The sequence below is a fragment of the Mirounga angustirostris genome, unplaced genomic scaffold (genome assembly GCF_029215605.1).
Source record: "Mirounga angustirostris isolate CCGP_5_RB_7025 unplaced genomic scaffold, mMirAng1.0.hap1 SCAF_8, whole genome shotgun sequence".
Taxonomy (NCBI): Eukaryota; Metazoa; Chordata; class Mammalia; order Carnivora; family Phocidae; genus Mirounga; species Mirounga angustirostris.
The window spans coordinates 109,335,529-109,479,707 of record NW_026991716.1 but is presented as its reverse complement, the minus strand read 5'-3'; the positions used below and the strand labels follow the sequence as shown (position 1 = coordinate 109,479,707).

Below are 144,179 nucleotides of genomic sequence, written 5' to 3'. Positions count from 1 at the left end.
CTTTCCAAGACACCAGGCTGGAGTAAAGCACCCAGCCTTAGCCTCAAAGCAGAACAAAGACATTGGGCTTTCTTTAGAACTGTGTTCTAGCCAGGCTTTTTGTACAAGTTATAGATATGAAAACTCCTCTAAAAGTTCTGGGTAGTGAGAAGTACAAAATAGCTATCTTGACCTTTTAAAGCCATCTCTGCATAAGCTTTAAACTCTCATATGTCATGTAAAAAAGAGATTGTTCACAAATAGGCAGTTATGATTTCTAACTACTCTATGGTTCTGGAGTTCTGAAAAATTTGTATAAGCTTTTGAGATGGAAACTCATCATTCTGATAGACTTCCCAAAAGACTACACTCGTTTATAATTTCTATAGGGTCCTTCTGAATTTGTGCTAAGATAGGACCCTCCAACTTGCTGTGTAACTTGCTAATTTTCTCACACAGTTGATCATAAGTTTCTTATGCTTCTACTTTCCAGAAAAATGATTGTGTTGTCATCACTGCAGTGCCGATGAGAGGGGCTTAGTCTTACCATGATCCTGTAGAATGTTTGATTTCCTCTTGCTTTTGAAGTGCATAAAATTATAGCTTCCAGCAATGTTTTACTATTTCTTTAAAGAAACAGAAGGACATAAAACTGGTTAAACAGGCTAAAACACTTACTTCCTCATTCATTCATTAAAGAAATACTTTCTTAGTGGTTACTTTATGTTTGTCAACCTGATACATTTTTGCAGAAGAATTCAGTGAAACAATATGTCTGTGTCAATCTGTGCTGTTAAGGAATTTATAGGATTTAAGATGTACTGTAAGATACTAGTATAAGTACCAAAAAAGTAATAATTATTAACATTTATTGGGCTCTATGTGTCAGGCAGAAGAATTAACACTAATGTATCACAGTAATTTTCTAAGAGAGATAGTAGTTTTTTGATTTTATAGGTGAGAAATTTCAAGCCCAAGACTCTTGGGTGAGTAAGTTCTGGAGCTGGAGTTAAAACTAGTGCATGGACTATGCTATGCACTCCTCACTGCACTCTGTAATCAAGTACAAGTGAAAACCATCAAGTTAATTAAGCTTCATTGTAAGAGGGAGATATCCCTTTAGATGGAATTAGTCATCAATGGTTTTGAGGAAGAGGTTAGCCTATAGCTTGGATAAGGTTGGATTTGAGTATGAAAGAAGGTGGTGGTGGGGGGGGGGTTCGTAGGTTAAAGGTTACAGAGGTGAGAAGGAATGAGGATGGTCAAGTAGAAATCAGTTACACTTGCTAGAACAGAGTGTATATATTGGAAGTAATGGGAAGCCAGGTCCCCCTTCCCCACTAACATTTTATTATTAAACCTTTCCAATGCACAGAAATTGAAATAATTGTATGGCAAACATTCATATACCACTACCTAAATTTTATAGTTAACATTTTAAGTATATTTGCTTTATCACACATGTATCCATCTATATATCCCTCTTTCTACAAGTCAATCCATCTCATTTATTAATTCATTTCAAAGTAAGTCACAGATATCAGTACACTTCACCCCTAAACACTTCATCATGTATATCAGTGAAGTGGGTTCAATATTTATTTACTGTTATTTTTTTTTAAGTAAAATTGATATACAATAAATGCCCAAATCTTAAGTGTACCATTAAATGTGTTTGGCAACTGCACATACATTTATAAAACAAACCTCTATCAAGATACATAACATTACTATCACTCCAAAAAGTTATCCTGTTTCTATTGTTGGTTGGTTTTTCCAGTTGCTGCCTCCAGAGGCAACCCATGTTCTGATACTTCTTGACTATAGATCAGTTTTTCTTTTTCTTTAATTTAGTATATTATCTTTGAGATTCATTTATTTTGTTGCATCAGTAGTTCATTCCTTTTTATAGCTGAGTAGTATTTCATTGTATGAATTTACTATAGTTTGTTTATCTTTTTGCCTATCTTTTTGTCTATTGGGCTGTTTCTAGTTTGGGGCTATTATGAACAAAAGATTCTATGAATATTCCTGTATACATTTTTCCTTCCTAAGAAAAATACTTAATAGTGAAATTATTGGGTCATAAGGTAGACATGTGTTTAGTTTTATGAGAAATTTACATAGCTCTTCACAATATCCATTAAAAAATATATGAGAGCTCTGCTTACTCCATATTCTTGCTAACATTCTATATGGCAGTCAGAAACTAATTGGCAAAAGTAAACAATGCCTAATAATTTAGGCATAATGTAATAATGACTTAGACTGAAACAAAGTTAGTGGGTATGATAGATAAGAAAAGGTAAAAAACTTTATGAAGAAGTAATTTAAAATATTTGGTGTCTTTGGAGGGGTAAGTGAAGAGACGAAATTATTCTGAAGTGGGTGTAGAGAAAATGGATTTACCATGAATTTGTATAGGTAAAAGGAGAATTTGTTTTGTGGTTATCTGATTATTGGTTATTTGTACTCACAGACCAGTAAAATAGCAATCTTCATTGGGAGGTTGAAGGAATAACATTGGAATTAGATCATCTTCCCATATATCATGTTATTTTTGAAACTGACTTGTCGGACCAAGTAGACTTTGAGGGCAAGATGTTGATTTTTCTTTCCTATTTCTCCTAGTATACTGCTTTGCACACAGTGGATCAGAGGAAGTATTGTATAGTGCAATGGTCTTCAACTTTGTACATCATAAACATTTACAGAATTTTAAACAAATATGTAGATATTAATGAAATTTATAGATGAGGAGCTCAGATATTTATAATTTTAAAAGTCCATTGGATGATTATGAATCTCAGCCAGGATTGGAACAGTGGAAATAGCAGGAGTTAAATTTTGGTTTAGACAAATTAGTTCACCTCTTTGAGTCTCTTTTACTTCTTCTGAAAAATGGAAGCCTCTCTACATTATTGTAAAATTTAAACAAGCTAATGTATGAAAACACCCTGCATAGTTTCTAGCATGTGGTAAGCATTTAATAGATGTTAATTTTTTTCCCATCTTTTAACTCCTAAAAAAATAATTATTATTAATATAATATCAACATATATTTACTATGTTAATATATAATTATATATAGTTATATGCTGTACTATGTTGTACATTATGCTATAATATATTAATATGTAGTACAACTATTAATAATATAATATTAATAACATAACATTGTTTCTTCTTTTCTTCGGACATCTTCCAAAGCTTTCTTGAGTCTTAATCTCCATCTCTTTTTTATTCTGCTTATCCCTCTGTCATGTAGTCTCTGAGCCTGAAACCACTAAAGTGACCTCTATCATTGTCACTCCTTCCCATTGTCAATCCTACCACTTTTCTCCAGCTCTGTAGCTCTGTGTCTCTTCACAGAGATTCTAAGCCTCCTGACTGTATCCCTTCCTCTCTGTGGGGTTAGAAGCAGGATATAAAGGCTGTCATAGCCATATATTAGAGCAGCTCTTCAGTTCCCAACATAAATGTTATTTTCCAAAAACACAAGAAGCAAACCCAGTTTAAAAATACCTAAGCTATCTAGATAATATTTTGAAAAAAAATCACATTTTATTAAGATAGTTTTATATTTTGTTTAATTATAGGCACAGCAGAAGTAAAGTAACCTACTCCCTGCCTAACATCCCCTGATACATGCAAATACAAGGAACATCTTATTTATATACAAGTGTTGGCCAAATACTTGTTTTATATAGGCAATTAACCAAAGAAGTAAACATGTATTAGGCAGTAACTAGCACCAGCTCTTGTGCCACTGCTGGGAACAGTTTTAGACTTTACCCTTGAGGAGCTTATAGTCTAGAAGGAATGGCTAGATATGAGCATGTGGACTCTTTGGGTTCTGCTATGCTCTTTAATAAATTAAATGTTGATATCAGACTAATGTAGTATATAGCAGTGTTTTTCAAACATTTATGTGCTTATGAATTTTCTGGGGATCTTGTGAAAAATGCTCATTAGTTTGACAGTGTGGTCCAGGATTCTTTGTATCTACTAGGTTTCCAGGTGCTGCCCATACCACTTGTCTGAAGAGCGAGAACTGACTAGAAAAGGTCTAGGATAATTCATCAGGCTGGTATTTGAATGAAAGCTCTGTGGCTCATCAGTTGTGTCATTTTAGGCAAATTACTCGTCCTCTCTAAAACTATCCATGCAAAATAGAGAAAATAATAGCTACTTCACAAGATTTTGGCAAATACTAATTTAAATAACATATAACTCTCTCTGCAGAGCTTATGCTAGAGACTGTAAAAAAAAAAACCCTCCTCAGTTTTTAATAGCTTTTTCAGATTCTTTGGAAATATTTATAAAAAAGTATTGGACTTATAATCAGAATACCTGGGTTCAAATATTAGCTTTGCCATTTATCAATTATGCAACTTGAGGCAAGTTAAATCATTCTTCAGAACTTCAATTTTGCTTTTCACAAATAAGGTTAATAACACCTTAATACAAGAGTGTAGAAAGGATTAAATGAGTCAAAGAATAAAGTTAATTTATAAATTATATGTGTAAGGTATATTATTTCTTGAGAGTTGAAAGATATCTTTTTTCTTTTAAAATTCTGGTAACATGGACTGAGAAAAATTACAAGAATTGGGCAATATTCTAGTCAAATGATTCAATGGAGAAAGCCAAGGTGTTTGATTCTGACACAATTCCCTAATGTCTTCCTCAACAGCAAATACATTTTGGTTTGAAATAGCTCTATGATTTCCTCCATATTTCACTTTGTAGTGTAAACACAGGCTCAAGATGCAATGAGAGCATTAAACAATTCTAGCCTAATATAAAGTGACAACTTGTTAATTAATACCAATATTGGGAACCATGTTTGCAGGCCAAATTTCATAAATAACAAAAACAGAATGTACTTTTAATCTAGCTTCACAGCCATACAGTATTTTAAAAATGTAGATGTAAATGAAGGCTCTCTCTAACTTTATATTTTAATTAAATAGCAGAGTTGATTTAGTTTATCAAAAAATCATAGAGCTGTCTCCTTAGGAATATGGTAAATAAAGAATTTGTATTTTAAAGGGAATACAACTGAATATTCACTACTTGCATATTTATTTTTCAGAACTACTATGATGTCATTAACTCAAAATATAACAAAACCAAACCTTGTTTTAAGAAAATTGTTGAATTCATGTTAGTTTGATAAAAAATATTTCAAACTACTTTTGATTAAAAAGTTGTGTATATAAGTTGTGTAAGAAAACTACGTTTAAGGTATTTTGGGTTAAAATTCATGTTTATGAGCTGCTGTAATGCATTATTTTAAAATAATAACATTAGTATTTAGAACTTCACAGTGAATACATTACACACAGATTTTGCTCTTCAATGACATTTGGCGATCTCTATGAGAAATTACCTTAACATATTGTGTTCTGCCTTTGCCCTGGTATGCCTGGAACAGGTGCTGTTAATCTAAATTCTTTGGAAGGGAAAACTGTCCTTATTGATTACATGTGGCTAAAAATGTGATCTGGGAAACTTTGTCATTCAAGGGGTGCCTGTCTCCACCCTAATCTGTGTCTTGATTATGTGGTTCTCTTCCCAGCAGCTCCCTTCCTTGGCTGGTCTGCTTCACACTGCACAGATGTTTCTCCTATTGCTGCTACATGGTGATTTTTCAAGCAGCTTCATAGACAGATATTTCCCCCCACTTCTCTGGATAGACCTTTTCTCCTTACAAAGAGCAGATCGCTCTACTGCTCAGGCTTTTGATCTATTGACTATAGAAAAAACAAACAGCACTCTATTGATGTTGTGTTTGGGGGGTATTTGGCAATAGCACACACAATAAGTGTCCTTTTCATTCTTTGAAACACTACTGGCAGATGTTTTCCATGGACTTCTCCACCCAGCAGTTTTTATTCTCACACCAGCTCCTCCTTCCAGGGGGAAAATGGATTAATGTGGTTCAGTCTCTGTTGTCCATTTTTATTTACTTTAATGCTATCTTTACCTGCACTTTAAGGTTGACAGCCAAATTTAGTTCTTATCAAGTAAAGATGTAGTTAATATATCAATAATAAGTTAAGTAATTTTAGGAAATGTGTACTTACTGACAAAGAGAAATTTCAATTTCAGTTACTTAACACTTTTATTTGCCCTTATTTAGAGGAAAATTTTTATTTGAGATTGTCCTAGTGCATGAATATGTTTCTCCATTCATTTACCCTTCTATCTGCTCATCCATTCATGCATGACTATTCAGTACCTGATAACTGAAGACCTGACAGGTAACAGACATTGAGGATACAGAGACAGAAGAGATACAGTCCCTGAGCTCAGGAAGCTCATGCCCCAATTGTGGAGGCCAATATGAGAAATGTAGTATAAGTTGTTTGAGAGCAGTCTAAATGCAATTCCAAAACGATAAAAGGAAGGTAGATGAGGTACATATAGATAGTTTAAGCATCTTTAGGACTTCAGCCAAATTTAGGACAAGGAATGAACTGTTAGTGATTCAGAAGGGCTGTTCTGTGTCATATGGACAATAGACATTTTACAAAACAATAGTAGGCAAGGCCATGTTTTCATTGACACTTTGAAATAGTTAAGAAACATTGGGGAACACAATGTTTTACAGGGACAATAAAAATAAAATAGGTTATTATCCCATTACCCACAGAGATTGTCTGATTCTAAATATTAGGTAAGCAGAAACACTACCTTTGTGTTGCAAATTCCACTAAACATTATCAGGTAATAAATAGGACAACTAATAAAAGTAAAATCTTTGGGGGAAAATGGCCCTGTACTCCTCAAGGAAATTATACCTGCAATTTTTTGTTTTTGTTTTTTGTCTGTTTGAGGTATTTTATAAATGTGCAAATGTACATTTACTGACAAAAGAGCAATTTTAATTTCAATTACAGTTGACCCTTGAGTGCTCAACACAAGTTTGAATGGCACAGGTCCACTTACACAGGATTTTTTACAGTATGGTATTGTAAATGTATTGTCTCTTCTTTATGATTTTCTTAATAACATTTTCTTTTCTCTAGCTTACTTTATTATAAGAATACAGTATATAATATATATGTATTAACCAACTATTTGTGTTATCAGTAAAGCTTCTGGTCAACAGTAGGCTATTAGTAGTTAAGTTTTGGGAGAGTCAAAAGTTATACACCAATTTTTGACTATATAGGGTTTGGCACCCCTAATCCCCACATTGTTTTTGGGTGTTTGGAAGGATCTGAAAGGGTCTTAAAATTATGACAGTCACCTCTGAAGCTACCCCACAGGCCCTACTGTGAGCCTGGTTCAGACAAAATTTTGGAACAGTAGGTAAAGATGTGGGGCTTTGACTAAGGGTAGAACAAAATTTAACAGCTGAGCATTAATTAGGGCATAAGCCAAACGACTGTAACAAAGACGTATCAACAACACTGGTCAAAAGAAGTAGCTTATTTCTTTCACACTTAAAGATCAAGTGTAGATGGGTGATTGAACTAGTGGGGAGGGTCTGCCTTCTTTGACCTGTATGCTCATGACTTCCAACAAGTGCCCCTGGCAGTTCTTCAAATTGCCCTAGTTAGGAAAAGTGATTTTATGTTTAAGGGAATTACTCAAAAAATGCACATGTTATTTCCACTTACAACCTACAGGCACATAATTGACTATAAGGACACATCTAGTTGCAAAGGAGATTAGAAATTAAGGGTATAGCGGGGCGTAAATATTCCCAGCTCATGTGACAAGAATTCTACTATAAAACTGATGGATAGAAAGAATGCTGGGAGACAGTCTTTGCCATAAAATAGTTAAATGCTTGTTATTAGAACTGAAATAAATGGCTTAAGAGTGAAGATAAAGTTTTCACCAGTCAAAGACTAGTATAGGAGTATTTTTAAAGGTTTCTTTTAACATTCTGACTGTTGTGGTATTATTTTATTTCCTTTCTTGATTCCCTTTAGATAGTGAAAAATTGTGAAATAAAATAAGGCAGGTTATATGTCATATAAGTTTCTGCTGAGTGGATATTAAGTCAAGGAGGAAAGGAAAATTTTGTTGAGTGCCTACTGTGTTAGACTGTGTTACTGTTCCTCAATATTTTTTTCCTCATTGGTGCAAGATTATAAGTCCCTACATAATTGAAGTTAGGCTTTACCGAGTGATTTGTGTTGGCTAATAAATGAGTTACTATGTTCTCTGTAACTTACAGGCTGCAGATTTCTGAGGCCGTTCTCCTATACTGTATTCTCTCTTTCCCCTCTGCCACTGCAACTGAAAATGCTATAGATAGAGTTACTTTTCCAGCCTGGATTCTAGAGCGAGAACAATGACAATGCAAGCTACAGTGGATATGTAACTAGAACAAGAAATTAACCTTTGGTGTTTTAACCTACTAAGACTGTGGTTGCTTTACAGCATTACTTAATTTGTCCTGATACAGCAGATTGGAAAGACAGGCAGACCACCCAAACCCCTGGGCACTGAAGAGGACAAATGGGAAAATAGGTATTTGATTTAGGAAGAGATATACTTCCCCAAGCTTAACCATCAAAAAACTCTTTTATTCCATTCTGGCTTTTCTTCTCCAATCAGAAGTCTTTTTGTCTACAAAACATTAGATTTGAATGACCCAACATTTACTACCTGGAAGCATTCCCTTAAACCTGAATTCTATACTTTGTAGTATCTGAAACCATCCCCTTTAACAAAAAAGTATATATCCTGCTTCCTACTGTTCTGCTAATGCTATTTCTTCTACCTGAAATTCTTTTCTATTTCCTTGGTATCCACTTTCTATTTTCAACCAACACAAATTATACCCATTCCCTTCTAGGTCCAATTCAGTCTCTGTTACCATCAGAGATGTTCCACAAATCTTATCAACTAGATATGCTACATATGCTACATTATTTATCTAAACTCAATTTCATTTAGTCCTTTTGTCTGTGTTGGGATTCCCTAGTATAAAAGCCTGAGGCTAAAGAACTAATATTTAATTGAGAGGTGAAATTCCAGGTCAACAAAATGAGGGAATATAGACCTAAAATAAGAAAGGATGGGAAATGAGTCTAAGGTAATAGGTTATTTAGCTGCCTTCTGCTTTGTAAATATAAAGTGGTACCTGGTGGCTTGGTAAGTGAGGCATCTCCAGAAAATCCTTATAGGAAACCATGCCTTGTAACAGAAGAAAGAGTGAGATGGCTTTTAGCTTTCCTTCTATCCCATCTCCTGTTTGCCCCATTGGAAGCTGACTGCCCTACATTTGCAAACTGTGTCATCTGGCCCTTTTGGGATAATGTTGGGACTGCCAATTTCATGCCCTTCAGTGTGGCCATTCTCCTAAATCTGATAAACCTGCATGAAGCATGAAGCATAAATATGATATATATTAGGCTTTAAACAAAATCCTTCATAGTTCAAAAGACTGGAATAATTTAGACTATGTTCTTTTACTCACTGTATGTGAATATTGTAAAATATTTGCCCTAATTATTATAGTTCTAGGTTCTTATTTCATATGAGCAATTTTTGCTGAATGTCCTTGTACATCTCAATTATCTTATAGTTTTCAGCTCACCTGTATTTCTTTAATGTAAGACTATTAAGACCAAAAAGAATGCTTAATATATATTTTTATACTACAATATTATACTATTTGTATAGTATTTATATAATATATATAATATATAATGAGAGTATTATATATCATATTGAGATTTCTGTGGTTTGCATTTTATTATACTATAGTATAATATATGTTTATATTATCTGTATGTAGTATATATAACATGTATATGTATAAATATTTTATGTATATACTATTTATGTTATATATATATATATAAAATGATATTGAGATTTCTGAGGTTGTTGTCAATAGCCTAGTCATGAACTAGCCTTTCCTGATTGATAGAGCTAGTATTCCAACTTTTGTTAATCTCTATAAGAATTAATTTTTCTTTGATATAATTTAGCCCTGTATGAACCAAGAGTTCTCTTTGTGGGAAGGTTTTAATTTAAAGATTCAATTACTTCACTGAAGATTTACTAAGTTACTAAAGATTGCTTTAGGCCTTTTCAGTTTTTCTATTTCTTCCTCTGTCAGTTTTTATAGGTTGTATTACCTAGGAATTTGTTCATTTCATCTAATTTTCAAAATGATGGGCCTAAAGTTGTTCATAATATCTGAAGAATTGGATATTAGTTATTTGTTTCTTCTTTCTCTCTTTTTTAAATTAATCTCAGTAGTTTATAAATTTTATTCCTTTCAAATAATCAGCTTTTGACTTTGCTGATTTTTTTTATTGCTTTCTCCTTTATTATTTCCTTCTATTATTTTTGCATTTGTTTTGCTGCTATTTTTCTAATCTCTTGAGAGAAATTATTGGCATATTAATTTTCAGTATTCTTCTATAATGGACACACTTAGGGCTATATATTTCTCCAGAAGCAGTGCTTTAGCTGCATTTCATAAGTTGTATGAGACTTTTATTGAATGTAAAAAATAAACCATAATACAGACCCTCATTAGTGTTGAGTCATTGAGCAAATACTAGCAACTACATCTATTCCCCAAATCATTTTTTAAAAGTTGTAATTGTACACAATAAAACTCATCCTTTTTAGATGTACAGTTCTGTGGGGTTTTTTTCCAAATGTATATAGTCACATAAGCATCACTACAATAAAGATTTAGAACATTTCTACTACTTCAAAAATTTCTGGAGCCATTTGACCTAGGCTCAGTCTCTACACTAAATTATTATTTTATCCTGATATTCAGATTCCCCTCACAATCTTGCTCCTCTTATTTTGTCACAGTTTGAGTGTAAATCAGTTAGAGATTAGCCCTTCCACTGTTTCTTGGTATTGTTGATTTAAATGGTAGATCTTGCTAGAAAATAATATTATTTCACTCATGTATTTTTGACAGATTTTTCTATTAAGATGCTCATGCAAAAAGAATTGAGACTTCATTGTCAATATTAAGAACAGAACTAATAATAATTGTCTTTTCCAAATAACAAAGGAAACTTTCTTTCCTAAAATTTAAATATGGTAAATTTGCATTATTGTGGACTTCAATTTCCTCCAAGCCAACATTGTCTCTTCAATATTTCAAAGTACACTGGGAAATCATAATGTAGGCTGAAGATTTTATTTCCCTTTAAAATAATTTTTAAAACAAGGGCAATAGCTGCAGAAAGAAATAAAGCATTCATACTTTAAGCAAATTTTACCTTCGCCTATTTTTTGGATAATTTGATTCAAGGAGAAACACAGCCCTGTGGGATTTCCATTGTTCTTAAAAGTTGTCAATAGAAGAATTTATAAACTGCTAGTGCCAGAACTGATTACAATAAATGGTAATTAAGTCAATATTGGTAAGCAAGTATCATTCTTTAGCTACTCCACCTTAATAACAGCAGGTTATTAATTTTAAAAATCTGCATTTAAGTCCTTTTAACCTAAATTAATGAGATTTTAATCTGAGAGATCAGTAATATTAAAATGTTCCAAATCAATTTATGGTAGAAACTGTCTCCAGAGTCATATTTCATTGATCTCCTCAAGAAGCAGACAAACAAATACAAACCATCTCTTTATATTTATTGCTATTTACATTTATTTGGCAGGAGACAGGGATGTTTGATGTGCATTTTTGAGTGAGGCAATCCCACACAATAGAGAATTGGCTTCTGTCTTCTCTGAGTCTTGAACATTTTATCAAACAAACACATAAGTGAAAAAACAATTTGTAAATATCTGAGCCTCAGTGCAATCATTTAATACACGAATACAAACATTTTGGAATTTTTTGTATACACTGAATTTTCCAGTAATTACAAGATTTAAGTTGAAATAAGATTTTAAAAATGTATCATTTTGGGAAGTCACATCATCAGTGACAGTGCCACTTTGGTATTTGAGTTGCCTATAAAACATACCCCTTATTAGTCTTTTTTTGTTTCTCTCACAATCATGGTAATTCTAATAAACACACACATGCATGCATGCACACACATTTACTTAGAGGATTTCTTTAAATGAGAAATACAAAGAAAAAATACTGAAAACATTCAGTTTTGGAATATTTGAAATTGAGTTTTATTATTCTGCTCACATTTAAAAAGTCATCAATGTTCTATGGCAACATTTTTTTAAAATAATGAAGCAAGTAGTGAAACTAACAAAACCAAGTGAACATTTTACAAAGAAACAGCAGTTAACAAAAGTGTACTGTACTTACTTTTTTTCTCTATTTTGACAGGATGTAATTTGTTTTTACTTATTTAATATTTTCTTCTTTATCTCATCATAAATGAAAAGTCTGGTTTGTTAATACTTTTCTTCACTCTAATTGTTATTCTAATTTCACCAATACCATTAACATTTCATTACTTTTTTAACAGAGTGACTTTTGCTCTTCCTACTTAATTAATTAATTAATTAATTATTGAAGTTTTAAAAAGATTTCGTTTATTTGAGAGAGAGAAAGAGCACAAGCAGGGGGACTAGCAGAGGGAGAGGGAGAAACAGGCTCTCTGATGAGCAAGGACTCCAATGTGGGACCTGATCCTCGGACCCTGGGATCATGACCTCAGCTGAAGGCAGCCACTTAACCAACTGAGCCACCCAGGCATCCCTTGTTCTTTTAAATACAAACTTATTTATTATACAGAGGTGAAGCATCTGATGATCTCATTTTGTCTTGTAGTGTAGTCACACCTGAGCATTTGTATTTTGAACTCTATATTGTTTGTTATTATGTTAAAAATAAGATTTCATATTACATTTTCCTGAACATATATTTAAATAAGTAATATCCATGAATTATTTTTCAGGATAAAAATATTAAATATTTCCTTCTTAAAGGGTAAATTGGGTCTGTTAAGTTTGAGGACCACTGCTCTAAGTGCTCCAGAGAGTAGAGACCTCAATATATTACCCAATCTGTTAGCCAACTGAGCTTCCTTTTCTTCCTGTCTTCCTTCCATTCCCTCCACTCCTCTTCCTAACTCCCCCTCCCTCCTTCCTTTCTTCTCCTTATATTTAAAGTTTACTATGAAACTGCTGTGTATTAAATTTTACCATAGGTTATTTCAAGTACAACAGAAATGAATGATCCATATTCCTGGCATCAGAGAACCTCAAATCTAATGAAAATGATGTATATATGCTCACGGTTCAAGAACTTAAACACATTTCAAAGGGAGAGAGAAAGGAGAGGATGGAAGGAGGGAGGATGTCTATTAATGTAAGATGTGCCTAATATTTAATAATTTTATGGACACAGCTAGCCTTAAGTTATCAGAATAGGGACATTGACATTATTTTGTGTCCTGCAGTGAAATTACTTAGATATAAAGGAGTTCCTTACCCTGACCAGAGGTTTTAAAAGGCTAGATTGAGGAGCAAATTTTAAAACTATTTAAAATGCTGTGCCTATAGCTTTTTAGTTATATGGTTAATTTTTTAAAATTTTTTATTGTTATGTTAATCACCATACATTACATCATTAGTTTTTGATGTAGTGTTCCATGATTCATTGTTTGTGCATAACACCCAGTGCTCCATGCAGAAAGTGCCCTCTTTAATACCCATCACCAGGCTAACCCATCCTCCCACCCCCCTCCCCTCTAGAACCCTCAGTTTGTTTTTCAGAGTCCATTGTCTCTCATGGTTCGTCTCCCCCTCCGATTTCCCTCCCTTCATTCTTCCCCTCCTGCCATCTTTTTCTTTTTCTTCTTCTTTTTAACATATAATGTATTATTTGTTTCAGAGGTACAGGTCTGCAACTCAATAGTCTTACACAATTCACAGTGCTCACCGTAGCACATACCCTCCCCAATGTCTATCACCCAGCCACCCCATCCCTCCCACCCTCCACCACTACAGCAACCCTCAGTTTGTTTCCTGAGATTAAGAATTCCTCATATCAGTGAGATCATATGATACATGTCTTTCTCTGATTGACTTAATTTATTGATTAAGCAACTGGTCCTTCAGTATTCCTAAGTTATCACTTTATTTCTTATATATAGAAAAATTCTAAGCACAATCAGAAGAAAAAATAAGGTCAATGGATTATATTTCTAGGACTAGCTGGGTTTCAAAAAAAAGATGGCTATTCATGCCATATGTTTTGCTAATACTCAGACATACACAAATGGATACCCTAGCAGGTATATTCTTTAAGTGGACAAAGTGCACTGAAAATACATTTTTCTGTTGGCTTGATTGTGTTACTTCATTATTATCTGTGATCTCTTTAGAAAATGTATCAGTTTGTGCATTTTCTTCTGTTTTTCTGTTATTTCCCCATACTTTTCACTTTTTATTTTCTCATTTCAATTAACCATGTACTTCTAATATGTTTGCTAAAATCTTGCAGGCCCAATTTTTTAAAACTGAAATTTCATTCATATGCCATCAAATTCATCACTTTAAAGTGTACAATTCATTGACTTTTAGAATATTTACAAAGTTGTGCAACCACCACCAATATCTAATCCCAGAACATTTTCATCTCCCTAAAAAGAAACCCTGTACCAATTAGCAGTCACTGCCCATCACCTCTTACTCCAGGACCTGACAATCACTAATTTACTCTCTGACCCTATGGATTTGCCTATTTTGAACACTTTGTATGAATTTAATTATGTAGTGTGTGGCCTTTTGTGTCTGGTTTCTTTCAATTAGCATACTGTTTTTAAGGTTCATCCGTGTTGTAGCATACATCAGTACTGCATTTCTTTTTCTTTTCTTTTTTTTTTTTTTTAGATTTTATTTAAATTCAGTTAGTTAACATGTAGTGTATTATTATTTTCAAGGGTAGTATTTAGTGATTCATCAGTTGTATATAACACTCAGTGCTCATTACATCAAGTGCCCTCCTTAATGCCTATCACCCATTTAGCCCATCCCCCAACCCATCTCCCCTCCAGCAATTCTGTTTGTTTCCTATAGTTAAGAGTCTCTTATGGTTTGCCTTCCTCTCTGTTTTTATCTTATTTTTTTTTCCTTCCCTACCCCTATGTTCACCTATTTTGTTTCTTAAATTCCACATATGAGTGAAATCATATGGTATTTGTCTTTTTCTGATTGACTTATTTCACTCTAGTTCTATCCACGTCATTGCAAATGACAAGATTTCATTCTTTTGATGGCTGACTAATATTCCATTGTACAAATATACCACTTCTTTATCCATTTACCTGTCAATGGACATCTGGGCTCTTTCCATACTTTGGATATTGTGGACATTGTTGCTATAGACATTGGGGTGCATGTGCCCCTTCAAATCACTATTTTTGTATCCTTTGGATAAATACCTAGTTGTACAATTCCTGGGTTGTAAGGTAGCTTTATTTTTAACTTTTTGAGGAACTTTCGTACTGTTTCCCAGAGTGGCTGTACCAGTTTACATTCCCACCAACAGTGTAAGAGGGTTCCACTTGCTCCACATCCTTGCCAACATCTATTGTTTGCCAAGTTGTTAATTTTAGCCATCCTGACAGGTGTGAGGTGTATCTCATTGTGGTTTTCATTTGTATTTCCCTGATGATGAGTGATGAGCATTTTTTTCATGTGTCTGTTGGCCATTTATATGTCTTCTTTGGAGAAATTTCCATTCATTTTTTGACTGGATTATTTCTATTGTGGGTGCTAAGTTTGATAAGTTCTTTATAGATTTTAGATAGTAGCCCTTTATCTGATAATGTCATTTTCAAATATCTCTCCCATTCCCTAGGTTGCCTTGCAATTTTGTTGATTGTTTCCTTCACTGTGCAGAAGCATTTTATCTTGATGAAGTCCCAAGAGTTCATTTTTGCTTTTGTTTCTCTTGCCTCTGGAAACGTGTCTAGTAAGAAGTTGCTGTGGCCAAGGTCAAAGAGGTTGCTGCCTATGTTCTCCTCTAGGACTTTGATGGTTTCCTTTCTCACATTTAGGTCTTTCACCCATTTTGAATTTTTTTTTTGTTTATGGTGTAAGGAAGTGGTCCAGTTTCATTCTTCTGCTTGTTGCATCCAGTTTTCCCAACACTATTTGTTGAAGAGGTCTTTTTTCCATTGGATAGTCTTTCCTGCTTTGCCAAAGATTAGTTGACCACATAGTTGTGGGCCCATTTCTGGGTTCTCTATTCAGTTCCATTGATCTATGTGCCTGTTTTTGTGCCAGTACCATACTGTCTTGATGATTACAGCCTTGTAATACAGTTTGAAGTCTGGGATTGTGATGCCTCCAGCTTTGGTTTTCATTTTCAGGATTGCATTGGTTATTTAGACTCTTTTAAGGGTTCCATATAAATCTCAATGGATAGAAGTCTGTTACATTTCTCTACACCAATAATGAAGCAGCAGAAAGAAAAATCAAGGAATTGATTCCTTTTACAATTGTACCAAAACCCATTAAATACCTAGGAATAAACCTAACAAAAGAGGTAAAAAATCTGTACTCTGTAAACTATAGACCACTTATGAAAGAAATTGAGGAAGACACAAAGAAATGGAAAAACATTCCATGCTCATGGATTGGAAGAACAAATATTATTAAAATGTCTATACTACCAAAAGCAATCTACACATTCAGTGCAATCCCTATCAAAATAACACCAGCATTTTTCACAGAGCTGGAACAAACAGTACTGCATTTCTTTTAATGTGTGAATCATATTTCATTATATGAATATACTATATTTTGCTTATCCATTATCAGTTGTTCATCAGTTGGACATTTGGGTTTTTTTTCCCCCCATTGGCTATTACAAATAATTATGCTATGAACATCCATGCACAAGTTTTTGTATGACGGTAAGTGTGCAGTTTTCTTGACAAGAATTCTGGGGCCAGAATTGCTAGGTCATATGGTAATTCTAAATTTAACTTTTAAAAGAAATGCTAAAGTGTTTTCCATAGCAACTGCAACATTTTGCATTTCTACTAGCAGTGTATGAGAGTTCCAGTTTCTCCACAGTCTCACCAAGACTTCTTATATTTCCTCCCTCCCTCTCTCCTTCCCTATTCCTTCCCTCCTTCTTTCCTTCCTTCCTTCCTTCTTCCTTCCTTCCTTCCTTCCTTCCTTCCTTCCTTCCTTCCTTCCTCCCTTCCTTCCTTCCTTCCTGGTGGGTATGAAGTGGTATTTCTGACTAATGATGTTGAACATTTTTTCATGTGCTTTTTGGCCATTTATATATCTTTGGCAAAATGCCTACTCAAGTGTTTTGCCTTTTTTAAAAATGGGTTATTTGACATTTTATTGTTGACTTCTAATTGTTCTTTATATACCCTGATTAGTAAGTCTTTTTAGATATCTAATTGGCAAGTACAGTCTCCCAAATTATAGGTTGTACTTTGTCCTTTAATACCAAGAATTTTTAATTTTGATGAAGTCTAATTTATTTATTTTGTGTTTGGTTGCCTTTTTTTTTTTTTTAATTTTTAGTATCATATCTAAGAAACCATTTACTAATTCAAGGTTGCAAAGAATTTTATCTATGTTTTATTCTAGAAGTTTTATAGTTTTAGATATTACACTTAGGTCTTTGATAGATTTTGAGTTAATTTTTGCATATGATTGGAGATACAGGTCCAAATCCATTCTTTTGCATGGGGACATTCAGTTGTTACAGCATCATTTGTTGAAAAGACTATTCCTCTCCCCCATTAAATAGTTTTGACATCCTCATGGCAAATCAGTTAGCCACAGATACCAGGGTTTATTTCTGGACTTTCAATTCTATTCAACTGATCTATTGTCTAGCCTTTTGGCAGTCAATGCCGCACTTTCTTGATTACTGTAGCTTTGTAATAGATTTGAAATTAGGCATTATGAGCTCTTCAATTTTATTCTTTTCCAGGGTTATTTTGGCTATTCTGGGTCCCTTGCATGTCTATATGAATTTTAGGATCAGCTCATCCATTTCTGAAGAAAAGCAATTGGAATTTGGTAAAAGTATTGCTATGAATCTGAAGACCTATTTGAGGACTATTGTAGTCTTAACAATATTAAGTCTTCTAATCTAAGAACACAAGATGTTTTTCTATTTATTTAAGATCTTCTTTAATTTCTTTTAATAACATTTTGTAGTTTTCAATGTACAAGTTTTTAATTGCTTCTGTTAAATTTATCCCTAAGTATTTTATTCTTTTGATGCTACTGTAAAGGAAATTGTTTTCTTAATATCATTTTTGGAATATTCATTGTTGTGTATAGAAATACAACTTATTTATGTGTCTTGATTTTATATCCTGCAACAGGCCAAACACTTGTTGTGCTTGTGTATCTGTTTGTGGATTTTTTAGAGTTTTTAATATATAAGATTATGTCATTAAAAAATAGAGATAGTTTTACTTCTTTTTTCCAATCTGGATGCCTTTATTTGTTTTTCTTCCTAATTGCCCTGGTTAGAACATCTTATACAGTGTTGAATGAAAGTGGGGAGAGTGGGCATCCTTATCTTGTTCTTGATATTAGGGGGAAAGATACCAATCTTTTACCAGTAAGTATGAGTTTAGCTGTAGTTTTTTGATGGATACCTTTTATCAGGGTGAGGAAATTCCCTTCAATTTGTAGCTTATTGAGTGTTATTATGAAATAGTATTAGGTTTTGTCAAATGCTTTTTATGCATGTATTGAAATGATTATGCACTTTCTACTTTTATTCTATTAATATGGCAATCACATTAATTTTTAATATATGAACCAACCTTGCATTCCTAGGATAAATCCAACCTGGTTATATTACATAATCCTTTTTAGATGTTGCTGGGTTAGTTTGCTAATGTTTTTGTTGTACTTACAGTCATAAGGAATATTAGTCTATAATTTTCTTTCCTTGTGATATCTTTGATTTTTGTGGCTTTGTAGAATGAGTTAACCAGTATTTCTACCTTCTATTTTTGGGAGGATCTTGTGAAGGATTGGTGCTGATTCTCTGAATATTTGGCAGAATTCACCAATGGAGTCATCTTGTTCTGGGCTTTTGTGTGTGTGTGTGTGTGTGAGGGGGGAAGTTTTTTGGTTACTGATTCATTCTCCTTATTTGTTATAGGTCTATTTTTCTATTTCTTACTCAATCAGTTTTGGTAGTTTATGTCTGTCTAGGAATTTTCCCATTTCATTTAGGTAATCTAACTTGTTGGCATACAATTGTTCCTAATATTCAGTTATAATCCCTTTTATTTCTATAGGGTTAGTGGAAATGTACCCTCTTTAATACTTAATTTTAGTAATTTGAATCTTCTTTCTTTTTTCTTGGTTAATTTGTTGAACAGTTTATTAATTTTGTTGATCTCATCAAAGAATCATCTTTTTGTTTTATTGATTTTCTCTATTGTTTTCTATTCTCTGTTTTGTTTATTTCCACTCTTTTTCCTTTATGATTTTCTTCCATGTGCTTGCTTTGGGTTTAATTTGCTTTATTTTTTTTCTTATTTCTTAAGGGTTAGGTTATTTGAATCTTTCTTCCTTTTTAATGTAGACATCTACATCTATGAATTTACCTCTGAGCATTGCTTTCCTATAAATCATAAGTTTTGGTAGGCTTTGCTTTCATTTGTGGTCATCATCAAGTATTTTATACTACCCTTATGGTTTTTCTTTTGACCCACTGGTTGCTTAGAAGTATGTTTAATTTCCACATATTTGTGAATTTCCGAAGTTTCTGTTATTGATTTCTAATTTCATTCCATTATGGTCAGAGAACACATTTTGTATGATTTTAATCCTTTCAGATTTATTGAGACTTGGTTTGTGAACTAGCATATCATCTATTCTAAAGAATATTCCATGTGCTTGAAAATAATGAGTATTCTGCTGTTATGAGTAATGAATTATATAGATGTGTGTTAGGTCTAGTTGATTTCTAGTGTTGTTCAAGTTTTATATTTCTTTGTAATCCTTTACCTAGTCATTCTGTTCATTACTGAAAGTAGCATATTTAAGTCTCCAACTATTATTGTTGAATTTTCTATTTCTCCTTTCAATTTGGTTACTTTTTCCTTCATGTATGTTGGGCGTCTGCTGTTAGGTACATGTATGCTTGTAATTGTTATATATATATATATATATATATATCTTCTTGATTGACCTTTCATCATTATAAATGTCTTTCTTTTTCCCTGATAATTCTTGTTTAAAATCTATTTCATCTGCTGTTAGTATAGTCAGTCACTCCAGTTTTCTTTTGTTTATTGTTTGCTTGGTACAGTAGTCCCCCCTTATTCATAGGGTATATGTTCCAAGACCCCTAGTGAATGCCCGGAACCATGGATAATAGTACCAAGCCCTATATATACTATGTTTTTCCCCTACACAAGCATACCTATGATAAAATTTAACTTAGAAATTAGGCACAGTAAGAGACTAACAAAATAACAAATAATAAAATAGAATAATTATAACAGTATACTGAAAGAAAAGTTATGTGAATATGGGCTTTCACTCAAAATATCTCACTATACTATGCTCACCCTTCTTTTCTTGTAATGATATGAGATAACAAAATATCTATGTGATGAGATGAAGTGAGGTGAATGATGTAGGCATTGTGACACAGTGTTAGGCTACTGTTGACCTTCTGATGATATGTCAGAAGGAGATCATCTACTTCTGGACCACAGTTGTTTGTGGGTAACTGAAACTGTGGAAAGTGACACTGCAGATAAAGGGGTCTACTATATGTCTTTTTTGCATCCTTTTACTTTCTTTGTGTCTTTGTGTGTTTTTGAATCCAGAGTGAGTCTCTTGTTGACAGAATAGAATTAGATCATTTTTTCCCCCATTTTGCCAATCTTTACCTTTTGATTAAAGAGTTTAATCCACTTACATTTAATCTAATTCTTGATAAGGTAAAATTTACATCTGCCATTTGCTATTTATTTTCTATGTATATTGTCTTCCTCATTTCTTCCATACCTGTCTTCTTTTGTGTCAAGTAGATAAATGTTTTCTAGTATGCGATTTTAATTACTTTGTTGCTTTTTTCACAATATATTTTTGAGTTATTTTCTTAGTGGCTGCCTTAGGTGTTATCATAAATTATAATTTATAATAATCTAGTTCATATTAATACCAATTTAATTTTGATAGTATTTCAAAAACTTTGATCCTGTATAGCTCTGTTTCTCCACTTTTTAATGCTGTATAGTCATGTATCTATACATTGTGTGTTTATCAACATAGGTTTATAATTTTTCCAATTTTTCAGTTGTTTTTTAAACCACAGGAAAAAAAGAAGTGGCAAACAAAAAGTATTTATAATATCTCTTATATTTATCTATGTAGTTAACTTTACTTGTGTTTTTTATTTCTTCATGTGAATTTGACTTGTAGTTTAATGTCCTTTCACAACTTGAAGTGGAATTAATAACAAAAATCATGTGGTCATTATGTTTGACTTCATAATACCAAAAACTCAAATTTAATCACATTGGAAAATATTCATAATATATTAATAGCTGAGAAAAAGTTAATTATAGGGGCGCCTGGGTGGCTCAGTTGGTTAAGCGACTGCCTTCGGCTCAGGTCATGATCCTGGAGTCCCTGGATGGAGTCCTGCATCGGGCTCCCTGCTCAGCAGGGAGTCTGCTTCTCCCTCTGACCCTCCCCCCTCTCATGCTCTCTCTCTCTCTCATTCTCTCTCTCAAATAAATAAATAAATAAAATCTTTAAAAAAAAAAAAGAAAAAGTTAATTATAAATGGACATGTGTATCATGATCTTATTTATGTCAAATGTGGATATATTTTGCACACACACAGAAAAATTAAAAACAGACAAGAAATCTGTGTGCCAAATTATTAACAATATTTATCCCTGCATAGTGGAATTAATAGTGATTTTTAATTTTAAATGGTGATTTTTATTTTTTCTAAAATTTTTTCTGTGAATATATATGATATGTAAAAAGAAAACAGTACTGTTGAATATTCCTTAATAATTTCTTATTCCTCAATAAGACATTCACAGGGAGTTAAGTAAGCATAATGTTGAAAAGAATTTGTTCTGGCAATTTAGAGTAAGATTTTAAACAATTGATTTCCTAACCAGGACCCAACTAGAGTGTAAGCTCTTTAATAGTTCTTTATAGAGTCTGAAATCACACAGTGTTAAATACACATGAACATGACATAAATATTTGTTCAGGATATGGATCAATGACTCAATAACTCAGTGAATGAATGTATGAATAAACAAATGAAAATGATTGTAGTCTTTATATGCCTTTCTTCTTCTGAAGCTACCTGGGAGAATTACTTATTAGAACTTTATTTGAGGCTCCTTAGTTGCAATTCTGGAATGAATGATTTATTATTTATAAAACCATATGAGATACTAGGTGAAAAGTCCTACATAAATGTGATATATTTTTTTATTCATTGTGACTTTTAGAATAATCTGAAAGGCTCATAACATACCATGATTGCCAAAAGCAGCTGACAAACCTGGTTAGCTTGGTGTATTTGCTTTTAACAAATCAAAGTGAAATTGGGAGAAAAAAATCATATTCAAAGTTATTCCATATAAAATGAGACTTACCAGACTTACCAGGCCCAATGAATAATATTTGCTTTCATTTAAAAATTATATAATCCAACCATAGAACGTTTACATAGGAAAATTAAATATAGTTATTATTAATTTATACCATGGGGCATGATTAATGTTTTTTCTGCCCCAAGACTTTATTTTTTTTCCTACTTTTCTCAAACATGTTTGGCATTTAGAAGTTTTAAAGTAATTTCCCCCTTTGGCTTCACCTGGGGTCTCTGCTGTCCCAGAACCTCCTCCTGACCTCAGTGTTGTGTTTTCATTTAAAATAGGGCATGTCTATAAATGTCAGCAATACGGAGCAATTAGAAGTTTGAAAAGGGCTGTAACATAAACCAGCATTATAGTGAAATGGATATTGCCTTAAGCTGCCTGCAATTCGCTTGCTGTTGGAAAGACAATATCCTGCCATTCTCCCATGGTGGCCTTCAATTGAACACATTTGGCTGAGGATTGACCCATTATTAAGATAAGTCTCTGCCTAGTTTGAAACAATGAAGAAACACAGAGAGTGAAGCCAGCAAATTGGGCTAGTAGTCAGCCAGCACTGGGCAGAAAATGTGACACCGAATTAGAGCTTAATAGCTGTCTGTGGTGCTATCTGTGAAATCCAATGCTGGCCTGGTTCCCCCTGAATTGGATGGTAGGTGCATGCTGTTTGGGCTTGCCCAAAGTTTTCAGGGTTTTGAAGGAATTGCTGTCTATATATTTAGGCATGTGTTTCGGTTATTTTCATTTTTAATACCACCATGAGCAGCAACAACAAAAGTCCAGCACTTCTGACATTAGCTTAATTTTATTCATTTTCATTTCCTCTGCTGCTAAGAATCCAGATCACAAACTGCTTTTTGCAGTTAGAAAATGGGATATGTTTTTAGACAAAGCATATCATATTGTTCCAATTTACCCACTTCCAAAGATGCTCGACCTTTGTGCACTCACAGTGCTTTCTTTTGCTAGCTTGAGGCCTTTTGACACACTGTCAGCTGGGCTCTGGCTCGCCCCATGTGACCTCAGAGCAAACTTTCCAACAAGATAAGGTTGCTGTTGAAAGTGTCTCTTGGGCTTGCAAACTTGGTCTTGCCTGTTCTGGTGTTTAGAGGGATAACAAAATGCAAAAGAGTACCAAGCTAACGTGTATTCTTTTCCAGACTCTATCTATCCTTTGTTGGGATTTTTTTTTTTAAGACCACATGAGATTTGGTGGTAAGGTAAGGAGAAAGTTTGGGAGACCTTCAAAATTGCCTATTCTTTTGCTGTTATGGTGAGTCATTTTAATTAAATGTATCTCTGGTGAGGTGTTTCCATGATCCTGCCTTTTAGTTCCTAACAACATTTCATCTCGTCAAACTCAGCTTTGTAAAACTCATATGCAAAGCTGAACTGAAATGAGGGAATGTAATTGAGTGGGAGGGAAACCTATATCACTGGTCTGCTTGTAAAAAATTGTTTCTGTGCTGGCTATGAGCTATAGTTTTGGCTGTCTTAGGAAAGACTTTTAAAAATCCTTGCTGTCAACAGGCTTTTGAGGTTTTCCAGACTTCAGGGAAAGTTAAATAGACCATGAAACATATAAGAAAGTATGCCCAGGCCATGAGAATTGGGAGAAACTAGAATGGTCCACAAAGAAAGTTGGCTGAATCTCTCTTGCTGGAAGTTTAGTAACATTTGGGGGCCTGCACCATTTTGCTTGAGATGGCTTAAGGGACATGGATGCTAGAGTGCCTAAAATAATTTAAATGCTAACTGTTTTTCTAGGCAAGTATGTGGATTAAACACCATTCCATGGTCAAGGTCACCACTTTATTCCAGATTCAATGTAAATGCTTTGTCTTCACTTTCTTGGAATGTTTTTCTGTATAACTACATACAATTGTTTCTGAACAGATCTATAATGCTCTTCTATAGTGAGTACAGTATTTCTACTTCTCACTAAATGAAGAAATTGACTTCAGAGGCAACTGGAATGATACTTATGACAGACTTCATAAACCGAGATAGTTCCTGAAACATTGAGACCATAGAAATCACTAAAACACTAAAATTAGAATCACCCAATTTACATTGTTTTCATTATAAACCTAGTTCTCAGTATTCTTAGTTACCTTTTTACATATGCCTTGTCAACTACAACTTCCACATGACAACCAGTCTAAAATTTTCTGTAACATTTGCAAACTCTCTAACCCACCTTTGCTTTCCTCCCCTTAATCAACAGCCTCACTCTTATGGATGAAGAATATAGAATACACTCAGAACTTCCTCAAAATTTTGGCTCCAAAACAATCTATATCTCCATCCATCATTTCTTCCTCTCAAAAGAAAGGTAGATTTCACCTCTGATAATTTACAAGTAAACTTCCACTTGGGTATTTGCTTCTTTCCAATTCTTAGGTCTTGTTCATCAATGGCTTCCTCTTCTCCTTACATGGTTAGAAGGATATGTGAATTCTTCTTACTTCACATCCTTGCCAAACTTGGTACTTTTGGTGTTTTCAAGTTTTAGTCATTTTGGTACGTAGTCATTATCTCATTGTATTTTCAATTTGCATTTTCCTGACTACTAGTAAAGTTAAACACATTAACAATGTCTATTGGTCACTTGGATGTTATCTTTTTGAAGTACATGTTCTTTGAAGTAACTTTCTTTTCTCTGACATTCCAAACGTTATATGTAGTCCTTACCATTGTTTGCTCTATACTCTTTTGTATCTTATGCACCTTATGCTGTTATTCTGGGTGTTCTTTTCCTGATCTTTCTTTCAGGCTATTAATTTTCTCTTTAATTGTGTTAATCTGTTGGCAAAGCCACCTATTAAATTCTTAATTTTGTTTATTGAGTTTCAGAGTTTTAGAGTTTCTGTCTGGATGCTTTTAATATTTTCAAATTCTTTAATCAATTTTTTATTCTGTCTTTTATCTCCTTGGACAGCATTTGAAGTTATTTTAAAATCTCTATCCATGAGTACCAATTTCTGAAGGCCCTGTGGATCTTTTTCTGTTGTTTGCTTTTTCTTTTTTATTGCTGTTTTGCTTTTGCTCATGTTGCCTTGTCTTCTAGTATGACTGGTTATTTTTGATTATGTGGAGGATCTCAGATTTAAGTATTTTGTAGATATAACCTGAAGGCTAGAATGATGTTATCATATCACAAAAAAGATCTAAATTTGCATGTGTTTTTGCTAGGAGCTTATGCTCTGGAGGATGCCTGGTGATACTAAGGGTGATACACCATTAATAAATTTCTTTAATCTAATTTAAAAGACAGGTGATTCAGAGAAACTGCAGTGCTCTGAGAAGAATGGTCAATTTTTGGTTTACTTTTATACCTAGACGGCAGCTTTGTAAGGTCCCAGTCTAAAGTGTAAAGGATTTACTGAAGCCATTTCCCTTGGTAGACTCTGGACTCAACTTTAGTTCTCTTAGACCTGTGAGGCTGTCAAAAGCACAGCCCAAACTCTCAAAAGCTTTCTTTGTAATTGTCAAACTTTCCCAGGATAAAGTAACCCTAAATTCTGTGCTTACCCTCATGGGCCTCTCTCCTTATTTTAGATCCTTTACTATTATGTTGGTTCTCTAATTTATTTAAGGATGTGAGTCTTTAGTTTTTAAAATATTTTATCTAGATTTTCCAATTGTTTTCAGTGGGAGACAAATCGTTTCATCTTCCATTAGTGGGAATATCTTACTGTTATCTTACTGCTTTTGATATTGCTATTTCTTGGTTTTATCATCTAAAAATTTCTTGGAAGAGGCTCCATAGCTCAGGGGTTAGAGCACTGGTCTTGTAAAAATTTCTTGGAAGGCTCCTTTTCTTCTGCACTGACTCTGTGCCTCTCTGGAACTATGTGCATGGCCTTCATGTTAAAATCTTTCTGAGTCTTTTCATCTAGTCACAGGCTTTCAATTACCAGACCAACTATATGGAGCCCAAATCTGTATCTTTGTCCAGATTTCTTTCTTTTGAGGGAAACACTCTATCTCCAGTAGCCCAACATACATGTCCACCTAAATAATTTGAAGACAACTCAGTCTTTAGTGAGTAAATCAACATTTTTATTAGGCCTATTCCTATCCCTGTCTAGGACTTAATCATACTGCTATATTACTTAATTTTTGGATAGGATCATCAACAAATGCTATCATCTCTTAATAATATTACCACTTTTCCACATTTGGATCCTCTCTTATTCTTTCCCTGACTTTCTGCTCCCAATCTAATTAATCATTGATCATATTGATTTTTCTTCCTAAGACTTCTCTAGACATCCACCTTTTTTTTTTTTAAACTTTAGAGACATATAGGTCATTTCCTCTGACAACAGTGATGCTTCACTGTTTAGTGAATGATCTAAGGTAAATTACTTAATAATTCTGTGTTTCTGTTTCATTATCTGCAAAATAAGCATGATAAAAATAATTAAAAAATAAAGTAGATTACATACATTGCCACAACTTTTCCTCCTCAATCTACCCTTCCCTTTGCAATGTAACTTTGCAGCATCTATCAGCAAGAGATGAGGTTGATTTTCCTATCTTGAAATCAGAGCTGGACTGTGACCTGCTTTGGTTAATAGAGTGAAGAAGATATTGTGTATACTAGGACTTAAAAGGCACTTAATGCTACTGGTCTCTGAAAACTTGCCCAACTATTATGTGAACAAGACTGAGCCAGTCTTCTGGGGAAAGAGACCCCATGTGGGATAGAGACAAACCTTCCTGACTGAGGCCATTATAGATCATAGCAACTGACTAAAGAGTATGTGTGATGCTAGCCAAGATCAGAACTGCCAGTTTAGAGAATTATGTGCTAAATAAATGATTGTTATTTTAAAGTACTATGTCTTGGGTTATTACCCAGAAAAAGTCAATTGATAACACTACTTCATAGGGTTATAGTGAAGATTAAATGAGTGAATATGTATAAAGTGCTTAAAACATTGTCTACTACACAGTAAGCATTATTAATTAATTTTATTAATTTATTAAGTAGGCTCCATGCCCAGTGTGGACCCCAAGATGGGGCCTGAACTCACGACCCTGAGATCAAGACCTGAGCTGAGATCAAGTGTTGAATGCTTAACCAACTGAGACATCCACATGCCCCCACAGTAAGCATTATTTAAATGCTAGTTATTATTATTCTTTGCCTCTTTATCCCCACTGCTATGACTTTTGACTCTCATCACCTATTACTTATTAATTGTTTCTTTTGCTGCTAATCTTTTTCCCCTCAAGTCCATTCTCCACAATTGCCTCTTGAGTGCTCTTCTAAAATACAAGTTCAATCATATCCATTTCCTCTCTAAAACTGAACTGAACCTTTGATAGTTATATTTAAGTCCAAATTCTGTTTAGTTATTTAAAGCCTGTCCAATTTTATTTTTTTATATATTACCTTGATTCATTTATGTGTTTATCAATGTCTGTTATGTTATATTGATTACTAGTAAAATAACTAAAAGTAGGACAGAAAATATTTTTTACAGCATAAAGATAAATACTTTGTAGTTGAGTCAGTGTGGTGTTTGTGGTCAATTTGGTTAATACTGGATGGAAGATTCAGAATATAACAATAATCCCAACATTTATCACATTAAAATAAGATTTGCTTTATCACACATTTTCCATAAACTAATCCACCATAAAATGCTATCTGTAAATTGTTGCTGTTAGATTTATTTGCACTATAAATATAACACCTAGTTCATCAGCATGGTTGGTGATGAAATGTTCTACTTCAGGAGTTTCCAGATGCAGCTCCCCTCATTGATACCAGATTGTTACATAAGATAAAAGCTGGGGAGTTTAAAAAAAAAAGAATATTCCAGTGCCATCCAAAACTACTGAATATGAATTTCTATTGGTACAATTAAGGAATCTGTGTGATTTCAGAGAATTTTTGGCTCATAGATCTCTGTTATAGCTAAGGAAAATTTTTAGTTATTTTGGAGTTAATTGAAAACTAGGGCACAAGAAGCTTAAAGAATATATGAGACTGGAATATATACGGGACTTGAATTCTCTTTCAAGAATGAGAACTTGTATGTTGATTTTTTTTGTATTTTACCAACTGTAGATATGATACTTGTTAATTAACCATAGTACTATTTGTTAGAAGAGTAGTAGAAGCACAATGTTTTCCATAGTGAATTTTATTTTGATTGAACTAAGCAAGATTTTGAATATGCTTTCTGATTTTTTTAAAATTTGGATTCCTTTTAGAAATTCATAGTTGATAAAATTAGAAGTGTTCTGGACCCTGTATAGGCCAAGGCTAAAATTTTGACTCTAACTCAGTTCTTTCATATTTTACATGGAGATATTAAAAGTGCCCAATGGGGAGGGGGTGCCAATTTGTTGATAGAGGAAGATCCTGAACTCACCTCCTCTAACAGACATCAAATTCAAAGCTACGTGTAGATCATTTCCCTCTGAAAAAGATCTGAAAACTAGATGAACTGCTCTACACAACAAAGGCTAAAAGGGCCACATTGTGATGGGTAGGAGAAGCAGAGACATGGTCTCACAAAAAATCCCAATCACCATGTAGCAATACACAATAGAGAGGGATTTCACCAACAGGTACTTCTCCTGGTGGAGTGAAAGTTGAATACCCCAGATCAGGCACCCTGGCCACAGGGATCTGCCTGTTACGCTCATCCAAAAAGATGAGCTGCCAGATTGTCATTGGAAGATCAATGGGACTGATGTCCAGGGGTCCCAAAGTGGTATAGGAAACTGGAATTCTCTTCTTGGAAGATTCATGTGTGGTCTTACTCACCCCAAGACCCAGAAAAAACAGCACTTTGAAAAGTGCCTGGAAGGTGATTCTTTTGCTAATCAGGGGGCATTGACTAAAGGGATGGTGGACATTGGAGATGTTCCCTGGAGATAGAGTCACTGGTGGATGCCATTTTTACATTCTCCACATAGTTTGTTAAGACAAGTGGGCAAGCTTGGACACAGTGCCTTCCACTGCCTTGCTGGGATGGGCAAAGGTGAGCAGTGGTGGCACTTGCTGAGACCAGAGAGCATGGGTGGTTGCAATGTTTCTCTGCTCCCTGGTTTGGGTGGACAAGTGCAAATGGTCATGAGGTTCTTCCACTCCCTAGCTAAGTCTGTGAGAATGGGTGGTTGCAAAACTCCTTGGGCCCCTGGCTGGGGCTGGCAAGTGCAAGCAGTCATGATATTCTTCCATTTCCAGCCTAAACCTGGCATACATGCGCACATAAGGCATTCTCCCACTGAATTGCTAAAGCCCATGGGCATGCACAGAAAAGACATTTTCCTGATGCCCTTTTGAAGCTGGTGAACATATCTCAGCTGCCTTGCTAAAGCCAGTGGGAGTACATGATCAACACAGGGGACATCTCTTGATTGCTTGGCTCTGGTTGCCAAGAGGGCTGGCATTCTAGAGCTCCACAGTACTAAAAAAATTAGAAAGACAGCTCTTGGCAGGCTACCACTCCCAGGGCACTGCAAAAATATCAGACTAAAACACAACCCAAGTTTTCTTATGAAAAAGACCTATTTACTTAGCCTGGAGCTTTGGCCTGAGGAACAGGGTTCAGATTTCCCACATATCTAAAACCTAGGGAGGTGCTCCTGGAAAACAAGCAGGGACACACCATCCTTGTATACTTCCTTGGCCTCAATACAGATTGATGACACTTACTAGAAAAGAGCTCCAATTTTTTGCAACAGTTCTCCAGGGGATACCTTCAACTCTTCTGATCTAGAGGCCAGCAGGGATTATGATTGTGGACCATGAGACTAAATATATTTACATACTTTAAACACTGCTGCTTGAGGATCTGACTTCCAATCATTCTGAATCTAGGTGCTAAATAAGAATCTCCCCTTTGGATCACTGACAAGTCTTGACACTTCCCAACAATGGGGGCATGTCTGGGCTCTGTGCTGACCTGGGTGTGTGGGGGGGGGGGGGCGGGCAGGTGCAGCAAGAATACTCTACCTGTCAAGATTATCATTCAGATTTGAAGGAGAGATAACAAGTTTTCCAGTTAAGCAAAAGCTAAAGAAGTGCCTCACTACTAAAGTGGTCTTACAAGAAATATTAAAGGGATTTTTTTAAGCTGAAAAGAAATGGCATTAATTAATATCAAGAAAACACACAAGTAAAAAATCTCATTGGAAAATGTAAATATATAGTAAAGATAGTGGATCAATCACTTATAAAGCTACTAAGAAGTTTAAAAGAAAAAAGTAGTAAAGTTAACTAAAATTAAAATAATTAGTTAAAGGGTACATAAAATAAAAGATGTAAAAAGTGACATCAGAAATATAAAATGGGGGTGAGGAAATAAATATGTAGAGTTTTGGAATGTGTTTAAAGTTAAGTTGCTATTAACTTAAAATAGAATCTAAAGAATCTAAACATAACACTAAAGGAATTCATCAAACCAAAATGAAAGAGAGAAACAGACAAAAGGAACTACCAAAACCGCCAGAAAACAACAAAATGGCCATAAGTACATATCTATCAATAATTACTTTAAATGTAAATGGACCAAATAATCCAATTAAAGACATAGAAAGGATGAATGGATTTAAAAAAAAAAAAAAAGACATATCTATATGCTGCTTACAAGAGACTCACTTCAGAAATAAGGGCACACACAGACTGGAAGTGAAGGAATGGAAAAAGATATTACATGTAAGTTGAAACAAAGAGAAAGCTGACAGAGTTATGCTTATGTAAGACAAAATAGATGTTAAAACAAAGATTGTAATAAAAGACAAAGAGGGGCACTATGTAATGATAGAAGAGTCAATCCAACAAAAACATAACATTTATAAATATATATGCACCCAACATAGGGGCACCAAAATATAAAAGCAAATATTATGATATCTAAAGGGAAAAATTGATAGTAATATAATAATAGTAGGGACTTTTAACACCCTACTTAGATCAATAGGTCATCCAGACAGAAAATCAATGAGAAAAAATTGGCCTTAAATGACACATTAGCCCAGATGGACTTAATATATACAGAACATTCTATTCAAAAACAGCAAAATACACATTTTTCTCAAGTGTACATGGAACAGATCACACAAAACAAGTCTCAATAAATTAAAGATTATTGAAATCATATCAAGCATCTTTTCTGACCCACAATGGTATGAAACTAGGAATCAATAACAAGAAGAAAATTGGAAAAACTACAAATACATGGAGATTAAGCAACATGTTACTGAAAAACTACTGAGTCATAGAAAAAAATCAAAGGAGAAATTAAAAAAATACCTATAGACAAATGAAAACAGAAATATGACATACCAAAATCTATGGGATGCAGCAAAAGTGGTTTTAAAAGGGGAATTCATAGCAATATAGGCTTACCTCAAGAACAAAAGAATTCTCAAATAAACAATTTAAATTCACACCCATTGAAACTAAAATAAGAAAAATAAACAAAGTCCAAAGTTAATAGAAAAAAGAAAATAAACATTGGAGCAGAAATAAATGAAATAGAGAAGAAGTAAAAAGATAACAGAGAAGATCAATAAAACTAAGAGCTGGTTCTTCAAAAAGATAAACAAAATTGACTAACCTTTAGCTAGACTGACCAAGAGAAAAAGAGATCAAGTAAATAAAATCCGAAATGAAAGAAGAGTAGTTAAAAATAATGGCAGGGGCGCCTGGGTGGCTCAGTCAGTTAGGTGGCTGCCTTCGGCTCAGGTCATGATCCCAGGGTCCTGGGATCGAGCTCCGCATTGGGCTCCCTGCTCAGTGGAGAGCCTGGTTGTCCCTCTCCCTCTGCCTGCTGCTCTGCCTACTTGTGCTCTCTCTCTCTTTGTCAAATAAATGAATAAAATCTTAAAAAAAAATAATGCCAAAGAAATACACATGATCATAAGAGACTACTATTAACAAGTATATGCCAATAAATTGGACAACCTAGAAGAAATGGATAAATTTCTGGAGATTTAAAATCTTCAAAGACAGTAAAATCTGAATAGACCAATTATTAGTAAGGAGATTGAATCAGTAATCAAAACCTCAGAACAAACAAAAGTCCAAGACCAGAAGGCTTCACTGATGAATTCTACCAAACATTAAAAGAAGCTTTTAATATCTATCCTTCTCAAACTCTTCCAAAATATTGAGAAGAAGGGAAAGCTCCCAAACAATTTTTAGGAGGCCACAATTAGGCTGATACCAAAACCAGACAAAGACACCACACACAAAAAAGTAACAGGCCAATATACCTGGTGAATATAGATGCAAAAATTCTCAACAAAATATTAGCAAACCAAATTCAAAAATACATTAAAAAGATCATATACCATGATCAAGTGGGATTTATTCCAGGGATGCAAGGATGATTCAACACCTGCAAATCAATTAACATGATACACTATGTTAACACAATGAAATATTAAAATCATATTATCACCTCAATAGATGCAGAAAAAGCATTTGATAAAATTCAACATCCATTTTTGATAAAAACTCTCCACAAAGTGGGTATAAAAGGAGTATACCTCAACATAATAGAAGCCATATATAACAAACCCACAGCTAACATCATACTTAATGATGACAAGCTGAAAATATTTCCTCTAAGATCAGGAATAAGACAAGGATGCCACTCTTGCCACTTTTATTCAACATAGTACTGGAAGTCCTTGCCAGAGCAATTAGGCAAGAAAAAGAAATAAAAGGCATCTGGATTGGAAAGAAAGAAGTAAAACTGTCGGGGCACCTGGGTGGCTCAGTTGGTTAAGCGACTGCCTTCGGCTCAGGTCATGATCCTGGAGTCCCGGGATCGAGTCCCACATCAGGCTCCCTGCTCAGCAGGGAGTCTGCTTCTCCCTCTGACCCTCCTCCCTCTCATGCTCTCTGCAAATAAAATCTTAAAAAAAAAATAAGTAAAACTGTCACTATTTGTAGATGACATTATATTATACATTGAAAACTCTAAAGGCTCTATCAAAACTGTTAGAACTTATAAATGAATTCAGCCATCAAAAGAATGAATTCTTGTCATTTGCAACTAGAGTGAAATAAGTCAGTCAGAGAAAGAAAAATACCATTGATTTCACTCATATGTGGAATTTAAGAAACAAAAGAAACAGATGAACATAGGGGTAGGGAAGGAAAAATAAAATAAGTAAAAACAGAGAGGAAGGCAAGCCATAAGAGACTATTAACTATAAGGAACAAACTGAGGGTTGCTGGAGGGGAGGTGGATGGGGGGGGTGGGCTAAATGGGTGATAGACATTAAGGAGGGCACTTGTTTTGATGAGCACTGAGTGTTATATGTAAGTGATCAATCACTAAATTCTACTCCAAAACCAATACTAAACTATATGTTTGAATATAGTATATATGTATGAATTTAAATTAAAAAAAAAACACAAAAAGTAATTTATACCCTAGATCACCCCTACTAGGAACAACAGTTGATTTGCTTTAGCTTGGTTTTCTCTGTTAGTATAATAATCGTGAAATTCTCTTAGCAAACACCTACTTATATACCATTTTTTTCTTTAATTGAATACTGTTGAGAAGTGCATAGGATATGTTTTAGTTCAAGATCAGAGGATCTATTTCCATACAGCAACTTATATATATAGAATTGGGCTTGAGAATTTTAAAATGAGATAATCGTGCGTTTTTGCTTTCTTATATTAAAGTATCAGGTATAAAATAAAGATGAGAGGAAAGCAACTTATAATCATATAGCCTTTCCCTTTTGTAGAGGTAGCATTTTTAAAGTTTACAAAGCCCTTCTCCTTACATCATCAGGATGAACCTAAGAATAATGTACAAATAGCATATATGTCAAATTATGATAGAGAGCTTAATGCTACATTAAGTGCAAGAGAAGTAGATGATGCTGAATATTGCATATTAAAGCTCATGATTTCTTGAAGATTTCTGGTCCTCATTGGAGAGGACAATGGTAATTTAAAAAAAAAAAACTTAGGTACAGTGGTTGTGGGAGTAGTAATCTGAGATTTTGTGCCTTGAATATTTTTCTTTCTTTGGATACATAAAGTAGCAGAGCATGACTCCATGTGGGTTGGTTCCACTTTGTGTTTTGGCTTTTGTATTTCAAAATGGAATAGTTTTCCTTGGCAGACTCTGCAGTAGAGTAAGTCTAGTGTAGGTGGAGTGCATATGTATTTTTTTTTTTTAAAGGAGAATAGGGATTTGCACAGTGACCCAGATGTGTGCTCTCTGAACTCCAACTGTCTGTGTTCAAATATGCAATGTGAAGTGAACAGGATTTAAAGAGACCCTTTGGATACCTTGAGGGTATTTCTTGCACAGTGTTTTGGCAGCATGCTCTTCTAGCTGAATTAGATTTATTGCTGAAGCACTAAATCTTCATTGTATGTGACAACCTTACTCCCCTGCCGTCCTGGTCCCTTTCCATTCACAGTCTTTTTTTTTTTTATTCCAACATCTTTTTCTTCCCTTTCCCTAGCCCCCAAATCCCAAAATATTCTACATTCCAGTCTATCTGAGAGTTAAAATTGCATTAAATTTCTGAATGTGTCATTCACAGATGTCAGAAAGTAGAAAGAATGGTAAAGGTTAAAGGCGTCTCATCCAATCCATCAGTATTTAGCCAGGAGTGCACTGGAGCTTTTAAAAGTGATCTATATGGCGAGATGCCTGACATAACTCTATCAATGCGAAGCAGTCATAAACATTCTGGCTAGGCGTAGTTACAGGTGAGTATTGAAAAAGAATACTATCTCAGGTGTGAGGTCCTGAAGCTGTCACTTATCTATCCAGCACTGTAGGCCAGGGTAAAGAGTCAGTACACACATTCAGTGGACTTAATCTCCTGTTGAACTACTCTGGAATGTTTAATAACTTAAGAAAGACTAGACCAGATGCACTTTAGAATAATTGGATAAATTTATAAATATCAAGAAGGCTAATTTTAAAAATCCTGCCTGTATAGGTAATTCCACCCAGACCCAAATTGCTTATCAATTATCTGGCTTGTTTAAAAGTTGTGATATTGTGATATTGTTTGTCTGCTTACCACAGTAACAATAGATTTGAGGAATATCAATCATTATATATGAAGTTAGCAAATATACCTTGCCATACCTCATATAGGTACTGCATGAAAGTCATTTGTTCATTCACTCACTCACTCATTTATTCATTTAATAAATATTGAATACCTGATATATGCCAAACACTATGAGATGTATAATTGTGAACAAGACCAACAAAAGGTGCCCCTCTCAGTGAGCTTACATGAAGAGGTGAGATTCAGAGAAGTAGGCAATTGTAAATGCTGAAGAAGGATGACATGTAAAGTATAGTAGTACAAAGGGCTTGTAACTGAGCCTCTTGTGGGGAATGGGGGAGAGGAGTAGGGAACAGGAGGATGATGGTTAGACTGAAATCTGAATGGTTAGTAGAGTTAGCCATTTGAAATAGGTGGTGTCAAGTAAAGGCACATAAAAAGGATTAAAGGTGAGAATGGAAATGACTGACAGGAACTGAAAGCAGTTCTGTTTGTCTGGAGCATTTGGAGTAAGGAGAGAAGAGCAAGAGTTGAGGTACCCAAAGGAAACAGGGTGCTTGTAGATGTGAACTTGGTGAGGAACTTCTGTTGCACATCTACTGTTCATAGACCGTTATTTATGGAGCTTCCTGATTCCTACAGAAATGCACTTCACCTGCCCAGTGTGCTTTAAAACATTAAATGCTGTTTTCAGCTGCCACTGTGTTCAGCTTCTAGATACATGAAAGTGACAGAAGTAGGGAGACAAAGAAACAAGCAGTAAGTACATGTTTTCCTGTCCCATTGAAAATCTGTACATCTTCTTTTGCAGTTAAGAAAGAGGCAATGCCATTGCTACAAAAATGAAAAGATATTTATAAAAGCAAGTAACACATGAGGAACATAAATGACAAAACTAAACAAAAAACAAAGCTACCCTGGAAAAAGTTAAAATTTGGTTTAGCCTAAACCTAAAGCAACTAGGAAATTATGATTTAAAAAGAAAAATTAAATAGAAGAAATCATTCCATAACAAGTATCTCACCATGCTCTAGACTTCTTTGGAGAGTACTGTGGTTCCTGTCGTGAGAAGTAATCCAACCAGATGGCAGTACTTCCACTAACCCATGTTATTGTGGTGGGGTTCCTACAGATGCAGAATATTATTTATTCATGATGCTGAAACATGACTTTGCATTCTTCCGGGGGCTAAGTTCACTTTAAGTGAATTTAATAGTGGATTTGGGGACAAGTGCTGCTCCGATCACTCAAGGTCACCTTCCGCTGAAGTCCGATTCCTTTCCCTGATATCAGTGGCAGTTGTGTGTAAGAATTTGGCCCACTGTCCTAAAGATTACCCAGTTTGTTGGGGTCTTTGGAGTCCAGTCTTAACCCAGAACCTCAACACAGCTGAATTTTAGACGGCAGGTGCAATTTCCCAAGAACATAGGTCAACAAGCTTTCCAGGTGTTAAATATATACACATTGTAATATACACCTTAGAACTCTAATTGACATAATTTCTGCTAAATTCTTCTTCGTGGTCGGTGGTTTGTTGAAACTTTTCTTGGTGTGTTCTTTTATAAATGAGAACAGGTTCGTTACTTTAAATTTGGCTAATATACAAATATGATAAACTCATTTTTAAAAAAGCCTCCAAAATTTTCCCAGGTATGTTTTCAGTGTAGACATAATGAATCTTACTTGCAATAATTTCTTATTTGCCAAAGACTTCTTTCACAAAACACACTGGGTAAAATGGCCATGTATCTACAAAAGAAAGTAAAGAGCACATCCAACTTCATGCAGTTTATAAGATATGCTGAATGATGCAGTTTTCTTTACAATTTCTTCCAATCCTTTAAAAACTACTTGACATGTCATCTTTGTCATGAACTCTTTTCCGAATTTTGTAAGTCAGATTTGATACTGATTTTATTTCAGTCTCTTACTACTATCTTAAACCTCTCTTCATATTTTGTCTTGTATGTACTTGTGAACTCTGTTAACTTTAAAGATAATTAGTATTAGAGACCCTGCATTATGTTTTAAGTACCCTACATTGTATAGGTGGGTACCTCTTCTATAATATGCCCTAGAGGAAATAGTGTGATATACTGGAAAAAAGGAAAGGGAGGGCTTTGGAGTCAGACACACCATGGCTTGATTCCTGTATTTGCAGTTCCTGAGCTAAATGGCTATGGGAAACATACTTAAACTTTCTGTTCCTCAGTTTTCTCACTTCTAAAATAAGAACATTAACACATACTGTGCAAGTCTGTGCACTTAGAAGGCACTAAATAATTGCTACCTTCTTTCTATGCTTGAGTAGAATTTCAATTTTTTTTAAAGATTTTATTTATTTATTTGACAGAGAGAGACACAGTGAGAGAGGGAACACAAGCAGGGGGGTGGGAGAGGGAGCCTGATGCGGGGCTCGATCCCAGGACCCTGGGACCACGACCTGAACCGAAGGCAGACACCCGACGACTGAGCCACCCAGGTGCCCTAGAATTTCAATTTTTAGTTCAATAGAAGTATCTTGTGTTTTCCAAGGTATATGTTTTCCTTGTACACATATTAATTTAGAGATACAATAACTTTTCCAGTTATTATAGCCAAGTAGTTTAATTTACCTCTAAAAGTTATAGTATCTGAAAGAACAGCCCTGCCTAACATTTAATGTACAGTGAGGTGTGCTTAAAGATACTTATAACCTTTTTCTTTATGCCTGTGGAGGTCCCCTGTGTCATGAAATGGAGTGTTGTTAGAAACAGTGAGAAGTTAATGAATCAACAACAGCCCAGTGGGCTGTTATTTACAGTAACATTACAGAGATGATTTATGCCCATGAGGTTCTGAGGTGCCAAGGGAACTGAGATTGTAAATTAATGTAGATTTAGCTTGTTGCACAGGACGTGCCGGTGGCCTTTGTTTTCTATTTTGAGGCACAACAAAGGACAGAGGGATGACGTACTAGCCCAGACACCAGCTAAGCTCACATTACATTTCACACTCTGGCCCATCTTCTCATTTCTTGATTGTGTGAAGAACATTTGCTATTTTATTTTCATGTTGTGATACCTGTAGCCTCCTCCTGCAGCCCCATGACTGATTCTAAATGACTGAGGACCTCCCACCCTATTTCTTTCCAGGTCTAAAGGCACCTGCTGCCATTGCATAACAGACTCAATAATGTGTTCTCATCATGGTGATCAGCAAGTGCCTCTGTCAGTTGTCCTTAAAAGTCACCAGAAGCATTTATGCAGATTACATGCACAGTCAGGGTGACTTCTGAATGGGCAAATGTCAAAATCATTGCAGAAAGTCACTAATCTGATAAAATTCAATGGGGTTGCAGAATGTTTGTGTTTCTGAACTTGTGTATATGAAGATTTCCAAATCAGATTCACTTGCAATGTCAAGGTTAAGGTTTTGACTTTTCATTTTGTTGTTTTGGGTGATTATTTGAGAAATATATAAAAAAAAATAGAGACAGAGCTGATAATTCTGAAAGTACATTTTAAAATACTTTATCTTTTCAAGAATTTTACCATAAGAGAAATACTATCTTGACATTATAGAGAAACTTAATAATATCCTTAAAGTATTCTGGCTAGTACAAGAAGGACCAGAATAAGAAGCCAGGTCTTTTGAGTCTTATTTGAGTGTTATTTCTATTATAGAATTGCTCCTCTGACCATCTGTGATATGAGCAATGTAAATTTTTTTATTTGACAGAGAAATTTATAAATGGATACATGTACATAAATATGTATATATTCTGTGTGTACACATCTGCCTATGTAAATATCTATTTTTCTGCACCTTATACCACAATATATTTTAAGCAGTGTTTCACAATGTACCCAAAAACATACCAGAGCCAAAGAAAATACAACTAATAAAACATTGGGAAGTTTAAAATATATTATAAGGCAGAAAACAGAATATAAAGTATGATGACACAGCTAAGAATAAATATAAAATTCATATTAACAAATGCAAATGAACTAGAGTCAATTAAGAGAAAAGCATTCTCAAATTGGATCACAAAGCAAAACCAGCAAAAACAAGAGACTTATTTCACACAATGTGACTCAGAAAGATCAAAAATTAAATGATAGAAAAGAACATACCAAACAAATGAAAATATAATACAAGAACACATATCATTATGTCAGACATGGTTGAAATTGGCACACAAACACTAAATGAAACTTAGAAGAGTCCTTAATGATGACAGAGAGCACTCTGCAGTGAAAATATGACATCTGTGAATATCTTTTTGCCAAAAACATAGCACTGACATTCTTAAAGCAAAAACAAACTCAAACACATACAAAAATACACAGACAACATTGATACCTTATTTTTATTCATTCCTCTTAGTCCTTGATGCGTTTATTAGAGAAAGATTTTTAAGGATACTGAAGCCCTAAATAAAACAAAGCAAGGGATAAGATAATGCTGACATGACAAACTCTGGATGTCCTTGGAAACAAACTATATGCCTTTATTACAAGTACAGTGACCATTTACAGGATTAATTATATGTAGGATTTTAAAAATATCTCAATACACGCAAAATAGGAGAAATAATACAGGCAACATTCTCTGATCACAATGTAACACAAACAGAAATAATAACTAAATTGGAAAGTGACAAATGCTTCCACTCACAAATAAAAACAAACAAAACCCCCCCTTTTTTTTTAGATTTTATTTATTTATTTGAGAGAGAGAGGGTGTACCTGAGAGAGCATGAGCAGCCACTGGGGGAGGGGGTGTGATTCAGATGGAGAAGGAGAGGCAGACTCCCCACTGAGCAGGGAGCTGGATGCGGGGCTCGATCCCAGGACCCTGAGATCATGACCTAAGCCAAAGGCAGGTGCTTAACTGACTGAGTCACCCAGGCACCCCAACCAAAACCTTTTTTGAGCGAGAAATCAAAACCAAAATGAAAAATACCTGGAAAATGACATGAAAGCACTTATATCAGAACCTATGAAGTATAGCTAAACTTTGGAAAATTCTCAGCCTTTATAGCAATAAAGAAGAAATAGTTAAAAGAAAAAAACCGAAGTGAGTATCTTAGGGAGGTAGAAAGGAATAACAAATATCAATAATATTGTAATAACTTGGTATGGTCACAGATGGTAACTACACTTACCATGGCGAACACTTCATCATGCATAGAATTGTAGAATCAATATGTTGTACACCTAAAACTGTAATTGACACACATTGCTATGTATGTCAACGTATGTATGTATGTATACAATTACATGCAATGTATGTCAATTACACTTCAATAATAAAAATTAAAAACAGCATCTGAAACAGCATCAGCCATAACGACAGAAATGGCCAGCCCCAGGGTGGCCTGCAGCTCCTGCAAGCCGAGAAGCAGGCAGCTGAGAAGGTGGCAGATGCCAGAAAGAGGAAGATCCAGCGTTTGAAGCTGGCAGCAGAGGAGACACAGATGGAGGTGGAGCGAGAGCAGGAATTCCAGAGCAAGGAGAGGGCGAGATTTTATGATCCGCGAAAAGGAAATGAAGACCTCGTTTAGCCTCTCTACTGTGGTTTCAGGAAGATGTTCCATTTCTCAGTCTCTCTTTTTGTCTCTAAGTTGGTCTTTCTCTTTATTGGTTTTCCCCTTTTCCAATTTCCCCAAAGACCCTTCAGATAGATGCTCACTGCTTCCTGAAATCTAAAGTGATCCCGTGTTGTGTTCCCTTGTATGCATGGCCTTTCTTTCTATATCCTCAACACCTTTCTCTTTGTAGCAATGAAAAAGTGTCAATAGAAAAAACTATGGGTAAATAAAGAAATTAAAAACAAGAACAAATATTTTTTTTTTGAGAGAGAGAGAGAGCATGCAAGTGTGGAGGGGCATGGGGAGAGGGAGAGAGAGAATCTTAAGCAGGCCCCACGCTCAACGTGAAACCCCACACGGGGCTCAATCTCCTGACCCTGAGACCATGACCTGGGCTGAAATCAGGAGTCAGAGGCTTAACTGACTGAGCCACTCAGGTGCCCCAGCAACAAGATAATTCTAAGAAAAGTAGAAGGAATATAATAGTAACAGAAAAGCAAAAATTAATAAATTAGAAAGTGGAAAAATATAGAACTACTGAATAAATCCAAGAACAAGTTATTTAAAAATTGAGTAAGCAATAACCTTATCAAGGAGAAACAAGAGGAGAAAGTGCAAATAACACAAATAAGAATTGAGAATGGGGAAATAACTATAGATTGGGAGAAGTCTAAAAGGACCATATGATGTTAATTAACTTTATTCAAATAACTTCACAAACCTTGATAAAATGGGAGATTTTCTAGGAAAAAATATATTTTCAAAACAACCCCGCCCCCAAAATAAATAGTTCACTTGTCATAAAAGCTAAGAAATAATTTATATTGTTTAACTACCCTCTCTACCCTAAAGTGTTAGGCCAAGATTATTTCTTAGTGTATGGAGCAGAAAACTCTAATTTATTTGAGTGCTCTAGAGCATAGAAAAAGAAACTAACTTTCTGAACTGTTTAATCAACTTAGCATCACTTTTGTAATCAAAAGTGATAGCAAATAGCACTAAAAATGAATTAAAAATTACTGCATATAAAGTAAATAAATTCTACCATAAAAAGGAAAAAAATCTTAACCCGATAGAGAAATGCTAAAAGGGGAACTCTCAGAAACTTTCCCATTTATGTTGGGACAAGACAAATATGCTATCATATGCTAACAATTTAAGATTGTTCTAGAAGTACTAGCTAACTTAATTAAATAAGAGAATAGGAATAGAAGTGTTAAGGTCAGAGTAAAATTATAATTATTATAGAAGATTTGATAGCACTGTATACTTGTAAAACCTGAGGCTCAGCTGAAAACTAGTAGAATTCACCTATCATATAATAAACAATTAAAATATGTAATAGAGAAAAAGCCCCATGACCCCACTTAAAACAGCAATGAAAGAGAAAATAATTAGGAATAAAATTAACAAGAAACATGTAAGATGTGAGTGTTTAGACAGAGGAAACCACAAGTTTTAGGAAAATGAAAAAAAAAAAACTGCATGTGATTATAGATGCAGGAAATAGCTCTGGAAGTGTCCTAAAGAACCTTATAAAAGTCGTTGGCTCTGGGAAGAGGTGCTCAAATGTTGACACTGTTTTGTCCTTTTGAGTGCTTTACCATTTCATATATTACCTATATAATAAATACACGAATTTTATTTTTCTTCTATGCAAATCATAAGATCCTGCACAGTTATTAAATTTTAACCAAAATTTGATTTAAGTTTCCCTTACATCAAAGCAAACAGAAAATTAAGGAAATAGTAATTGAACAAACAACCAACAAAATCATGATCATTTACATATATTTATATCATTCAAAAGGAAAAGTATATTAGTTTCTTAAGGAAAGAAAAGCTTACTCTGGCTTATTTTGAAAGAAATTTCACACATTTATTTTTTTTAAGTCATGATCAATGTCCTCTACACATTGCTGTGATTAGAACAGGTAACAGTGTGGCAGAGAGTGTACATTTTTCCACCAAATTCTATCCTGCTTTTCCAAAATATAGAATCATCAATAGGAAGATGCTGCCTAGCTAGGAACCACATATCCCTGCACTCCTTGCAATGATGAATGACTGTTCATCTAATTCCCACCAATGGAAAGTAAGCATAAGAATATGAGTGCTATTTTTTGGCTAAGGCTTTTAACCAGGCTCTCCATCATCTTCTACCTGTTGGATGCCCATGATGATGAAGAACTAGGGCATGACAGAGCCACAAAATATTCCCAAATCATGGCATGGATGAAAATTGTGCGCCTACCAGGTGCACCCATTTTGGACTATTAGATGAATGAGAAATATGCTTCTGCTGTGTTTGAGACACTTATAGATGTTTGGATCTGTTTGTTAAAGTAGTTTAGCCTACCGTAATCAAAGAGGTTTTCATTTTATTTTTCTTACAGCAGCCCTCAGTACAGGTCTAGAGTACAACACCAATGTACAATTCAGTAAAAATAGGTCTGTAGGGAGCTATGATAATGTACTCTGAGGTTTAGGCTTTACAATGGTGCAGGGTGAACTAAGTAAACCAGTTAGACTAGAGAATTATTTCTCTTTGATGTTTTCTTCCATAAATATGTTTTCTTTCAATAAGGTTTTTGATAAATATAGGACAAGAAATATTTGAATATTTATTCTCTGACACAGGCTTGCAATCCAGGCATTCTGTATTGTTTATCCATAGAAATGCAATTTATTTACAAACGTGAAGTAAATGATAGAGCTGATACATTTATTGTGAAAATTGAGGATGCAAACCAGGACCCTTGTGTAAATAGATAGTTAAGCCTCTGGGCACAGAGGCTGACCACATTAGTATCATTAGACAGTTCCAGGACTGCCTTTAGGCATAAATAAATGAGTAGATAGATAGATGATAGATAGATAGATAGATAGATAGATAGATAGATAGATAGATAGAGAGATAGAGAGATAGAGAGATAGAGAGATAGATCTATCATCCTCTACAGTATATGAATAAATAAACAGTAAATCCTCAAAGGTTGGCAACTTTAAAACATAGCTGAGTTGATTTCCACTTGCACATGTTTCAAAGCAAAAGCCATGATATGTCATCCATGGCCATTTAAAATCTGAAAAATGTACTCACACCACATTTGGTTTGGTTAAATAAGAGAGACCGCCAATATGAGTTGGTTGTTCTCAGTGTCCTAATGTATTCACCGCTGTATGATAATATCAGAAGGAGAGAAATGATAGTATGCTAAATTTGTTTGGATTTACCCACTGGAGTGGCATAGTCACAAAACATAGTCATTACTCTTGTTTATAATATGTATTTGATAATTCTGATATTTCAAGATTTTGGGGAATGAGGCATATGATATCTGTTATTTCTACCAATTCTTATTTTTCATAACCATCAGGTCTAGTTTCACAATCTTATTCTTTTCCTATAATTTTCTCTTTTTAATTAATCTTATTTGTTATTTATCTCTTTAATGATCTTAGTTTTATAAATTTATAATAGTCTTTTTTGAGATTGTTCTATTTTCTCACCATTTTATCTATAGTGTATTAACATCCTGAAATTTCAGGCAGCCTTTCTTAGGGTTATTTAGTTCTAATTAGTTTGAAATTTTAGTTTTGATTCTAATCTGGTAGGGTTATTTCTCTCTCCTTTTCCCTCTCTCTGTCTATCTGTCTTTCTCTCTGTGTTTATCCATTTCTTAACAGTTTCTTCCTCTGAGTGCCTCCTCCATCCTGGGATATCTGCTCCAGCACCATGTCTTATATCGTTGTATCTGCTATTATCAGAGACTAGCCACCCTTGCCACTCAACAGAAACCAGAACCAGCCTGGAGTGGGGGCTAGCTGGGACCATGGAAGGAATGGGTCTGGCAAGACCATGAACCGTTAGAGAGACATAGTCACTGCCAGATGCCAGTGAGGCAGAGATAGGAGGCCAGATACCCTAGCTTTTCCTTTTTTCCTATTCTCCAGTTCCTTGTTATTGCTTCTCATTGGCTAACCTTGCCAAAGCCAGCTGTCAAGAGAGCTTAGGAAATGTGGCTACCTGCAATATAGACAGAAGAAAGGCAGGGAATAGATTTGAGCACAAAAAAATGACCATCATTCCTATGCTACCCCCACTCCCATGTACAAACACACATACCCACTAGTCCTTGGTAGTTTCCCTTCCACTTCAGGTCCACAGAGATCTCTGTCTGATTTTTCTTTAATTTGGTTCTATTATTTAATTGTTTTCCTTGAGATTGCTTTTTTATAACTGCTGTGTTTGGAGTGGGATTGGAATGGGGGAATATGACCTCAAAGCATGAAATCACAACATGGGCTCAACCAGAGATATCATATTCTCTCTTTAACCCTGGTGTTTCACTTTATTATTATTTTTTTAGGCAGGATTGCTGAGTGAAAAGTCCATAGGCTTTTAGTACAGTCAGATCTGGATCTGGGTTTTGGCTTCACATTAATTTTGTCATTATTTTTGGACAGGCTATTTAACAAATTTCCTTATCTATAAGATGGGAATGATAATACTGGTCTTAAGATTTGTTTAGTAATTAAATAGAAGAGAATATCCAGATTGCCATATTGTGAGCCATTTATTCAGTGGGTTCTCCATACATGGTTATTATTATTATCATCATAATTATGTTCCACCTCATTCCTGGTTAAATGAAAGTGCTGTTAGCCTTGATGTGTGTTTTCTGATATATAGCTTTTACCTTGTTTTATCAGGAGGCATTGACTGGTAGAACTTAAAGATAGAATGAGCTATAACCAGTCATGTATCAAGCATAATGTATTTTTTTGTTTGTTTTCAATATAATGGATATGTTTAGGAATTAGCAGGGTGCCTATACCTGCCATGGTTTTATCAACTGAATTTATGTATCTCACAACATGTTGGTAATTATAACCCAGAGAAAGTTTTAAGAGAAAACAAGGTTCATTTAGACTACATTTCAATTCAGACGAATTCCCAAAACCAAAAATGTGCATAACATTTCACAGCTATATGGATCCTCATTGTGAAAATAAAATGTTAATATTTTAATCTTTTAAAGGCCTTTTGCAGATGTTTGGCTAATACATTTGTTTTACAGCCTTTGAGCACCAACATTTGATGAGGAAAATTTTTCTTACCCTACAAATCTTAACTAATGCTGACATATACAATCTAAAGGGAAGCATAGTTTTCATACATTCTCCCTTCCATCTCATTCTGAACCCTCATCAAAAAGTTTCAGCCTCTTTTTGTGACTTCTAACAAAGAATGGCTCAGTTGACATTTTGACCTCTGTTGCTCAACTGTTCTCCTTCAGAGGGTGTCTTCTTTAATGGGTTGGTTTTACATAAAAAGGATTTGACTATATTCAATATTAAAACAAACATCAATTAACATATTTGTTGGGTTTTTATGCTGCCAAATCCTTGGTTAAACTGTTTCCCTTTCCAAGCTTGTTTTGGCATTGTCAAAACTATGTCTGAGCTACCCAGATTCTTTCCTAACTTCAGGACCCAAGTGTTTGGTTCCAATATCTGGAGGCAATGAATCATTAGAGTCCATCAGACTTCATAGGGCCACATAAGTGGTGTGGAAGTTAGAAAGCTGTTTCATTGCCCAGTATCTATCCTGTTCCATTTGATTCACATTTTCAATTTGATTACAATCAACTTATACCATTTTTTACATTGTTAATGGAAATATTCAATACAAAGCCTGAAATGAGACTATGTGGTAACTGTCTTTCTACTGTTTCCAACATGAGAGGTCCTTTACTACTAAATGTTCTGGAGGGCTGAAATATTTACCAGTGCAAATATAATTGTGATGGTTGCAAGTGTATTCCTGGGCAGTGAGAAATTCAGTTTGTCCTTGTCAAAATAAAAACAAAAGAACAAAACAATAGTTGGTTGGAACCTTTGAATTAGTGGAAAGCATTCATCAGCGATTAATTGGAAAGGGAGCTAATTAGAAAATGGCTTAACTGCATCAGTTTTGCATTGATCTGACTGTAATAAATGTCTTTTTGTGTAGCTAGAAGAATGGTGGCGGTTGTCTTAAGGTCAAAATATCCACAGGGAGTTCAATGAAAGTGGTATGAAGGGACATCATAGAGACGGGAAACAAAAGAAAATGATTGATGATGTGTTGAGGACTTCATTCTGTGAGAATAATCTAAAAGTTTTAGTATCATTTTCAGCACCATTTTAAAATGTTTTTCTTAAAAGTAGAACTAAGTATAGCACAGTTTAACTTTCTATGATCCAAATGTATGGACTCCATAATACTTGGTTCATTGTTTGAAATGAAACAAGAGTCTTAGTTGCTATGTCAAAACCCAAATAAATACTTATCAAGAGAAATTGACTCATATGAGAAATGGTGAATGTTAAAACATATCAACTTCAGAAAAGCCACATTATTTCAAAACACAGATTTCATGTTAGACTATCAATCACAAAGAATAGCTGAAAATCTAGTGTGCAGCTATAGTAATATCGGAGAACTGTAGAATATACTTCTAATTTATTATACCAGAAAAGCAAATCAAAATCACATGAGTATATAAAAAACTCAGAGGCTCTATTTTTCTTTAATCTTAAGAAGTATCTTATGTTTAGATATCTTATCAGTAACCACAAGGTACTGTGCATATCATATGTGCCACACACTGTGTTTTCCAAGCTACATTATGTCGTTACCTGATGTAACCAAATTAGGGAGAAACTGATGGGAGAAAATACAAAGAAAAAGAAAAAAAAACCCATGGACAGATTGCATGCTTATAAATGATGACCTATACATTAGGAAATCACGTAAGTGATAAACATGATTATTGGGTGGGCCAATGATGTAATGTTCTATAGAATAAATACACACACCTGGTCTTAGTACTTTTTGATCATTTCTGAAATTAAGGAATCACCCAATTCTTTTAATTCAATAACAGGCAAAAATACCCAATTAAGAAACAAGAAGGAAGGGGAAAAGCAAGTCCCACTATATATTAGTGCTTGCCACACAGGGCTCTTGTGGAAATGTGAGGGAAAGTTCTTTTATATTTTGACTGGGCTCAAAAGATCCAATTGTGAGAACTTGCTCTGAAGTCTCAGCTTGTTGATGGACAGGCATCCTCTCCCAAGGTAATAGGGAAGCTATTTTAGCAACTCTTATATTTTTGGAAAACTCCGTGTTTGTTGTAATTTGATCCTAACTGCAACCTATATCTCACCTACATTTATCAACGCCAAGCCACAGAAATGCCTGGAAGGGCCAGAACACTTGCAGCTCGTGCTATGCATTTGTGGTATTTTGGCTGCTTCACTATAAAAATATTATGCCACAGAAAATACATTCTGATTCCATGTAGCAACTCAACCCGCAAACATGAAGCTGAATGTTGGTTTTATTATCCTTAACTAATTTGTATTTCCTTGAGAGTCGAAAGCAATGGTAAATTCATGGATTTGTCTAACTGTGCTTAGGAAAAAAAGCAACTTCAATATCAAGTCTCAACATTTTGTTCCCTTTTCTATAATACCAATGCTTTCTTCCTATCATATCCTAATCATCTAAAATAATTTAAGCAGTTATATTTTATTTTATCAACTACTTATGATGTTTCTAAGTAATGGTGTCAACTCTTCTCTATATCAGATAAAAGAGTAAAATATTTCAAAAACTATTCAGAAATGTTAAATAATTTTCACCAGAGAAAGGAGAAAAAATACTTCTTCGACTTACAGATGTAGGTGTTCCTTCATTTACTCATTTAGTACATTTTTGTGGTTACAAATTGGAGGGCAAACAACTTATATTGGAAATTGAGGGGTCAAAGATAAAAAAAACCTTGATCCAAGCCATTAGAAAGGCCCATGGAGGGAGACAGACATTGATGCAAATGCAGTTACAATAAAGGAGATGAGTGCTTTAAAATAGTATGAAGTTATGTCTGTCTTTTTAAAGTCAGATATTCTTATATTAAACTATAGATTTTGAGATATTGATTTCCAATATACTTGGAATATATATACTCCAAGATATATACTCCAAGATACTATATATCTTCCAATATACTATCTCTGTTCTTTGCGTATTCTCCCACGTCATTTTCACTATCAATATCTCCAATAACTATAGAAAATATCTAATGATGTGTAAAACAAGCCTTTTAGAGTAAGGAATCATACTTATTGCAGTGGTAACTTCATTATTTTGGCAAAAGTCAAAAGGATTCTTTCCAACACCTCTTCTCTGCCCTGTGTTGTGAACTGACTCTATTTTCATGATAAACGGACTGAATTAAATAAAACCTTTAGCAGCCGAAGGAGGCTCAACTATGTGTATTTATCTTTGTTGTTGTTGTTGCTAACCATCATTGAGAAATGCTACTTATGGGCCCTGTTTCTCCTTTATAACTCTATAGGAGACCTACCAGGCTCTCAAAATGCTTTGGATCTTTGCCCTCATTTAGGAACTGTCTTAATGTGATATTTTAGACATGGTTATTGATATAAATAGATATATATATTTATTCATTCAAATTACATTTTGTGAAATAATAAAGTAATTTGCCCTTAATTATAGAATTTAGCCATGTATTCCACACCTTTCTTTGCATCCCCTGAAGGAATATGTTGATGAATCTGGTAGTTGGGGGGTTTCCAATGGTGGCTGTGTTTATGAAATAGGTGAGAAACATGCCTGAGGTGTGAGATACTTAAACTTTGCCTCCATGTGCCCTAATTCATCTTGTACCTGTCAGTAGGAGATAAATCCTCTGGGGAAGCAATTAAGAAAGGTATATTTCTGAATCGATTTTCATGAAAGAAACAAGAATATTAATGTTCAGATGTTCAGATTTATTATAGTATACAGCAGGTGATCAGAGAATGACCTTGGATGGTTATTAAATTTTTCCTATGTCCAGGTTTCTTTATCCATATTACTGGGATTACAAATAGCCTGATTTTATGTTCAATAAATATCTCACTTAAACCAGTGATAAGTGCTATGTAAATATCATTGTAATATTTTGCAAGTCCACTTCTCAAATATATGAGTTTAAATCTCCTTTAGAAGATCCTCTGTGTGCCCAATATTTCTACAGCTGGAGTTAAATACCAACTCAGTCCAATCCTTTTAATGCTTTTATATTTTCAATGATTAATAACATTGTTTTTTACTACAACTCTTTCTCTCAGTTTATAAGTTGTACAAAGAACTTAAAAGAAATTCAAATTTGGAAAAAGCTACCTCTACACATATCCAATGAAGAGGGATTCCAGTTTCCAGTCCAGCATGTACGGGGCACAGAAGTTGCCACTCATCTTAACCAGTTGAAAGCTGAACAAACTGAAAAACCAACAATGCAGATCTGTCCAAGAAATGAGATCATAGGGCAAATTGCTGCTCCCAAAGGTGAAGAGACAGATGGAGACTCTCAATTCACCAGGGCAGAAACCTCCCCAGGAATGGTGCCAGGATAGGAAAAATTGAAATGAGATTGACAAATTGCTGGAGGCTCAGTGTGGATGAGTCTGAGAGTTAAAAAATCAGGAGTACCCAGTCATCAGAGGGTTCCCACATTTTTGTTAATTTTACCTCCAGGAGCAACACCAGGTCCTCACAGTGAATATCAGAGAAAAATCCCCTCATGCTTCCAGCAGAAAAAAGGGGAAAGAACCATTTTGAAATATGCCACGGCGCTGTTTTCTTCTTGACAAGGCAATCCCTCTGGAAAAACTATTTTACCACAGCCTAATCTGCTGGGGTTTTATCAGAGCCTGACCTATCTAGGGGAAGAGAAATACCCAACCCTAGTCAGCAATAGCCTTCTACATGGGAGAAGGAAAATACCCAGTGCAGCTCCCTCCAATCTTCCATGTTGGGAAAGGGATACCCACAACTCCAGCTCCCTCCAGCTATCCTCCCCCACCTAAGGGGAGAAAAGAAAAATGAGAAGCACAGGTGAAGTTCAAAGTCCAGGAGCACAGGCTCACCAAAAGACTGAGACCTATTCATAGAACGATAGAATACTTCCTCTCCCCTCACATCTTAACACTTCCACGATAAAAAACAGTTCAGCATGTTTTGAAGACACCCATTGGTAAAAAGACCCTGTGCGTGGAACATGCAGGACCTGACAGGGAACGAGGTTGGGAAGAAACAGGGGCCAGTGTATGCAGCCTTTTAAGGTCGGGATAAAGAATTTGGATTTTATTCTAATTTTTATTGGAAGACCCAAGCAATTATTAGCAGGGAGATAATTTGATCTGATTTGTCTTTTAAGGAGGAGAAGGGGGCTGCTGTGCAGAGAACAGAATGAAGTGGAATATGAACAGGGCCAGAGAGATCATCTAAGAGTCCATGGCAATAGTCAAGGAGATAGTGCTGTAGACTTGGACAGCAATGATAGAAGTAGTGAGAAGCTCTCCAACTTAGAAGATATTTAAATTGACAGATGATAAGATGTGCTGAAGAATTAGATGTTAGAGATGATGGAAAGAGGAATGAATGATAGCTAGTAGTTTTTTAGACTAAGTAACTTTGTGAAAATGTAGTATTTTTTACTTAGAAGGAGATTATAGAAGAAGGAGTAGATTTGGGGATCAGTAGAGATCAGAATTCTGTGTTGGACCTCTTAAGTTTAAGGTCCTTATTAAACAATCAGCAGATAAAGAAATCCCTAACACTTTCTACACACAAAGCATTTTTAAGTGCTCTCAATATACTAGCTCATTTAATCTTCACAGTAACTTTGCAATAAAAGTACTATTATCATCATTGTCCCCATTTTAAGATTTAATACTTTAACAAGGTTTAATACTAAACTAACTGACCATAATAAGTGGAAGAGGTGTGGCTTGGGGAGTCTGTGTTCTTAAACACGATAGCATGGGAAAAGTTTTCAATCAGCAATAATCGCACCTCGGATAAACTTCATTGGCTAAGATACTGCCACTGTACAAAGCTATTAAACGCTATAGCATGTTAGATGGGTGTGCCAACCAATCATTAAGGAAAGGCAAAGGCTATTCTTCTTATTAAAAATATTAGGCTAATAAATGTGACAATTTTATAGATAGAACAGATCCTTTAAAGAATATTAAATTACCAGGGTGCCTGGGTGGCTCACTCAGTTGAGCATCTGCCTTTGACTCAGCATGATCTCAGGGTCCTGGGATCAATCCCCACGTCAGGTTCTGCTCTCAAATAAATAAATAAAAGCTTTTTTAAAAAAAGAATATCAAATTACCAAACTAATGCATTAATAAGAAATTGAATTATCTCTAAAATTATTATCTCAACTTGATTTCCTAAAGACTTTTCTCCAAAACCTGTCATGGAATAAATGTTCCTTATATTGCATGGACTTGAAAAAATAGAAAAGTGAAATATGTTACTATCCCTTTCACATTATGAAATATATTTAGCTTTAGTACTAGAAGTCAAAAAGGTAAAAAAAATTATATAATTCAACTTTCTTTATGAATATTTTGATGAAGACTATAAGGTCTTAAAACAGAATATATCACATTGAAATAATTACCTACTGTGACCTTGTGGGGTTTATTTTAAAAAACAAGCTTGTATAATATAGGAAAACCATTAGCTGAATCCCACGCTTTAGCAGGAAAAATTAAAAACATGTTATTAGGCAACAATCATTAAAAAGTTAAAATGATCACATATTTGTGTATGATTTTATATAAAGAAAGAATTTCCTCAGCATTTAAAACCAGGGAGATGGAAGTCTGAGTGGGTAGAAAATATAGATGGTTCAATCTAATAAAACCAGAATTCAAGATGATGGAGGTTCTCATATACTATGCTAAAGAGTTTGGATTTTGCTCTGGGAGTTAAAGCAGAGCCAATGATGGGCCTATTATAAGTGGGGAAGCCTAGGAAAAGAACAAACAGTCCTCAGTGAGTAGTCAAACCAAACAGGTAACAACTCATGGGACTGGAACAGACCTGCTTACCCAGGAAGGGAAAGGGTTTTTATCCCAAAGAACGGTCAGTATCACAGATTAGGCTAAAGTCAACAGTATTCCAGAGATTAAGATCCAGGCAGTTAAAAAAATTCCTAAAGTAAGTAAATAACTTTGTATTTTACTCTGATTAAATTAAAAGCCTTATATCTACTTTAGATTGGCTGAAAGGAATTAATGAAATGGGGTGCCAGAAAGCAGAAGGGGTATTTAAGAAGACACAAATTCATTGTTCCTGATACCTCAATACTTTGATATATTTTTTAAAAAACAAAAAATAACAAAAAATTTTTTAAATAAAAAAAAACAACTAAACTAAATAGATATGTTGAATCAGAATGCATACTGGACTGAGAGCCAACTATTGATTAGCTAAGCAAATTTCCATAGAGCCACCAGGTTCCTGGAGGCCTGTAGTGCATTTAATCCTCACTGACCATGAAAATAAGTCCATGTTATTTGGTATTATATAAATGTGAAACATAGATTGGAGTCCTTTGGAATGGAAATAATTTTTTCTGATATCCAAACTGGGATTCCATTTCTTGTTCACCAACTTCATTCTCCTTCAAGGGAGAGATAGCAAGATGATACAATGGTTCTTGCCTTCCCTCTTCTGCCTTCACCAGGTATATACACACACACACACAAATACATCACACCAGCAAAATGTTAATAAAATTATGAGTATTCAAACTCTGATTTACTGAAATATTTAGACTTTAGACAAATATTCTCCACATAATGTAAGAAAATTTGGAAATCTTTCTTTCAAATTTAACATAATTATGTCTTTAACTCAATGATAAAGATTTCCCAACAAATATCATCTGTTCTAGAGTAGTATAGTGATCTCTCAACTTTTCCCTCCTCCATTGGTTTATTTCTTTTATTTTTTAAGGATTCATTTATTTATTTGAGAGAGAGAGAGAGTGTGTGGGAAGGGCCAAAGGGAGAGAGAGGAAGCAGACTCCCCACTGAACAGGGAGCACAACAAGGGGCTCAACCTCACCACCCAGAGATCATGATCTGAACCAATATCAAGAGTGGGATGCTTAACCGACTGAGCCACCCAGGCACCCCTCGATTGGTTTATTTCTAATACAAATCACTCTTCCCCCATAAATGGAGATGAATATATGTGTATTAAGAAAGGTCATAAATGAATTTGGAAAAATGTAAATAGGTTTTGTGTTCTTTTTTTTTTAAGATTTTATTTATTTATTTGAGAGAGAGTGAAAACGACTACAGAGGGAAAGGGATCACAGAGGCAGAGGAAGAAGCAGACTTGCCACTGAGTGGAGAGCCTGATTTGGGGCTCCTTCCCAGGACCCTGAAATCATGACCTGAGCCAAAGGCAGACGCTTAACTGACTGAGCCACCCAGGCACCCCTTTTGTGTTCTTTATAATCATTGGTTAAAGTTGCCTAAATTAAAGATGTCACTGGAAGAACCAGCCTCCTGCCCTACCTCTCGCTCATTCCTTTACCTGAGGAATTGGATCAGGGAAATGAATTCTATACCAGGAACCACTGCTTATAGAGATGTATAGTGAGATGAGGGGGATGCCTGACTATTAAATTGACTTTGAATTTCAATTATTTTAATTTCAATTCCAGATGTTTATATAACTAATGAAATACGTAGTTTTGTTATTTGTCATGGAAATCTAATGGAGCTGTTTTCTTTTGCTTCACTAAGATTTAGGATTATTGTCTAGAAAGAAGAGATGGAAACTAAAACTTTGTACATAATAATATAAAGCATTATAGTTATTGTTCACAAAGCTATCTGTATAGATTTTATTATATTCGCCCAAAAAAGGTGCTTCTCTCTTTTAGTGTGGCTTTAGACTGCAATATTTTTTAAATTATTGTTTATCTTTGGGAGGGATAAGTGTGTGTGTGTGTTTATTCTGGTATCCATGGGAGACCTGGTGCCATAGGAAAAATTCAAGAATATATTATTCAAGAACCTTTGGATTGTGACAGGGAATCAACTCAAATTGGCTTAAGTTAAAACAAAAATCTTGGTTTCCATACTGAAAATTTCAGCACTACCAACTTTAATCATGTCTGGATCCAAGAGTCTCAAATGCCATCATTAGAATCAATCTATCTTTATATCTCTGCGCTGCTTTCCCCTTGATTGGCCTTATTTTTATGATTTTATGGTGCCTGATGGAAGCTCAGACTTACTTCATCCTCTCTGCTAGCACTCTTAGAAAAAGCTCCCCAAAACAAAACGTCTTTCTGAGTTGCTCCAGAAAAATTCCTAGGATTACTTTGATTAGAGCAAAGAGTGATTAATCAATCACCATGGCCACACCACAATACCAATTGTCCAGATCTGGGTCATGAGCTCACCTCTGATTGCAGGGGTTGGGCTAGCCCCACCTAAACCACATGGAATGAAAGTGGGTGGAGGTCGATCCCCAAGGAAAGTCAAGACACCATTACAAGAATAAGGATAGTGATACTAGGTATGCAGAAACAACCCAGGTCCACCCAGTAGCCTGCGCTGGTTTCACTTCACACCGGCTGCAAGGCCTGAATGGTAACCAGACTGCAGAAGTCACCACAGACTATTTTCTGTGGGCCCTCCTCCTCGCAAATGCAACTCCCACTTACTGTTGCAATGATCTTACTTTGGACTCCCTATCGAAGGCTTTGGGAAATGCTTTGTGGGATGATTATTGCAGCGCAGGAGTGCTCAGATTAAGAAGAATCCATGGGTAAAACCAATCCACATAGATATCAGCCAATTTTTTTTTTTTTTTGAAAGAGAGAACTAGAGTTTTACTTGGAACAATCCCCAAACCTGCAGCAAAATCCTTAACAGCCATAAACTTTGTGGTGAGGTATTAATGGGAGCAAAGCGACAGATTAATGATGGAAAGTGTGGCCCTCTGGAATCGGCACCATACCACCAAGGAAGACCCAAGTTCCAGGTGGTAAACAGCAGTGAACAGAGCAGTGACCAAAGGTCATGCAAAAAACAAGGCTGAGAGGAGCACATGATATAGACAAGAGCTGCCAAGCTGATGACTCAGGAGTTGACATGGGACAAACCCACTTGTTCTTTTATTTTCCAAATAAACTAGAAGGTGACCCTTAGATGCAGGAGGATGACATTTCAGTTACACAATCATAAAAGCCCAAAAATTAGAAACAACAGCAAAAGGTACAATGTGTTATTATTTTCAGATGGGGAAATGGGGTGGGATGACTATTTCACGGTGACTATTTTAAGCTGTGAAGACATAGCACAATATTGCAAAGTGATTTGGCATTTTAATAGGCCACAATCAAATGCTGATTAAAAATTGGAAGCTTGGACTTCCTTGCATGAAAATTTTCTTCATCTGCTCTTCAGATGTAACTTTCTTATCCTTGCCACCTTCATTCGATATTGTTCTCATCAGTTTTCTATATTGTGCTGGTTAAAACTAGATTGGAGCATAAGGGGCAATTCAAGAACTTGGTGGAAAAGTATAAAAAATGGGGACTTTTTGAACTCAAACATTATAAAAAATTATGAATGTAATCATGAAATAGTCACTTGCTTTCAGCAATGCACAATGTTCTTTATATGCATATGGGTGTGTGTGATAGGGGAAGAGCTTGGGAAATCAATTAAACATATTCTTGACCCTTTGGGAGTTTCTAATAACCTAACACAGATTTAACTGTAAAAGAACATGTATGCAAATGTGTACTATTGAGAATAAGTGATGTACCAGAAAGAGAACAAATGTAGCGAAATTTTTATGTTGCTTTGCAATTATCATTTGAATTTTAGGACAATGGCCTCAGTAAGTGTCTGTTCTTTGTTGCAGCTTAAAGAGCTTATAGGTAATAGGATTATGGTCCTACTTTTATCTGTGTGAACTCCTTCTGGGGCAAATGAAGAGCCAAAGTCTTCTTTTCACCCTCTGGGCCTCTTCCACTGGAGTATCTGTACTGATCATAGGCTCTCCGCTGAACTTTGGACCTGGCTAATGTGAGCAAATAGGACCAAATCAAACTTCCAGAGAAATTGTCGACAATTTCCAGCCGTCATTAATGTTCAGTGCTCCCTTGGATTTTAGCCACGTTCTTACCTTTAATCACTGGACACCCTTAGGATAATGCACCACACCTGGGACTGGGGATAATTTACCACTTGCAGATGGGTTAGCACTGCGGTTCACTTAGAGTTTTGCATTTATTCTGGGTCCCAGAGGCCTTTCTTTTATAGTGCAGTTATATCCACTAAAATTATAACTTCCAAAATTCTGTTCTATTTTATTGCTCTTGCAAAGTATTTATGACCTCTACTGCTTAAGTGGACATTTTTAGAGATTTACTGCTGAAAGCTTTCAGAACTGCACAAAATAGGTGCTGCTGGTGCTGAACTATTAGACTGAGATTCTGTAAGAACTTTTTATAAGATGCCAAGAGAAAGTGTATTCAGGTTTAGTTTCTGATACCTTAAGAGCAAATCATATTGAAATATGGGAAGTTTATTTTGTGGCGCATCACTATCCAGTAGACTTAATACACACCTCATATTGGACAAATTAATGTGTTAATTTTTTTCTCTTATTTTAACATGATTTTAGGTAGCGAGAGATTGAGTTATTTCTTAATATGTTAGGAAACCGATTAGTTAATTGTGCCTTTTTACGTTTTTATGCTTATATTCAAGAGAGACCTCTTTGGCAACTCCTTGTCCACTTTTCATATCAGTTTCCTTCTCTGCTAAGCTATTCAGTGTTCTCATATAGCCTTGGCAGGCAGAATTTCCAGGAAGTGTTACTGGGGAGAGTCCCAGGAAAACATGGGCAAAGAATTCTCTGGGTTGAATTGCCTTTTTCTGCCAGATTGAGGGATTTTGCACAATCTAGACTAGAACACACAAAAGAAAGGAGTATTTGTTTCAACCATACCTAAAGGCCTGGGCTGGGAAGAGGACTGGCTAGAGAAAAGCTGAGCCCTTGTAACACTTTTGTCACCAGAGAAGAAACAACTGGTCATGTCTCATTAGACTCTCAGCATCTCCTGGTCCCCTCATCCTTGTTATGACACTTACATGGGCACAAAAAGCCCCTATTGTACCCTTGTCCTGAATATACAGATGTGTGAGCAAATAAGAATATTAAAAGGGCATGCTTGTTTTTAGGACTCCTGGGGACTACAGGCTATAAAAACTAACATATACAACATGCACACACACATGCACATGCGCGCACACACACACACAGGGCTGGCTATCTATACCAATTTTCAACAAAGCAACTACAGAAATTCCATCTGACAATAATTTCTAAGTAATGCTTTATGTTTTACTGATACTATTGGCTGTGACATGATAAAATTTAATAACAGACCCAATCCAGCTGAGTCACTTGCTGACACTACTAGCCACTCAACTGTCCCAGCTTTAAGACTGAAAATGGCCCTTCCAGATGCTCAGGTCACTCAGAGCCATTTTTCTCAGAGTTGCATGGATTCCCTGCCTTCCCCAGAACCAGAAACAGAAACTTCCAAGCATCACTCATTTAGTCATACTAGGGAGGCTGGGGAGGGGGAAGGAATAGAAGATGAAAGAGACATATTAAACCTATTTGGGCACATGATTTCTCAACTACCCCCATCTCTTCCTCTACATCTCTGCCTCCACCCATACTCCCTCTACTACAGCCACAGTGAATGACTACTTCCCAAACACATTATGCTTCTGCATGCCTCATGCTCTACAAAATACGATTTATTTCAGGCTGAGGAGTACCTAGTTGTCCTTAGGGACTTACTCAAGTGTTAAATCCTCTGTGAAAATGTTCCTGACTCTCCAGGCAGAACTCATCGTTCCTCTTTCCCTGAGCCCCTAGTACTTATATTCATTAACTCAGGGCTCTATTGTAATGTTTCTGGGCCTTTTTCAGTTTCTTCCACCAGACTACAAACTCTTTGAGGTCAACAATCATGTCTTTTTTCATCTTGGTAACCACCTCTCTATTTTCCTGGTCCCAATGTCTAATAAAATGAAGGCTTAGCCCAGAGAAGGTGTTACAGTGTGTTGAGTAAGTTGGTGACTGAAAAATGACTGGAGAACTAAAGTACGGGAAGGATAACGCATCTCTCCAGCACCGAGCCATAAATCTGAATTTGCTTAGTCTGACAATGCTTGGAGGCTGGTTGATCAGAAGTATCCAAAAGATGCCAGGGCTGGTAAGGCCCTCTCTTTTTTCTTATTTTTCTTTTCCTCTTCTTAACTTTAGCTTTAAGTAATGCTGCCTTATTCTAAGTCTATTTTTCCTATATTCTCTATTTTTTCTCCATCCCAGATCTCTGTGCTTTTCCTTCTGTTTTCTCAGCATGTTTAAATTTGCAGACCAGCTGTGGAAGGAAATTGATAGACTCAAATTTCAGGGATTCTAAGAATCTGCTACCTTGAGCCCTCCTGTCCTCAAATACTTGATCCTGCAACGCTGAGCCCAGAGTATACTCTCAATGAATCTCTTTGGAGAAGACAGGATGGATGGAACTCAAACAAGTGGTGCCCAGGAAGAGGCAGTCATGGATCATGGAAATGACCAAAAGAAGTCACTTTTATTTTCAAGTATGTTCCCAAACCACTGTGCCTTAACCCATTTTCTTGTGTGTAAATTATGTGACTAAATAAAAAAATAAAGAATGAAAAAATAACAAATGAGAAATAAATACATTTTAATTTCAAGCTAACAATTTTAGGTATTTACTATGATCCCTGCCACTATTCTAGGTGCTTTACGTATATTATATAATTTAGTTCTTACCACAATACAATGAGGAGATTTAGCCATTTCTCCATTTTGCAGTGAGGGAACTGAGGTAAACAGAAGGGTTAAGTAAGTTGCTTGAGCTCGTGTCATTTGGTAGGTAGTGGAAAATGGTTTCAAATGTCTGCCATCTTAAATCCATGCAGTGCTCCAAATATTAACAGAAAGCTGAATTGTGATACAGTATTATAAAAGCAATGTTAACAGATTAATGTATTATTTATGCATAACTACCTAGGAGCATAACTACCCAGCAACATGTCATAATGTAAGGGTTAAATAAGCTACTGTGATTTTAATTTTAAAGAATAAAATAATTTAAAGCTCATGTATAAATGACCAGCGCTCATAATTTAAAACTCATGCTTCATAGTTTCTCAATTTGGCCAGCCTCTATTTTTCACATTTTATAAATGCTGAAATTAAGGAATAAAAATGCTTGATGAATGGGCACAACTTTTTTTTTTTTTAGGTTAAAATAAAACACCAGAATTTCTGATTCCAGATTTCTCTGTCTTCAGGGTCACAAAACCATGTTGCAGGACATTTGCTTTTATGTTGTTTGACTTCTGTAAAGCTGCTAACATCTTTAATGTATTGAAGAATATGTAAATTCAAATAACTGAGCAGAATTACCAAATGATGCCTGGGGGACTCACTCAGTGTGATTTAAAGGAAGTGACTGAGATGTTCTTAAGAATAATAGCTAAATCAATTATTGAGTGCTTCTTATGTACCAGGAACTGTTCTAAGTTGTATTTATGTGTTAACTCCTTAAACTCTCTGAAAATTCTAAGCAGTACCTGCAACTGTTATTTTTTTAGATGAGGAAACTAAAGCTAAGATAAGTAACTTGCCAAAGTCACAGGGCAAATAAATGAAGAGGTCAGAACCAAGATTGGAATATTGGCAGCATTTGGTCCAATCACTGTACATACTGCTTCACTTATGCTAGATTATCAACTTTTTGTATTTGGAAAAACTTAGCCAGTGTGAAATGTAATTATCAGCCCAACATATTTTGTTAGACAAATGACCAAAGTTGTATCTCAGAATGTGGGGGTCTCTGTTGCCTAGAGTAACAGTCAGTGTTCCAGTATCACTTATTGACAAGCAACCAAAGTTTTATACAGTCTTTCAAGAGATTCTGGATGTTAAAACATGAAGCTTTTGAGTTTTGGTAAAAATAAGAGCTTTAAAATCTAATTTTTTCTTCATTTTAGAGTAAGTCCCAGACCAAGAGACTACAGATATTCTGAGCTATTTTTTTCATCAATGTTATTGCAACTAAGCTGTCCATGGTAAAGTGTACATATTTAGGAAATGTTTTAAGCCAAATTATCATTTCTGTGAAGAATATTCTCAAGTCACACATCTTTATTGGGTACAGAAGGGACGTGGGCTTTAGCACGGTGGCAGTGGGAATGGAACAGCACCATCTATCTGTCAAGTCTTCTCTGGTACCCTAGTAGACACACTTTCCATGATGAAGGGCATCTCCCCCTTCTTTCTTACTTCATTCCCTCTTTCAGCCTCAGCTGGTTATTCATCCTGCTCTGCTCCTGGTCTTTAATCTTGCTCTAGCTAGGTAGGGCAGGTCATCTTTGTTTGTTCAACTCCAAGAAACATTTGAAGCTTTGTGGATCATGGCAGCTAGAGGACTGAAATGGGCATTATTGGAGTGACAGAAAAAGAAGTAGGTCATTTACAGTAAGAATGGGATGAAACCACTTACATTTTTTTCTAACAGTGCAGGACACTTTGATATTTGTGGATGAAAAGAAAGAAAAAAGTTTTAAGCCAAAAAACTAGGTTAGTTAAAATGGATTGGAAAAAAGAAAAAAATATATAGACAGATCATGGGTAAGAAAGAGGAGAAATTCTACAAGAGGATTATTAAATATAGAACCATGGAAAAATGAGAAGAGATGGAAATGAGGATAAGAAGTATAGCAAAGATTTAAGTAAAAAGGGCATATTTCTCAGTCATAGGCATCTAGGTTTAAAAGTTTATTTCCAAGGGTGAGGAGAGCAGGATGACTGAGAACTGAGTGGTATAGAAGGTACCTTCTGTCAGGAAGATCCCATTCTATTCAGTTGCCCGCAGAAGCAAAATTAATGGACTTGCTGCATCTCTGGGACTTTGTCTCTTTTATATCTGTGTGAAAACTAGAAAAAGAAAGAATGTTGGTAACAGCTTCTTGGAACTATATTTTTACTGAGGGTTAAGTAAGCCATTTCTAGGGTCTCATACAGAAACCTGGGTGAAAGGATCTCCTAGGAATTTGGCCAAGAGTAGTTTATGAAGTTCCAGTATATGACAAGGGATCTGTACTATCCCACTTGATTAGACCAATCCAGAAGTTTACCGAAGAGCTTAGCATTTAAAGACCTGTACTGGTATTATCTGACACTATCCTATTGGGGCTTTTACTAGTATCTGATGAATTATAAAATATATTTGATATATGAGTGTACATCTATATAAGTTCATCCTTATATACAAAAAGTCAATTGACCCAGAACATTTTTCTCATCCTGTATTGGTTTATGATACTACCTGTCTTAGCACAAGATGCCATAACAAAATATCATATACAGGGTGACTTAAACAACAGAAATTTATTTTCTCACAGCTCGAGAGGCTGAAAGTCTAAGATCAGGGTACCAAAATGGTTGGGTTCTGATGAGATTCCTCTACCTGCCTTGGAGACAGCCACCATCTCACCATGTATTCACATGGCCTTTCCTCGATGAGAGGGGGAGAGGGAGAGAGAGACAGAAAGACACAGAGAGAGAATGGAAGTTCTCTTATGTCTCTCCTTATAAAGATACCTAATCTCATCATGAGAGCCTCATGACCTCATCAACCCAATACCTTCTTAAGGCTCCCCCTCCTGGAACATCACATTGAAAGTGAGGGCTTCAACATAAAAAAAAAATTTAGGAAACACAATTCAGTCCACAGCACTACCCTTTGGAGTGACCTCTCCACCATATCATGTTCTTAGAACTTACTGAGGTAAGGTGCGGTCGTTATTTACTATTATATTATTTGGAAAGGCAGGACTAAGTAAGGATGTCAGAACAAGGCTTTCTTTTAATCAAGAAATACTCATAGAATAAAAACTACAGGTCGTGACCTTGAAGAGTGAGTTGTGCCATGTCAGTAAGGGTCTAGATGATATCAATATAACCACTTTGTAATTTCTCTCAAAAAGTTTTTCTTTTACTCTGTATCTAGTAGCAATGATTTATATGGAAATTTGTATTTTCTCTCATTTTATTTGGAGCTTCACAATGCAACATCATTGATAAATATTTGAGAACAGCTCTATGATTACTGATAATATTTGATAAGCCAATCAATTAATAGAGTTCCTGTTATAATGAGTTTGATACTATGGACTAAATCCTCCTCAATATCTTTACTGACACTTCGCTCAACATTTCTAATTTTGTATTGTACACTAGAGCAGTCTTATCCACGAAATTGCCTTTTAAAACTTTTTCTCATATCACAGGCTAGATAGCAAACACAGCACTTACATGTGATAACATACCGTTCTATAGTATAAAGAATAAGCCTCCATATGTTTTAGGTATTTGAGACCCATCAGTTAAATTCAATTATTGCTTATTATTCATTGGGTGTTGAATTCCACAAGCCTAAATAAGTATATATAATTCTATTTTGTACATGTATGTGTTTGTAATTAATGATGTGTTTGCACTTATTTGTTAAATTACTGTGCTTTCTCTTTCCCTCTCTTTTATTAAATGGATTATGTGTTTTTGTCACGTGATTTTTTTTTTTGCTAGTGATTTTGGCAGTTTATACAACTAATTTGTTTTTAATATTAATTATTCATAAAGCCTTTACTTATGTTGAACTTATTTCTGTTTTTGCTTAGAGATATTATATAATTTCATCATTTACCATAATTTTATATATATAATCATATCTATATATCCATATATATTCATTTAGTTGAATTTCTATAATCTCTGTAAAAAGGTAAACTTAGGACATTATAAATTGACTCCCTCTCCCATGCTCATACTCCCAGCCCTCTACCAATGTTATGTTGAAATCACCAGAGATTTTAGGTCCAAAAATTTGATCTTGTTTGATTTTTTACATTATGCTTCAACAAATATTTAAACTTAACTAGGATTATTGGTTTCTTTGCTCACCACTTTTTCTGATGGCCTAATATTTCCCACTTCTTGGGCTTCTCTTTCCTGTGTTATAGTTAGGAGTGCTTTTTTAGAGAACAACTGTGGGTGGTAAACTTCCTGAATCATTGGATACCTGAAAATATCATTATTTTATCTCCAATTTGAATATTAGTTTTTTAGGTTTAAATTATTAGTATTTAATATTAGTATTTTAGGTTTAAAACCAGTGTTTTAGTGATAACATTAAAGATAGCTTCATTATCTTCTGGCTCGTAGTGTTGCCTAGATGATTCTTGTCCATTTTTGTTAATAGCCTATTTTTTTCACTCTAAAATCCTGTAGGATTTTTCTTTTTATCTTTGGAATTCTGAAACCTCAGCATGGTGGCCTAGGTATATTTCTATTTTTATACATCTTACTTGGTACTCCATAAGTTCTTTCGGTTGTGCCATTAGATCCAACATTTTCTTCTGTAATTTATGTTATTTCTTTGTCATTTCTCCCATGCCAGCTTCTTTGTTCTTGTTGGAGCTTTTTTTTTTTTTTTTAAGTAGGCTCCATGCCCAGCACAGAGCCCCTTGTGGGCCCTGAACTCCCATGAGATCGAGACCTGAGCTGAGATCAAGAGTCAACCAACTGGGCCACCCAGGTGCCCCTTTCTGGAGCTCTTAATAAATGGATGTTGGAATTTGTTTTCCTCGTTTATTAACTTTTCTCTCATTCTTTCCATTTCTTTGTACTTTAGTGTTGTGTTCTGGAGGATTTCCTTGGCTCCATTCTCAGCTCATGGATTTACTGTCTAGTTGTGCCCATTCTCTACTCAATCCATCTATAGAGCTTTTTTTTTTTTTAATTTTTTATTGTTATGTTAATCACCATACATTACATCATTAGTTTTTGATATAGTGTTCCATGATTCATTGTTTGTGCATAACACCCAGTGCTCCATGCAGAATGTGCCCTCTTTAATACCCATCACCAGGCTAACCCATCCTCCCACCCCCCTCCCCTCTAGAACCCTCAGTTTGTTTTTCAGAGTCCATCGTCTCTCATGGTTCGTCTCCCCCTCCGATTTCCCCCTCTTCATTCTTCCCCTCCTGCTATCTTTTTTTTTTTTTCTTAACATATATTGCATTATTTGTTTCAGAGGTACAGATCTGTGATTCAACAGTCTTGCACAATTCACAGCACTCACCATAGCACATACCCTCCCCAGTGTCTATCACCCAGCCACGCCACCCCTCACTCCAGCAACCCTCAGTTTGTTTCCTGAGATTAAGAATTCCTCATATCAGTGAGGTCATATGATACATGTCTTTCTCTGATTGACTTATTTCGCTCAGCATAACACCCTCCAGTTCCATCCACATTGTGGCAAATGGCAAGATCTCATTCCTTTTGATGGCTGCATAATATTCCATTGTATATATATACCACTTCTTCTTTATCCATTCACCTGTCGATGGACATCTTGGCTCTTTCCACAGTTTGGCTATTGTGGACATTGCTGCTATAAACATTGGGGTGCACGTACCCCTTCAGATCCCTACATTTGTATGTTTGAGGTAAATACCCAGTACTGCAATTGCTGGATCGTATGGTAGCTCTATTTTCAACTTTTTGAGGAACCTCCATACTGTTTTCCAGAGTGGCTGCACCAGCTTGTATTCCCACCAACAGTGTAGGAGGGTTCCCCTTTCTCCACATCCCCGCCAACATCTGTCATTTCCTGACTTGTTAATTTTAGCCATTCTGACTGGTGTGAGGTGGTATCTCATTGAGGTTTTGATTTGGATTTCCCTGATGCCGAGCAATGTTGAGCACTTTTTCTTTTTTTTTTTTTAAGATTTTATTTATTTATTTGAGACAGAGAGCATGAGAGAGAGAGAGCACATGAGAGGGGGGAGGGCCAGAGGGAGAAGCAGACTCCCTGCCGAGCAGGGAGCCCGATGCGGGACTCGATCCAGGGACTCCAGGATCATGACCTGGAGCCGAAGGCAGTCGTTTAACCAACTGAGCCACCCAGGCGCCCGTTGAGCACTTTTTCATGTGTCTGTTGGCCATTTGGATGTCTTCTTTGGAAAAATGTCTGTTCATGTCTTCTGCCCATTTCTTGATTGGATTCTTTGTTCTTTGGGTGTTGAGTTTGATAAGTTCTTTATAGATTTTGGATACTAGCCTTTTATCTGGTATGTCATTTGCAAATATCTTCTCCCATTCTGTCGGTTGTCTTTTGGTTTTGTTGACTGTTTCTTTTGCTATGCAAAGCTTTTTATCTTGATGAAGTCCCAATAGTTCATTTTTGCCCTTGCTTCCCTTGCCTTTGGTGATGTTTCTAGGAAGAAGTTGCTGTGGCTGAACTCGAAGAGGTTGCTACCTGTGTTCTCGTCTAGGATTTTTATGGACTCCTGTCTCACATTTAGGTCTTTCAACCATTTTGAGTCTATTTTTGTGTGTGGTGTAAGGAAATGGTCCAGTTTCATTCTTCTGCATGTGGCTATCCAATTTTCCCAACACTATTTGTTGAAGAGACTGTCTTTTTTCCATTGGACATTCTTTCCTGCTTTGTCAAAGATGAGTTGACCATAGAGTCGAGGGTCCATTTCTGGGCTCTCTATTCTTTTTTTTTTTTTTTTTTTTAAGATTTTATTTATTTATTTGAGAGAGAGAGAATGAGAGAGAGCAAGCACATGAGAGGGGGGAGGGTCAGAGGGAGAAGCAGACTCCCTGCTGAGCAGGGAGCCCGATGCGGGACTTGATCCAGGGACTCCAGGATCATGACCTGAGCCGAAGGCAGTCGCTTAACCAACTGAGCCACCCAGGCGCCCTGGGCTCTCTATTCTGTTCCATTGATCTATGTGTCTGTTTTTGTGCCAGTTCCATACTGTCTTGATGATGACAGCTTTGTAATAGAGCTGGAAGTCTGGAATTGTGACGCCGCCAGCTTTGCTTTTCTTTTTCAACATTCCTCTGGCTATGCGGGGTCTTTTCTGGTTCCATACGAACTTTAGGATTATTTGTTCCATTTCTTTAAAAAAAGTGGATGGTATTTTGATGGGGATTGCATTGAATGTGTAGATTGCTCTAGGTAGCATTGACATCTTCACAATATTTGTTCTTCCAATCCATGAGCATGGAACGTTTGTCCATTTCTTTACGTCGTCCTCAATTTCTTTCATGAGTATTTTATAGTTTTCTGAGTACAGATCCTTTGCCTCTTTGGTTAGATTTATTCCTAGGTATCTTATGGTTTTGGGTGCAATTGTAAATGGGATCGACTCCTTAATTTCTCTTTCTTCTGTCTTGTTGGTGTATAGGAATGCCACTGATTTCTGCACATTGATTTTATATCCTGCCACTTTACTGAATTCCGGTATGAGTTCTAGCAGTTCTGGGGCGGAGTCTTTTGGGTTTTCCACATAAAGTATCAAATCATCTGCAAAGAGTGAGAGTTTGACTTCTTCTTTGCCGATTTAGATGCCTTTGATTTCTTTTTGTTGTCTGATTGCTGTGGCTAGGACTTCCAATACTATGTTGAATAGCAATGGTGATAGTGGACATCCCTGCCGCGTTCCTGACCTTAGGGGGAAAGCTCTCAGTGTTCCTCCATTGAGAATGATATTTGCTGTGGGTTTTTCATAGATGGCTTTTATGATATTGAGGTATGTACCCTCGATCCCTATACTCTGAAGAATTTTGATCAAGAAAGGATGTTGCACTTTGTCAAATGCTTTTTCTGCATCTGTTGAGAGGATCATATGATTCTTGTTCTTTTCTTTTGTTAATGTATTATATCACGTTGATTGATTTGCAGATGTTGAACCAAACTTGCAGCCCAGGGTTAAATCCCACTTGGTCATGGTGAATAATCCTTTTAATGTACTGTTGGATCCTATTGGCTAGTATTTTGGTGAGAATTTTTGCATCCATGTTCATCAAGGATATTGGTCTGTAATTCCCCTTTTTGATGGGGTCTTTGTCTGGTTTTGGAATCAAGGTAATGCTGGCCTCATAAAACAAGTTTGGAAGTTTTCCTTCCATTTCTATTTTTTGGAACAGTTTCAGAAGAATAGGTATTAATTCTGCTTTAAATGTTTCATAGAATTCCCCCGGTAAGCCATCTGGCCCTGGGCTTTTGTTTTTTGGGAGATTTTTGATGACTGCTTCAATTTCCTTAGTGTTTATAGGTCTGTTCAGGTTTTCTATTTCTTCCTGGTTCAGTTTTGGTAGTTGATACATCTCTAGGAACGCATCCATTTCTTCCAGGTTATCTAATTTGCTGGCATAGAGTTGCTCATAATATGTTCTTATACTTGTTTGTATTTCTTTGGTGTTGGTTGTGATCTCTCCTCTTTCATTCATGATTTTATTTGTTTGGGTCATTTCTCTTTTCTTTTTGTTAAGTCTGGCCAGGGGTTTATCAATCTTGTTAATTCTTTCAAAGAACCAGATCCTAGTTTTGTTGATCTGTTCTACTGTTCTTTTGGTTTCTATTTCATTGATTTCTGCTCTGATCTTTATTATTTCTCTTCTCCTGCTGGGTTTAGGCTTTATTTACTGTTCTTTCTCCAGCTCCTTTAGGTGTAGGGTTAGGTTGTGTACTTGAGACCTTTCTTGTTTCTTGAGAAAGGCTTGTATTGCTATATACTTTCCTCTTAGGACTGCCTTTGCTGCATCCCAAAGATTTTGAACAGTTGTGTTTTCATTTTCATTGGTTTCCATGAATTTTTAAAAATTCTTCTTTAATTTCCTGGTTGACCCATTCATTCTTTAGTAAGATGCTCTTTAGCCTCCATGTATTTGAGTTCTTTCTGACTTTCCTCTTGTGATTGAGTTCTAGTTTCAAAGCATTGTGGTCTGAAAATAGGCAGGGAATGATACCAGTCTTTTGGTACCGGTTGAGACCTGATTTATGACCTAGGATGTGATCTATTCTGGAGAATGTTCCATGGGGACTAGAGAAGAATGTGTATTCTGTTGCTTTGGGGTGGAATGTTCTGAATATGTCTGTGAAGTCCATTTGGTCCAGTGTGTCATTTAAAGTCTTTATTTCCTTGTTGTTCTTTTGCTTAGACGATCTGTCCATTTCAGTGAGGGGGGTGTTAAAGTCCCCCACTATTATTGTATTGTTGTCGATGTGTTTCTTTGCTTTTGTTATTAGTTGCCTTCTATAATGGGCTGCTCCCATGTTAGGGGCATAGATATTTACAATTGTTAGATCTTCTTGTTGGATAGACCCTTTAAGTAGGATATAGTGTCCTTCCTCATCTCTTATTACAGTCTTTGGTTTAAAATCTAATTTGTCTGATATAAGGATTGCCACCCCAGCTTTCTTTTGGTGTCCATTAGCATGGTAAATGGTTTTCCACCCCCTCACTTTCAATCTGGGAGTGACTTTGGGTCTAAAATGAGTCTCTTGCAGACAGCATATCGATGGGTCTTGTTTTTTAATCCAATCTCATAGCCTGTGTCTTTTGATTGGGGCATTTAGCCCATTTACATTCAGGGTATCTATTGAAAGATATGAATCTACTGCCTTTGTATTGCCTGTAAGGTGACTGTTACCGTATATTGTCTGTGTTCCTTTCTGGTCTATGTTGCTTTTAGGCTCTCTCTTTGCTTAGAGGACTCCTTTCAATATTTCTTATAGGGCTGGTTTTGTGTTTGCAAATTCCTTTAGTTTTTGTTTGTCCTGGAAGCTTTTTATCTCTCCTTCTATTTTCAATGACAGCCTATGTGGATATAGTATTCTTGGCTGCATATTTTTCTCATTTAGTGCTCTGAATATATCCTACCAGTCCTTTCTGGCCTGCCAGGTCTCTGTGGATAGGTCTGTTGCCAGTCTAATGTTTCTACCATTGTAGGTTATATATCTTTTCTACCAAGCCGCTTTCAGGATTTTCTCTTTGTCTCTGAGACTCGTAAGTTTTACTATTAGATGTTGGGGTGTTGACCTATTTTTACTGATTTTGAGAGAGGATCTCTGTGCTTCCTGGATTTTGATGCCTGTTTCCTTCCCCAAATTAGGAAAGTTCTCTGCTATTATCTGCTCCAATATACCTTCTGCCCCTCTCTCTCTTTCTTCTTCTGGGATCCCAATTATTCTAATGTTGTTTCATCTTATGGTATCACTTATCTCTCGAATTCTGCCCTCATGATCCAGTAGTTGTTTATCTCTCTTTTTCTCAGCTTCTTTATTTTCCATCATTTGGTCTTCTATATCACTGATTCTCTCTTCTGCCTCATTTATCCTAGCAGTTAGCACCCCCATTTTTTATTGCACCTCATTAGTAGCCTTTTTGATTTCAACTTGGTTAGATTTTAGTTCTTTTATTTCTCCAGAAAGGGTTTCTCTAATAACTTCCATGCTTTTTTCAAGCCCAGCTAGTATCTTTAAAGTGATGATTCTGAACTCTAGATCCGACATCGTACTAATGTCCGTATTGATAGGTCCCTGGCAGTCGGTACTACCTCTTGTTCTTTTTGTTGAGGTGATTTTTTCCGTCTTGACATTTTGTCCAGAGGAGAATAGATGAATGAGAGAACAAAATGCTAACAGGGTAACAATGTCCCCGGAAAATATACTCTAAACAAATCAGAAAAGACCTGAAGCCGGGGGAAAAGAAAGGGAAAGAAAGAAAAAAGAAAAAGAAAAAAAAAGAAGAAGAAAAAGATAAAAACAAACAAAAACAGAACAAAACAACAAAAAAACCAGATTATGATCAAATATGATCAGGCTGGTGCATAGATCAGTACCACACACTAGATTTTGGGTGTATTTTGGTCTGTTAGAAGAAAGTGCCTCCCAAAATTTTAAAGAAACAAAAACTTATATATGTACAAAATAAGGGTTGATATGATGAAGGGATGGAATATGACTGTAAAGATGAAAATTATAAAAAATTTTATAAAAGGAATTGACAAGAAGTTGTTTGAAAAAAGAAGAGGATTTAAAAAAAAAGAAAAAAAAAGGGAGAGAATGTGATCAGGCAGGAGAGTAGAACAAAACCATACACTAGAGATTTAGGGTGTATTTTGATCTGTTAGAAGAAACTATCTCAAAATTTTAAAGAGAGAACAACTTATATATATATGCCAAAAATAAGGGTAACTACTATAAAGGGATAGAATATGACTGTAAAAATGAAAAATAAAAGTTTTTTTAAAAAGGGATTGATAAGATGTTGGTTGAAAAAGGGAAAAAGAAAAATTCAAAAAAAAAAAAAGACAGTTAAAAAAATTAACTTTGAAAGACTGAAGAATCATGGTAAAAAAGCCATGGATTCTATGTGCAGTATTCCCCTATCGCTGGAGTTCTGCCGTTCTCATTGATCGGTAAACTTGGTCTTGGCCGGCTGTTCTCGCTGATCTTCTGGGGAGGGGCCTGTTGCCGTGGTTTCCAAATGTCTCTGCCGGAGGCGGAACTGCCCCCGCCCTTGCCCGGTCTGGGCTAAGTAATCTGCTCGGGTTTGCTTTCAGGAGCCTTTGTTCCCTGCAAGCTTTCCGTTCAGCTTTGGAGGCGGAGAGTGAAAATGGCGGCCTCCCAATCTCCGCCCTGGAGGAGCTGAGAACTCGGGGCCCCGCTCCCCAGTGAGCCCCCAGAGAAAAGCCGTCAGTCACTCCCGGCTCCCCGGTCTCTGGCCGCACTCTGTGCTCGCCCGGCCTGTGACTGCGCGTTTCTATCTCTGGCACCCAACCCCGGGTGGAGTCTCCAAACCCAGCAGATCCCTGTGTGCACTCCCGCGCGGCTCCTCCCGGGGGAGGAAGGTGAGTCTCCCCGGATCTGCCGCTTGTTGGGTCCCTGCTGGAGGAGCAGGGGCCCGACTGGGCCGCGGATCACGGTTTATGGCCACCCCGAGCTGAGAGCCCGCGCCTGGGCTCTGCCTCTGCAGCCGGCTTCCCGGCTCCGATCCCTGGGAGCTCTGCCACACTCAGGCACCCCCGGTCTTTCTGTGACCCCGAGGGTCCTGAGACCCCACTGTCCCGGAGGGTTGCACCCCCCGCTTAGCCACCGGAGTGACGTCCCTAGGCGGAGCAGACTTTTAAAAGTTCCGATTTTGTGCTCCGCGGCTCTATCACTTGCCAGAAGCGGCCGACGGAGGCCCCTCCCCCGCCGTCTATCCTCCCGCATATCGCCTGGGATTCACTTCTCCGCACATCCTACCTTCCAGAAAGTGGTCGCTTTTCTGTTCAGAGAGTTGTTGCTATTCTTTTCTTCGATCTCCTGTTGAGTTTGTAGGTGTTCAGAATTCCTATATGTTATGTCTGATTTATGTCTATGCCCCTCTGAGTGAATTTTAGATAGTAATAGGAAAAGTGGAAGTGACTCTTAATATTTATGTGGAAATTTTCTTCCCAAATATAGCAGTAAACAAAAGAAATTCTCCTTTCGGTTAACACCCACTCTGAGCTAGAATTGTGATAGTTATCCAGTTGAATTCCTGAGACCAGACGAAATCCAGGTTGCCTACTCCTCTGCCGTCTTGCTCTGCCCTATAGAGCTTTTTTAAAAACACTTCAACTTCCTTAGCTTTCAAATCTACAAAGTCTGTTTCCTTTTTTGTGGATACAGAATTCTCAAAGAGCTGAGGATACTTTTAAAAGTTTGTTTTATTTATTTTATCTGTCTCTTTTATGTTGTTGTTCTCTTTTTACGGTTATTGTTTGCTTTCATGAAGTTTCTTGGTTTTGATTTTCCTGAAATTATTGGTAATTCTTTTGTTTTCTGAAAATTTTATATTCAAGTAACCCTATCTACTAGAATATGACTTCTAGTTATGTTTATGATAAGCTCTTTAGTGATATGGTGTAGAAATACTTCAAATTATGTAACTACTTACAGATTTCTTTCCTATTTTCAAAAATAACTATAGATTTATTATTTTAAATATAGATATTTTTAGATATAGTGATATTAGTTTGTGACATTTTAGACAAAATAGCAGCTAGATCTATGTATTCCTTTCTCCATATTGATCCAATTCTCTTAAGTATTTTGAAATTGTTAAAGATTATTATATTCCCTTTCATACTATATTCATGGGTAGATATAGGTATAGATATAGTTAGACATATAAGTAGATATTATTTTTATTTTCTTTTATGGTAACTTAGGCATATGAAGAGGTAGAATTGTATATTCATCCTGCCATATTGATCTAATCCTCTCAGTATTTTATTAACTGTTAAAATAATGATTAACCAATTTACTCATCTGGATCACAAGCTCTTAAAAGTACATGTTGAATCTTTTTGTTTTCCATATATGCTTTGTACATGACATTGGTTTGATAAACTTCTGCTGAATTAAAATGAGTTAAATTGAATAAAGTTCCTTAAGCACCAAAAATTTTGTTTATTACATCTAGGCCAAGCATGAATCTCCAGAGGGACAGAGAGAATCATAACTTTTCTTAAATAACAAGATGGTGAAATCAATCAAATAATAGTTCACTGAATCAGGTAACCAATTTCTGTGATTTTTTTTAAATGTGTGAATCAACAATTTGATCAGCTGAAATAATACGATATTTTAGTAAAAGGGTAGTATTTTCATACATGAATCAGATTGTCCTAAGTTCTTTAATTTTACTCACAAGTCTTTCTCACTAAAAGAAAATATAAATCACTAAAGTTATGTCTCAGTTTGTAATTATTTGGACTCTTTCTATTGGATCCAGGCAGTAGTAGTCTCTTTCATGGGTGAAAAGAGAAAAAATTAAAAATAAGACTTTCTATTTTTTCCTATATGTTATGTCTGATTTATGTCTATGCCACTCTGAGTGAATTTTAGATAGTAATAGGAAAAGTGGAAGTGACTCTCAATATTTATGTGGAAATTTTCTTCCCAAATATAGCAGTAAACAAAAGAAATTCTCCTTTCGGTTAACACCCACTCTGAGCTAGAATTGTGATAGTCAATAAGTCTCTGTGTATATCCTCACTGTGTAGATGAAGCTATTAAAGTTTGGAAAGATTTCCTTCACATTTATTAAGATGGCTAGTATTAAAAAAAACAATCAAACAAACCAAAAAGAAAATAACAAGTATTAGCAAGGATGTAGAGAAATCAGAACTCTTGTTCGTTGCTGGTGGGAATGAAAGTGGTGCAGCCACTTTGTAAGACAGTATAGTGGTTTCTTAAAAAATTAAAAATAGAATTATCATATGATCGAGCAACTCTACTTTGGAGTGCATAGCCAAAATAATTAAAAACAGACACTCAAACAGTTACTTGTATACTCATGTTTATAACAGCATTATTCATAATAGCCAAAGGTGGAAGCAACCCAAGTATCTATCAACAGAGGAATGGATAAACAAAATGTGGTATATACATACAGTGGAATATGAGTCAGGCTTAAAAAAAAAAAAAGAAATTCTGACACAAGCTATAACATGGATGAATGTTGAGGACAGTATGCTAGGTGAAATAAGCTAGTCACAAAAATATAAATACTGTATGATTCCATTAATATGAGTTAATTCAGAGTGACAAAAAATAGACCCATGTTTGCCAGGGGCTGAGAGGAGGAGGGAATGGATTGTTGTTTAACAGGTATAGAGTTTCAGTTGGGAAAGTCAAAGAAGTTCTGGAGGTGGATAGTGGGGATAGTTGTAAAACAATGTGAATGTACTTAATATCACAGAACTGTACACTTAAAAATGGTTAAAATGGTAAATGTTATGTATATTTCACCACACACATACTCAGAAAGGTTAAATAAAATTGCTAAATTTCTGCTACTGGTAAATGGTAAGGTGAGAATTCCAACCGAGGCATGTCTTCATTCATTCCATCAGCAAACTACTGTATTCCTCGTATATGCCAGACACTAGGCTAGTGTTCACAAAGTGTGAAAGAGAGATCCCTGCCCACTTGGAACTTACATTCAAATTGGAGGGGAAAGACAATAAGTCAAAATAATTAAAGTATAAATTTTGTGGTATCTGAGAAGGTGATGAGAGCTACTGGTAAAAGGAAAATTGGAACAAGGTGGGAGGAATTGGGTCTGGCAGTATAACTAACTTCTAAACTCAGGCTTCATCCACAGACCTATGTTGTCTGTCAAGATATAGTATTTCAGAAAAAAATATGGAAGTTTTCTTTATTTTGGATGTGTTTTTGTTTTGTCTGTTTTCCCATTTCCTGTAAGTACTTTATTAAGAAAGTAAAAATAAGGCATGTTTTATTTCTCTTCAGAATCAGAATAGAGCTCTTTAGAACAATGCATTGAAATAATATTTCTCTTGTAAGAAAACCTCAGTGTGTAGGTTATTGTCCCTCTTACAAACCTAGGAAATAAAAGACATATGGAGCTTGGAGAAGACTCATACACCGTAAATGGGAAAAATGTTCTTGAACAATACAAGAATTCTCAAACTTCCAAATATGGATAGTAATACATCTGTATGAACATCCTAGATCTGGATTTTGCCAGTTGTGGATTTTGTCAATTGTGTGGCCTTTAGCAAGCCAGACTTTCTTCTAAGCAAAACGGGAATAAAAATATCAACTCTATTCATTTTACAGGGCTACTGTAATAATCAAATAACATAATATTAGAGAACCAGTTTGTTATTTGTCAAACACTATATAAAGATGACTTAGGCAGTGGTAATAGTATTATTACAATATATGCTTTACTTTTCGCTGAATATGAAGAGCTGATTTTGGAAGACCCACAGTTTCTCTAAATGCAAACCAAGGCCTTAAATACTCACAACACAAAGGAAAGAAGGAAGAATCAACTTCTTCCTCAATGGAAGTGCCATAGCTCTAACTTCATAGGATCTTTTTGGTGCGGAGTAAGGGATTGCTAATGGAAGCATCGAAATCACAAAAGTCCTTACAACCAGCCATTTTATTCAGATTGTATGAAGCTTTCTTGATTTTAGCATTTTTTTTTCTCTTCTAGGGAAATAATTCTTCCCTTTTCATATTTATAAGAGTGTGAGTTCAATAAGTGGTGAAAATCTGGAGACCAAAAAAAAAGAAAAGAAAAAGAAAGAAAGAAACCAATGCATAATTTACAGTTCAGTGTATCCATCTACTGCCAGTATAACAGAGCTCTAATTTACTCACCAAATGAAAACGCTTACGTTAAATAGGAATTAGGTCACTCATTGGTGTGTAAGTATACATATGCACTGAGGCACTGGTCCCACACTGGGACCAAATGTGGCTATCCTAGAGAGAAGTGACTGCTCATGTACAAGACTGAGAACTCAATTCATGATGCAGCTTTAAAAAAATATAAATGCAATATTTATGTGTGTGTGTATATCTATACCTATCTCTCTCTATATATTGTACCTATTATACCATATTGTAATGACATATGTTGTTGTTGGTTAACTCCTGGAAGACAGAGTCCCTAATATTTACTGCAACTCTTGGCATGTGGATGGTAGAGTATCACAGCTCTTATCTTCTGCAGAATTCAGTGCTGAAAGTCTGAGTGGTCAGTGGTTTGTAGTATGACCCAGGGAATGCCTGATTGCAAAGGATATTTGCTCAGAAGAGAATTTGAGAAAGGCTTAGAGGATGCCTGGCCCCAGCCAAGAAGACAAAGGTTCAGGGCATGGCTTAGCCCTCCTAAGTGTACTAGAGCACTACCTCATTTCCATATTGGTTTTTGATCTAGAAAACTCTTAGTTGTGTGTACCACAAATCAGAAACCAATATCAGTGGAAGGAAAGCTCAAACTTCAAGTCCTATATATTGAGATGTCACAAATATGACAGGGAAAGCAAAGTGAGAACAAGTTGAAATAGAATGAAGCAGGGAAATAACTGGGGATGAAAGAATAACACACTGCAAGCAAGGACAGAGATTTGGACATGTGTGCTGGCCATGCTCTATGGGTGAAAGTCTCTATGGAGAGTTTCCACAGTCATCCTTAGAGCCTTCCTCTTTATTTGCCCCAGGTCATTCTTCCCACTCTGCTTCAGATCCTCTTGCCTTCATTTGTTTTCCCTTCTTTTCCAGATTGTCCCTTTCTGATTGCTCTTTACAAGGTTGACTTGGATGGAAAGTCTGTCCAGATCAAATGAGGTTCACCTCAAGACATGGCCTTCTGTATTTTTCTCCTCACATCTAAGCCCTAATAGCTACTGGCAAGTGATATCCCTCATCTTCAACTATTCTAAATTCCAAGGACATAAGAGCCCCAGTAGAGTACTCTGGATCCCCTAATTCTAGTTATTTGGGAAAATTGACATCTTAAGAAATTTTTTTTTTAATTACATGTGTATGTTTAGCTCTTCATGCACAGCTTAGTTCATGGGAAAAACAAGTAACTTTGATAAACTCTATTTCAGGTATGATGAGTTTGGTGTAAGTATATGAGACTGCCCTGTAGCAGATCAGTTTATGGGTCTAGAGTCACGCAAAAGGTTGGGCAGAAGACATCAATTTAGGAACTATCAGATCCCGGGTTTTATTTCCTGCTAAACTTCTCACATACTTTCAGTTATCATTACAATATACAGATGTAATCATGTCATTGCCTATATACAAAAATCTTCAATGAATCCCTAGAATATGAAAAATAGAGTTTTAATACTTCAACATGGGCATCAAACACCAAAATTTGACCCTTTATAGACTTTTCCATTTAATTTCTCCACCACTGGCTTTCCACAAACATGCTTGGCAATATCCCAATTTCAGACCTTCCTTTAAGTTGTTTTCTCTCTTTAGATTGCATTTTCTCCTAATATCCAACTTCTGAAGTCTAGTCTCTTCATCGAGGCCCCTTAAAATTTTTGTTCTTCTAATATGAAAGAAATTTCTTCTGCACAATATTTTTTTAAAGATTTTATTTATTTATTTGAGAGAGAGAGAGAGCAAGCAAGAGCTCAAGAGCAGAGGGAGGTAGAAGCAGACTCCCTGCTGAGCAGTAAGCCTGATGCGGGGCTTGATCCCTGGACCCTGGGATCATGACCTGAGCCGAAGGCAGCTGCTTAACTGACGAAGCTACCCAGGCGCCCCACACAATATTTTTAATAACAAAATTTTTATTTATCATGAAGCTGTTTGCCAAAAAAATTGTTCCTCTATTTTATCAACATATCTATTTACCAACTTATGTCTGAACATTTTTATTCAATCTCTCAAGAAGTCAGAATAGCATATTTAAGATAGATTCTGTGCTGTTTGGTGATTTTCAAATTTTCCAAAGGAAAAGATCTGGCTCCTCTAAGAAGTCTTTTATTCCTGTCAGGTAATTAATCTTCATGAAGAAGAGGCTTTGAATGAGAAATTGGAGATGAGCATGGAAAGTATACAGTTATAAGTTTTATGGTAGAGTGTACCCACCAGAGCTAAGCTGAGGGAAAGTAAGTTACATTTCATGTTCATAAAATTATAGGGGACAATTAAATAGATCATTAACTAATTAATTTAAAAGATGACTCCAGGGACCTGAACTGTCCTTGGGAACAGAAGAGTGGAAGTGGTTATGGATACCTCAGAATTGTAAAGGAAAAAAAGTACTTTTGTAAACAACAAAACCAAAAACCAAAAACAAATGTAGCCTATTCAATAGCATGGGATTGTGATAGAATAAGCTATGTTTAGAGAATAACCAGCATTTTGGTACAGTGGAAGTATCATGGGCATAAGTTAGGTAGAGATTAGAGTTTGAGTGAATTTGTAGACCATACTAAGATGTTTGGATAATTTTGATCAGAGGATTTTGCCTGGTGTTACATTGTATCATATGCTTACTTCCACTTCATTTAAATTTTTCATAAATACTATTTTAATGATTATATATTCTGTAAAATTATTATATCATGATTTGTTTAAGGATTACTTGGATATTGGGTATTTAGGTATTTTTGTTTTGTTTTGTTTTGTTTTTCACTATCACAAACATCACAACAGTAAACACCATTGTAAACTTTGCTTGTGATAATCCATCTCTGATTATTTCCTAGTAAAGGTACTTCTGAGGTAAGACTAGAAACATATTACATTCAAAGAAGCCAGACATAAGCATGGCCCTATTCCAGGTGTTCATCTTTTCTTAGATTAGAAAAATGTTGGGTTGTTACAACAGCCTATTAATTAAACTCCTGCTTCCAGTCTTGCACCCCTCCAATCCATTCCCTACATTAAGCCAAAGTAAACTTCCCAAAATATAAATCGGATCCCATCCTCCCTACTAAACTTTATGCAAGGATTCCTTAATGTGTCATGTATAAAGTATTCAAATTCAAGAGCATTTTAAGACTTTTAATACATATTACCAAATTGCTTGCTGGAAGGTTGCGGTAACTCATACTCAAACAAGCAGTGTACAAAGAATGGATCTTATCATGCCTTCACTAACATATGGTATTCTCATTTGTCACATATGCTGTAATGATCTATTATTGTCTGTCTCTTCCATTAATTTATTAATTAGTTACAATCAGGAATTCTGTCCTATTCATCTTTGGATCACAAAGCCCAGTGCAGTGTTAGTGAACAATGAGTGAATTAATACTACCTAACAAAAGTACTTCATCTGTATGTAGAAATTAAGATCCTTTTATCCTTTGCTCTGCTGAGATTTAGGGAAAGACAGGGTCAAGGCCAGAAGTTGAGGGTTCAAACAACGGTTGAAGTATCAGACATGGAGCCAAAGATCAAAGTAAGTAATACAAAAGCCATTAGTTCAGGACATCTGACAAAAGTCAATCTCTTATGGATGATTCCATTCTTGTTTTAGATGCTCCAACATACATGCTGTTTATTAAGTGATATGTAGTTATTTTGACTAAAAAAACCCAAGGTGAGGAGATCAGGTGATATAGCCCCACTTCAGTTATGTTCACATGAGGAAAGTCTTCCTATTGGAACTAAGAGATATGAGTTTCATATGCAAGGCAGGCAGTGTGCAGGGGAGGGTCATTCACTTCCATGAGAAGACTCATGGGTATGAATCCTTCCTAGAGCAGTGGGACTTTCAAACTTTAATGTGTATATAAATCACTGGGGAATCCTGTTAAAATACTAGATTCTGATTCAGAAAACCTGGCTGGAGTCCTGGTATTCTGCATTTCGAACAAGCTTCCAGGTGATGCTTGTGTTGCTGATACATGGACTATGCTTTGAGTAGGAAGGCTCTAACATATTTTCTCCTTCTTCATCTGCTTAATGAGAATTTTACTACTTACCTCAAAATATTGTTGCGAGACTTAGATATCAAAAATTTAGGCAATGTAACTGGTTATATAAATACCTCATTGATACTCTTTGTAGAATTATCATTTCATCATTTCCAGTGGGTCTCAAACTTGGCTAGACATTAGAATCACCTGGGGAGTTTTTTAAACATACTGATGCCAGGGCCTCCTTCAGACCAGTTAAACCAAAATCTCTTGGGATAGAGACCAGGCATGATTATTTTTATAAAGCTTCGTAAGTAATTTTTTTTTGGACAATCCAAGGTAAGCCAATGACACACATCTTTATCAACTTTCCAACTGTCTCCAAAGCTATGAGAAAATTTTAGTTATTTGTGTAGCTAGGTCTCGGGGCTGTTATAATCTTCTAATATAAGGTAACTATGTGCTGATGAATTGAGGGAGCATCTGAATTCTGAGAATGGGGCTCCAGACCCTCCTTTTGCATATCAGGTACTTTGAAGAGGCATAGGGGAAGCACCTCATGGGGATCCACTCTTTGGGCATCTGGTAGGGATCTCCAACTCAGCAGAGCATCAGAAATCAGACTCACCTCTAGGGGTGTGCACATATATGGATTCCCAGACCTCACCAGTCGGTAGACAGAGCTCTGACATCTGGCTGTTATTTTAATTTTAACTCCTTTAAAATGTTTCTTAGGGATTCTGATGCCACTAAGTTTGAAATAAATACATGCTAGAGAAAGAGAAAGTGAAATTCATCTAATATGTCCTATGATAATACCTCTAATAGTGAACAAAGTCTAGCTGTATCTTTAATATCACAAATAACAGCAAAGCCTTTCTTGATTGTGACTTTAGCTTTGCTGTGCCTTGAACTTTTCTGCTTGTATATGTATTGATAGGCCTCATAGAAAAAGGCTCAAAAAGTGTTCTGTTATGTTTTAACTATAAAGTACCCTTTAAAGAACTTTCTCTTTTATGGGAAAATCCAATTGAAGTGTCTCATGATGATCAAACACAATTATTTACAGAGGAGTATATTGCTTCAGAAAGTATAAACTACCAAAGACAGGGTCCTTGACCTGAGAAGCTTAAGCTTTAAGATAGGGGTAAACACAAGTAAGATAACAGTAAAACAGCATTGGTCTCAAGGTTGTAGAGGGATCAACCTGGAGACCGTGGGCAAGCTGAGTGACATTATTCACTTCCAGTGCCTCATGAAGTACGCTGACTTCTAGAAAACCTATAGTAACTTTGGGACACAACAATAGTGGAGAATTTGAGGTTTTAGTTTCAGGCTTTCATAGGGAAAGTTGAAAACAAAATAGTCACTTCAAAGTGTGGTTTTAGCTTCAGTTAACATTCTACAGATGAGATTTATCACTATCTAGGCCAGTGCTAATTTGGTTTTGAAGATCTTATGAGTGGATTGTTTTGTGATGCCAAGACTTTTTCATAGGTCCATTTAATGTCCAGTGTTTTCTTTGTTAGATTAAGAGATTTATATTTTATTTATTTATTTTTTACTAAAGCAGCCCAATATAATGTATTAAATAAATATGATAGAAGTTAATCAAATGCTTATCAGCCTCAATTTCATTTGCAATTAGTCTTTCTGAGTATTTTGGCTTTGGCTCCATAACATTAGTATAAGAAGGAAAATATAGTCAAATCCCAATGTGATATTTGGTCATTAATAGTTTAATGTGTGTTTATTTTTCCTTCCAGATTTTTATTTCAGAAAATAAATCCTAGATTATGTTCTCAAAGGAATTAGAACTATTTCTGTGTATCTATTCCTTAAAACCCTCTAGGCCTTTCTCCCCCCTCCTTGTGGTTCTTATAAAGGTTTAACAACTGGCAGCCCTGGAATCTGATGACCTCTTTCTTTCCTTTGACTAGATAAGGTAGCACAGCTGCTAGTAAGTTTTCCCACAGACTCTGCCAATGGTGCTTGTGGGGAGGGGTGTCCTTCTGTGGACGGAGAGGTAATTCGATCTTCACACGGCTCAGACCTGAGCCTTGTCAGAGTTGAGACTGTGTGCTATATTAAATTACATTCAGTGTTTTCTGTTCTACTCCTTGAACTACTGTTCACAGAGACCACCCAACCTACAGCACTTTCTTGAGCCCATGGGGAACCCAGTTATAACTGTCCACATGGCCATTCAGCCAGCAGGCTGTCTGGAGCTGGCTTCTTCAGAACCCACTGATAATGTTTCTGGCAGGACAATTTCACATCTCCAGTGAAATCTCATCACATAAGGAAAGTTAATAATCTTTGGTGAGAAATGACTTGTGCTATGAACCTGCAGAGCAGGAAATTGAGAAGCAGTCAGGCAAAGTTTAGAGATGAGCAGTTTGGTTTTGGTGCATTGCCTTTCCTTAGCCGGCCCTAACTACAAGCTATTCTGTGTCTGTATTTGTAGCTTCTTGTGCCCCCACCCTTATCCCCTAGTTCACTGATTTTCAAACTCTAGTGTGTACCAGACTCAGATTCCAGGGCCTCCATAGAGATCCTGGAATCCATGGAGAGATTCTGATTCAGAAGTCTGGTGCTACATGTTTAACAAACACCAGGTGCTTATGACTCAAATGATCTAAGGATTACACTTTGACAAAGGCATTAGTAACAAAATGCTATCAATCAATCCTCTTCCCACATATCAAGAAGAGTATATATTTATATTTTACTGTGAATTAATGTGTGATCCTACTCTCAAAAAACTTAAATTTTATTGGGAGATGTAGAGAAAAAAACCTATTCCAAGATAGGTATACAAAAACAGTAATACAGTTGACCATAATCTACTATTGACTGAAAGCTTTACTGATATCATCAACAGTTCAACACATATTTTGTATATGTATTATGTACTATATTCTTACAATAAGGTAAGCAAGAGAAAGAAAATGTTACTAATAAAATCACAAGTAAGAGAAATTCATTTACAGTACTATACTGTATTCATAAAAAATGTGTATAAGTGGACCTGCGTTCACACCCATGCTGTTCAAGAGTCAACTGTATAGACTGTAAATGCTGGATAAATTAACAAAAGGGGCACTTACTATTATCAGCTGTGGTCATAGAAATCTTCCTAATATTTTAATCTCTTCATTTTTGGAAAAGTTACTTTTGAAACAAAATTTTAAGTGGGAGGGAACCAGTGATTTTTGCCTACAATCCCAGCCAATGGTAGAAATGAGTTTGTTAATGGCTTAATTTATGAATAGAATACATTAAGTACATGTTATGTGAAAGACATTTTTGTTGTTGTTGTTCTTGAAGTCTCTTCATATCTACTCTGGTCAGAAATTAAGTGTTCATCATTCTTAAATTTCCCTAAAGCAATAGAACATGTCCAGTATATTTGAAGAGGAAAAAGACATCCTCTAAAATTAAGCTCAAGGAAAACACTGGGGCTCTTTGGAAGTCAATTCACTCTTATAAAGTCTAATGAGGGATTTAAAGACATTTTAATATGGCTCAATTTATTACACCAGCAACAACTGGTACTGCTACTGCTACTTTTGCTAGGGGTTTTTTAGGTACCAAAATATAAAAATGTACAATGGCATAATTTTACTTAAGTCAAAATAGAGTAGTAGAAAGATTCCAAGGCTGTGAGTCAGGTGACATAGCTTCTAATATCAAGACTGGAATTCACTAGCTGTATGACCTTGAATAAATAAATTAATTTTTCTGTATCCCAGTCTTCTGTAAAATAGAGCTAATAATATTTATTTGTTCTATGTTAAAGATTTATTAGGAAGGTAAATAAATGTAATAGTAACAATCTTTGCATATTAAGTAATGTGTTTGAATATGATATGATTTTTTAAATATATACATCCAGGTACGTATATATACACATATATTTTTCCCTCTGCAAATCCACAAAGTAAGCTATGTGATGGAATTAAGTATCTTGCAATGAGGCTTTGTACTCTGTGGTTCTTTTGGGTGTACTTTTCTCTTATCCTCTGTTCTCATCCTTGGAATTGCAAGAAGGAGGTTCACAATCCTAAACCAAATTAGTATCAGCTTAACTGGGTTTCTATAAATGCTATAATAAAGTTAAGATATACAATTACATTACAGCAATGATGATTAATAAGTGAAATTGTTATCAAGGGGTTTACTATTTTCTAGTGAGTTCTTGATATTAAATGACAATGTCAAGTTTTAATCAAATAATAAGAAAAGTTAAAATTTAAAAAGTATGGAGATATCTCTCTAAAGAGAATGCTTCAAGTTCATGAACCTGGGATTTCTGTCACAAATCAAAGGATCTGTGTTATTAGCAATGCCATTTCTAGTTGGGGCAGAGAATTTTAAACTAAGATACAGACTTTGTTGCTTTTTTTTCTTTTTAATACTGAACAACTACTATGTGAAAGACACCATGCTTGAGAATGTAGGAGATATAAAAATATTTAAGTGGTGTTATGAGTGAAAGTACCATGAGTGAAACACCAATAAAGAGAAATGGGAGGTCAAAAGAGTGGAGACTCTTCAGAAACTTGGAAGGATCAGCTGTTGTTTCAAAGATGCTAATTTGAACTAATTTAGAAAAGAGGCTTCAGACACATGAGGGAGGAAGAAAGGGCATGCCAAGTAGAGAGACTATCAGAAGCAAATACATAGCGAAGGAATAGTGAAGAGATATATTAAAAACAACAACAACAACAAACAATCCATTTTACCCATTTTCATTCAAATTTCAAAGCAGGGAAAGAACCCCTGTTTTTTAATTTGCTTTCACTGCTATGATCTGAATGTTTCTGTAACCACCAAAATTTTTAAATTAAAATCCTAACCCCCAATATGATGGTATTAGGAGGTGGGGCCTTTGGGAGGTGATTAGGTCATGAGAATGGAGCCCTAGTGAATGGGATTAGTCTCCTTATAAAAGAGACCCCACAGAGCTCCTTTACTCCTTTTACCATGTGAGGACACTGAAAATATGCTGTCTATGAACCAGGAAGGGAGACTTCACCACATACCAAATCTGCTCATGCCTTATCTTGGCCTTCCCAGCCTCCAGAACTGTGAAAAATAAGTTTGTTGTTTATAAACCACCCAGTCTAAGGTATTTTGTTATAGCAGACTGAATGAACTAAGACATTCACATTTATAATATTCAGGAAAAAATTTTGTCTAATTAAAAGTCAGGGGAAAAATATTGACTCTACATTTTAAATCTGTTTCAAATAAAACAGTTTTGTTATAAATATTCAATTTGAGCTATTTAAGAAAACAGTCTCCCAGCTGTTAGAGACACCATAATAGAACACACACCAGAAGTTGCTGGAGCTGCTTTCTGTCCTGACCTTACTGTGTGAATCTGGGCAAGTCACTTAACTTTGCTGAGTCTCATTTTCCTGAGGTGTGTGGGGTTGTAATGGGAATTAAAATAAATGGTCTCTAGGATCCATCCCAGCACTAAATATTTACAAATTCTTATTTCCAGCGTTTGGAGTTATTCATACATTTTAATGTTTAGTTTCTTTTTTTTCCCTCCAGAATCACTGATGCCAGTCCCCCTAACTTTTTCTTCCCCCCACCCCAAAACCACACATTTCTCCATTGCTTACTAGTATTAGAAATATTATGAAACTGAATTAGGTGGGCTAGATATCATCTACAAGAAATCCTAGGTTTACCAAAGAAAGACATAAAATGAGTAGTTATCACTTTGGGGCATTTGCACATATAAGTTATTCATGTGATATGAGATGTTAGGTGCTCTGAAGGTGGGCTTATTTGGATAGGAGTCTCTCCATACTCAGAAAGAGATGCTGAGAACATCCTCTTGTTTTCTAACAGAAGATCAAAGACCCTAAAGTCTTGAAATTGATTCATATTTCAGACTACAGATAATGTTGAAGAACTAGGAATAAGGAAAGGTATAAATATATTAATAAATTGCTAATATATAGTAAAGCTTATAATGTACTAGGCATTGTACCAAACAAATTTGTTCTCATTTAATTCTCTTAATGACTGTATGAGGTGGATATTATTATCAGTCCCATTTTGCTAATGTGAAAACTGAGAGTTGAAGAGCCTCAGATAAATTGCCTGAGAGTAAACATTGGCAGAGCCAGGATGCAAGACTAACTCTAGATTTCTTCTCTTTATTGTTTTACCATAATCCCCTGTATCATTTAATTTGGTAGCATATGGGGACCACGAAGTATGCTTGCTTGTTAGCTAGACAGTTCTTTTGCTTCATGATTGGTCTCATAATATGCTTTACTTATATTATTTTTTAAAAATGTATGTATTTACTTGAGAGAGAGTACACATGTGTGTATGCGTGTGAGCAGGGGAGGGACAGAAGGAGAGAGAGAGGGAGAGGCAGAGGATCCTGAGTTCGACTCCCTGCTGAGTGTTTGTACTCTGAGTGTTGTACTCGACAGGAGGCTCCATCCCAGGACCCTGAGATCATGACCTGAGCTGAAACCAAGAGTCAGATGTTTAACCAACTGAGCCACCCAGGGCCCCTTACTTACACTATTAAAAGAAGAAAATAAGGTATTTGAAATGTTTAACCCCAGTCAAGAAATAACCTTAATGACTAAACCAACGTATTTCTGTTCTTGCCCTTTTCTTTCCATTTTTACTCACTATGGCATCATTCCATTGCACACCTAACCCCCCAAATTAGCAATCTCTATAGGTAGTAGAATTAACTGTGGCTTCTAAACAAGCTCAATGTTTATAGAGTGAAATGTCCCCATTCAAGAAAGAGACTTTTCACTTGCTTAAACCTATTATATAAGCTGCCATGTTTTCTTTCAACAGTTTAACAAATATTGTCTTTTATTGGCTGGAAAAAGAAAGTGGCCAAAAGCATTTACACTTTTTTACCTTGTAAGTTTTGAAAGTTTGAGCACAAAATGCGATAAGATGCTTTGGAATCTTTGATATCATTTCTTCCTTTGGAGCATATGTGGTAGAGCAACAAGACAGGGTGTTATTTCCTTGCTGGAATCACATAGAGCCTAGTCAGCCAAGGCAATTTCACAGTGCCTGACCAAAACACCTTGGCTGCTGCCCCCACACATGGGGGAGATGTTTTTGGCTGGGGACGATGGCTTGAGTCAGTGATTGCTGAATGCCCTGTATTTGGCATTCTACTTTTCATGTAAATAGTAGGGAGAACAGAGCAGGCCTTCACGATTATACTCTACTGACTGAGAGATTTTGGTGAGTAAACATCCACCTAGTTGTTAACTCCATTGGGCTTTTCTGTAGGTTAATATTTTGCACTTTCTCATTTTGAAGTTCTAGTTGATGTTGCTATTTTTTTGATATTCATTGATCAAATATCAATTTGATGTTTCTAAGCTACTCTGATGCATGAATTCAGAAGTATATATTTGGCACATTATTTCTCTATGATTGCTTCTTGTATTTTGTTTAGCTTTATTTTCTTAGTTAGACAAAGTTTCTTAAGAGCATGTTCCAGATTCTCAAGGCTCATATTCACTTACTATTTGTTGAGTGCTTAGTGCAGTGCTGAGTGTATAACAAACATCCATTAAATTTTTAATTGATTGAGTTCACTTGGCTATTGGCTGGCTCCATGGAAGTAATAAATGGGTATTTAGAGTGGGCCAATGAGCTGAGTTTGTAAAAGCACAGTGCAGTTGTCCATTGGGGTTGGGTGGGTATTGGTCCCTAGGTGGAATAATTTGATTTATGAATGTTGGCTATTCAACCAACTCCTCACAAATGTGTGAGACTAATGCAAGAAAGAGACTGTAATTGAATCAAGAATAAAAAGCAACAGCCTAAGAGTATTCTCTAAAATGGTGGTTCAGGACTGACCCTCAAATATTTGAAAGCAAGCAGAATAGTAAAATAAATTTCTTTCTTTCTCATTCTCTCTATACCTCCCTATTTCCTTCACCCCCCCCTTACATCTTTTTTCCTTTCTTCAAAAAATGTTGAGCCCCTTCATGGACCAGATACAGTTGCTAGAGGTAACAAATAAAATGGCAAAAGAGATACACCCTGACTTCTCTGCTCACATTTCAGTGGAAGAAACAGACTGGAGCTGGTGAAGGGCGTTAATCAAGTAACAGGGAATGAATGCTTTCTATGAAGGGAATGGTATGTGCAAAGGCCCAGAGGTAAAAGAAGGAAAGCCTGATTAGAACAGACAAAATAATGTTAGTATAATTTGGGGTCAGGAGAAGAGGTGTGAGACTTAATGTTGAAGTAGTATAAATGGACCCCATTATAATGAAAAACTTCATCAATCCTACTAGAGAATTGAAATTTTATCCCTTGGAGAAGAATCAGGATTTTAAGCAGAGGAATGGCATGCTCAGATTTGTGTTTTTCATAGCTCAGACTGACTGGACCAGGGGCTGGGGAAAGACAGGAGGCACGAGATAGGATATTAACAGTGAGGATTGAAATAGCTGAATGGATTTGAGGGATATCAAGAGAACTTGGGGACTAGTTGAGGAGAGTAAGTTAAGGATATATACATTTCTAACCTGAGTCAGTAGCACCAGTTACTGAAATAAGAATCAAAGCAGAAGTAGGTTAGGGAAGGGAAATTAATGAATTCAATTTTAACCCTGATGAATTTGAGACATAGAAATAACTAAGGTCAAAATGCACAATTGACATTTCTTGTTCGTAAGGAGCTTGTCATCATATTGCACATCTTTATAGGGGTTAGTTTTATATTGTTCTTTGTGACCTTCATCATTATTATTATAGTCAACATTACCTACTTGCCTTGCTTAAACAAAGGCTGTGAGGGACACAAAAGCACATAAGATATGTCTCTTCCCTTGAAGAGATCAGGGCATGGATGGGTAGATAAGACCTACACTAAAAAACAGAAAACCAACAAAATCATGTTTAGCGAAAGGCTAATATATGTATTGCAAATAACCAGTGTTATAGGATTGCTAATAACAGAGAGGCTAAACTGATTAGAGAAGGTATAAAAAAAAAAGGTGATGTTGGTCTTGATAAGGTATAGATAAAGGAAGATGATGAATATAGGCATTTCTAATTTGGCGGCAGAAGTGAAGGGAAAATAGACAATTTTATTCATAGTTTTAATGTAATATATGTGTTGAAAAATAGTACTATTTATGCAAATACTGGCCCATCATGTTTGTTGTTAAAAGAATGATAGCTTACCAGTACATATCCATTCAGGGCTGTAATTTCTACCTTGGGCACTAAGACCTTGCACCTATGTAAAAAGTTTACTAAACCAGCCATGAAATGTGGATTCTCTTAGGAAAAACCAGATGGGTAGAGATTCTTTGCATGGATTGGCTTTGCCCACCCTATGCCTCTGATTTCTTAAATAACACTATGTAAGCAAGTTCACTGAGAGTTGGTTGTCCTCTCTGTAGTTGTTAAAAACAAATTGAAAGTACATTAATGTGGGACCATTGGCATTGCTATATTTAAAGTAGCCAAAGAGAATTAAAATACAAAGCTATTTACTTGGTGGGCAAGTGTAGTCTAAAGGCCCATGAATTAGAGCAATTCTGTCCAATAGAAATATTAAGAGAGCCACAAAGTTGAGCCACATATATAATTTTAAATTTTCTAATGCAACATTAAAAAAAGTAAAAGGAAACAGGTGAAATTAATAGCACATTTATTTAAGCTGATATATCTGAAATATTATCATTTCAATACCTAAGAAACATAAAAATGTATTAGTGAGATATTTTAAATTATTTTTAATATGAAATCTGTGAAATCTAGTATTATTACATATTTATAATTACATCTATCTATCACATCTCAGTTTAGACTAGGCACATTTCAAGTACTCAGGAAGACTTGACCACCCTATTGGATAACAAAGATCTAAAGGTTAGAGTGGCAAATCTTACACTTTCACCCTTTTATCTGAACTATAATGTTCAGGTTGCTGATTACTGCACACCTTTGGTTGGCTCTGCAGATCTTTAACTCTTTTTGAAAAGATTCTCAGCAACAAAAGAAATAAGGGAAAAAACATAAAAGAGAATTAACTTCTCTTAAATATCTTGTAGGCTCCAGGCAAAGGGCTAGACACTTCATATTCATTATCTCAATAGCTACTTCATCAGCTGTTTGTACTGCGATAGGCATATGCAAATAAATCCATAAACAGACAAATAGGCAAATAAGAATTACCTATCACACAATAAATCCAATGGACAAGGACATTGAAATTCAGAGACACTAAAAAAATTACCCAAGATTACACAGCTAGTAAGTGTCGGACTATGAATAGCATCTAGATCTGTTTGATTCTGAAACTGATGCACTTTCCACCATACTTTGCTGCTTCCTAAAGCACATCCCTGGTTTGGCTCAATCAAACTTTTAGTAAACACTGAATCACCATGATTTTGCAGCAGAGAACGTCTTGGCGAGATTTTATAATAGAAAAGATACCAAAGGAGAATTATTTTAAAGACATTTTGCTCCTGATACACCCTGAAGTTTAGTGAGGAAAAAACAGTTCCATTGGATTACTCAGGAAAGGCAAATAAGAATTTTGAGGAGGAAAACAAAACAGATGGATTGGATCTGAACAAGGAGTAAGGAAATCTCAACCTTAATACAGATTTTGTATTCAATCCACTAATGCACCTTAAACTCACTTAGAAGATTTGCTATTCCAAACATCTGAGGAATGAAAGGAGTTAGTTAACATACAGCATTGTGTAAACAATATCGAGTCATTTTTTATTGGGTTTTCAAAAACTACCTTCTTTGCTCTCTATCCTACCTATATGACCCTACAACCTCATGGAGAATGTATCACTGTGGACAGATTCTCACAGAATCTAGCATAGAAGAGTGGTTCTCACACTTTAGCATGTGTAAGAATCACCTAGAAAGCTGATCAAATACAAATTCCTGGGCCCTGCCTTGGGAGATTCTCATTCTGGAGATCAGAGGAGAGACCGGATAATCTGTATTTCTTTTTATTCTTTTTTTCTTTTTTTAATAATCTATATTTCTAACAAGGTTTAAGCAGTTGCTGATGCTGCTGGTCTTGGGACAACACTTTTGAGCTGTACTGGTCTCGATGGTGAGGATGGATAAGGCAGCAGAATTGTAAGGTCTCTTTGTCTTTAGCTCTCTGAAAGCTGTTTCTGAATTCCTGACCTTTTCTCTTTTTGATTCATTCCTCCTAAACTCCATAGATCCTAGTAAAGATTTCAAGTTGTTCATAGAAAAAGCAGGCCCAACTTCATAAGACCTTAATTCCTATTTGGATACTGACTTTATGGCAATAGATCACTGTATGACAAAGGTAGATTCAGTACTGGTCAAAGTAGTAGAAAGTGTAAAGACATTATCAAAGAGTTCTAGAATCTCCAAATTTATACAAGTCCCTGCTCTGGAATATTTATATTCCAGATCACTGAAAAAAAGAAAACATTAAATTGATAGATGCACTGGTCTCTGAAGAATTGCAGTGAGTGAGATAAGATAGAAGTAGAAAATTGGCATGTGTTCTGATTCTCCAAAAAAAAAAAAAAAAACCACACACAAACGAGAGAAATCTGCTTCCATTATCAAGAGTACAATAGCAATACCTTTATTTTGGTGTATAGTAGGTTCTAGGAATGGTGAGGACAATTCTGATGATGTCGATAAGGATGATTAAGTAGTACCTGTTTGTTTCTTCTGCTTTGAAGAATATCAAATTCCAAGTGATATTATAGATATGAAAAGAACAATCTTGAGACATTGACTATTTTTACTATTTCTCATGAGGTGTTACTAAATAATTTCAACGGGCAGAAAAATATGCCATTTGCTCATAAAGTGCCAAGACATTCAGACTATTGTCTTTGCAGGAAAGTGAGCATTTATTTCAACTCTATTGAAATCCTATACTGAGTAGGCCTGTACTGAAAAGACAGTCTTGTTAAGGAAAACATAGCTTGGCTCAAATCCACCCAGTTGTAAATAAATTTTAATCTTTCTTGATGGACAGGAGTTAGGTTTCTTTATCTTCATGGGGAAGAAGAGGTGGAGGCTATAAAAGAAGTTTGTTTGAAATATTTGCACAAATCTTTGATACATTAATGCATTCAGTCCTTCGAAATGAAGCCTATTTTTGCCTTTACTGCTTTCTTTATAAACATACTGTGCTGGAAAAATATAATTGGAAAATCTTTTCTACCATTTATCACCAATTTGGTTGCTTCATTTGGAGTACTATGCCAGTTTTAAGTGAGGGATATAAAGAAATCATTGCGTAGCAATGTTGATTTTTTTGCCTATCTAAAAATAATGAGGACCATGACACAAGAAATTTGAGTATGAAGCGCAGCATTGTCCCTGAAGATGGTCATGATAAATGGGGCTGGCTGGGCTCATAAACATAGGCACTCTGGATACCAGCAGGTTAGACATTTATATCTGTCATTGTTCAGTGATGTTGAATTTACATGGAATAAAAAAGCAAAATAATTTGCTCTTTGACTCTGAAATAAATGTTGTCTAGAGTAGTTGTATGGTTGGCACCAAAAAAAACCATTTGAAGTGGGCTACTTTCTGACATTCAATGCTGAAACTATAGTCAAGAGCTCAGTAAGACTCCAATAGGAGCTATAAAACTGTGGTTATTTAAAAGTGCAAATCTGGTATATCTTTCAAGGATTAAAAACAGACATTCTCCTTGGCAGCTGTCAGAAGAAATGTGTCTTAGAAAATTTCCTGACTGAACTAAAGTATTCAGCATTTACTTAAAGATTTTGAAGCTATGGCCCAAATTGTAATTAGCATATTTGTTATTGGCACTGAATACTTTCTTTCCAGGAAACAGATGTAAGAACAGAGCTAAAAGTGATAAAAATTTCATTCTTCATCAGTATAGAAAACCATTCAATAATACTTTTTCATTCCTACTCTTGTCATTCGCAGTACAAATTTTACCAATATTTCCTACTCATGCACAGAAACAAGCAATGGCTAATGCTCTGAAAAGTCATGCCTCCATGTTGTTAAGATGACAGGCAGTCATTGCTATGCAGTTTAATCTATATCTTGACTGTTCTAATGTCATAATACTTTTGGCTGCAGTGAACCTAACTGAAAATTTGAGCTGTTGATGGCAGTTAATATTCAGATAAACCTTGAAAGTGACAGCCAGCCAGAGGGAAGAGTGATGAAATTTGGCATCAGTCAAAATTCTAAGCAAAATGTAATATTTTGTTCTAGCTTCTTTTTAAAAGTATAAACCTTGCAACTCAGAAGTTGTTTTGGGTCTATCCCAAGACAGACTGAGATGAACAAAGACCTGTTACTTATCCAGTCACAAGAGCCTGCCTTGCTTTATCTAGCCTATGAGTGGCTGAGTATTAGTCTGCCTGCACTGTGGAGTATATTATTCTACTCAATCAATCAACCATTTCAGCCAAATAGCTCACTTGGCTAATTTTTTTTGTTTTCGTTTTATTGGATTTGATCAGCTCTTGGAATGAACTTACTAAATCAGCTGGTTGTACCATTGGCTCTGATTCACTATTTGGCTTATTAGAGGCCCTCAATATAGTTAAAAACCACATGCAATTCACAGTAGACCAAATAAATGTAATGTGGATATCTATGCATATATACAAGGATTTATCTCTGCCTCTTACTTTTGCTTCATCTTCGAGTTGGGGCAGCTTTTTAAAGCTTGTCCGTCTTTCACTGGCAGAAAGTATTTACAATATTCTCATTGTTGTGTTCTCTTCCTCTTCCTCCTCATCTTCATTATTCATCTTAAACAGTGGAAAGTCATAGAACAAAACAGGGGAATCAAGAATCTTTATTTTTATTACTTCACATATTATGTAAAAGAAATCAGACATTCAGCTTTTTCTTTTCCTAATTGAATGGCACACTTCTGAATACATGTTATGTGTTGTTCAACAAAGGAGTGTCTGGTAACTTTCAATGAAAAGTCTGTCGACTTTTACTGTAGCTGAAATTACAGCTTGACCAAATTCTTCAGTGAATTTGATGTAGAAACTCTGTCTCTCCTATCTTTTTTTTTCTCTTTTCACCTCTCTCCTTCCTCCCTTTCGTTTTTAAACAAAATCCAAACATAAAAATGCCATTTTCCAAATTATACCCTGGGGTACTCATTTACAGCTTATTTCTAAATCTAGGGCAGATACCCCTAAGAGGTGATCAAAGAGATGGAGGATCTTTTCTGCTGTTACGGTAGATTTAAAAGTTGCAGATAATAAAGTTTTAGAATGGGGTGATGATGGAAGAAATAATATGTTGTTTGATGCATGAAGCTCATAAATGTCTGAGAAGATTCTGTTGGAGAAATATGGAAAAAATATGGCAATTCAGGGAATTAATAAAAACAGAAATCTAAATTAAATGGAAAGGAGACTGGTTTACATTTGCACCTTCAAAGTTTTGGGTGTGGGAATGAGCCACCTGACTGAGATATTGTCTGAGCCAGTATTAGAATTGCTCATCTATGTCACAAATGACTTAGCATTATGGTTGAGGAAGAGTATGGCATAGCAACCAGTTTGGTGTTGGTGACTACTAGAATCCAGAGACGGGAAAGAATTTCCTAGGCTTGTCACTCAGAGGTTGTCTAGGTGCTTATTAGGAAGGGAACATATAATTTAAGGTCCAAAGTGAGCACTTTCCAGAGTGAAAGAAAAATTCATTAATATTCATGCTGAGACAACAGGCATAGACTAGGCTAATCCCGGGTAAACTGGATATATGTCACCCTACTTATAGGCAGAATGCTATGAAGCAGACCTCTCTGGAGAGATCTCAGGTGTAGACTGTCAGAGTTGCCAAATATTTCAAAAAATTTAGTCTTATTTGTGTCACAATTTTTTATTGAGGTATAATTTACATAAAATAAAGTTCAGAAATTATTAATGTTCAGTTCAATTATTTTTGACAGTTACTGTATGGACTAAAGGTGTCCCTCCACAGCTCATGTGGTGAAGTCCTTAACCCCCAATGTGATGGTATTTGGAGATAGGGCCTTTGGAAGATAATTAGATTTAAATGAGGTCATGACGGTGGAGTTCTCATGATGGAATAATTGCTCATATAAGGAAAGGAGGAGACTCCAGAGTTCTCTCTCCTCCATGCACATGACAACACAACAGGAAGGTGGCCATCTGCAAACCAGCAAAGAGCTCGCACCAGAAACTAGGAACTGAATTGGCTGGTATCCTGATATTGGACTCCTACGCCTCCAGAACTTTGAGAAATAAATATTTTTATTGTTTAAATAAATGTTTTTATTGTTTAAGCCACCCAGTCTCTGGTGTTTTGTTGACTAAATTGCATACACCTGGGTATCTACCAACCAAAACAAGATAGAGAATAAGCAAAATGGCTTTCACATTCATCTGTGTTTCCAGATGTATCAGTATGTGCTTCTTTTTATTGCTGAGTAGTATTCCATCATGGGTATGACACACAAGCAAACACACACACACTAGCCATTTCCATTACTTGGTAAGTTCTGTGTGTGACCTATGACTTCGATGCCTTCACGGCCCACATTCTTTCCACTATTCTATTCTTATTTTGGAGTTTAAGGAAGATTCAACTTAAACTATGATATTGGTGAAATAGTTGAGTTTCCCATGTTTCAGTTTGCCTGTAGTAGAGAATTAATATCCAGCCATTCAGGAGAAAATCAATCAATCAATCACGCATATTTAACTGGGTCCTTAAAAATCTATCTTATTTTATCCACAAGTTAACCAACTTGGTCTATACCTTGATCTTCGGAGAACATTCAGCCTTTACGCTATGTATACTAGATACAAATTCCAGCATCTGGTCAAAACTATACTCTCTGGAATTGATAAGGCCGACAGCCCTAAAAAACAGCATCAAATTTAACTAAAAGGTTCCATAAAGAGTATAGTTGCCCTGATTATGGTAGTAGAAGTCATATTAAGATTATATCTTCCAGATATAGGAAGATGGGGGCATCATTCTGATATTTCAGTAAATACAAGATCCTACAGATAGATGATTTGTGCAGGAGGGGGAAGTGAGGGCTCAGAAAATATTGTTTCTATATTTTGATAATCAGATAGGTTTTAAAAAAACCTCTATACAACTTGTAATTATATTATGCCATTTTACTTTGCCTTATCATTGCAAAGTAAGAAAGATACTATATGTGTGTGTTATATATGTTTATATATACAATGTTTATATATATAAAATTCAAGTCCAGTTTTATGTAGGGGTTATAAAGATATTAATACTTTCCACATCAGGCTTTGCATACTACTAAAATAATGAGGTGTTCCTGGACATAAATAATTTTTATGTGAAAATCATAACTAGCTACGATAACAGAAGTGGATTGCAACCTCTTTTTTATTTTGGTGAAGTGACACCTTATGATATGACACAACATATTCACTAAAGAAACTTGTGTATCATTAACTTTTTCCTAACATCAGTTTCCACACCTTTAAACTGGACTTTCCTTTTGGTTTCCATGGCCTTTTAGGGTACTTGGGACATTTTTAGCTAGAGGAGTTTTACAGCTTAAGTAACATATTTAATGATGAATTGTTTTCAGATTTATGTGAAATATCTCATGGCATAAATCTTAAGTACAAACTAAGGAGATAAATCTCTAATTGTATGGTTTCCTTTAGCTGCCATATTCTTACTCATTTCCCATACTTTTTTGTAGGTATTATTCTAATATATGGATAACATCCATATGTTCCAAGAGGACTTGAGTTAGAAGAGGCTTTAGAGATCCCTTCATAAATGAGGAAATAAGGCCCCAGAGGCCTAAAGGTACTGGCAGAGATGAGATGCATTCCTCTCACTCCTAATATAAGGTTTTGTTTTCTAGTCTATGCCCCACTACCTCTGTCCGGCAAACTGTACCAGGCATTTATTCATTCAATAAAGTTTGCCAGGACTATTCCAAATGTGTAATGTTATCATCAGCACAAGGGCGGGTGGCTACAGACAAATTATGAGTAATCCTGCTCTTCAGATATGATAGTTAAGTGACAAAGTGAAGGCAGCATGTTACTGATGTTGACACCATCAAAGTAAGTGTTACAACACATTAAAGGAGAGAAGCGATAGGATAGTTTTACCGAGAAAGAGTTAGGAGATGTTGTGCAGGAGTAGAACCGTAATTGGAACATAATAATCATGAAGAAATTGGCCCTTCAAAATAAGAGCACACATGACAATGGTTAGAGAAATTTAAAGTCACAAGAGAGTGATAAATCTTAATGTTTAACTGGACGAATCAGGTGGCTATTTTAAAATATATACTCTCAACAATCCTTTCAAGTAGGCCTTTTGAAGTTGGTAATTTATGACTATAAGTGTTAGACTATCTGTTTGCTCCCACCATCATATGGCCAAAAATCACCCTATTGGCTGTCCAATAGTTTATGCTGCTACTGCTTTTCATCCCCTTAGTTAGTAGATCTTCCTTTTGTTTTGTGTCTACTTTTTATGGTGATACATTTCTATTACTTCCTGTCATTTCCTGGGCACCTTCTATTAATTTGTTTTAGTCAACGCTAAATAATTGCTCTTTGTTAAGTTTTTCATAGACCTCAGTCTCAGAAGAATGGGAAAGTTAAGACCCTTATCACCCTGTCTAGTATTCAAGGTGATTGGGAGTTATTATGAAATTGTTTGGGTGATATAAATAATTTTCATTCTTTTTTCCTACAGACATTAATATAAAACAATATAAACTGCTATTTCTCCTCACATGGTTAAAAATCTGAGTAATGTCATATGGGATAGAATTATAGAGTTCTTTATTCAAATGTCAAAATACTACTTGTAAAGAAGTGTCATAGATACCTTGTTATTGAGGCTTGCCCAGAGATGCAAGTGACAAAGATGATCCCTGGGTAACACTTTAATCTTGGAGTAATTCATACTTCATCTATGTACTTCCTATATATTGTCCTTGATTTTGTAACATGACAAAGTCTGACAGAGTTTGGTTTAAAGGATTGCTATAATAACGGTAAGCATGGTTGATAGAAACTACTGGAAATAATGAAAAACTTCGGATTTTAGAAGGATTCATAGAAGAAAATGATGTTAAGGTTAGATTAATCCAGCCTTTGGAAAGACTAGGGGAAATCGTAGTCCAGGCAGGAGAATCCATACTTAAATGACTCAGAAGTGAAAGAGGATGTTACATTCTAGAGACATAAAGTAGTCTGATATGCTGAGAGAGTAGGACAACCAGGACAGGGACTAGAGATGGGGGGAGAGAGATAAGCAGAAGCCAGATGGCTAAAGGCCTGGTAATCATCAGCTCATTAACAAGTGTTAACTCTTATTCTGTAAGTTATGGAGATTCACCACAAAACCTGGTAGTTCGCAGTTAATCCCCTTTTCATTTTAACCAGAATAGGAATTTCCTTTCTTTCACTTTTAATTTCTTGTTTGGGAATACATTTGGACAGATGCTTGTGACACCAGGCCTAGTGGCAGAGGACCCAGGAATACCACACTGTTCTTCCCTCCAAGCCACCAAGAAAAATGCAAAAACCTTACATATTCCTACCAAACAGAAGCAAAGATCCTATGTCATCAGTCAGCAACTGATTCTGAATTAATACTCCTTTACGAGTTTATGAACACAGGGGTGCCTGGAGGGCTCAGTCAGTTAAGCATGACTTGGCTCAGATCACGATCTCAGGGTCCTGGGATTGAGCTCCTCATTGGACTTCCAGCTCGGGGTGGCGGGGGTGGGAGAGGGGGGATCTGCTTGTCCCTCTGCCCCGCCCCCTCCCCCTGCCCTTCCCCCTTCTTCTGCTCGTGCTCTGTCTCTCAAATAAATAACATCTTAAAAAATTTATGAACACAAATAATATACTACCTTTGCATAATGTTAGGGAGAAGAAGGATATAGGGATGGAATGCTTTTCACATCCTTTAAGGTAGTAATAGAAATGTTTGATTTTTTTGCAACATTTCAATTGAATAAAAGGTTATTCACAAGGTCACCATACATAGACACTCAAAAGATCTTATTCCCGTAACAGCTTCAAAGTGCACTTTTCAACAATAAGCTAGAGAAGTCCTTTAAATATCATCTACCTACCTTCTTTCCTCTCAAGCAGTACTGAATTAGCTCTAACTGGAGAAAAGAATATCAAAAGTAACCCTCACTTCCCCATCCTCAATGCCAGGCAGATCTTCCCTATCTCTACCTTAAATTTGTTCCATATAACTCAAACACATTTTGTGTTTTTTTGTCATAATAAGTACTTGATTATCAGTGAATGTATAATAGCATTTCAAAAGCTAGCAGGTATTAATCACCTTAGTTGTTTTGTTTTGTTTTGTTTTTCAGAAAATACCTGAATTTCATATCTTTCCTCTAACCTTCTCTAACATTTCTTTATAGGTGATTTTAGGAGTTCCTTTTTGGATGGATTGGTATTAATACAAATTGCTTTCTGTGACTCTCTACCCTCAAAATATATGGAGGACAATGTACATGTTAACAGGCCTTTTTAAGACATAATTGTGGGCAAATGTGCTTACTTCCAGGAAAGCCACCAGCTTTAAGTAGTCTGCCGTTTTTCCAATATTTTATATCAATTGATACATAATATATATTAAAAATGACTATACCAAGAGACTAAGTAATTTATCAGTTAGTCTCACTGACAACAGCCTTCTCCAAAAAGTGAACTTAGGCCTCTTTTCTTCCAGCTATGTCTTTTTTTCCTCCAAACTCTGCTATAACCTGGGGAACAACTGCTGATTTTTATCCTTCTGTATTCAATTCTGCAAATAAAATATGAACTTTTAAACCTAAAAATTCCAGTGGAGCATTGGTAAATAGCAGGAGCAGCCCATATCCAAGGGTGTTCACGTTTCTGGCATGTGAAGGCCCACAGAAGAGGGCTTATTTTATATTGGTCTTTTGTATTTCTACATTTGACTGATTGAGTCAATAGAAACCAGCCCTAATTGTTGCTTTATAGGCGGATGGTGTTTTCCATCACTGGCACATACTGAACTAAACCTTCGGGGAGTAAAACAGGGCTGGGCTGCTGGTTTTTGTTACTCTGCAAATCAGAAAAAGATTGGTAGTTCTGATTAATCTTTTATTTTGTTTAGTTGCTTCCACAACACCATGCCAAATTACTTTATAATAAATAATAAAAGTCACTGAGAACTATGTGTTTATTCTCACCACCAACTCAAATAAAAGGTTTTCTGTAAATGAGTTATTTCTAATAAAGCACAAAGCTAGAAGAAAAATATTAAAAGCAATTAGCTGCATGGTTTTGTTAGTAGAACTGACAAACTTGAGAAGTTCAACTAATGCTAATGTGGTTTTAAAAGTTCTAGAAAATCTAAAGGCTGCAAAGCGATTCCAAATGTATCTCTCCATCTTGTAAATGACATTTAATGAATAAACCTACTAGGGTAAACATGATGCTATTCAGATTCTCCACAACAGTGGACTTCAGAAGTATAATTCATTGGGTATGTTAAAATAACATTTTTAAAAAATGTGCTAAAATAAAATAAGCATTAGACCTTAAATGAAAAAAGATTGCATTTAATAGCAAACAGAGGGTAATGTTGCCATACACACTTTCTCAATGGGAAAATAAGTTAATGAGATCATTCTTATGCAAAAACGTTGTGAACATCAAAGTGTGATTACTAGTAAGCACACGTATATATTTTGCAAAGCACAGAATTGTTTATATTCATTTTTGTTCTTAATGTTTTCTCAGCATCACTACTCCCATCTTTACCTATGAGGACGTCAAGACATAAAGTGATTAAATTAATTACCAAGATAAAAAAGGAGTGTGTGGCTATGCCAAGATTCATCTCACCACCAGTGATGGTCATGTGGGATAGTCGCGATTCTGCCTCTCTGAGTTTGTATCTGGAGTGATACAGCCAACCCACTGAAACATGATGACCAAAGAATTATTAGCAAATGTAACATCTGGAAGTTGTTTCAATAGTGCAGGATGTTAAAGCAAGTGTGTGTGGGTAATTAATTGATTTAGCACATTTAAAGGAAGTTTCTTCTCAATTACAATACTTACTAGGAAATAATGGTGTACTAAAGAAACAGCATATTTTCCATGGCTAGGGTTGCCATTATGCCATTTCTTTCTCCCTTAGTGAACGACGTAGGCACTTAAGTTAAGGGTTTGAGCTATAAAATGTGTCTTAAAATGCTGGTCAATAGGATATTGGATAACTTTCTGGAAATTTTCAAAAGATCTGCTCCTAAAACATTAAATTTATATGGCTTCAGATGTATTTAGTTATTTTGCTTAACTGTTACAGTGACTTCCCTCACCTAATAATTCAAACACCTCTTAAACTACTGAACAACCATTAGGATATGCATTGATTCTATAAGCTGCAGGTTACAAGCGTATTTTACACAGTCAAGAATTTTTAGAACTCAAAGGCTTCCTCTATTATTTGTTAAATGGCTACTTTGCTGAGAGACAAAATGGTACATGGGTTCAGCCTGGTGGCATTAATGGCAACAAGCCAAACCCAAACAGAACAAAACAAAACAATAATAATCACATCTAGGTCCTGTGGCAAAAAGAGCTTGTGAAATATGCTATGGAGCTGATACATTTAACTGAAGCTAAAAATAATTGAAAGATAAATGAATGGAGGCAGTAAAAATTTTCTAAAACACTTAGCTCTGGATGGAATTAGAATAGTCTCCTGACCATATTGTAAAAGTCTTATTTGATAACAAGATCGGCCTTCGTTCCTGCAAAGGTATCATATTTTGTGTGCAGTCTAATAATTCAGGAGAAATAAGGGAAAAGAACTGGACAAAATACCAATCCTAGGATCTGAATTAGTTGATTAAATGAACCCTTGTGAGCATGTATTATGTACCAGGAGTTTGCAGACACAGAGACAAGTAAGCTGCAAGAAAAAGTGAGAAGGGTCCAGGAACAAAGTGCTGTGGGAGAACACCAGAGAGGGACTAACTCTGCATAGAGCACTGCGGGACACTTCACTGAGAGGATGACATTTCTGCTGACAGAGGGCAACGTGTGAACAGGCTCAGAGGGGGACAAAAGAATGGCACCTGGAAAGGCTATCCCAATCCCTCATCATGTTTTATCATCTTTATACTGGTGAATTCATCACATTTCAGAGTCTAGACTCAGCCCTGCACACTTAATAATTCAGTCTGTTTAGTATTCCAGTCTTGGAGGAACGGAAGATGCACACTCAAACCAGCAAACCTTACAAAACACAATGTAAAAGACTGAAATGCCAGTTTGTTCACTCACTATGATACATATAATTCAATTAGAAAAGGCCTTTGTGCCATCCGGGACAGAGAAGTTTCTACCCATATAGAACACTAGAATTACCAAAAGTTGCTTAGAGAGATTTGGATCAGAACAAAGAAATCAGAATGCATGTGAGCCTTACATTTTGATAACGTGATGAATTTGTCTCTGTATTAGAGCTGTCCGGGCTCACATCATTGTACAATGCGTATAGTAAAGCAGCAGGATTTGAAAAGATACTAATTCGTTTGAGACATGTACTTGACATACCGGCTAGACATTCATGTGAAGAGATGTAGTAGAGAGCTGGTGTTTGAACCTGGACCTCAGAAGAGAGATCCTTGTTGTGGGTAGACATCAAGACCCAACATTTAGGTAGTAGTTGAAACCATGGAACTAGATGAGAGAGAGTGTACATTGAGAGAGTGTGTGCAAATTGAGGAGATAAAAGCAGCCATTGTTCCTCTAAAACGTGGTTCATAATAAAGAATTGGGTGGAAGGAGTCTGCAAAAGAGAATAGGTAGGAAAGGCCAAAGAAGAAGTAAAAGCAGAAGAACATATAGTCATGGGGTTTCAGTGAGGGAGTGATCTGTGGAGGGATCAATGGGAAATGAAAAATTGGTATGGTGAGCGGAAGCTACTCTTTTTAAGAAGATAGTCAGTGAAAGAAATAAAAAAAAAAGGCATGGCACTGACTGGAGGAACATTTCCAGAAGGCTTTCAGTAGTACCTGTGCATGGCCACATTTTAGCATTTTGCCCTTCAATTGCTGATTTAGCCCACTCCTGCATATTGAAAGCTCTTTGAAAGCAAGGACTGCGTGGAATCTGGTCATCACTTTCTAGGGTGTTTGGATGCAGAACTGAGGAAGCATTCTGTAAGAGCTGAAAGGAAATAGTTAATAGAAAGAGGCAACATATAACTGACAAAAGAAGTAATTGACAAATCAAGGATGACGGTTTGCTTCTAGACCAGGATCCAGAACACAACTGGAAACTTCATTTTTTAACAAAAGATCTTTTCCCCTTCTTCTGAACTAGAGGGAAGTGAGATGAGGATGGGTTCCTATGTAAATTAAAAGTATAGACGTGGGGCTGGGAAGCCAAAGAAATTCATTCTGGATAGCCTTGCTCTCCTTAGTGATGTAGAATGAATTTATTGGATATCTAATAAATGCCAGGCACATATATTTCCTAATATCGATTCATGGTGACTCTCTATTCATAAGAGAGATCTGTCTTTAGTTTTATTTTTTTGTGTGTAATGTTTGTCAGATTTTGATGTCAGAATAATCCCATATCCATAAAATAGATTTGATTGCTTTCCATATTTTTTTCCTGTGTTCTGGAACAAATTATATAGAATTGAGTTTACTAGTTCTTTTAAAGTTTCAAGTAATTCACTAGTAAAACAATCCCTAGAGAATTTAGAGCAATTTTTGAAATGTTTTTCATTATACCTATGGTTATTATTCAATTCAGATTTTTCTAATTTTTATAAATCTTTATTGTCAGTTTATATCTTTCATGAAAATCATCCATTTCACCCAATTTTACATATTTACTGCATACATAGGGTCTTATATTGTAATCTCATACATTGTATTCTGTTTGACTTTTGTACCCTTTCTCTTTCTAATTCTATTTGTTTTCTTCTTTTTCTTAATCAGATTTTCTGGAAACCTATCTACTCTAATTTTATTGCCAATAATTCATGGGCTCATTAAATTTATTTTTTCCTAATTTTAATCCATTAAAATTTGCTTTTAAAATATTATTTTCTTTTTTCTTTTATTCTTATTTATTTTACTTCATTGTTTTGTTAATTCTTGTTTAATAATGTGTATGTTTAAAGTTGGGAAATGTCCCCTGAATGTAGGCTTTTGCCTTCGATTCCTCCAGGGCTGCTTTCCATTATTTTATTTCTGTCAAATAAGTCTTTGATCATTTTTGTATTTTTATTTTTATTCTATGTTATTGCAGCTATTGTAAACAGCAAAGAGTTGGGTTTTTCTACCCTGATCTCAAAAGCTTTAAACATGAGGATTTAACTGGTTCATTTTGAGAGTCACAGGTGATATTTGGCCTTTCTCTCTGTCATTATTTTTCATGCTTTAACATTTATTTTTCCCTTTTGCTACATGAGCTATGTTTTATTTGTTCTTCTAGTTTTTCCCATGTATTTGAAAGTTCACTACATTTAAAAGTTCATGAATATTGATTTTTAATTCTAGTTGTTCATTCAAATTTAATTCTGATTGTTTTTAACTTTGTTTTAATTACCAAAAAATAAACCTATATTTTCTCTTCTTATAAAATTAAAAAGTAAAATGATAAGAAAATAAAGAAAGGCAAGAAGGAACTGCCAGTAGTTATTAAAAGTTGTCAGAAATGGAGGAGAAGTAAGACTATTTTTCCACATAATTTCTTTCTTTTAACCTGTTTTAACATTATGCATATGCATATATTAACTTCATAATTTTGTTAAAAGAAGTGTAATATAAAAGAAAGAACAATCAGTCACAGAAAGATTTTGAGTAACTTTTCCAGGAGGATGATATGAATGGTATATTTACTGATCTCTCATGAAATTGATCATATTTTTCTGTTGCCTTCTTATGAAATTCTTGAGTCATTTGTTTTCCTCTCACAATGTTACTTACCGTTCCATTTCCATCCATTTTGCAAGGGACAAATCTGTTTCTTTGGACATGTACTGGAATAATTTTTGACATATTTAAGAAGTATATTTTTTCCTAGATTTCCCACAGCTTCTCCCACCCACTGAATCAAAAATAATTATCATTATTCATGACTAGAAGAGGGCCTAGGCTAGAATAAAGGTGTGATTATTCAGCTTTGAGTATTCTCCGTGAAATTATCCTATTTTGCTAGAACTCATCTAGCAGTGAATTTCTTTTATTTTATGAATTTCAATCTACACACTCAGATGAAGAAAATGAGGAGAATTTGCTTCTATTATGCAATTGCAAATTAAAATTTGCTTCTATTATGCAATTGCAAATTAAAACCGGAGTCTATAGTGAGACACCAGTGTTCAAATGAAGGCTTTGTTGACTTTCAATAAATTCCAAAATTTTCCCTGTAGCTTTCAGAGTGAACCTTGAAGCCTGGTCGCTGTGTTTTACTATAAACCAGAATAGAGCAAGGAACATGATTTGACATAAAGTAAGTTCCACCAAATAGAAAAGAAGAAGCTTTGATAAGAAGCAAGGAATTATTAGACTTTTCTATTTGTTCTTTTCTTTTGCATTCCTTACCCCTGCTTTAGGGTCAGGTCTCACCAAATCCTGGAATGTGGCACAGTAGAAATAGGTGGAAGGTTTTAAAAGGAATTCCTCAGCAAAAAGTTTAAGTGTCTCCCTTTTGAAGGAATAGACCAAAAAGCTGAAAAACAGAAAAATTCTGAGTATTTCCTAAAAGAAAAATCAGCATTTCCTAAAAGAAGAGTGGTGTCAATCAAATGGTATAGTAAAGATACCTGAGGGAAGTATCTAGACAGATATCTTTGAGCTAGATCCAGATTTCCATTGCCTTTGTTTGGCATTTAGGGAACCCTTGACTGGAGGGAGAAACAGCATGGCTAAGAAAACTGACCAGAAAAGGATTGAGTTCTAGATCAGGAGGTTGCATAATGCAGGGATCTCTTGAACTGAGGCTAAACCAGGGTCAGAGACTTCCGCTCCAGGTGTCTGCACAATACCCTAATCTGAAACTAATGATGTACTATATGTTGGCTAATTGAATTTAAATTAAAAAAAAAAAAGCAGTTGAAAACAGCAGCTACTCTGCAAAGCCAATGCAATATACCAAACAATCAGTTAAAAAACAAAACAACGGAATGAAGACCTTACTTTCCAGTGGAGCAAGTGAGAGTCGATGCAGATCAGAAGCTACTCTCTGACCTGTCCGGTCATGAGGACATGGATGCTTTTTCCTGGGCCTACATACCATTGGAGGGAAAAGGAGGAAAAAAAGAATCCTTGAAAAGGGAGAAATAGTACCTGAAAGAGAAATGCTTTTCTCTTTAACCTAAAGGAACTACGTACATCAGACAAAACTGAAATTAACTAGTTTCAACAGTCTCTACCTTTTAACTATATGTGCCAAGTTGTTTTCATATCAAGATAATGAAAACTACAGAAATTTTTAGAGTGTAAATTTACACATTCATTTGTAGTGTGTAAATTTCTTGCCTTTAGTAATCTATATTTTAAAATTCTGCTTGAGCATGTTTATTGCTGTTTTTTTAAATAATCCTTGAAATTATCCTATTTTGCTAGAACTCATCTAGCAGTGAATTTCTTTTATTTTATGAATTTCAATCTACACACTCAGATGAAGAAAATGAGGAAAATTTGCTTCTATTATGCAATTGGAAATGTATTATGTTCTTCAATATTGTTTCTCACCCCTCAGTAATGTCCGATATGTATATACTCTTCCATTAGGCTCTGCCATCCTCATCTACTATATGGTCCTTTATACGTTTCTATTTGTTCTTTTTCCTTTACAGCCTCTGAGACCTACTTTAACTTATTCCTTATATGCCATTATTTGATATCAATAATGATGATTCCTCCCAACGTTTCTATGCTGGATATTATCTTTGGCAAATATTATCCATTCTACCCTGCTTCTGTCACCCTGTATCACAAGGCCTAGAAGACTGGCAACTGAATTTCCCGGAATCTCTTACTAAAAGGAATCTGGATATAGTTCAGGTTCTGTTGATGAGGGCCATCAACGTGAGATTTGGGAGGTAGAAGTCATTGGGTACTGGTGACATACACCAGCTTTGACAAATAAGGATTTTTGCAATGTCCTTCACTTTTTCTTTCCATTCATCTGTCCTGGGGCCAGTGAGCAGCTGTGAAGTCATCAGTGCTTTCCTGAAGGTTGAAATTACTTCTCAAAATTAGGACTCCTTGCCAGAGGCTTATATTGTATAATTATTAATTATGTGACTGCTATAAAGTCATCCCACATATATTACCTTATTAGAGTCCATTGTCCTCCTCTCTGTAAGCCCAGCTGCAGGAAGCAGAGAAGCCCTTTATTCTTACATCTTCTTGTCAAGATAAATGTGGGAAGGTGACATCATTTTCCTGCCATCGCAGCATTCTATCATTGCACACCTGAAATTCACCCTGGATCACTTTGTTGGACATCCTCTTTGTAAGGCTTTTCTTCTAATTGCTTACTTTAACTAATCTCCTCTTGTCCTGCTTGTCTGTGCCTGGGGACTTTTGGGTGGCAAGTCAGTGGGAGGAGAATCTAGGCCAGGACATGCTTAAGGACATTTATTAAAGCTATGCAAGGATTGATGTTTGTGTGTAGTCATGGTATAGATTCCCAGGGCTTTACAACTGGGTCCCTTTCCCTTTTTAACAGGGAGCAGATAAAATCAGCATTGTGACCTTAGATTTGGCAATGATTTGATTAAAAACAAGGATGACTGATGCACTTCATTGATATTAAAACTTTTGTGCTTTAAGAGATATTATGAAGAAAATGGAAAACCCACAGGCTAGAAGCAACTATTTGCGTATCATATGTCTAATAAGGGATCTACACCCAGAATATATAGAGAACTATTACAACTCAAGAATAAAAGACAAACAACCCAATTTTTAAAAAGCAAAGAATTTGAATAGATTTTCTTCAAGGAAGGTATACAAATCTCCAATATGCAATTAAAAGTTGCTAAATTTCATCAGTCATACAAATCAAATATGCAATGCAAAGCAAAAGCCCAGTGAGGTACCACTTCATACCCACCAGAATGGCTATGGGGAAAAAAAAAAAAGATATTAGCAAGGGTTGATAATGATGTAGAGAAACTGGAAATCCTAATACAATTGGAAATGTAAAATGATGCAGCCACCTTGAAAAACATTTGGTGGTTATTCAAAATATTACACAAGAGCTACCATAAGACCCATCCATTCCACTCTTAGGGAGCTACCCAAGAGAAATTAAAACATATATCCACACAAAAACCTGTACACAAATGTTCATATCTACATTATTCATAATAGACAAAAAAATGAAATCTCCATCAACTAATGCATAAAGTATGTTATATCCAGACAATAGAATATTATTAGTCAATAAAAAGAAATTAAGTACTGATATACTACAACAGGGATGAAAACTGCCAGTTACAAATGACCACATATTATATGGCTCCATGTATATGGAATGTCCAGGATAGACAAGTATATAAAGAAAAAAAGTAGATTAGTGGTTATGTAGGACTTAGAGTAGAAGGTAGAAATAAGGAGAAATAGGTACAAGCTATCTGTTTGGGGTTGATAAAAATGTTCTAAAATTAGATACTGGTAATGGTTGCAAAACCCTGTAGATATATCAAAACTATTGATAGACTGTACACTTTAAAGAGGTGAACATTATTGTATGTAAATTAAATATCAGTAAAAATTTAAAAAAAACTTTTTAAACATTGCATGAAAGAGCCACAGATGTTCTCTTCCGAGCAAAGACCTGGTACTACTTCCAGACCCACTCAAATATTATGCACCACTGCTTTGGCGGAGGCCTGATGCATTTTGCCAGGCAATTAGCAAAATTACCAGATAATAGATCCAAAATCATTATTCATCAGGTAGTTGGTGAAAAACAACATTTTGTAAATGAGAAGTGAGTTAGCTGGGTCAATGTAAGATGGGCAAAACTGAATTGTAACAATCAGTGTATGAAGGTTTAAAAACATGTAGATAGATATATTGGTGAGGAAGGAAGGAATAATCATGGGCATCTTGTAAAAGAAGAGTACCTGCCAGCCCTTCTTATCAGCAATACAGGACTTGAACCTCTAGTATTTCAAGGGCATTGGGTGGCAGCTCGACTTTCCTCTCTCTGGTCTAGTCAGATTGCTCTGTTCCTGGGGTCTAGGTTTGAGTTAGCTAATGGCCTACCTGTGTTGCAGCAATTAGCAATGATAACTTCCAAAAATGAAAAAGATCAATCAGTATGTTTATTTTACTCTTTTTTCTTTTTTTAAAAAATTTTATTATGTTATGTTAGTCACCATAAAATACATCATTAGTTTTTGATGTGGTGATCCACGATCCATTGTTTTCATATAACACCCAGTACTCCATGCAGTACGTGCCCTCCTTAATACCCATCACCGGGCTAACCTACCCCCCCACACCCTCCCCTCTAAAACTGTGTTTGTTTCTCAGAGTCCATAGTCTCTCATGGTTCATCTCTCCCTCCAATTTCCCCCCCTTCATTTTTCCCTTCCTTCTCCTAATGTCCTCCATGCTATTCCTTATGTTCCACAAATAAGTGAAACCATATGATAATTGACTTTCTCTGCTTGACTTATTTCACTTAGCATAATCTCCTCCAGTCCCATCCATGTTGACGTAAGAACTTTGAATGACACACTGGACCAGATGGACCTCATAGATATATACAGAACATTCCACCCTAAAACAACAGAATACTCATTCTTCTCAAGTGCACATGGAACTTTCTCCAGAATAGACCACATACTGGGTCACAAATCAGGTCTCAACCAATACCAAAAGATTGAGATTATTCCCTGCATATTCTCAGAACACAATGCTTTAAAACTGGAACTCAATCATAAGAAAAAATTTGGCAGAAATTCAAACACTTGGAAGCTAAAGACCACTCTGCTCAAGAATGTTTGGGTCATCCAGGAAATCAAAGAAGAATTTAAACAATTCATGGAAACCAATGAGAACAAAAACACATCGGTCCAAAACCTATGGGATACTGCAAAGGCGGTCCTAAGGGGGAAATACATAGCCATCCAAGCCTCACTCAAAAAAAAAATAGAAAAATCCTGAATTCACCAACTAACTCTACACCTTAAAGAACTAGAGAAAAATCAACAAATGATGCCTAAGCCATGCATTAGAAGAGAAATAATTAAGATTAGAGCAGAGATCAATGAATTAGAAACCAGAAACACAGTAGATCCGATCAATGAAACTAGAAGCTGGTTCTTTGAAAGAATTAATAAGATTGATAAACCACTGGCCAGACTTATCCAAAAGAAAAGAGAAAGGACCTAAATTAATAAAATTATGAAGGAAAGGGGAGAGATCATGACTAACACCAAGGAAATAGAAACAATTATTAGAAATTATTATCAACAACTATATGCCAATAAACTGAGCAATCTGGATGAAATGGATGCCTTCCTAGAAACCTATAAGCTGCCAAGACTGAAACAGGAAGAAATTGACAGCCTGAATAAGCCAATAACCAGTAACGAGATGAAGCAATGATCAAAAATCTCCCAAAAAACAAGAGTCCAGGGCCTGATGGATTCCCTGGGGAATTCTACCAAACATAATACCTATTCTACTGAAGCTGTTTTAAAAAATAGAAACAGGGGTGCCTGGGTGGCTCAGTTGGTTAAGCAACTGCCTTCGGCTCAGGTCATGATCCTGGAGTCCCAGGATCGAGTCCCGCATCGGGCTCCCTGCTCGGCAGGGAGTCTGCTTCTCCCTCTCCCACTCCCCGTTTGTGTTCCCTCTCTCGCTGTGTCTTTCTCTGTCAAATAAATAAATAAAATCTTTAAAAAAAATAAAAAAAATAAAAAAATAAAATAAAAAATAGAAACAGAAGGAAAGCTTCCAGACTCATTCTATGAGGCCAGCATTACCTTAATCCCCAAACCAAGCAAAGACTCCATCAAAAAGGAGAATTTCAGACTGATATCCCTGATGAATATGGATTCCAAAATCCTCAACAAAATCCTAGCTAATAGGATCCAACAATACATTAAAAGGATCATCCACCATGACCAAGTGGAATTTATCCCTGGGATGCAAGGGTGGTTCAACATTCACAAATCAATCAATGTGATAGAACACATTAATAAGAGGAGAGAGAAGAACCATATGGTCCTCTCAATTGATGCAGAAAAAGCATTTGACAAAATACAGCATCCTTTCCTGATTAAAACTCTTCAGAGTATAAGGATACAGGGAACATTCCTCAACTTCATAAAATCCATCTATGTAAAACCCACAGTGAATATCATTCTCAATGGGGAAAAGCTGAGAGTCTTTCCCTTAAGATCAGGAACACGTCAAGGGTGCCCACTCTCACCACTGTTGTTCAACATAGTACTAGAAGTCCTAGCAACAGCAATCAGGCAAAAAAAGAAATAAAAGGTATTCAAATTGGCAAAGAAGAAGTCAAATTCGCTCTTTTCACAGATGACATGATACTTTATGTGGAAAACCCAAAAGACTCCACCCCCAAATTACTAGAACTCATATAGCAATTCAGTAATGTGGCAGGATACAAAATCAATGCACAGAAATCAGTTGCTTTCTTATACACTAACAATGCAACTGTAGAAAGAGAAATTAGAGAAACGATTCCATTTACAATAGCACCAAAAACCATAAGATACCTCAGAATAAAACTAACCAAAGAGGTAAAAGATCTATACTCTAGGAACTACAGAACACTCATGAAAGAAATTGAAGAAGACACAAATCAATATGTTTAGAATGGAGTACTTTTGAAATTTAACGTATGTTAGATTTTTCATATATATTTTGTCAGGGTAGTGAATTCAAGAGAAACAGGAGTGGGTAGATGATCACTTTTGCAACCCTTGAGTCAACTAATTCTATTTTAAATATTTTTTACAGTGCACTTGTCTTTCTTCTTCATGTTCTCTCGTGGAATTGTGATTTCTCATGTTCTTTCGAACAAAAAAAGAAAGGTTAGTGGCTATTTCTTTGCCAAACTTGTCTGTCCTGTCTTTTCCTAAATATTCCTTTTTCTGATCAAGGATTTTCCCCTCCTCTGATGGATGATTGACTCTTGTACCTGCCTTTGGACTTTGGCCACTCTCACCTTAGGATAACCCTTGAGCTTAAGGCTCACTCCTGCCTCCTCTCCTCAGCAATCTGTTTATCTTCAGGCTTTGGGGATTTAAACAAGTGGTAAGATTTCACAGAACCATATCTTCCAAAGTACCTGATTTGAACCTAACCATTGAAAAGTACTTAATTTCTCTTCGGAATGTCTTCTATTGCACGCTACTAGAGTTGAGTAATGCAAATTCTTTAAAATAATGTTTAAAAATATTTTGCGTTTAACCAGAATAAGGTATTGTATTCAAGATAGAAGAATATAATCAGTGATTTCAGAATGCAGGGGAACTTTTATATAACTAAGAAATGAAGACTTCTGGATCAGACTATCTTGGCTTTTCCACAAATCTCTGTTGCTGTTTTAGGCTGCTGTCAAATATGTATTAAAATTTTTGTGATCGTAATGCATAAACCAGAGAAACTGTTCTTAATTTGGAGGACATCTGGGGTCATAGGAAATCTTGGCCTTGCGGGGCTAGGCCCAGACATGCTTCTGTTAGGCCACGGGCTCCTACTACAGGACCCCACGTGGCAAGGTGCCTACTACTTCTTCAGGGTCTTACTGTCTCCCTCAGGCTGCAGCAGAATTGCCAAGCAGTAGCTCCAAAATAGAACACAGTTAAACATAATTGTCTCATCTTGAGTTTGTGAAGCCCCTGTAAAAGCCACACAGATGGAAGAAATACAGGGTGCAATTATCCATAGCGATTGCCAAGAATGGTCTTATAGCTTGATCTTATATTATTTAACTTCATATGAATTAAATATGTTCACTGAAGAATGTATGCATGTATTAATGAAAATGAAAATGATTTAACAGGAATTTGGTAACTTTTCTTTGTTGAGAGCTTAAAAGATAGGAGACTGTCTTAAGAGATAAAATCCAAAAATTACCTTTGATTACTTACATGTTAGATGTCCGCATAAGAATTTTTTGTATTATTTTATTTTTTTATTTTAAAAATTTTATTATCGGGTTGTAGTTGACATATAATGTTATATTAGTTTCAGGTGCACAACATAGTGATCCAACAATTCTATACATTATGCAATGCTCACCACAGTAAGTGTAGTTGCCATCTGTCACCATACACTGTTATTACAATATTATTGACTATATTCCCTAAGCTGTACTTTTCATCTCTGTGACTTATTTATTTTATAACTGGAATTTTATACCACTTAATCCCCTTCACCTATTTTGCCCATCCTCCTGACCCCGCTCCCTTCTGGCAACCACCAAATGTTCTCTGTATTTATTATTCTATTTCTGGTTTTGTTTGTTAGTTCATTTGTTTTGTTTTTTTAGATTTCACATATAAGTGAAATCATCTGGTACTTGTCTTTCACTGTCTGACTTATTTCACTTAGCATAACACCCCTGGGTCCATCCATGTTGTCGCAAATGACAGGATTTCATTCTTTTTTATGGCTGAGTATTGTTTCATTGTATGTATGTGTATGTATCTATATCTATCTATCTATCTATCTATCTATCTATCATCTATCTATCTATCTATCTAATCTATCTATATTCATTCATCTATCAATGGACACTTAGGTTGCCTCCATACTTTGGCTACTATAAATAATGCTGCAATGAATATAGGGGTGCATATATCTTTTTGAATTAGTGTTTTCATTTTCTTTGGGTAAACACCCAGAATTGTAATAGAAGCCCTACTTTGATAAAGTTTTAAATCAGTATGGACTCCAATTTCTATCTCGAGCCACATCCCTGGTAAGGCCAAGTTAGCTCAATGAAATCCCCAGTTAGTTTTTCTATTTGCAGAACTATAACTTAATTTTAACTATTATTTCTCAACAATTTTCTATAATAGTAATTCTCTGAAAATACCTGGCAGGCTGATATTCAGAAGAGAACTGTCCTCTATAACTCAGCTTATGATGATTGGGAACAGGGGCCAGTTCAGGAAGCAGAAGATTAGAGAACAACAAGGCAGCAGGCCATGAGATGGTAAGGGATCCGTGCATGATCAGGAAAGGGAGGTTTCCTTTAGTCACTCTGGGCTAAAGGCGTCCCTTGGTCTCTGAGGTGGTCTTAAATCACATGGTGGTTGTGGTGGTTGTGGTGTTTGTTGTAATAACAGTATTAGCTTTGCTGGTCATAATTTTTCTGCATATTGTTAGAATTTCAGTTATTTTAAGCTTTGCCTATGAATATATTTTGATGCTATTTCCTGTTTAAAGCTTTGTTAATTCCACTGACTTTGTGTCAAATCATTTCTACTTCTGCTAATGATCAAGCATGAAATTCTAATAAATTTAACAGGTCTTCATATTTAAGACTAGGTGCTTAGCTTGGAATGTTAATGTGAGGATTACAGGTGCATTTTTTCCATAACAGGACTCTGTTTTGATGTAATGAAAGGGGAAACAAACAAATGAACAAGGATTGGGAAGAAGTAATCCAGATCCAAAATAGTGATTCTTCACATTAAAAGAAATTAATAGAAGAGAAGGTTTGATGAAGCTCCAGTTTGGGGAAGAAATAATTTCTCTTACTATTTAATAAGATCCAAAGTTGTGCTTTCAGGATGATGTGGATCTTCTATGAAGAACTAATGAATTCTATTGGCAGAAGATGAACTTTTTTTTTTTTTAGAGAAAGAGAGCAAGTGGGCAGGGGGGAGAGGAAGAAAGAGAAAGAGAGGGAGAGAATCTTAAGCAGGCTCCACACCCAGTGCAGAGTCCCACACGGTGCTCAATCTCACCCTGAGATCATGACCTGAGCTGAAATCAAGAGTAGGACCTTCAACCAACTGAGCCATCCAGGCGCCCTGAACTTTTTATTAAGACAGAGAAGAACAGACATACAGACAAGTATACAAAGAAAAAAGAAAGTAAGAACATGTAGTAATTGATGATTATGGCTTTATTACTCAGCCATCAAAAAGAATGAAATCTTGCCATTTGCAATGACATGGATGGAACTAGAGGGTATTATGCTAAGTGAAATAAGTCAGCTAAAGAAAGACAAACACCATATGATTCCATTCATATGTGGAATTTAAAAAACAAAACAGATGAACATAGGGGAAGGGAAGGAAAAATAAAATAAGAGGAAAACAGAGAGGAAGGCAAAGCATAAGAGACTCTTAGCTATAGGCAGCAAACTGAGGGTTGCTGGAGTGGAGGTGATGGGGTAACTGGGTGATGGGCATTAAGGAGGGCACTTGATGTAATGAGCACTGGGTGTTGTAAGCAACTGATGAATCACTGAAACTAATAATACAATATATGTTAATGAAGTTGAATTTAAATTAAAAATTAAAAAAAAAAAACATGTAGTAAACTAAAGCAGAAGCCTATCCTGATGATTTTCATGGTCTCCTTCATTCTCAGAGTCCTAGTTTCCTTTTCCAAATATTTGGCAGAAGAAACTGGTGGGAGATAAAAATGCTATGACTCATTTCAGGAAGCTGTAAAGATTGGTAAGATATCAGAGTAGAAGGGAAGAATAAGGACTGTTGAAGAAAAGCTACAGTCCAGAAAGGAAGGGAAATGAAGAAGGTCGGGCAGTGAGGCCCATGCTCAAGAACAACCATAGTTGGACTGAGTTTGACTAGGGGAAACAGCATTACTCATCCTCAGCCTCTTATCTTAATATTTTAAATTTGTGTTCAGTCGCTAGTAACATGGAGTAAAGAACTGATTGAAATTTCTCAGGGATGTGTGTCTATCTTCTGTCAGGACGACCCCTTCAGACTTTTTTGATGTGAACAATGGAAAGGCAAAGAGAGTTACTGGTCAAAACTAGCCAAACTCAAGAACAGAGTAAGCCTAACTACCCTCCCCAGAAAGCCACAGACATTTATAGGGCTAACAATATGAGTCTAGGAATATTATGTTTTGAGCACCTATCCCAATTTAGGGAAACTATAGGTGATTAATAATTGATAACAATTATTGTTACCCATTAAAGGTGATGGCAGCTTCTAACTTGGAGAATGGGTGTAGATAAATGGGCTAGCAATTGTAGTTTGAATTTCCATGAACAAGTGCCCTTCTCCTCCCCACAACACACACCCTGAAACATGAAATCACAACTATGTGATTTAATATCTCATATTTGGACATGTTACAAGGTACTTTTATCTACATTCTTTCACTTTGAGATTAACTTAGGTCCTAATTAATTATCCTAAACCTACTATTAAAGACTTTTGTTCTAAAAAATTATATAACGTTTCTTAAAAAAAATTCATGATTTAGGGGCACCTGAGTGGCTCAGTCAGTTAAGCGACTGCTCAGGTCATGATCCCAGGGTCCTGGGATTGAGCCCCACGTTGGGCTCTCTGCTCAGCAGGGAGCCTGCTTCTCCCTCTGCCTGCCGCTCCCCCAGCTTGTGTTCTCTCTCTCTGTCAAATAAATAAATAAAATCTTTAAAAAATGTTTATGATTTAATATGCGTGACTTACAAAGTAGATATAAAAGATGTTTTTTTCATCAAATTTGTTGTACATGTGCAAGTAAAGAAAAAAAATGATAGATGTATATTTAGTAACACCTTTTCAAAATAATTTTGAACACTTATGGCTGAAAGGTTCAAAAAAACATTGATCACTATGGAATAAGTTACTTGAATGAAATAGAAAACTTCCGATTTTTGTACAAGGTGTGCATTCTGGACTGAGGATGGTTTTTTTCGGTCACATCTGAAATCAAACATATGTCCCAAACCCTGAGGATTGATTTTCTTGTGAAGACCATGATCTCTTCTACACGAGGAATTCATGTCGCTTTCAAGAACATTATTTTGGTCTTGGATCAAGCAAACTAATAACCTTGGCTGTCTTATGCTAAGAGAGTTGCCTTAAGCATTTTTCAAAGCTTCTCTGCATTGACTATAAATGGATGATATCTCTGCCTTACTTGATTTCCTAAAGTTGAGGAGATAGCTAATCACCTCTTAAGTGCTTTACGTACAACTCATTTAATCCTCACAACACCTCTCTGAGAACAATTACTGGCCCCATTTTACAGATGAAAAACTGAGGCATAGAGGTTAAATCTGGCCAAGTGTACCGAGCAGGTAACAGCCAGCATTGACCAGCCATTCTGGCTCTACCCACTTGCAACGCTAGGCTAGTAAAGGTGGAAATTTGGGTTCATTCTCACAGAGGGGAGGTTCTTAAGGGTTGGATTGGAGAGAGAGCATGGGAATGAAGAGCAAACAGAAAACACAAGGGTCAGTTCTGAGGAAAATGTGACAAAACCTGGAGAATGGCAACTGATATGAACCGAGAGCAGTGAGAAAGCCAGTGTTTTCTATTTAGGAACTGGAATCATAATGGGACCGCTGATTGAAATGGGGTGCAAAAGTCTTATGAGGAAGAAAAAGAGTGGCACCAGTTTGAGCCTCAAGTATATTTTGAATATATTCTATTTCTCTTTTCATTAGAGTAAAATAGAGTAAATTCAATTTAATAGATGAATAGAGCAAAAGAGGGAAAAGGAGAGTGTTTCAAAGAATAAGGTTAAAGTCATCACAGCTTGACAGAATCTTAAAAATCACCAAGTATGCCAGCAGAGCAGGTATTTGAGACTTACTGTTAGAAACAATTTTATTTTAAACACATGTGGTTCCTTAATGATACTGCTAGCTTGGTGGGGGTGCAGCCCGCCTTCAGCAGGAAGTGCTGATTTGCTTAATTCTATTAAGGCCGTAAGAAAGGTAAATCTGTCTGCTGAACTTAAAGGGCCTCTGCTCCAAAGTAAGTTTGACATTGGCCAATAATCACCCTGACATTCCTGTGGCTTTGGCTGCTCTCAAGCTGCTGAGTGGCATCAAGAGGAGAGGCTGAGTGAGAAAGCCTGCTTACTGCGACAGCCTATCCCCTCGATGCTGAGAAAGCCTGGTGTTCTCAAAACAACACAAGCAGAGGTGCGGCACCCTGTGCTCTCCTGTGTTCGGTGCCCTTGGGCCGAGGGGTAGGAGGGTCCTCAAAAACTGGTGGCAGAGGGGATGATGTGCTTCCTGAATCATGTCTGAATCAAAGGAGTTCATTGTGAGAACGGCCTTTGAAAACAGCATGCTTTGCAAAATTGAACTATGAGAAGTGGGCCAACACAGAGAGTGGGGATCCTATTTTGGTGACCATTTCACCTCCGAAAAACCAGAAGGCCTGCCCTAGGTAAATGGTCCCTAAACAAGCGGTGCAATCAGAAGGGTGATCACCCCAGGGCGCAAAGGAGACCCCTGATTCACCTTTTGGTCCCAGGATCCTGTTCAGTTGTCGTATGTCCAAGTATTTTTGTTTTTTCAAGTATTATTATTAATAGTTGCATAAAAATAAGTCAGGATAGCTCTGCTAGACTGCTAGTTTATTGTCAGCACCTGTCGTTGTCTTACTGGCAGTAGGTATAAGACATATATGCCCTGGCAGATGACCAGCAAAAGCCTCTGTCTTTATCCTTTTCATTTTTTCATGCTTTCTAGATCTAAGGAGAATGTGCAGGGCATTCAGGTATGAGCTGCTAACTCCTTTGGTCCTGATGGTGGTTGAAGTATTACACGTATTAGATGCTGTTCTTCAGCCAGCCCCTGGAGCAGTTCAGGTTTAAAACGTATAGCAAGTAGCTTAAATGCTCTTGCTACAATGATGTCATCCACCGATTGTAAATCCGCAGCTATGCATCATATTGTTTGGTAATACTCTTTGAATTTAGCAATAAATCCTTCTGTCATCAATGACCTCAAGAAATGAAAGTGCATGTTTAATTAAAAAAATACATACTAAATTTTCCACTCATCACAAAGCCCATGTGATATCACTGAAGAGATGAAAAATAAAGGACAAAAAATATCTTCTGGGAAGCCATCAGTATCAACTCAAAATTGTTAGGGACACTGTGCCCAAAAGGACAATTTTACATATGCAGTCACATAAGGTGCGTCCACATGTGACTCTGAAGCATGAGTTTTCATTTAGATCAATTGGCTGTTGGTTGGAATTAACGCCGCTCATTTTCAATTCCAAGTGTTTGTGCCTGCACGAAGCTGGAAGTGACAGCAGCAAATGCTGTGACTCCATTAGCAGCAGAACTTCTCAAGTTTAAAGGACGTCAGTTTGGTATCAGCAGATGCTTCACATTGAAAATCGGTAATTCCAATAATCATTCTTTTCTTTTCCCCCCCATATGGTTCCTGGAATCAAAGTAAAGCTTTGGAATTTATCCTCTCAAAAGTAAAACATCTGATATCATTATGAATGTTAAAAGTGCAACACTGAGGTTATAGCATTTGTTTTAGGGGCGATAATATGAACAGAAAATTTTGTAGAGCACATCGGCATGGTAGCAACAATGTTCTCACTAAATTAAGGAACCTGTGAAGGAGAAATGTATTTGGAATTGGTTGTAGAGTACATAAAATTCATAATTTCACCCAAAGAAACTAATATTCTACCAACTGAAATAGAAGCTACAATTGTCAAAATCTGTACATATTTTTATAAGTACACAGTTGGAATAACTAATATTGGTAAAACTAATGTTGAATAAAAAAATGTTTGGCCTGGCAGTATGCTCTTTCTCTCCCTCTAGCTTCTCATCAATAAGATGTTAGCAATGGTGAAGTCTTTAAATAACTACTCTATTAATCAGCCTAATAGCCTACAAAGATACTAATATTTTTGTAAAGGATTTCTCCAAATTTTGGTTGCATTTTCTTCAAAATCACCTGGAAATTTTTAAGCAAAGTATTCAACAAATGGTATGGCAAGAAAAGCAATGACTTCAGGTTGAAGCCTTCAGCAAACTGAAATTACTGAAGACATTATCTTGCCAATGGGGAAGACATTTTCTACAAAAGCAATGGGAAGCTGAATAAATTAGAGAATGAGATCACAGACAAGTGTATAAAATTTAGTTTTGAAATTGCATAAAATCTTGGGAACATCTGATTTGCAGGAAGAATTAGTTGGCAAATCTCCTATTCCTAATTGAATAAATTTATATCCTGTATTGCAATGAAATAAAATTGAGAAAACCTACAATTTTGCAGCATCTAAATTTGGTAAAACTTTCAGGGGAATCATAAATAGAGACAACTTATTTGACAAATGTTGTCTTATAAAAATATTTGTTGAAGGAAACTACTCTAAATGGAAGCAAAAAGGCAGTGCCTGTGAAAATATTTGGGCTGCAATATTTACCCCAGTATAAAATAAATTGGATTTGAGAGTATATTTCATCCAGCAGAAATTATTTGGACAGCACATTTAGAAAGGATACTTTCTTACCTCTTTCACAAAGAAATGTTTAGTGAAAATGTCAATGATTTCACATTTTTAACATAGAATTTTAATTCAAAAATATTATAGACAATTTTATGGAAAAAATAAAAATAGTCCATATTTTAAAAAACACATTCCTCTGGTTCTAGACATGGTATTAGAGACAAGAGTCAGCTAAGCAACTGAGTAAGGTATGTGAAAATGTGCCAAGAATATTCCATTCCTAACAGTTTATATAATCAATGTAACCTTTTAACCTTCCTTAATGTATACAGATATATATTAGTTTTATCTTTAAGTAAAAACTTCAAGTTTGAAAGTAATTTTTGAATAGAATTGCTTTTTTTAGGCCTATGAACATAATACAGCAAAATTTCAAACAACAAATAATATTTTTGAACAGTGAACCTTCCAACACCTATTTAATTATTTTTAGTGCTTTCTTCCACTCTCAGGTATCTCCCATAAATTTTACCGGCATCCTTTTGTTGGACATCCAGATCAGCTCAATTCTCTTGTTTTTGGATGGGTCACCAGTGCCCCAGCTGCTGCCTTTAGTGACTCCAGTGTAGTTTTGGGTGACAGAGAAATTCTGGCAGTCCTGGGCGGTGATATAGCAGTGAGCACAGTGGTGATGAATCAAAATCAGAGATTTTTTTCTTACTGTATTAGATTATAGATCACTTCATAGGATTCCTGGGTGGGTTGTGGGGTTCCCAGAAGAAAACAATCTTTTCATTTGCACAACTGTTTACAATAATGGAAAGGAAAATTTGATCTTCATTTCCTGTTTTAAAATAAGGGGTGGGGGGCGCCTGGGTGGCTCAGTCGTTAAGCATCTGCCTTGGGCTCAGGTCATGATCTCAGGGTCCTGGGACCGAGTCCCGTATCAGGCTCCCTGCTCCACAGGAAGTCTGCTTCTCCCTCTCCCACTCCCCCTGCTTGTGTTCCCTCTCTCGCTGTGTCTCTCTCTGCCAAATAAATAAATAAAATCTTTAAAAAAATAAAATAAAATAAAATAAGGGGTGGGGCAAATTTACTCTATACAGTAAAAGCAAGCACAGGACTTAAAAGAGAAAACCATAGCCCTTCCCTGTGCCTGGGGAACAAAGTGGGACATTTGCTAGTATCTCCCACCTCCACTTGCCATGTTTCCTTAGGAAACACGGTCCCATGTTAAAATCATCTGGACAGTGCCATCTCTGAGTCTACTTACAAGATTTTGGAAAATAGCTCATCCATGACTTTTATTTACCACTGAGCAGCCACAGAGATTAGCTGACACAATCTGCCCACGTGAAGTGTAAGTACATCAGCACTGTAATGTATCATAGGGCCAAAGGCAGGGATGTCCTCCAGAGCTTCAGCTTTTCCCAGACTAGACTCAAGCATGGGCCATGAATGAGTTACACACACCTACCTCAAGGGAAAGCTTTCCTGGGCCCATGGAAAGGACATATTTTCACTTACTATACACATGATTCCTCCCCCCACTTTGATTTTCTTTAATCATGTTGCTAATCAAAATACTATAAAACAACCATTGTAGCAGTTGTACACATTATTGCCCTGGAATAAAAATCGGACAATGATGGCTCCTGAGATTATTAAATAAAATAATACTGATAGTGATGATGATGATGATGATGATGATGATGATGATGATAGTAACAATGATATACACCAGATGCCATGCTCGGCATTTTATATAACATTTAATTTTCCCAACTGGTTCTTTAAGATTAATACTATTATTATTCCCATTTTACAGATGAGGAAATTAAGGCTCAATGTCACACCACGACTAAGTGAGACAATAGTGAATTGAATCAAGAGCTGCTTGGATCTCAAGGTCATGCTCATAACCACAGGCTGTACAGCCTTGTATTAAGTTAGGTTTGCATCCTTGGAAGAAACCCTACTTTAAGATGGTGAACCATCTTTTTAATATTTTAATTAAGTTTGCTAACACCTTAGTCATGTTTTTTACATTGCAGATAAATGATGCTGTTCTCACTTGTGTGCCTGCTTTGCTTTTTGTGTTTGTGTAGGTTTGTGATAGTTTTTCTTTTTTATTTTCTATTTTTGTCCAATTGTATTAGTATTTTACTACTTTCATTAAAGAACTAGAAAGTTTTCCGTATTTTCTATGTCCAAGGACAAATAAAAAAACATTTAACCTTCAAAAGATTGAAAAACTAAGCATAAAATTCTTTGAATATGGAACTTTTTCTTGGAGTTAATGAGTACACAGCTCTACACAGTGCAAAGTGTCCTCTTACAATTTTTAATATCTTCCATATTCATTCATTCCATAAATATTTATGAAAGCCTGCTACACCTATAAAGTGTTAGGTTATGTGTATGCTAGGTTATAAATAAATACAATGAACAAAACAAAACCCTGAGAATTAAGACGTTTACTATGAATTCAGTTTTTATTAGGTCTCCTTTTTGATTTCTGACATTATTTGCTTGGTTTTTAATTTCTTAACTAGAATTTAAATGAAATTTTGTCTAGTTAGTATGTTTTATTTTACTTTTCCCCAAGAATTGGTTCTCAGACTCATTTATTAATTCTATTTTTTATTTCTTTTTTCTAAGTAACTCACTGCAGTTTTTATTAGTTATTTTCTCCTAAAACAGATTTTTAAAAATCTCAGACTTTTTTTGGCTGAATGCTTAATTGTCATCTTTTTAAACAACACAATCCCATCTGTCTACACAATTATTTCTGAATGTAACTTTGGTTGCACCCTCGATATCTTGATATCAATATCCTTATCTTTATCAAATTAGATTGCATTTATTTTTTCCCTTTATTGTCTCAGTTGTATAAAAATATTTAAGTATGTATCAAGACAATAGGATGTTTATTTTTACAACTTTGCTTTTAAGTTCGGATATGTCTATATAATGGTCAAATATTACCTAAAAATTTCTATTACTTAGAATTTGTTGAGAATTTCAGTATGTTTCATGACTATACATAATTTTGTAAAGTTCAGCATTTACTTTCTAATCTATCAATGATTATTTCTTAAACTATTAGCACTACGTTAATCAAATTCTTTGCTAATTTTTTATAATATTTGACCCAAACTTATAAATAGCAATATTAATTTATAACACTACCTTTTTCAGGAGGGAGGTCAATTTATTCTTGCACATATCACTATTTGTCTTCATTGTGAATTCTTTTATCAAAATTTTATTTATGAGCCTTCTTGTCTCTTTAGTTTCTTTGCCACTAATTTTACTTTCTTGGATTTTCTTATAACCATGTCTGACATCAATTTATACTCGTCATTATCAAATATTCAGTCAACTGTGCCATTTTGGTTTATGTATCTCTTGTAAGCAACATACAAATGAATTTGTTCATTAAACAGATTGCCTTGTCCTTTATTGAAAGAGGTTAAATAACTTTTATTCATTGCTTTTGGCAAGGTTTGTTTTTCTGTCAACTTAATGGAGTATTTTCTTTTTGTTTTGTAAACCCTTTTCTATTTTCCTTGTGGTCTTTTTATAATATGATGTTTTGTTTGTTATCTTCCTAGTCACATTCCGTGAATGTTTATCTTTAAGTCTTTAAATCAACTCAAACAAATATTTCTTTATAAAATCAAAGCAGAAAAGAAAAGAAAATATATGACTTTTGATTTTAAAGATTTGAAATTTGGAGTTTGAGAACTCTCCTCCCCTCTTACACCAGTTATAAAATTTTATAGGTTTAATAAAGAATTACAGATTTCCACAAATATTGTGAAATGTTAATGGTTTAAAGTTATTTATGGCATTTGCACTCGAGTTTTTCATTATAGTTACAGTAATTATTCAGTCTTACTTTCTTAATGATTACAGTGTTTACTATAATTTTTTTTGAGAGAAAGAGAGAGAGAGAGAGCGAGCGGGGATGGAGGGGCAGAGGGAGAGGGAGACATAGAATCTTAAGCAGGCTCCACGCTCAGCGAGGAGCCTGAGGAGAGACTTGCTCTCATGACCCCAAGATCATGACCCGAGCTGAAATCACGAGTGGGATGGCTTAATTGCCATCCAGGCACTCCTGGAATATATTCTTTTTTTTTTTTTTTTAAGATGTATTCATTCATTTTAGAAAGACACAGCAGGGCAGAGAGGCAGAGGGAAAGGAGAAAGAGCCTCAAGCAGACTCTGCACTGAGTGCAGAGACCCACACAGGGCTGAATCCCATGAACCCAAAACCAGACCTGAGCTGAAACCAAGAGTAGAAAGTCCAACCGACTGTGCCACCCGGGTGCCTCATCTCCTGGAATATATTCTTAAGAAAGTTTTCCAGAAACTTTTATGGGTGGCTTATTTAGTTTTTGTTGTTCTTATATATCTGAGGAGATTTTTCTGTGGTTTCTGCATAAGAAATGTATGTTAAATTATTCAAACATCAGGTCTATAAAATAATTTTATTTGGTTCTGATATTTAGTGTTGGGGGAATTTTAAGATCACCTCAGTTTCTGTAAGTTGTAGATAACCTATTTTTTTATCTGTCTAGATTTTAAAATTATTTAATCTTAAAATTTGTAAAAATGTTTGCATCACATATCTTAGGTATGGGTATCTTATTGTTCTTTTTTTGCTTGAGGTAAAAACCTGTTACTTTTTCAATTCAAAACATCTCTTTAGTCATATGTTTGATTATTGTTTTTTTGTTTGTTTTATTTGTTTCTATCTTTCCTAAATTGAATATATTGATCCTAACTTTTATATATTTTCTGTATCATTTGGTCTCTTTTGCTTGGTCTCATTATCTTAATTTAATCATTATATTATGAAAATTTTTCTCAAATTTTCTTCTATGTTATATTCAACTTTCTGCTTCCATAATTCTGTTTTTCTGCTGCCTTCAGTTAAGTTTGTATTTCTGTTAATATGCTGACAATTATATTATTTTAAATACTAGGTTAATAGTGCTAAAAATTAATTAGTTCTTGACATATTTTTATTAGTGCTCTTCTTTCTTCATAGAAACGCTATTTTATTAAAAAACCCAAAACAGATATTTTTTTTTTCCATTTCCACAAGTAAATTACCAAGAATATGACTTCCCTGAGTCATCAGGGTAATAATTAGTATCTGGCTCTCTGAATATTGGGAGGGGAATTTAAAAATCCCAACAGTTTCCTACTGTGCATCAGAAATAAATGGAGAGCTCTTAAAAAATCAGCTTCTATATCTCCATCCATTGACCTCCTGATAGAGTAGGTCTGTGGTTGGGCCCAACCTTATTTTCTGTTTGTTGTTTTGGTTTATTTCTGTTTGTTTTTACAGATCCACAGATGATTCTTATAATGAGAAAAGTTTGAGAACTACTGGACTAAAGAATATTAAGCTCCTCATAGAAGAGATGCATCTGGAAAATTATGTCCTCCTATCTCTATCCTGTATGTAATCCTTCAGAGAAGGTTTTTACAGTAGAAATATACTTCAACTCATGAATCACTGTCTTTGAAACTAATGGCATGAGTTCTTTAATTCCCAGAAAATAAATTAGCTGCCATCCCCCACTAGAGTTGAGAGCCACTTTTCCCCCCACACTGGCATTTCTTGTGTTTCTGAGACCCTGCAGAAATACAACATCTACTTTCTACTGAATATTTAATCTTTACACATTTTCTCATTTAATCATCCTAACATAACTCTAAAGAGATATGTATTGTTCTTTTCTTTCTTTTTTTTTTTTAAGATTTTATTTATTCATTTGACAGAGAGATAGAGAGCACAAGTAGGCAGAGTGGCAGGGAGAGGGAGAAGCAGGCTCTCTGCTGAGCGTGGAGCCGGACGCGGGGCTCGATCCTAGGAACCCGGGATCGTGACCTGAGCCGAATGCAGCCGCTTAACTGACTGAGCCACCCAGGCGCCCCTGTAGTGTTATTCTCTTTCTGAAGATGAGTTAAAGGGGCTTAGAGAAGTTAAGTCATGCATTCAAGATCACACAATTGGTGAAGCCAGAATAAGAAGAAAGATCATTTAGCATCACAATCTGTCCTCTTATTCACTCTACCACATGGTTATACGATGCTCTGTAGAAAAAAATAGAACACAATATGCTACATCGCTTAGAGTTTCCTTTTCCTTCACTGCGGCAAGAACACAATCTACTGGACGGTGTAGCAAGCGTGCACTTTGTGGAGAGAAGCCAACATTTGGTATTGAAGACAAGGAAGGAATGGGTGCCTAGCTATACAGATGCAGACGGGTCTTCAAGAAAGAAATCATTTTTCAAGAGCAAATGGTTATTAAAATGTAACCAACCTCAAAAGATTTTGAAGAGGAAAGTCATTATATGTGAATAGATTATGCTCTTTATCTCTCATGCAAATATTTGGCACTGGGAAAGGGGCCAAGTGTAACATCTGTAAACAGTTTGGTACTGTCCATTATGCTCTCAGTCAACAATACCATTTGAAAATTTACTCTGTTGTCACTCATCTCAATCTTTTAGAAAGATTTTTCTTCAGATGCACAAAACTGGTGAGAGATCAGGCCATGGTGGGAATTTTTTCTCATGAGGCAAATGTTTCACATACTGAATGAAATGTATGGTATGAGTAATTAAGAGATTTAAAACACTACTGACAGAATAAAATAAAGATGGAAAAGAAATATTGCTGAAGCAACTAGTTAAAGATGAAAGTTTTAATCAAACACGCTATTTGACATCATGTGCACAATATAGACATCATTGTCTAAATTTTAAAATATTTCTTTTGAATTCAATTTAAAAAACCCAATCAGTTGTTCGATCCCATCCTTTATAAGAAAAAGAGGACAAAATTAACTGGAGATCATTTAAATCACAATAGTATGTCAACTCATATCTTCTGTTTAATAAATAAAATGAAAGATGAAGTCAACAAAATTTCTCACATTACATAGATTTTTTTTTTTGTTCACCTTTTATCTAGTTCTGGTGTCTAATCAAAAAAGTCATGATATTACAAATTTACTTTGACATGCTTTGTTTGATTTTATTTTCCCTATTATGTCCAGGATGATGATACCTCCCAGAGTCTAACCATAACATGGTAAAGTCAGAAGTTATGTTAGACCTGTTAATTGGATGCAAGGAGTCTTTGAGTGTGATTTCTGTAAAAGAATAAAGGGAAACAGGTATGGATGTTTTGAAAGATGACTCCCCAGTTGGTTCTGATGAGCTTGCTGGTTTGAGGTGTTCTGATCCTGTCAAACATCTTCATTTTACAGTTGAGGAAATGGAAGGACAGACAAACTAAGTAAAATCAAACCACTTATTACTGACAGAGGGAGGTTTTGTCAGCCAAGTTTCTAAAGCCCATTTCCACATTCAGGTAGAGATCAGCTTCTCTGACCAATTCCCCAAGCAGAGTTCAGTTTGTTTAAGGTCAAGGAGCTCTTTGCTCACACTGCTTTGAGAGGAAGTCCCACTTACCCCCAAACATGCCCATGAGAAGCCCTTCTGGGCCACCAAATCACTTCTCTAAGGTTAATGCCTTAAAGACTGTTATTAAAATGAAGATATGTTAGGCAACCTTAAATTATTTTTATCTTAACTCAAAATAGTCTTTCAGGTTAACTGTACATTCCCTAGGAATTCACCAAAGAACTGAATTTATAAGAGGTCAACTAGGAAATAAAGCAGTAGCAAAGTGTCAAATGGGTCAGAGTTCAAGTCTCAATTATGCTTCTGACTAGATGTGCAAATTGACAAATTTTACTATCTTCTCCAAATGGGGACAAAATACTTACATCTTAAAGTGTTATAAGTGCTAAATAAGATAAGGGAATTTTTAGGAGCCTGATAATTTATTGTAGTTATTCTTTTGAGATTCAAGAAAATATCTTATCCTAAAACTGTTTAGTCCTATTTAGGCCTCAAAACTCCTACTCCATTGAAGGGCACCTGGGGGGCTCAGTTGGTTAAGTGGCTGATTCTTGGTTTTGGCTCAGGTCATGATCTCATGGGTTGTGAGATTGAGCCCCTGTGGGGCTCCATGCTCAGCATGGAGATTCTCTCCCTCTGCCCCTCCCCCCACTCTTAGTCCATTGTTAGGGATTAATTCTTTTGAATTAAGCATTGTCTTCTCTAGTTATCAACACTTTTTAAAACAAAGCCTCCTGATGACTCAATACATAAAATTCTTTTTTTTAATTTATTTTTATTTATTTATTTATTTATTTATTTTTAAAGATTTTATTTATTTATTTGACAGAGAGAGACAGCGAGAGCAGGAACACAAGCAGGGGGAGTGGGAGAGGGAGAAGCAGGCCTCCCGCCAAGCCGGGAGCCCGATGTGGGACTCGATCCCGGGACCCCAGGATCATGACCTGAGCTGAAGGCAGACGCTTAACGACTGAGCCACCCAGGCGCCCTCAATACATAAAATTCTAATAAATCACAACCTTTGTGTAAATGTACCTACTTTAAACATTTCCAAGATGAGACAAGCTGGCATAGAATGCACTCCAGAACCTGTGATGAGCCAGTGTCTAGACTCAGGAGAGACAGTGTGGATAAAAGGATAGGAAAGTTGAAGAGCATGGATCGTTGTGCAGGAGGGCATCTCCAGATATTTGCCAATGGATGTTTAAAGGCCTGGTGGGAAATAGGTTTGGAGAGAAGGACAGAAGAAACAAAGTTTTGAAAACTGTTTTCCAGGGAAGGTTGACTAAATGCTCAAACCACTCACTCAAAGAAAGCGGAGACATTTTCAGATTCCTAGAGTGGCACAGAATTCTGATCTTCAAGTCACCGCTCAGAAGTACATGGGTAGCCAGTACCTACACTCTCTCTGCGACTAACCAGCAAAACTGTCTGATGGCTGAGGGGCATGAGAACTATCTTTAAGTGTGTGACTGCCTCCTTTGTGAACACACAGTTTATGTCTCCAGAAGGGAGTCAAGAATCAGTGTGTTCATATTACAAGAGATAGTTACAGTCATTTCCTCAAAATATTTCTTGAGCCTCTTCTGTTTAGAGGGTAAGAAGGTGACATGTGACTGTTGAGCCCACAGGCTCTGCAGTTAGAGAGACTGCATTCAAGTTCCATTCCCACCACTTATTAGCCTTGTGATTATGTATAAAACACATTAATTAGTCCTTTCCTGATGCACCTTACTCACCTATAAGATAAGAATAATAACAGTATCCACTTCATAGAATTGCTGTGAGGATTAAACAAAATATTACCTACAAGGTTGTAATACTCAGGATATGTTGTTATTATTATGATTATTATCATTGTTGTTAATTTTTTTCTATGTGTCCTAACTGTAGGGGATATTAGACATATAACAAGACACACAACCTTACTCAATTTCCATCTATCACAGATTCAAGGTTGAATCTAAGCTGTGCCTCTCAGTAGGATATAGACCTGACTGATCAATTGGTCAGGTGGTCCCAGAACTCCATTTGCAGGAATAACGGAGCTTCCAGTATCAACGCCTTAGCAATTTTAGGGAAAAGGTTTTCTGAATACAGTGTCGTACCTGTCATTCACACTCATCTCAGAACTCAGCTCCTTTTGGAGTCAAATCTATCCTGTGAGTGGAGATGAGGCTGGGCAGTGAATTAAAAGCTCTGGAAGACACTGGGTCAGGGAGGGATGGTATGGGCCATACAAGCAGCAACAGACTACACCACAAAAGTGGGAGAAATGATGTCTTCTCACTGCTCTACAGATTACTGTACAGCTCAGGGCTGTCGCAGCTACTGCTGACCCCAGGGAATGGGGTGGACGGTGACAAGTCACTAGTGGGAGACAACCACGCCTAGCAGTGGTGGCAGGTTCTACATGACCGTTACCGGACATTTGATTTGATGTGTTGATCAGTGCTTCTGAGACATTTTCTGGGACAATCAGAAATACAAGGAGTTGAGGGAGACAATTTTGAAAGAGTTGGGTTCCTACATGAGCCAGTGTGGGGCACGAGCCCCTGGAGTATAGATGTTGCTTTAATTGGGACCCCAATTGAATCCACAGACTGGTGCACATGGTTTTGGGTAACTCAGTTTATAATAAGGGAGAATTTAGTGATCAGAGAAATTTCAAAATGGAATGTTGCATCAATAACTGGAGTTGGTCAAGCAGAACCCAAAGAGTCACTCAGTCGAGTTGCATAAGATACAGGACTAATTTAAAGTGTAGGAATAAATGACCTCTTAAGATCCTCTCTAACCCTGAAATTCTTGGACTCTCTAAAATTCTTTGGAACTTTAGAGAAAAGTTCTTTCTATTCACAGTCTCCCTGCTTGTTTTGCAGATATTTTGATGAGTGTGCAATCAATTTTATCTACAGATAGAGTCTGCCTGCTTTACAATAATGGCCCATTAGGATGTGAGATACCCCATGATATTGGGACCAGACCTCATTCACCTTTTTATACTCAGCAGTGAAGACCATGGCTAGAGCTTGGGGTGTAGAACTGAATGGAAGTGGCTCTTAGATTTTTTTTTCTTTTAAATCCTTACGTTAATGGTTTTGCTAGTTTGCTATTTAACAATGCTCCATTTATTAGGCTCAGAAAATACTTTTTGATAGTAAGTGAGATATAAATACTAAAGAAATAGACAAGTATTACTTGATAGTTAATACATGAATAAAAACCTTGCCACATATACTGCTAACTGACAGTTACATTACCTTGCACACACGGGGCAAGAATATATACACATATTTTTTAATGTAGCTGAAATATTTAGGCAATCTGACATAAATATAAGTCACTTCCATTTGATATTATGATGGTTAAAATAATTTATTACATATATTTTTTTCTTATCTATAGCTGCTTTGTGGCATGGTATAGTGGACAAAGACTTAAAATGTTAATTGTTCTGGGGACACTTTTTGGAGGGAGGAAGGAAGGGGGTAAACATTTTAATGTTGATCAGAGCTTTAAGCCAAAGCATGAAAGCCTGATAATAAAACTTCTGGTATCATCCTACAAACTCAGAGATTCCTGACTCTCAGAACTGGAAGATCTGGATTCCCATTCTTTCTCAATCCCCTGCATGAATGAAATGACTTAGGAGCAGGCACTTAAACTTTCTAGATTTCTACCTTTACAAAGTGAGGATACCAAACTGGGAGTATTAACATACTTTTTAGTGCTAGCATTTTATTCTACTTCAGTTTTACCTTTTATTCTGTACTTTACTTCGTTTTTTTTTTTTTTGTAAGGCATTCATGGCAGAATAAAATTCTTTTACACATTTGTAAGTTTTTCTCCTGAATAACAATAACTTGGTTCATTGCTTTAAAAAAAAAAAAAAAAGCAAAACAATGTGAGGAAAATGTAAAGAGAAGCAAATGAACAAAGGAGAGACTGAGCAAACACAGAGGTAGTAATGCTTGTGAGTATGGTATTTTATCCTTTGGGTTTTAAAGAGAAATTAATCATTTTCTCCTGGAATGCTCATTTCAAACACATGTGAATTGTGACCACTGACTCCACTGGGAAGCTTCTGGCAATAAATCTCTATGTCAGTATACACTGTCTCCCAGAATTGCAAACATGTCGGGATGGAAAAATCTGGGTATACTGGAAATACAAAGATAGGTCAGGGTCATGTTATATGAAACAGTTTTTTATTCCTCTAAAGAGAAATGGCAAAGTTTATGTCCAAAATCAGAGACAGTGTTTTAGGTCATATGATGATAGCCAGTTAAAGTCTAAGGAGAGTATGGAACAATCACATGTGAAAATTTTGTATAATTTGGTCATCCTGCTTTTAAATTGAAAGGAGAGGTGAGTGGAAACCCTCATGTGAAGTGCTGATATTTTGGAGAACATTAGAGAATCACTGGGCACTAAAGAGGCACAATACCTTTTTGGTTGAGAGACCCGGGAACCAAGGGGTCATTCCTTACTCTTTTTCTCCAGTCCTGAGCAGAGAAAGTTTGATTTGCTGTAAATGTCTGGATGCTAGGCTACTATTCAGGGGGAAAATGAGATTTCTTGAAAAGGACCATGCTCTACAATGGTCCTGAATAGCAAGTTATTTATATCTACTTGGCAAATGTTATTAAATAATAATGATGAACTTCGGACAAGAAAATCGAGAGGAACAATATCTGTCTGTGTGTGGCACAGGGGAGTATACACACTGAGGACTGGTATAAAAAGGGACTCTACAGAGATTTGCTCTAGGTCACAGGTGTAACTAGAGACCTATATTTCATAGAGTCAGGGGAAAAATGGTTTAGTTGACTTTTTCAATTTATTAGAAAGTATTTGAGGCACTAAAAGCTGTGAAGAGTAATACACTCATCACTCATGGATGGAGCCACCACCTATTTCAGAAATGAGATGTTCCTAATGCAGTTAAAATGGATGTGGAAACCTTCCCTACAGCATTCTCCTCCATGTCCTAGTGCAACCAATAGCCTACACCCACTGATTGTTGTTTCCATAAATTTCATGTAAATATCTACATAATATATATTGTATATTATATGTATGATATATGTATATGACATATATTGTATATTATATGTATTGTATATGCATATCATACATATATGTATACATATATCCACATGTATGTGTTCTTTAGGGCCTATCTGAACATTTAATATTCATTGCAAATTTTAAAATTATACATAACATTATCATTCCTTAATATTCTTCTGCAACCTGCATTTTATTTTATTTTATTTTATTTTGTTATTTTTTTAAAGATTTTATTTATTTGACAGAGAGAGAGATAGCGAGAGCAGGAACACAAGCAGGGGGAGTGGGAGAGGGAGAAGCAGGCTTCCCACGGAGCAGGGAGCCTGATGCGGGGCTCGATCCCAGGACCCTGAGCCGAAGGCAGACGCTTAATGACAGAGCCACCCAGGCGCCTCAATGTGACCTGCATTTTAAAACATTTTTGCTCAGTATTGTTTGTGAGAATCATACATATTTATCCATGTTCCTTTAATTCATTATTTTTATCTACTGTATTTCATTGTAGGAATGTACAGCAAGTCCATCAATCCATTCTCTTATTGAGATATATTTGGGTTGTTGTTAATTTTTTGCCACTGCAAACAATGTTTCTATGAATTTACTGAATATTTTTTTAGGTTTTCAAATATACCTAGGAATGGGATTTCTGGGTCTCAGTGTATATATATATGTACTTTGTTAGAATTTGCCAAATTGCTTTCCAAAACATCTGTAACATTTATATTTACTGTCATTACTGATTTAGTCCTATTTGCCCATGTTCTGGATTTCTTATGGATATGTTATCACCTCATTTTAGTCGAGATGTCGGCTGTGGATTTTTTGTTTTGCTCTTCTATTTTCTCTTTATATTTTTACAGGGACTTGGGGACATTTTATAAGCAAATTATCACCAACTCTGGACTTGAAGCTGTTCTTTTGCTTAAACCAAATTTTAAAAGAGCAAACTTTCCAAAATTTTGGTTTTTTTGAAAGCAAAATTTAAAAAAATAGACAGTGGTTATATTATTACAGATATCAAAAGAACATAATATAATAAACATTTTATAGTTTTAGAAAATACACATTTGGGAGAAATGTTGCCATAATCAAATCTAGTTTTATTAGCTACAGAAGCTTAATCTCATAACTCAACTATTTTTCTAGAAATATGAGAAACCCACACAGAAAATTTTCTCTACTAGATTAATATTCCAATAGACATAAAATATAAAAATAAGTAAACAGTTACAATAGGAGGGCCTGAAAATCTCCAGGAACTAGAAGATTTATCTGTAGAAACTAAAATTTACACATATATTAAGGTAGTTATTATTCTAAAGAGCTAAGTGTTTATAACTACCAAGGCCTGGTACATAATAGGAAATCAAATATTTGTTAAGTTAATGACTGACTTTTCTTATCATTCTTCACTTTTCACTATGACAACTTTGACAACTATGATTATTTTGTAAATAAGAAGTCACAAATCTAACACTTCAGGAACTTTCTATTTCCTCCTCATATACTGATATTATGCTATACTCCTGCCTGATGAAGGATGGCATTTTTTGTATGATCTCATAATCGAAAGTTGTAGATGTGGATGAGAATCAAATTCAGTAACACAGCTTTCCATTCAATAGGACTTCTTCCTATAAAAGAGATTTTATTAATTCAATCAAGTAGGAACGCCAAATAATCTTAAATTTGAAAAATCTCACTTTAAAAGTAGCACTAAAGAATTTAAAAATATATGACATTTTCTTCCAATTTGTAACTTCTATAAAATACTATTATTTATTCATTTATTTACCCAATAAAAATCAACGTCAAGCAGTTGTTTTGTCTCTTTGACAATAAATTGTATTTCTTTGTAGAATTTCTCACAAATCTCAAAATCTCACTTTTATACAAGTGTTCTGCTAAAAAATAATTCTTTTTCTTTCTTGGAGATTCAAAGCACCTAACATCTTATAATAAAAATTTCTTCAGTAAAGAAACTTATCTGTTCTTGTTTAATTCATCATTTCCTAAATTCATTTGACCAGAGAATTATCTATTCAGGTAACAGATTGTTAAGCCCTTGCATTATTCATATACCATGGAGCATAGTTTGGGAAACACTCTCAGTTTACAAGCCCTTTTGTGAAAAAGTCACACTTCAATTCAGACACATCTGAGCTGCAGGGATATTTGGCACCAAAAGACTTTATAGGATGTCTCTTCACAATAAGAAAGAAAGTGCCTGCTGTAATGAATAAAACTATTCTACTGATCCGACTTCCTATTTTCTTTTTTATCTAAAAGAAGAAAAATATTTTATAACAAGATCCCACGATTTTGCAATTAGATAATATAAAATATTAACATTAAAATCTATGGTTATCATTTCCCTAATATGAAGGAAGCATTTTATTCTTTCCCAGGCATAAAATTTGTACTGCCTATTTTGAAATACCTTGAGGCATGGCAGTATATTTATAGAATGACAGGATGGAAAGGAATAGCTAAAATCTCATGTTACATTTGGCTATAACGTCCAGGGATTAGGTCCAACTGATTATCCATCCAGGTTCAATTACATGGGGCAAGCCTTAGGCTTCAAGGGCTATAGCCATGAGTTTTTGGAAACCAATCAGCTCCATGGGACTGAAAATAAAGTGGTATTGTGTGTTAACAGGTGAAGAGAGCACTGTGGAGAACTGATTCCTTTATTCATTTAGTCATCAAATATTCACAGTCCCTGATCTCATGCATCTCAGCATCTCCCGCACAAGTAAATAGCTAATCACAATGCAAAGTGATGCAGTCATATTTCACGGGGCTGTAAGAACCACATCTAACATGGATGCGAATGGAGAAGTGGAGACTATTGTTTTAGGTGAGAGAAGAACCAACAGGGACTCTTCTGTGCCTCATACACTGCCTCATTCTTTCCTTGCTCTGTACCTCAGGAGTGCTCACCTCAGTAGATTGTTTCTTGGCCTCCTGAGTCAAGTGATGTCCTAGAGGCTATGGACTGTGGTTGACACTGAAGTGAGGGAAGCAAAGAGGTGAGTTATTTTTGTGACGCCAGTTCCTACTGACAAGTTCTGCCAGGATTCCAGCTTCCTCTAGCTGATTCCAATAATCCTGTCTTCTCCCTTTGTCTGTCAAGCTTAGGGATGGTTTTCTGCTTTCCCTACTCTCAGAGTTGACCCACTCGGCCCTGGTTAGATTCCTAAACTTGTCCTTCATATGCAAAGTCAATTTCCTGTGCTAATTTCCTGTGTTTTAAATACTCAGAGGGGTTTGTATCTGTTTTTCTCTTTGTATTCTGATATAGAAGCCTTCCTAATGCAGGTAAAATCTGAACTGAGTATTTTAAGGTTAGTAGGCATTATCTAAGCAAATAAGAGAAGCAGAGCATTTGTTCAAACTTAATAACAAGAGTTTAAATGGAAGCATGTCAACCCAGCTTCTTAAAACTAGATAGTGTTCAGTATATTGCAGTGGCCTCATTTGTTTTCTCTAAATTCCACTCTGCGGAGAGCCCAAGGAGCCTATTCTAAAGACAATTTTCATTTAAAAAATTAATGGTAGAAACCTATTTTTAATTTCTTGTTATTCTTTTCAACAAGATGGCAAATGCAAATTTTTTTTGGTATTGAGCTTGAACCAAATTAACCTTATCCTAATTGTACATTTCTGTAGGTGTAGGAAGGGAGAAAAAAGGAACTGACTGGCATATTTTCTTGCTAGTTAATCTCATCAAAGATAACCTCAATTAAGTAAAGCCATTCTACAGATATTCAACTTTAAAGAAGAAGGTTTTTTTTCAGTGACTTAATCCCTTTCCTTTCAGAATGTTCTGGAAACTCCTATGAAAATTTGTGTTCAACTTACCAAGAGATAGGATGTGGAGACATCTGTAGAACCAGAAAAGTTGTTCTGTTATGCCTGTCTCCTAAGATAATGGAAAAGTTTATCTACATAATAATAGAGATCATAAAAGTGTTTTTTTTATTCTTATGTTAATCCCCATACATTACATCATTAGTTTTAGATAAAGTGTTCTATGATTCATTGTTTGTGCATAACACCCAGTGCTCCATGCAGAATGTGCCCTCCTCAATACCCACCACCAGGCTAACCCATCCTCCCACCCCCCTCCCCTCTAGAACGCTGTTTGTTTTTCAGAGTCCATCGTCTCTCATGGTTTGTCTACCCCTCCAATTTCCCCCGCTTCATTCTTCTGCTCCTGCTACCTTCTTCTTCTTCTTCTTTTTTTTTTCTTAACATATATTGCATTATTTGTTTCAGAGGTACAGATCTGAGATTCAACAGTCTTGCACAATTCACAGCGCTTACCAGAGCACATACCCTCCCCAGTGTCTATCACCCAGTCACTCCATCCCTCCCACCCCACCCCCCACTCCAGCAACCCTCAGTTTGTTTCCTGCAATTAAGAATTCCTCATATCAGTGAGATCATATGATACATGTCTTTCTCTGTTTGACTTATTTCACTCAACATAATACCCTCCAGTTCCATCCATGTCGTTGCAAATGGCAAGATCTCATTCCTTTGGATGGCTGCATAATATTCCATTGTATATATATACCACTTCTTCTTTATCCATTCATCTGTCGATGGACATCTTGGCTCTTTCCACAGTTTGGCTATTGTGGACATTGCTGCTATAAACATTGGGGTGCATGTACCCTTTCGGATCCCTATTGGCTATTGTGGACATTGCTGCTATAAACATTGGGGTGCATGTACCCTTTTGGATCCCTACTTTTGTATCTTTGGGGTAAATATCCAGCAATTGCTGGATCATATGGTAGCTCTATTTTCAACTTTTTGAGGAACCTCCATACAGTTTTCCAGAGTGGCTGCACCAGCTTGCATTCCCACCAACAGTGTAGGAGGGTTCCCCTTTCTCCGCATCCCCGCCAACATCTGTCATTTCCTGACTTGTTAATTTTAGCCATTCTGACTGGTGTGAGGTGGTATCTCATTGAGGTTTTGATTTGGATTTCCCTGATGCCGAGGGATATTGAGCACTTTTTCATGTGTCTGTTGGCCATTTGGATGTCTTCTTTGGGAAAATGTCTGGTCATGTCTTCTGCCCATTTCTTAATTGGATTCTTTGTTCTTTGGGTGTTGAGTTTGATGAGTTCTTTATAGATTTTGGATACTAGCCCTTTATCTGATATGTCATTTGCAAATATCTTCTCCCATTCTGTCGGTTGTCTTTTGGTTTTGTTGACTGTTTCCTTTGCTTTGCAAAAGCTTTTTATCTTGATGAAGTCCCAATAGTTCATTTTTGCCCTCGCTTCCCTTGCCTTTGGCGATGTTTCTAGGAAGAAGTTGCTTCGGCTGAGGTCAAAGAGGTTGCTGCCTGTGTTCTCCTTTAGGATTTGGATGGACTCCTGTCTCACATTGAGGTCTTTCAACCATTTGGAGTCTATTTTTGTGTGTGGTGTAAGGAAATAGTCCAGTTTCATTCTTCTGCATGTGGCTATCCAATTTTCCCAACACCATTTGTTGAAGAGACTTTGTTCCATTGGACATTCTTTCCTGCGTTGTCAAAGATGAGTTGACCATAGAGTTGAGGGTTCATTTCTGGGCTCTCTATTCTGTTCCATTGATCAATGTGTCTGTTTTTGTGCCAGTACCATGCCGTCTTGATGATGACAGCTTTGTAATAGAGCTGGAAGTCCGGAATTGTGATGCCGCCGACTTTGCTTTTCTTTTTCAACATTCCTCTGGCTATGCGGGGTCTTTTCTTGTTCCATACAAATTTTAGGATTATTTGTTCCATTTCTTTGAAAAAAGTGGATGGTATTTTGATGGGGATTGCATTGAATGTGTAGATTGCTCTAGGTAGCATTGACATCTTCACAATATTTGGTTTTCCAATCCATGAGCATGGAACATTTTTCCATTTCTTTGTGTCTTCCTCAATTTCTTTCATGAGTATTTTATAGTTTTCTGAGTACAGATCCTTTGCCTCTTTGGTTAGATTTATTCCTAGGTATCTTATGGTTTTGGGTGCAATTGTAAATGGGATCGACTCCTTAATTTCTCTTTCTTCTGTCTTGTTGTTGGTGTATAGGAATGCCACTGACTTCTGTGCATTGATTTTATATCCTGCCACTTTACTGAATTCCTGTATGAGTTCTAGCAGTTTTGGGGTGGAGTCTTTTGGGTTTTCCACATAAAGTATCATATCATCTGCAAAGAGTGAGAGTTTGACTTCTTCTTTGCCGATTTGGATGCCTTTGATTTCTTTTTGTTGTCTGATTGCTGTGGCTAGGACTTCCAATACTATGTTGAATAGCAGTGGTGATAGTGGACATCCCTGCCGCGTTCCTGACCTTAGGGGGAAAGCTGTCAGTTTTTCCCCATTGAGAATAATATTCGCTGTAGGTTTTTCATAGATGGCTTTTATGATATTGAGGTATGGACCCTCGATCCCTATACTCTGAAGAGTTTTGATCAAGAAAGGATGCTGTACTTTGTCAAAAGCTTTTTCTGCATCTATTGAGAGGATCATATGATTCTTGTTTTCTTTTGTTAATGTATTGTATCACATTGATTGATTTGCGGATGTTGAGCCAACCTTGCAGCCCAGGGATAAATCCCACTTGGTCATGGTGAATAATCCTTTTAATGTACTGTTGGATCCTATTGGCTAGTATTTTGGTGAGAATTTTTGCATCCATGTTCATCAGGGATATTGGTCTGTAATTCTCCTTTTTGATGAGGTCTTTGTCTGGTTTTGGGATCAAGGTAATGCTGGCCTCATAAAATGAGTTTGGAAGTTTTCCTTCCATTTCTATTTTTTGGAACAGTTTCAGAAGAATAGGTATTAATTCTTCTTTAAATGTTTGGTAGAATTCCCCTGGGAAGCCATCTGGCCCTGGGCTTTTGTTTTTTGGGAGATTTTTGATGACTGCTTCAATTTCCTTAGTGGTTATAGGTCTGTTCAGGTTTTCTATTTCTTCCTGGTTCAGTTTTGGTAGTTGATACATCTCTAGGAATGCATCCATTTCTTCCAGGTTATCTAATTTGCTGGCATAGAGTTGCTCATAATATGTTCTTATACTTGTTTGTATTTCTTTGGTGTTGGTTGTGATCTCTCCTCTTTCATTCATGATTTTGTTGATTTGGGTCATTTATCTTCTCTTTTTGATAAGTCTGGCCAGGAGTTTATCAATCTTGTTAATTCTCTCAAAGAATCAGCTCCTAGTTTCATTGATCTGTTCTACTGTTCTTTTGGTTTCTATTTCATTGATTTCTGCTCTGATCTTTATTATTTCTCTTCTCCTGCTGGGTTTAGGCTTTATTTGCTGTTCTTTCTCTAGCTCCTTTAGGTGTAGGGTTAGGTTATGTACTTGAGACCTTCCTTGTTTCTTGAGAAAGGCTTGTATTGCTATATACTTTCCTCTTAGGACTGCTTTTGCTGCGTCCCAAAGATTTTGAATAGTTGTGTTTTCATTTTCATTGGTTTCCATGTATTTTTTTAATTCTTCTTTAATTTCCTGGTTGACCCATTCATTCTTCAGTAGGATGCTCTTTAGCCTCCATGTATTTGAGTTCTTTCCGACTTTCCTCTTGTGATTGAGTTCTAGTTTCAAAGCATTGTGGTCTGAAAATAGGCAGGGAATGATCCCAATCTTTTGGTACTGGTTGAGACCTGATTTATGACCTAGGATGTGATCTCTTCTGGAGAATGTTCCATGGGCACTAGAGAAGAATGTGTATTCCGTTGCTTTGGGGTGGAATGTTCTGAATATGTCTATGAAGTCCATTTGGTCCAGTGTGTCATTTAAAGTCTTTATTTCCTTGTTGTTCTTTTGCTTAGACGATCTGTCCATTTCAGTGAGGGGGGTGTTAAAGTCCCCCACTATTATTGTATTGTTGTCGATGTGTTTCTTTGCTTTTGTTATTAATTGCCTTATATAATTGGCTGCTCCCATGTTAGGGGCATAGATATTTACAATTGTTAGATCTTCTTGTTGGATAGATCCTTTAAGTATGATATAGTGTCCTTCCTCATCTCTTATTACAGTCTTTGGTTTAAAATCTAATCTGTCTGATATAAGGATTGCCACCCCAGCTTTCTTTTGGTGTCCATTAGCATGGTAAATGGTTTTCCACCCCTTCACTTTCAATCTGGGGGTGTCTTTGGTTCTAAGATGAGTCTCTTGCAGACAGCATATCAATGGGTCTTGTTTTTGAATCCAGTCTGATAGCCTGTGTCTTTTGATTGGGGCATTGAGCCCATTTACATTCAGGGTAACTATTGAAAGATAGGAATTTAGTGCCATTGTATTGCCTGTAAGGTGACTGTTACCGTATATTGTCTGTGTTCCTTTCTGGTCTATGTTGCTTTTAGGCTCTCTCTTTGCTTAGAGGACCCCTTTCAAGATTTCCTGTAGGGCTGGTTTTGTGTTTGCAAATTCCTTTAGTTTTTGTTTGTCCTGGAAGCTTTTTATCTCTCCTTCAATTTTCAATGACAGCCTAGCTGGATAGAGTATTCTTGGCTGCATATTTTTCTCATTTAGTGCTCTGAATATATCCTGCCAGTCCTTTCTGGCCTGCCAGGTCTCTGTGGATAGGTCTGTTGCCAATCTAATGTTTCTGCCATTGTAGGTTACATATCTCTTCTCCCGAGCTGCTTTCAGGATTTTCTCTTTGTCTATGAGACTCGTAAGTTTTACTATTAGATGTCGGGGTGTTGACCTATTTTTATTGATTTTGAGAGGGGTTCTCTGTGCTTCCTGGGTTTTCATGCCTGTTTCCTTCCCCAAATTAGGGAAGTTCTCTGCTATAATTTGCTTCATTATACCTTCTGCCCCTCTCTCTCTTTCTTCTTCTTCTGGGATCCCAATTATTCTAATGTTGTTTCGTCTTATGGTATCGCTTATCTCTCGAATCCTGCCCTCGTGATCCAGTAGTTGTTTATCTCTCTTTTTCTCAGCTTCTTTATTTTCCATCATTTCATCTTCTATATCACTGATTCTCTCTTCTGCCTCATTTATTCTAGCAGTTAGCGCCCCCATTTTTGATTGCACCTCATTAATAGCCTTTTTGATTTCAACTTGGTTAGATTTTAGTTCTTTTACTTCTCCAGAAAGGGTTTCTCTAATAACTTCCATGCTTTTTTCAAGCCCAGCTAGTATCTTTAAAGTGATGATTCTGAACTCTAGATCTGACATCGTACTAATGTCCATATTGAGTAGGTCCCTGGCAGTCGGTGCTACCTCTTGTTCTTTTTGTTGAGGTGATTTTTTCCATCTTGTCATTTTGTGCAGAGGAGAATAGATTAATGAGAGAACAAAATACTAGCAGAGTAACAACGTCCCCAGAAAATATACTCTAAACAAATCAGAAAAGACCTGAAGCAGTGGGATAAGAAAGGGAAAGAGAGAAAAAAGAAAAAGAAAAAGATAAAGATAAAAACAAAAACAAACAAAACAAAACAACAACAACAAAAAATAAAAACAGAATGTGATCAAATATGATCAGGCTGGTATATAGATCAGTGCCACACACTAGATTTGGGGTGTATTTCGGTCTTTTAGAAGAAAGTGCCTCCCAAAATTTTAAAGAGAGAAAAACTTATATATGTACAAAAATAAGGGTTGATATGATGAAGGGATGGAATATGACTGTAAAGATGGAAATTATAAAACATTTTATAAAAGGAATTGACAAGAAGTTGTTTGAAAAAAGAAAGAAGAGGATTTAAAAAAAAAAGAAAAAAAAAGAAAAAAAAAGGGAGAGGATGTGATCAGGCAGGGGAATAGAAAACACCATATACTAGAGATTTAGGGTATATTTTAATCTGTTAGAAGAAATGGTCTCAAAATTTTAAAGAGAGAACAACTTATATATATAAGCCAAAAATACGGGTAACTACTATGAAGGGATAGAATATGACTCTAAAAATGAAAAATAAAAATGTTTTTTTTTTAAAAGAGGGATTGATAAGATGTTGGTTGAAAAAGGGAAAAAGAAAAATTCAAAAAGAAAAAAAAAGAAAAAAAGACAGTTAAAAAAAATTAACTTTGAAAGACTAAAGAATCATGGTAAAAAAGCCACGGGTTCTATGTACTTTATTCCCCTAGCGCTGGAGTTCTGCCGTTCTCATTGATCGGTAAACTTGGTCTTGGCCGGCTGTTCTCGCTGATCTTCTGGGGAGGGGCCTGTTGCCGTGGTTTCCAAATGTCTCTGCCGGAGGCGGAATTGCCCCGCCCTTGCCCCCTCCGGGCTAAGTAAGCTGCTCGGGTTTGCTCTCCGGGGCTTTTGTTCCCTGCGAGCTTTCCGTACAGCTTTGGAGGCGGAGAGTGAAAATGGCGGCCTCCCAATCTCCGCCCCGGAGGAGCCGAGAACTCGGGGCCCCGCTCCTCAGTGAGCCCCCAGAGAAAAGCCGTCAGTCACTCCCGTCTCCCCGGTCTCCGGCCGCACTCCATGCTCACCCAGCCTGTGACCGTGTGTTTCTATCTCTGGCACCCGACCCCGTGCGGAGTGTCCAAACCCAGCAGATCCCTGCGTGCACTCCCGCGTGGCTCCTCCCGGGGGAGGAAGGTGAGTCTCCCCGGATCTGCCGCTTGTTGGGTCCCTGCTGGAGGAGCAGGGGCCCGACTGTGCGCGGATCACGGTTTAGGGCCACCCCGAGCTGAGAGCCCGCGCCTGGGCTCCGCCTCTGCAGCCGGCTTCCCTGCTCCATTACCTGGGAGCTCTGCCGCTCTCAGGCACCCCCGGTCTTTCTGTGACCCCGAGGGTCCTGAGACCCCACTGTCCCGGAGGGTTCCACCCCCCGCTTAGCCACCAGAGTGACGTCCCTCGGCGGAGCAGACTTTTAAAAGTTCCGATTTTGTGCTCCGCGGCTCTATCACTTGCCAGAAGCGGCCGACGGAGGCCCCTCCCCCGCCGTCTATCCTCCCGAATATCGCCTCGGATTCACT

At 36.0% G+C, this 144,179-nt stretch overlaps 1 long non-coding RNA gene and 1 pseudogene across 5 annotated transcripts; one reads left to right on the top strand and one right to left on the bottom strand.

Moving 5' to 3' along the window:
- The first annotated feature begins 23,561 nt into the window (after positions 1–23,561).
- Positions 23,562–127,630, top strand: LOC123836583 (uncharacterized). 5 transcript variants are annotated; one of them, XR_008505380.2, is made up of 8 exons: positions 23,562–23,734; positions 27,514–27,634; positions 59,474–59,718; positions 73,468–73,561; positions 107,627–107,775; positions 112,272–112,345; positions 114,341–114,477; positions 126,066–127,630. It is a non-coding gene; the product is annotated as an uncharacterized LOC123836583 (long non-coding RNA). The 5 variants fall into 5 exon arrangements; XR_008505381.2 differs by lacking the exon at positions 126,066–127,630 and adding an exon at positions 114,868–116,896 and having other exon boundaries at positions 107,632–107,775; XR_008505382.2 differs by lacking the exon at positions 126,066–127,630 and adding an exon at positions 114,868–116,896 and having other exon boundaries at positions 114,365–114,477.
- LOC123837972 (U4 spliceosomal RNA) lies at positions 52,016–52,096 on the bottom strand (annotated as a pseudogene).
- Positions 127,631–144,179: the final 16,549 nt, after the last annotated feature.